At 40.0% G+C, this 143,675-nt stretch overlaps 4 protein-coding genes and 2 long non-coding RNA genes across 16 annotated transcripts; 3 read left to right on the forward strand and 3 right to left on the reverse strand.

Moving 5' to 3' along the window:
- Positions 1–1,503: 1,503 nt before the first annotated feature.
- On the forward strand, positions 1,504–24,483 carry HABP4 (hyaluronan binding protein 4). 2 transcript variants are annotated; one of them, XM_051777383.1, is made up of 7 exons: positions 1,504–2,083; positions 11,620–11,767; positions 12,633–12,827; positions 14,810–14,893; positions 20,775–20,943; positions 22,648–22,824; positions 23,959–24,483. In XM_051777383.1, the coding sequence occupies exons 1-7, from the start codon at positions 1,780–1,782 to the stop codon at positions 24,013–24,015; spliced, it is 1,134 nt and encodes a 377-aa protein (XP_051633343.1). In that variant the 5' UTR covers positions 1,504–1,779; the 3' UTR covers positions 24,016–24,483. The 2 variants fall into 2 exon arrangements, with proteins under 2 accessions (XP_051633343.1, XP_051633344.1); XM_051777384.1 differs by having other exon boundaries at positions 12,666–12,827.
- Positions 24,484–30,634: 6,151 nt separating this feature from the next.
- CDC14B (cell division cycle 14B) lies at positions 30,635–74,610 on the reverse strand. Of its 7 annotated transcripts, XR_007902764.1 has the most exons (15): positions 74,410–74,606; positions 66,858–66,951; positions 65,854–65,929; positions 63,972–64,064; positions 52,748–52,824; positions 50,042–50,108; positions 48,723–48,785; positions 47,710–47,797; positions 47,129–47,359; positions 45,296–45,434; positions 45,020–45,173; positions 44,180–44,280; positions 41,573–41,718; positions 39,723–39,845; positions 36,800–36,861 (listed from the first exon to the last, which is right to left on the reverse strand). XR_007902764.1 is itself a non-coding variant. In XM_051777369.1 (14 exons), exons 1-14 carry the CDS (start codon positions 74,564–74,566, stop codon positions 33,804–33,806), a joined length of 1,494 nt encoding a protein of 497 aa, XP_051633329.1. In that variant the 5' UTR covers positions 74,567–74,610; the 3' UTR covers positions 30,635–33,803. The 7 variants fall into 7 exon arrangements, 6 of the variants coding, with proteins under 6 accessions (XP_051633329.1, XP_051633328.1, XP_051633331.1 ...); XM_051777369.1 differs by lacking the exons at positions 39,723–39,845; positions 41,573–41,718 and adding an exon at positions 30,635–33,840 and having other exon boundaries at positions 36,745–36,861; positions 74,410–74,610; XM_051777368.1 differs by lacking the exons at positions 39,723–39,845; positions 41,573–41,718 and adding an exon at positions 30,635–33,843 and having other exon boundaries at positions 36,745–36,861; positions 74,410–74,607.
- Positions 74,611–76,659: 2,049 nt separating this feature from the next.
- On the reverse strand, positions 76,660–81,694 carry PRXL2C (peroxiredoxin like 2C). Of its 2 annotated transcripts, none has more exons than XM_051777397.1 (6): positions 81,338–81,694; positions 80,826–80,894; positions 79,241–79,294; positions 78,567–78,672; positions 78,207–78,365; positions 76,660–77,338 (listed from the first exon to the last, which is right to left on the reverse strand). In XM_051777397.1, the coding sequence occupies exons 1-6, from the start codon at positions 81,518–81,520 to the stop codon at positions 77,211–77,213; spliced, it is 699 nt and encodes a 232-aa protein (XP_051633357.1). In that variant the 5' UTR covers positions 81,521–81,694; the 3' UTR covers positions 76,660–77,210. The 2 variants fall into 2 exon arrangements, with proteins under 2 accessions (XP_051633357.1, XP_051633358.1); XM_051777398.1 differs by having other exon boundaries at positions 78,207–78,338; positions 81,338–81,594.
- Positions 81,229–91,990, forward strand: LOC127466529 (uncharacterized). Of its 3 annotated transcripts, XR_007902768.1 has the most exons (5): positions 81,972–82,185; positions 84,171–84,234; positions 84,743–84,881; positions 85,497–85,555; positions 88,357–91,990. It is a non-coding gene; the product is annotated as an uncharacterized LOC127466529 (long non-coding RNA). The 3 variants fall into 3 exon arrangements; XR_007902766.1 differs by lacking the exons at positions 81,972–82,185; positions 84,171–84,234 and adding an exon at positions 81,229–81,283; XR_007902767.1 differs by lacking the exon at positions 84,171–84,234 and having other exon boundaries at positions 81,731–82,148.
- Positions 91,991–95,940: 3,950 nt separating this feature from the next.
- On the forward strand, positions 95,941–114,354 carry LOC127466530 (uncharacterized). Its single transcript, XR_007902769.1, has 3 exons — positions 95,941–96,490; positions 111,006–111,674; positions 112,139–114,354. It is a non-coding gene; the product is annotated as an uncharacterized LOC127466530 (long non-coding RNA).
- Positions 114,355–127,764: 13,410 nt separating this feature from the next.
- LOC127466527 (protein FAM240B-like) lies at positions 127,765–136,415 on the reverse strand. Its single transcript, XM_051777405.1, has 3 exons — positions 136,330–136,415; positions 130,891–131,039; positions 127,765–128,387 (listed from the first exon to the last, which is right to left on the reverse strand). The coding sequence occupies exons 2-3, from the start codon at positions 131,034–131,036 to the stop codon at positions 128,255–128,257; spliced, it is 279 nt and encodes a 92-aa protein (XP_051633365.1). The 5' UTR covers positions 131,037–131,039; positions 136,330–136,415; the 3' UTR covers positions 127,765–128,254.
- Positions 136,416–143,675: the final 7,260 nt, after the last annotated feature.

Consider the following 143,675-nt stretch of genomic DNA (forward strand, 5'->3'; position numbering starts at 1 on the left):
TTAATATTTTAGTGTAGAAGAAAGAGAAAGTTCTCTCTGAGAGGTGAAGGACTGAGATAATTAAACATGATACAACCTGCAGTCAGATCAAATCCTACTTACTACAACAAAGTTTACCTTTTATCACAGTGACATAATACAGAAATTGTAAAAGGACAGAGAGCAAGGGTTCAAGAGAAAGCAGGGAAAAAGTTCCTGTGTTCTATCCAGCTAGTTAGACTCAAGAAGGACCTGATGACTATGGAGTTTTGGATAATAAACTCTGAAATAAAAAGAACAACTAACTCTCTGAAACAGAACACAAACACATGACAGATGAAAACGAAAAGAGGTACTTTGCCTCTCTAAAGCATGCTTCAACCATTTCTAGTGATATTTCAAAATTCAGAAAACTTTGAGAAGGTGATGGCCTTTAGATAGATAATAGCAAATACTTAACTACACTGCATGTGACTTAATTGTATGTTATGGACTTATGTAGTAACTTATCGTTAGTCGTAGTATCTTTTATCTGAGTCTTTTTTATTACATCTTCCAAGTTTTTCTTTCTGTCAAATCAGTATATCAACACCTGGGGTCTTCTCGTTGCTGGTTGGGTCCTGCAGGGTCTCTGGGTGACTGGCCACCTTTCCTGGGGCTCCAGCCAGGGCACAATGCCCAGCTCACATGCAGAGCTGCTGGCACCAGGTGTGCTCCTCAACAAGTGCTTGCTATCAGCATGTCCATGTCTGCTGAGGTAGCTTGTTACTGTTCGGATTAAGGCTTCATGTAGTTAATTTTGTTCAGTAGAATTGCATTGCTGGAAAATGTTTGTGATGGTGTGCTGGTTTAAAGGTAAACCGGCAGGGGAAATGAACCCAACTCAAAAGAGAGATTATAAGTCAGAATAACAATTTAATAAAATGATACGATAAACACAATTATACAGACAAACAATTGGTTTTAACCCACAAAACCCAAATGTATAACCCAGCACCCTGGGGCATGAACAGAGTGGTGTTCTTTGGGCCCCCTGAGTCCAAAGTAAAGGGAGAGGGGAAAACCTGTTGGTGAGAGTGCTGGTGCAGTCTGGTCAAGAGTGGTGGTCACAGTCCTTCTCTGGATCCCACGAGTGGTTCAAAAAGTCCCAAGACTCCAAGATTGTATATCCTCAGGTTCAGGCAGGAGTGCCCAGTGCCTCCCTCACACGGGACATTCCCGCTCTCCGTGTCCCGGCGCCGCGCGCGCCTTCCCGCGGGGCGGGGGGCGACTGACACCTCGTGAATAACCGAGCGCGGCACCGCATTGGTCAGGAGCCGTGATTGACGGCGCCGGTGCCGCGCGTTGATTGGCCTCAGCGCGGCGTTGGGGGCGGGGCCCAGCGCGGCGTTGGCCGCTCTGTTTTCCCGTTGGCCGCGCGCCGGCGGTGGGCGGGGCCGGCCGTGGTTATGGGCGGGGGCGGCGGGGCCGCGCTCCCCCATTGGTCGGCGGGCGGGGTGGGCGGGGCCCTCTGGGCCGGGCTGAGCAGGGCTCGGCCGGGCCGGGCCGCGGCGGCCGCTCCGCTTCTGCCTCCTGCTCTGCCTCCTCCTCTGCCTCCTCCTCTGCCTCCTCCTCTGCCTCCTGCTCTGCCTCCTGCTCTGCCTCCTGCTCTGCCTCCTCCTCTGCCTCCTCCTCTGCCTCCTCCTCTGCCTCCTCCTCTGCCTCCTCCTCTGCATCTTCCGCGAGTCGCGCCCGCGGCTCCGCCCCGCGGCAGCCTCGGCGGTGGCAGCTGCCGGGGCGGGAGAGGCGCCTCCGCGCACGATGAAGCGGGCGGTGGGCAGCGCGGTGGCCGCCGTCACGCAGGAGAGCTTCGGCTGCGCCGTCGCCAATCGCTTCTACCAGCTCCTGGACGACGACTCGGACCCCTTCGACATCCTGCGCGAGGCCGAGCGCCGCCAGCAGCAGCAGCAGCGCAAGAAGCGCGAGGAGGCGGCGGCGGGCAGAGCCGTGCCCGGTGGCAGAGCCGTGCCCGGCGGCAGAGCCGTGCCCGGCGGCAGGAGGGAGAGCCAGAAGGAGCGCGGGCAGCCGGGGGGCTCCGCGGCCGCCGCCGAGCCGCCACTGACAGGTGCGGCGGGGCGGGAGGCACGGGCTGCCCGGGGGAGGGGGGAGCGGTGCCGGGAGCGGTGCCGGGAGCGGTGCCGGGAGCGGTGCCGGGAGCGGTGCCGGGAGCAGCGGGGTCACGGCAGGGCTGAGAAAACCCTTGTTTGCCGCGGTGAAGGCACACCTGGAAGCCCCCGTGGACAGGGCAGTAGTAGCGTTAAGCCGGGTGGCCGTACTCCCAGCCTTTGGAGGTGCAAATGAAAACTTCAGCAATAGCCCCTAAGAGACAAGAGCAAGAGCATTAACTCCTACCCTACAGCGTCTGTAGCTTTCATGCTAGTTTAGCAGCCCTGTTGATGTCTTTCATCGCCCTGGACGTTATCCTTAAGTGTTTGTTGCTTTCGGGCTTATTTTCTCAGTCCCTGTAGGTTTTTTGGCATTTCAACGTCTTCAGGGTTCTAACGTCTCCGGGGATCTGTGCTTATTTTACCTGAATCTTGCATTGATGTGCCAGCCTTATTTCCCGGGCGAATTCTTCATCACGCTGTTCAGTGATGGCCGAGGTTGTATGTCAGCTGCTAGGTTCTGATGCATGATATTGGTTGGTGAAATAGGGAGTTGGTCAGCTTTTGTACCAAGAAGTCTGGCACAGTCCTCTTTGCAGCTGAAGGCTTTGCTGCGCTGTACCTCCATGTATTTGGAGGTGTCTTTGTGAGTCTGATTGTTACTACTACTACTGGTACTGAGCTGCAGGTTGTTGGATTCAGTATCTAAAGTATCCAAGGGCTGGCTGATTGTTTCCAAATATAGAGAATCTCTGCTCTGAAGATTCTGGTTTCACCCTCTAAAGTTCCTGTTCTCCTGTAGCAAGCAATGAAGCTTAACACATAATCTATTATTAAGATATTTTCTTCCTGTAGTAAAGGCTTCCTTTAAATTCACCATAATTGAACTGTGTGTTTTAATGTCCTAGAAAAAGACCTTTGATTCCGTGTGGTTTCTCCATCAAGTTGTGATTGGTGCTGTCAATTCACTTGCTTAGGCTCAGTTGTTAAACTGTTCCCCACAGCAGTTAGTTGAGCAGAGACTCTTTCCATGTTCTGGTTAATGAACATCTTAGGATGATATCAAAAAATTGTCACTGTCCCTTTGGACAGTTATGTGAAACTCACCTTTTTGAGGTTCCTCTGTAGTTATGTGACTTTGTCAGAGATTGCTGCCTGTAAGACCAATACTTACAGTAGTAACAGCTTATTTTATTTAAAAGATACTTTGTTGTGATTATCAACAGAAGGTGCAGGAACCTGTTCAGTGAACAGCAGAGTCTCAAGTTTTGATGAAAATGTTCTTGGACAAGGACTGGTAGTTATCAGTGACCTACTAGGAGCATGGTAGTATGTGAAGACCATCCTTTACCTCCTGCTTGTCTGTAGACAGTGTCTTAATTCTGTGGTAATACACAGTGGCACTGTGGAGTATCTGACTATTCTTAACCTTCGTGTTAAGGAACACATTTTCTCATACAGAGACATCAGACATGTGCACCTCATTTCCTGCTAATTTAAAATGGAGAAAAGACTGCTGGCTATAGTATCCTTAGGTAAAGGGAATGAACATTTGTTTTAACAAGAGTTATTTCTGAAAAATGCACTTTCTTTTTTAAATAAAATGGCTATCCTGGATTTTATGTGTGCTTTATGTTTGCCTTGGGTGTGTTAAGAAATAAGGACTGCTCAGGATGCTAAACCAGGGTAGATAGTCAAGACTTGGTCTTAACTGTGTGTTCTTTTTTTGGATGTGCTGTCTTAGCAAGTCTACTCTGTAGGGCAGAGATCACTTTGTGAATTAGGGCAACTACATAGTCATGGTGTAGCTGACAAATATAAAGTGAATGGTGTGTTGGGGGAAAAATCTTCAGTAAGGTGGGGGGTCAGCTTTTTATTTGGGCCATAAAAAGTTGATTTTTTACACAGGGTTCAACTGGAAAGCTTCTGGATTCTATAAAAGGGTCAGAGGAGTATCAGCTTAATGGTTGAGAATGAGTAACTTCTTGGGAAGGTCCTCGAACTAGTTGAGTTTGGCATAAAACTTCTAATGATGGACACATTGCTAGAAGAGTGCACTTCTGCTTGGGCAAATAAATAATATTGATTAAAATTACTAAATGGTGAAACTAATTGCTATTATTTAAAAAAAAACCAGCAACAAACAAAGACAAAAAACCCCACACCAAACTGTATTTTAAGACTTTGTTTCCAGACTTTCTTACTGATTTTTTTTTTCCTCCTTATTTTGGGCATAACTAACTTAATTTCACTGATTAGGAATTAAACACCATAAAATAGCATCTAGACCCACCTTAACAGCTGAATCAGATTCTGGTACTGCTTTGGTTGAAGTAAAAAAAATCTCTCCTCATGCAGTTTATCCCCACTCTTGCCCCTTATCTCCATGTGGCTCCTTGTGAAGGGAGAGCCTTAATCCTCCTTGTAGCCTTTCCAGTGCTGGGATGCTGTGATGTGGCTTCTACCAAGCCTTCTCCAGGGAGAAGAGACACAGCCCTTCCAGTCTTTTCTCAAGTGTTTGCTTGCTTGGGTTACAAAAAGTATTGTTAAAAGTTTCATGATTTTTGTTTTATTACTGTATTATTTCTTGAAAATCAGAACAAAAGTTAGAAAGACTCAAAGCAAACCTACTCATCTGTCTTGTAATATAGAAAGTTTTACAGTAGTTGGAGGGACTTTTTTGTGGTGTTATATTTTGAAGTTAAAGTGGAAGGTTTACTCACAAAGTTCTGTAAGTTGACATTTTGTTTATGTAGTTCTTCACTGCCTTTTTCAGAGGAGTTTTTACTGAATTTCTGGAGATAATTTCAATTTGAAGCAACCTCTTCAGAGGACTTTTCCAGGTAATGCAATAGTTTGACTTTTAGAATCCAGCAATTTACTGTATGAATTGACACAACTGTAAGGAGACAACTTTTTAATCTTTCTTTTTTAAGGAGAAACTGGAATCCTATTTCATGGCCTACCAAAACCTACACTTTTGACCTTAATGATGTAATTTTTTGTCTTTTACTGACTGTTTTGTGATTTTTTTTTTTCAGACTATATTAGGATTTGGGTAAAGACTGGTTGTAAGTATTACAACTCTTCTAATTGCACCTCTTAATGTTAACTCAGTTCATTCTTACCACAGTGACCAAACTGCATTTGCCAGCTCTTTATTCAAAAGGCCCAGTTGCTGAGCTTGCATTCTTTACCAGTCCAGGCAAATTGAATTTGTTGATCATGCAGTAATAAGCTCTGTTCTTTTGAAATCTCTAAACCTTTGTTGCTAATACCTCTGACAGGTTTTCTTCTTTCGTGTATGTTTGATGGCTTTGGTACCATTTATATATAGTCCCTCTGAATACTATGTGTTTGAATTTTTAGCTAATATGGCATGGGAAGTTTCTGAGGAGTTTTGTCTTAGGCTGGCTGCAGTTTTTTTATTTTTAAATAGTTTATCCTGATAGTGTTCTTTCAGCTACAGTGTCATAAGGATTTTCTAGAGGAAAGCTGTAGTAGGCAATTCTGTAATTCAGTGAGTACTGGCACACATGAAAACAGAAGACCACAGAATAAAGTCTAGCTCCATGTGACTTTCTTGGGTGTGTTGCATGCAGTAGCTGAAGCCTTTTTTTGTTATTTTGGAACATTCTGTTATTATTTTGTGGGTCATGTAATTAGGTATGCTTTAGTTCACAAAATTAATTGAAGTTTGGTAATAAAATCATGTGGACACACACATTCAAAGGGGAAAAAGTAAGATTGTGGAGTCTTAAATCTGCCACACTCTGAAGTACAGCAGAGTAAATCCCTGAGATTGTGAACTGCCTTTTACTACTTCCAGTTATGCAGCTTTGTTGTAAAGGAAGATTAGGTTGTTAAATAAATTTCTTTACCTTGGGTTTCCCACAGCTGAGTCTGACATCCAATTTCTAGGGGAAAATATTAGTAATTGAATGGTACTGCACTTGGTACAGGTCCAGCTAGGTGCTTCCCAAGAGGGAACCAGAACAAAGAAATCCCTGGGATTTTATACTATTACAACCCACGCACCTGTGCTTCACACACTTCACACACCTCACATGCATCTCTGACTCCAATGGGGATTTTTTTGTTCTGGAGTCTTCTTGTTCCTTATCACATTCTTTCTCTGTAGCTGTTTTTGTCTGGATGGGTTGCAGCTTTTGCTGATAGTCAGGGCTTCTTAATCTTTTGGTTTGCACTGGTCTCAGAGCCTCCCTTTATTGTAGCTAAACAATAGCACAAGACTAGTTCACCATTTCAAGGTGAAAGTTTGCAGCTTGCTGCCTAAAGCTGCAGCAGCTTTAGCTGCTTTTAGTAAGCAAAACTACTTGGCAAGAGAATCCAGTTAAAAGAGTTCAGCTAACTAAACTTAATTTACAGCAGTTCTCCCTTTGTTTTTAAGCTTTCTTGCTGTTATGTCAAAAAGAACTCATGAAGTCTTTCAAGGCATTTGACTACAATCCAGTGTTATTACAAGCAACAGGCATAATATCCTAAAGCTTTAACAGCAAAACAAGTACCTAGTAGGACAGTTTATGACCCTTCCCATTCACTCTTCCTATTGATGACAACCCTAGATGCTGGCAAGGGGTATTTCCCAACATTGCATAATATCCCCAAGTGCTATTCTTAAACTTGAGGCCATTATAAATCTGTCTGACTACAGATCTGAGTAATTATTTTTGTTTTGATTTGGGTTTTTTTGTTGCATTCAGTTGAAGCCTTTTTTATGAGCTGGACAGTGTGCTACAGGAATTTCCCTTGAAAGCCTAATGGCTACCAAGAGCATTTGGATTTCAGATCCATTAGAAATATTATTTTCTGCTGAAGTAAGGGACTCTCATTCTTTCCATAGCATACCCATTGCATGACACACTCCAAAAGCATATTTAGAATCAGTATAAATAGTCACTTGCTGATCACGTTCCCACCAGGCTGTTCTTGCTAATTGAATTAATTTGGCCTCTTGGGCAGTCACCAAGGGTTGTAGAGGTTCTGTTTCAAGCACCTCACAGTGTCTCACCACTGCATAACCTGTGTGTTGTTCTCTTTTTACGTGGTATGAAGATGTATTGGTGAAGAGGATTAGATCTGAGATCTCTAGAGGCTGATTTTGCAGATCTTCCCATAGCTGGCTGGAGAGAAACACCTCCTCACAACAACCATGACGTGGCTCACTGTTGGAAGGAACAAACAGTGAAGTCGCTGCATTCAAAACATCACATCTTTTCAGAGTAATAGTAGGTGAATTAATGATTTTGAATTCAGAACAATGGTTTTTTTGATTGTGTAGAATGTAATTTAAGAATCAACTCCACTTCATATGGTGCACACACAGTTGTCAGGTGACCCAGAACGAACGTTCCTTTTATAGCTTGGAAAATCTTTTCGTTCTCTGGACTCCACTTCCTCTGCCTTGGTAACTTCTTTCAGTGGTTTATTTAAGTCCCCTAGACCTGGTATTTGGGGTTTTCAGTATCCTACTGTACCTAAAATATTCCTTACAATTGTTTTCTTGGTTGCTGGTCAAGGTATTTCTACCATAGCCCGCACCTGTTTTGGGTCTATTAATCTTTGTCCTTTTGTTAATATTAATACTAGATATTTTACTTCCTGATGACACAGCTGAGGCTTGGACGTTGCTTAATTGCCTGAAAATGTCATGCAGAGTGGTATTTTGGTACATCTGTTCTTCATGAGCAATAGACAAGTATTATATGGTGATGCACCTACTCTCAAAACTCCTTGTGCCTTGTGTGGTTTTGAATGCTCTTTTCATCTCACTGGGAAGAAGAATACTGTTTTAGAGCTGGAGAGGGGTTTTTTTCCCTTTGTGGGTTTGGTTTTTTTTTTATTTGGGGGTTAAGCCAAAACTAGGAGGTTTGCATCAGTGCTGATTTTACTCCACAGCTTGTAAAACCGGGCTTTTTTCTTTAGCAGTGTCTAGTTCTAGTACCTGTAATTTTAGTATTTATAGGTGTTTTCCCCTGTAACAATAGCTCAAGCTGCTTCTCCTGGAATTAAAAAAAAAAAAAAAAGCTGTATCTGTTGAAACAGTTTAAGCATCAGATTTCTTTGATTCCTCCTCTAGAAAGTAAAACAACAGGCAACTTATCCAAGAGAACAGGCTGCTGCAGTAACCTTCCAGGAAAGCTGTAGTGAAGTGGAGAAGGGTGGGATGCATCTTCAGGTGAATACAGATTACAGATGTAACTGTAAGAGACAGAAAAAGCACTTTAAAGAGAGGCTAGACTGGGTAACTAGGAAAGAGTGAGCTTCAGTTTCTGGCGTCATGTTTGTAAGACCTCAAGCAGATGACCCACAAAACTCCAAAGCTTTTCTTTTGTGTGTGATTTTGAAGAAAACTTGCATACCAGTCTATATATGCAAACAAGCAGACAAAATTGGGGTGTACTTGCAGAGGTAGCTAATAAGCATTTGAACTGTAGCCCAGTTCTTTTTAAGTGAAAGCTACTGTGGCGGTGCTATACAAGATTGCTTGTACTTTGTCTTGGGGTTTTTTGCCTTTTTTTTTTTTTTTTCCTTTTTGGCCCTAAAGGGTAGGTGGCCCTTCAGCTCCATAAATTTAAATAAGTCTACACTGGGACATACATATGGCAGAGGACTATAATTGTACAGCTTATGCTATCACTACTGCCAGGTTTGGTTTGCACTTATGTGCAGAGCTGAAAGTTGTGTTTGAACTGATTTACAAGCAGGTCACACAAACTTCTGCCCTGGGGGTGACTTATCTTATTAGAGAGGTATAGGTGCTGCATACTGTTTTAATTCATGTCTGTCAACCAGCTACAGGTGGTTTTTTTATGCAGGTAATAAATGCCGCAGATGATCTTTCTAGTGTTTAAAATCCATCTGCAGTAATTGTAGCCACCTGTTAGAATCAAAGTGGAACAGCCTTACAGTGAAATTGGAGTAGAACTGACTGCTTTGTGCAGAATGCTCAGTGCTAGTGACATGTCATATCTGACATATCTGGGAAGAGGGCTTGTTTTGAAGTACTTCTAAATGGTACTGGATAACAGAACCAGAGTCTTGACTTGTTAAAATTACTTTTGCACTTTTTTTTTTTTTTTGGCATTGCTTTACTGGTTCTAAGGAGCTCTTTGAATCTGAAGGTGAAGCTGAGGTTAATATTAAGTACATAGGGGAGGTGGTCTCTGACTACTGCATTCTTGCCAAATAAATCTTTGTAGAATAACTGAGGCTTCTGACAGCCAATGAGAGGATAAAAAATAAATAAAAATACAGTCTTCTGTTGCAGTCATGCACTCAGACCCAAACAAAATAACTAAAAATGAGTTCAGTAATGAGTGGTCATTTTTTCCACAGCAAGATTCCTATTTGGAAATAACACTTGTATAGTTGGTAGTGCAGCTGAGATGTGCGCAGAGCAGACAGATGTACAATTCTGTATTTTTTTTATAGTTTTGCTTTGTGTTAGTTTGAAAAGCTTACTTAAACACCAATTTCAAAAGTTGTCCTTCAGCCAGAGATAACACTGTAATTTGGGGAATGCAAACATGCTCGCTGCTCTAAGGATTGAGTAGTCCTAGACCTTGAGAAGGGAGAATGACTATCTTGTGTGTACAAATATGACTGTCGTTACTGTATAACAAAAAGCTTTACTTACCTCTCTCCTTCCTTATTCACTGAGTGGATAGTTCTTTGAAATTTTCTTTTGAAGGATGATGTTAGGCTTTGTGCTTGCCACCTAAGCTTTGATCAGAGATCTTATGTGTTCATTTCTGTTGAGCTGTGAATTAATTTGCATCTTTATATTGTGGCACAGAATAGGCTTTACTCTCTCTGTGTGCCAGCAGCAAAGGCACAGTAGCCAGGACTGTCACTTGTTCAGTGACTAGAGTTCAGTAATTTGCTCAGCTTTGCTTCTCCTGGACAGAGTAGCTCAGTTTTGTTGGTTTGAGAGCCATCTTTTTGTAGTTCCTTGATTGACTGAGGCCTAGCAGGCAAAAGGCTTGCTTACTTCTGGAGAACTCTGTCGCAGATGGAGCATAGAATTTGGGAAAATTGGGAAGGAAGCACATAACAAACCCTAATCTGCTAGGTGTATACAGGTTGAGTAGAAAACCTCACTTTATTCTCTCTTACAGTGTACAGTTTCTCTCCATTCGCCATTCCCAACCTGATCCTCCTTAACCCCATCAATGGCTGAACAAAACCCTAAAAGTCTGAAAATATATTTTATGTTGAAATACGTTGACATTCTAGAATTAGTAGTGTTGAGGCCTTTCTGCTCACTGCTTTGGTTTCTGCCACTTAAACTCAGCACCCTGTAGTGTTGGTGAGTGGTCCTTTTATCCACAGAACAGTAATAAGAGGAGGTGACCCTGCTCTGGTTGTTAGATACCACAGCCAGGAGCTTAGAGTGGAAGGCTCAGACTGCAAAACTGAGCTTGTCTGTCAGGTGTGTGGTTTCATGATCAACCTTGTCTCTGAGGGTCCTCCTCTTGCCCTTGTTCACTGCTCCTGCAGCCATCGTGCAGTTACTCTTTTCCACTGAAGCTTCTCTGCCTCATCCCATAGTATGCATGAAACAGTTTTTGTTCTCCTTATCTATGACTTAATGTGAGCAAAATTAGATTTTTCTCTAGACCGTCTTTTCTGGAAACATCTGACTTGTGTCAAAACCTGGAGTATTTTTGCAGGTTCCTCAATACAGAAGAGATAGGAAGTGTCTTTCAAACAGTTGCTGGCAACATTAACTATGAGGACTTTTAATGTTTTGGTGGACTTGAGGTTGGAGAAGGTAAATCCAAGGAGTGCAAAGTGTAATCATCTCCTTTCAGTCAGTGGTTTGGTAAGTGCAATGCAGTTACTGAGGTGGTTTGAAGCTGGCTCCCTGCCAAGTCTCCAAACCTCGCTGCAAGAGCTCCCCCCCCAAAACCAAGGGAAAAGAAAAAAAACCCAAGAGAACCGAAATGAGAGAGAGGTAGCTAAAGCGATATATATAAATATATTTACACTTATATTACATTTATATACAATTGAAATATATGTACAATTTCAAAAGGGAAAGGGAAGGGGGAAGGACAAAAAAACAAACAAAAACCAAAATAGATATACACACGATCAGAAACTCAGGATCTAGCAAGCTAAAGAATTAGCAAAAGAATATCTTACTACTCTCCTTGGGACAACAGAAGGTCATGCTGGAATGACCGCTGGCAACCTCCGCCTCCCAAGGTTGGCAAGGCCTCACCAGGCCTCACTCTCCAACAAAACAGACTCAACAGCAGGGAATCCGCACCCTCAGAGCCACCAGAAGGAAAAAAGAGACCGAAGGCCTCTCCTCCTTTCTTCTTATACTCTTGACTTATGTAAAAATCATAGAGAATACTGGGTAATATGGACACTTCCTTGGTTACAAACTAGTCACCAAGGAAGGCCTAGACTAAACTACTGCAGTTACTGATGAGCTGTTGGTGATCTGTGTGTGTCTGTGCAGGCCAGAAGCGACCACCTTGGTGGGGAGAACAGCAACGCTTCAGCAAGAGAGGAGCCGAGGTGAAACAGGACAAGGCTGCGTGGAGACCATCTGTCTGGGAATACTGTCCCCATGGAGCACAAAGACAGGTGGAATTCCAAGTGGAAAAGTATGTGTCATGAGGAGGATCTGCACAGGAGTGGGAAGGAAAAGTGATCACCTTCTTAAAAAACTACTTCTTCTAGTAGCCAGGCATGATTTGAAGGCATGATCTACACATTATTAGTGTGTAGATTTGTTGCAAGATTTGGCTCATGCCTGTCACAGCTGCAGTTCCAGCCTTCTTGCCTGTTGATTTGGAGCGGTTTTGTTAAATGTCAGAAATCTAAGACGAAACTGAAAAGTATGAAGGCCTGAAAATGTAACACTTAGTCTGCAACATATTAATAATGTTTATTTCTGAGCTCACATGCCAAGCTTCACAGAGCATGTGGTGAGGTTCCAAGCTGAATGACTTTTACTGTTCAAACTGAATACAGACCTTTGTCATATTACTTACTGCTTGGACAGTGAATGCATATCAGTTTTGCTTTCTTCATAAGTAGTAGGAAATTCCAACTAAACCTTTAATGCTTCAGAGTGTGACTGTTCTTCCTTTACATCACAATAGTTGGTACTTAAAAAATTGGCTGAAATTTTTAGGAATTGCAGCTAAATCTGGGTTTAGACAGTGGAGCTATTGCCTAATAAAGTTACTGAAGATTTGACAGTTTTATAATGTTTTCTTTAACTTCTGTGATGTTTTCAGTGTTACCAAGAAACAGCTGATCTTTCTGTTCCCGTTTGTTGTAATAATTCCTCCTGTATTCAGTCAATGTCCATTTTTAATGACAAAACTGAAACAACTACACTGTGTGCTGTAAAAAGATGCCCTCTAAAAACCGTGTAGTAGCTGTTATATACTGACGTGTCCCACAGCTGCACAAATATAAGCATATGATTTTTTTTTTTCCTCCTTGTTCACTGTTCTGCAGGGAAAAAAATCTTACTAGTTGTCATCTTTGTAGGCCAGTGGAAAGATTACACTGTGAAAGGCCAACAAGAGGTCGTGGTGGAGGACGAGGTGGAATGCGAGGTAGAGGAAGAGGTGGTAGAATAAACAGAAGTTTTGGTGGCTTTGACCAAAGAGGAAAATGTGAATTTGAAAGACAGAGGGGGAATGACAAAAGGTAAGTGTTCTGTGTGCTGTTTCCTGCTGGGTGTACACTACAGTAGTGTGTCTCCTAAGTGTTCTGTTCCCTCCTTCTCTATCCAAGCTGGAGGCAAAAAGTCACTACTGGTTTTAGTTTGAGGTCCTAGTGGGAAAAAGCTCCTGAAGTCACAGAATTCTGTTTTCCTCTCCAGAGGAATGAAAGCAGATAACAAAAAGGGTGGAGGTGGAGCTTGCAACTGCAGAGCAGTTGTAGTTGTTATGAGGTACATCATGTCCTGGTGTTCACCATACGTCAGAATTTTCCATGGCCAACCTTAGATCATTTTCTGTTCATCATTTTCGTGTCCATTTTGGGCTTTATAAGTGTTGCTTTCCATTATTGTTGTGGTGTTCCACAGTTTTTTAAATTGTCTCCTTCCTGATGGTAAGATTAAATTGTAGCAAAGGCGTGATGGTGTTTGTTCACTTAAGACTGCTAAAATCTTTTGACTGGAGCCAATTTGTCCTTTAAAGGAAATAAGTTGTGACTTTTCTCAATAGTCAGGTAGTATTTAATGGCATTGCTCCAAAATGCTGATTAAAATTTCAAACTCTGTTCAGGGGCTTAAAGTCCAGTCTCTTTTTCTTGAGTTTTATGGATCATTCCTAAATTGCAAAACTGTGATACAATTCAGTATGGCTCTGGAGCTAATACTGGAGCTGACTGTACCACTGAAATGCATTTTAAAGTGCACAGGAAAATCAGTAGCTAATGGTCAGTTAGATTAAAAAAAATTGGGAATTTTCTGTTCAGGTCTGTATTTCTTGTAGTGGCACTGGTTTCTGTTCAGATTTGTAAGATCTCACTGAAAATGCTGGCTTTTGTCCATTCTCTGCACCTAGCAATAAGCTACTCTTTCCAGTAGCTTTTGTTCTCATGTACATGTAGAACACTAATTGAAGGCTGATAAAGGGCAGAGAAAAGGCAGTGCTTTGAACTTACAGCAAATGTCTTTTGCCATGTACACATTCACAAAATTGTTCTAAAAATCAAATTTTATCTTAAAATCTAAGCTTTAGAACTTAGATTGTGGACTCAGGCAATCGTGCTAAAGGTTTGAAAAATGCAGCCTTGGTTTGTAATAATTTTTGGGACTTGATATTCCAAGTTCTGAAAGGTTGTACTAACTTCTCTCTCTTCTATAGTATTTCATACTAAAAGTATGTCGGTTAGGTGCTCTGGCTTATCAAAGTATCAACTAGGTTAACATAGTTTTGTGCTTTTGGTCAGCTAGTTTTATGCTATCAGTTGAGAACTATATTCTGTAGGATGTCAGGGAAGGCTGTGTGAACTTCCTGAAGTTAGAAGAAGTGTAAGGTCCCTTGTATTTTTTTCTCCCTAGTAAAGTTTTGTTGTTTGGGTTTGTTTTTTTTCTAGTTCAATAGCATCAGAACTTATGATATATGAAGGATTTCTTGTGATGTGGTAGAAGTGACATTAAATTCAAGCTATCTGAACAATTCTAAAAGCATGTCTGGGCCTTAATTGCACTAATCATGCATCAAAGCTAAAAGGTGTTAATTTTAATTATGTATACTTACCAGTGGAAGGCAAGTAAGTTACTGCTCTCATTTGACAGTGAACTGATGTCCGTGCTACAGAAACTGCAAACTTTAATTGTTGAAAAGAAGCAAAAAGGCAAACTCAAACACCAGTGTTACACTGTAACCAAGTACTTGTATTAGTATTCATGATTGAATTATTTTGTCTTCATACATGCTTTTCACTTTTTTGTTTAAAAAGAAGTTGTATTTTCCTAATCCTCCTCATTTTGTTAGTTGCTCAACCAGTCACTTAGTAGGTCTTTCTGCTCATGATCAAAGAGCTTTTCTACTTTTTTTTTCTTCTTCCCAAGGAATTCTAGAAAAAAAAGTGATGTATTGATCTGCAAGGTATTTTTTTTTTCCAATGTGACTCATGAATACTTTGTGGTGGTTTTATTTTGTTTCCTATTTTAGTGGGATGGAACAGGCTGCACCTATGGAAGAGACTGTAGAAACTGCTGAACAGCCAGGGACATCTGAAGGAGACCCTCTGAGCAAGTACTGTCTGACTTAAGTATTTTCTTTCTAAATGCAAAGAAAACAATTGATTTTTACTGTTATATTGGGAGACACACTTGAAACGTGAACTGTGAAGTTTTGCTAGTGCACATATTTAAAAATGGAAAAGCTTTGTCTATATTTGTGAGTATAGAAAATGCATCCCTAATTCTGACTAAAGCTTGATTTCAGGTGGCTGGAGGTTGCATTTAATTGCACCACAATGCTTATCTTCCTAAGATTTGATGATAATCATTTCAGGAGGAGCTACATATTATCTTTTACCTTTTTAACTTGGCTAATTAGTGAAAACTAGTGTGCTTTTTGAAGTTCTCTGAGAAAAGGTATTCAAGGTGCTTGTACATTTAAAATGCACTAAGATACTCTAAGTCTGTAGTAATCAGTCACTAATATGCTGCAGTTGTCATCTATTCATGAAGGGCTATGCAGAACTTGTAAAAACTTTCTGGAAATGCAGTGAGCCTTAGAAGTAGGGAAATTGAGAAATCTGCCCCTTGTCTTCTGGCTTTCATTCTGTCCAGTGTCTGGAAAGAATTTGCTTCACAGCAGATAAACACTGGCTTAAGAAAAAGTAACTGGACAATCTTGGCCAAATAAGAGACTTAACAAATAATTAAATTGCATTCTTGACAGGTGAAAGATGGCCTTTTTTACCTAATGGTGCAGCTCCAGTTATTAGTGACGTGGGTTTATTTCTTAATTATAAAGCTGACTGGAATACAAAACCTGTGTTATATGTTCAGGTTGTTTAACCCCCCCAAGAAGTTCAGTTGATATAGCCTTGATTCTTTTAATTTTAAAGTAGCTTTTAATATATAGCTAGAGATGTGTACACATGGGGAAATCTACCTCTGAAACTGAGTGACTTATGACTGAATTTCTAAAAAACTGTTTCTAAATGAACTTAAATCAGATGGGTAGTGCAGATACATTGTCAAAAATACACTGTATTAGTTAAATATGAGAAATTATTCAGCTTTTTTTATTTTTATTTTGTCAGCTGCTGGTACCTTTAGTTGTTTCACACTTGTGTTTGTTTCTAACTCGACTCAAGCTCTTTGGAGACATGTCCCAGTAGCAGTTCCTTGTAGAGCTGAAGGCATGAGAAGTGTATGCACTGGAAAAGGCCCCTCTCAGAATCTGCCAGTTGTCTACATTTCTTTTATCTCTCTTAGAAATCACTAAGTATTCAGTCAGGCTGTGAGCCTTTCTGGAGATTTTACTCCTGCTTGTTTTTTTTTTAAAAAGCTGCATTTAGGAATAGTCCACCGAAATCCATAAGATCCAAAAAAACCCGAGTAAACTACAAGTGGAAAATTCTGCAGTTGTACTCTTTTCAGTGCAGTAAGTCTTGTCCTGAAGGCTTACAAATATATATACAAAACATGAGTTACATTTATCTCATTGCACTTACCTTTTGGGGGGGTGTCAGCTCAGTGACTTTATGTATTTTAAAATAGGAGGCAATGTGGGAACAGTGCCTAGGTCATTAGGGATGGTTGTAGGCATATGTCTTAACATATGAGATTTTATTTTTTGTTGTTGTTCTTTTAATATTTAAAAGCAAAAGCTGGTTTTGTGCTTCAGGATGTATTTAAAAGTCTCATATGCTTAGGTTGCCCCTGCTCTCCAGAGCTGCTGCCTTCTGCTTTTGCTGCAGCCTCAACATTATACAGGATTGTGTGTTTGCTTAGGCTGCTGCTGGGATCTTTCTCATTTTGACTCTATAATGCAGTGACTGCAAGGAAACCCTTTCTCTTCTGCTGTTTTGTTGCAGTGGCGTGCTTTTATTGAGAAAGAGATGGAAGGCTTGTGTTTGCTTCTTCTCTCATTCTCTTTCCTGTTGTAACTGTTTCCATTTAAAATTAAACTGTAAAAAAATGTAATCCTGAAATTGGGAATAACCTTCCTGCGAAGATACTGTGAGTCTCTCTGGTGTGGTACTGGCTAACCTCAATGCAACTCTGGAAAGAGTCTAAGCTTCTCTAATTTAGGGGGTCTTGCCCTGAGGACTGTGTCGGTGTTGCCATTCCTGAGTTTCTATTTACAAAGTATTGCAGGGCAAGAGTTGCTTTAATACATCTGTAATATGAAGCAAGTTGGTTTTTTCCCATATCCTCAAATTTTATTGAGTATATCAACAGTATCTGTCTCTATTTGTATCATCCCAAATTGCATGCTAATAGCTGGGGTTTGGTTTGCTGCAAAAGCAAAACCTAACCTTAACAGTGTAAGAAAATACAAGGATAAGCTTCCCTCACATCTGCTTTCTGTTGAACTTGTCTTCACAGTCAGAGCAATGTGACACGCTTGTGTTGACTAATTCAAATTAATAGACTTTTCTTTTTATTCAGTACAACATACAGGCTAATCAATTCCTGTTCCTAAAGGGTATTTGCAGAGTTAGTAAATTTATCTTCAAGCTTTTTGAGCTATTTATCTCTTTTTTGTTTTTCTTTGTTTGGTTTGGTTTGGTTGTTGTTGTTTGGTTGTTTTTTTGTTCAGTGGTGACATAAAGCTATTCACACATCAGGACAGGGATTCATAAATATGTGGTTCAGTGTTTTTCTTCTGTGGTAAACTTGTACAGTTGTTGTTTGATCTTACCTTGTTTAACTTTGAATTTTGCTATAGCTGGTGGTAATGCTCCTGTAAGTGCTGTTTGGTGGGAAAGATTCATGTCATTGACTTCTTAATAAAAACTGGCTAAGGATTTGCTTTGTGCAGCTGAATAATACAAAAGCTGATCTGACAAAGACTTGCTATGATTATAAAGACTTGCTATGATCATTTTTAATGATATGAAAATAATAGCTGAGCTGAATGCCATTGCTTTCTATTTGCATTTCCTCTGTTAAAAAGAAAACGTGTTTTGTTTGTTGTATGCCCAGTAATCAAGGCACAGCTAGAGGGTTATGGGCATCTACTGAAAACATTGAAGCAGTAGGAACTGTTACTGAAGGCTCTTGTTTAGTGATTTGGTGGGACTTTCATTGTGAATTGGGTTTGCTCATGTCGAGAGGTTGCATTTGGTTGTCTGGCAGTATTTTGTGAGCATGATTGCTCATGTGCCAAGGAGCTTATTAATTTGATTAATCAAAATGCACACTGAGCAGTTACTAGAAATGTGTAAGGTTAGAAGGTAGAAAGTAATGCACAGAGTGCACTCCCATGCAGGCTTGGTGCCCAAAATAAGCTGCTGCAATTGGGTCTCTGTCCAAAATGTGATATGCAGGTTTCTGTTGCTGTGCCTCACTCATGAGAGGTGTTTCCCCTTGGGAGTCTTGACATCCTAAACCAAATTTTAACTGCTAATAATCTAGCAGTTAAAACCATGCTATGCAGTTGAAAAAACAAATATTGCACTGTAGATCCACAAGTATTTCCTTTAGAACTGGCAATGGTTGCTTTTGATAGAGGTGTACTTTTCAAAGCAATGCCTTTGTTTGCTCTTTGAGAGGTCAAGTTGCTGTATAGTGAAATGTCCTCCTGTTATCTTGTGGTCATAGCAATTTAAACCTGAAAGGGGGCTTTCTGACCCAAGGCATGACTAGCTGTAGCTGTCACTTCTCATGCCTGTCTGGTTGATTTTAATGTCCCAGAGATTTCAATGTCCCTTGATGGTCTTTCTAATACTTAAAAAAGAGAAGCTGCTGTGTTAGGGTTTGTTGTGGTTTTTTTTCACCTGAGTGTCTTGCCTTGCTATCATGGATATGCAAAACCTCCCTTTTTTTTAGTGTTATATGTTTCCTCACCACACCTTTAAAGGCTTCTCATGCCTTAAGACATCGTCTCTCTAATGTGTTGAAAACTTAATGGGAGAGGACTTCTTAAAGTTCAGATGTGCAATTTACTGATTCCATTCTGAGGTAGTGACTTTAGAAGAAATTAAACCAGTTTAATAGAGACCCCTTTTATTGGTTTGCTTTCTCTTTTTTAATTCCTCTGGGTGTTTACCACTAATATTGTTTTTCTAGCACTTGCTCCCAAAACTGAAACTTCAGGTAACTGAGCCAAAATTATTTGGCCTCTTACTCTTGAAGACAACAAATTGAAATGTTTGGGGTGCAATTTGTTCTTAATGCTGTTACATGTGGAACAGTATCCGTTTGTGTTTTTCCAGAAGTAGCTGCTTCTTTCACCAGTATCTTTTTATTTAACTCAATTGGTCTAGTATAGTTTCAGATCTTAATCAGCGTGGAACTACAGACTGCTTACCAGTCTTTTAACCTTTAATTTTTGGTTGATACAGCTGGAATTTTCAAAATAACAGGGCGTGAGGGTGTGTCAGAGGGGGAGGCACATAGTGCAGGACTTGTATGTTTGTTGTTCTTCTGTCAAGTGAATTTAAAACTGTGTTCATCCTAAAATCAAAATGAAGGGCTGCCTTACTGTTCAGTTCTGCTTCCAACTGTCACATGCTGGGCATCTCAGAAAAATACTGTCTGATTTTGACTGGCAAGAAATAGAATGGTTTGCTTCAAGATCAAGTAGGAAGAGGGACCAGCCCTGTTCCTGTATAAGGTAGTTCTATAATGTATAGAACGCTCCAAACAAACTTGTGCAGTCTGATGGGCTGCTCTTATAACTTCAAAAGCCAAAATGCACAGTTTACTGACTGTCATTTGACTCTACTTCTCTCCATGATAAAAATTTCTAACTTATGTCTAATAAACTGTATATTTACATTGGGAAAATCACCAGCATTTGGCAGAAGACTTGGAACTGCGACTGACTGAGGAAAACCAAATCCATATGGGACCTAAGGAAAGGGTTTTCCAGAAAAATCAGCGTAAGGGAAATACTCAATTTCAACTGCTTCAACTGCTGTAGCAATAGCGGTTTTGTGGGAGAGGGGAGAAATGGTTTCTTGAGTGTCTGGGAATAATCAGTGTGGGTTTTCCTGTAGCTCATGATATTTGACTTGTTTAGGCGGCAGAGAGTTACAGGGATGAAGTGATTTGTGCTCCCTGTGTGTGGTGCTGCTTGGCAGGGGACAGCTTTCTCTAGGTATTATTAAAAAATATACCTGTAGTGCTCCAAGAGCTGCTGGTCCAGGGCAAGCCAGTTGTGGTCAGCTTCAGAGTAGTAAAGCAGTGACGAGTGGAGAAGAATCTTTAATTTTGTCTTGTGTATCCTGTCTTATTTATGTATCTTACAGACAAAACATACTGTCTTTATAGTTCAAAAATATGCAATATGTTTTCCTTGAATATATCATCATCATTGCACTTTGTGACAAATTAAAACTTGACTAGGATTAATCTGTTTTTTCTGGGTGATAAATAGTGGCTCCTTGTGTGCTACTATGTCTGACAAAAAAAAAATTAAAGAAGCATCTTGTGAAGTTAACAAAGAAAATGTTAATAATTACCTAGAAGATCCCAGGGTGTGATAATCATATCTTTTTGATGACTGAAAACTACACTGAAATGTGAATCCACCTCATTCCAGGACAATGAAACTGTGCAATTGGGGTGTTTTAAAACTGCTCTAGGTGGCTGTATTTGCTAGGGATAGATCCACTATTAAACTGTAGGGTTAAGAGTTTGAGAGATCAAAAGGCAGAGTGTTTTTTTGTCTAGAATCTTAAGTGCTTGAACTTACTGGATGAGCAGCAATAGAGGTGGCTGCAGATGGCATTTGTTCATATGACTGACTTTGAACAATACTCCAACTTACATTAATGTAAAACTCTCCCACAAAGTTACTGTGGCGAGCAAGTGAATTTAAAGACAACAGTTTGGTGAGAAATATTCCAAATATTTTGTTTGGTATCCTTACTTTAGAGCTTAGTGTTCTTGTTCATCCTGGCATGTTGCAAGCTAATGGTTTTTACTTTACAACTATAAACCTTTAGAGCTGCTGAAGCAGAGCCAGTGGAAGAAGTAGTTCAAGAAATGACATTAGATGAGTGGAAAAGTCTTCAGCAACAGAATCGACCAAAGCCTGAATTCAACGTCCGGAAGCCAGAATCCACTGTTCCTTCCAAAGCAGTGGTGATTCACAAGTCAAAATATAGCCATGATGTAAGCATTGCCTCAGGAATTCTGTAAACTGTCCTTTATGCCCAGGATTAGGAAACTGTCTCTATTCTTTTTTATTAGTTTTAGTATAATCTGAACAGTCAAGAGAACAGTATCTAAGCTTTATTACTTTAATGACATGTGGCCCGAAACTTGCTTTAAACTTACTGTCTGTTCATTTTGTTTTCCCCCTCTCAGATTATCACACCTATTTTGTATGCAAATACATAATGTATCAAGTTGTTCTACCTTATGGCTCAGTCTTATCCATATAAAATGTGTCCTTGCTGCTGCCACCTGTGTAGATGTCTGGTAATGCTGATAGGGAAACTTGGTTTACTAAAAACTTCTCTTCCTAACTCTGAATCCTGCCAGTATACGTTTGCATGTATATATATTAAACTCAGGTTTTGGCATCTGTCAGTCTGGATGCTAAGTGGTCTATTTTTCATCTGTGCTGGATCCCAGCTCTCACTGTGCCCTTGGAATATATGAATTTTAACTTTTTTATTTTTTTTTTTTTTTTTTTTTTTCAGTTTTAGGGTCCTGCTTCTAACAACTAACTCTGGAGAGATTGTTCTGCTGTGATGTGCTTTCCCACTCTGCCCCTTCCCCTGTATTTTATTTCATGATGTCCCTGAGATTGAAATTTCAGGGATAAAGTCTAAGTCTGGAGAGAGAGGGCAGGCTTCTTTCAGACCCTTGCTTACTTACATTTCAGGTTTTGGCGGGAAGTCACAAAAGTGAATTTTGATCCTTGCATGCATTTATGGATACATATTATCTTGTGTCTAGTTACAATATTAACATCAGACCTTGCAATTTTTTAAGGCTTAATCCCTTCAGATGATTGAGCACTTCTGGGGCAGACACTGGTCCTGAAGTGGCCTTGTGCTCTCTTTAGTGGGACTTTGCTGGTCAGAGTTGCCATTATCCCCTGTTCCTTCTCTGAGGGAGGTGGTGGTGGTAGGAGTGGGGAGAATAACTCTCCCAAACTCTGAAGAGAGAATGCAGGTGTGTGAGGAGTGCATACAGGTTTCTGTTCTTCTTGCCCATAACGTTTCTGGCAGTTCTGGCAGTACCAAGAGACCTTGTCAAAATAAGCATGGAATAGGAGATACAGGAACTGTGTAACGTGGGCAAGTCAAATCCCTTAATCAGACATTGAATAAGTGATTCATTATTGTATGGGATGAGTTAACATATACATTATCATTACTACGGGCACACTGAACCTGTGATGGGCAATAGTCTGATAGTCTGACATCCACTGGCTGTTAGGAACACCCAGAGTTAGAACAACAGCAGTCTCGTAGCTGAAGACATGCAGACAAATACACAAATTAAGATGGCTTTATGATGTGGTCTTTGTCCATTACTACAGGTAACTGTAGGAGTAAGTAGCTTAGGTCTGATTCTCTAGTGCCTTTGAAAACCTCCTAGATGATATTTCTGAAAAACCTCTTCAGTATTACAGAGCTGGTACAGAAGATTTTGTTGCCAGGAATCTCTGAGCCAACAAAGAATTCTCCCAGGCATCTGGGAAGCTGCAATTGCCTCATCTCTGTTAAAATCCTATTCCTTCTATTCCAGGTGTCCCCTTGATCCATTTGCTGCTTAGTCTGTAACACAAGTGCGTGTGTTTGTGCTGGGGAGGGGAGAAGCTTGTCCATGGAAACTGTGACTTTAACCTGATGTTCTTTTTAGTTGCAGAAAGAAGCCTTTGAATATGATTCTCCTGTCTTTCGAAAGCTGGTGAATGACATCACATCTCAGCTGGATATTAATTTTGGGAACCTTCCTCGCCCTGGCTGTGGATCAAGAGGGGCACGAGGTGGTCGTGGCGGAAGAGTTGGAGAGATCAGACCTCAATCAAAAGCAGTGGTAATGGTTTTTATGAGTTTATATGCGGTTTTTTGGTTGTTTTGCTTGTGGGTTTTTTTTGTTTGTTTGGGTTTTTTTGTTTGTTTGTTTTTTGTTTGCTTTGGGGGTTTTTGTGTTTGTTTTTGTTTGTTTGTTTGTTTTCGGGTTGTTGGTGTTTGTGTGTTTGTTCCACCGCCTTTTGTGTGGAATTATTGATTTCCACAGTGACAGACTTGTTTCCTATTCCTGCCTCACAGTATGTTGGCCTACTTATTTTGAGTTTCTGGCCCATATCATGTTACTTCAAATACTGGTTCATGCTCACAGCTCTTAATGCATGTATTTCAAAAGGTCTGATTACTAGGTGCTGTAATGGTGACTAGAGGAAAGAATGCAGTGAAGATTTGTTTCTGCAATGAGTTTTGACATAAATTGGAAAGTAATTAAAATTACTAAAGGCTTGTATCTCTTGGGAAAAATTTCAGTATAGTACAGTAATGATACTTAGATTTTCTGATCTCTCAGTAATCAGTGATCCTACAGAATGATGAGTTCAATATAGCCATTAAAAAAACCTGCTACTTAACTTTTTCTTTAAAAAAAAAGGCATTTGCACACTGGAAAATGACATCTCTATTTTTCACACTAACAGAAGGTCTCAGTTTACTGTGACTAAAATGCTTTAAGGCTGGGAAGTTTGTTGATGCATTTGTTTCATCTGAATAGAAAAGGCTCTTTATAGTAAACAGAGCATAGTGTTTAAAGCTACAACCCAATCTGTGCAGTAGTTTTAGAATGTAAAAATATAGCAATGCTGCTTATAAAACCACACAGTATTTCTCTTGAGAGGGCTTTACTTTCTTTGTTCATTCAGTGCTGCAAACCTTATGATCTTCTGGCCCTCTCCAGGCAGTGGATCAGCATTATAAATCCATTTACACTGCAGAAATTACAGTAGTCATAAGTTCTGAGATAAATGTTCAGGATTTCTGTGATAGTGATGGATACAACTTGACTGGAAGTGGGATTCAGTAGCAGCAGCATTGAACTTGAATGGAAGAATGAACCCTTTTAAGGGTAAAATACATCTCCATGGCTGTCAGGTGCTTTTTGAAACACGTTCATTTTTATAAAGCTTCTTTTCTTACTTTACAGGTGCAGCCTGTGGCTCCAAATCCTGATGATCCCGAGGATTTTCCAGCTTTGGCTTGAAGAACCACCAGGAATGGTGGCCTCCCAAAGTAGCTTTGGAGTAGCTGTGAAGAGACCAGTTTTATGCTGGGTGGGGATAAAGGAAGCCTATTTCCTTGTGGGAAAGTTGTTTAGGTGTTCAGTGTGAAATGATTGCAGCTGTCTGCTAATAGAGGTGGGTCCTAGAAATATGGGTGATCTGGGATCCTGTTGCAGGTCCCAGTGTCTCCTTTGTGAGAGCTGTGGGAAGGCTCCCAGGACTTCACTACCAGGCTTCAAATGAAGTTAAAGGGAACAGTGTTTTTACAAAATGTGTATATATAGAGATTCTATCAAGTTCTCCATACCACCATGGTGAAATGTGAACTGTACAATTGAGACTCTTTCACTGTACATTTGAAAGCTGATTTTTTTGAGTGAAGTGTATATTTCAGACAGTCACAAGCTGCAGTTCTTCTTAGCTTGGCAAATAAAGGAAAGTGCTCATTGGTTTGGGGTTGAGGTATTATTTTAAGAAGTCAGAGTGATAGAATGAAGCTTTTGCTATTTGGATGTTGTCTGGAACAAAATAAGAAACAAACAAAAAAACCCCAAAAAACCCCATCAACTACCATCCCCCCCAACAAAAAACCCCCAACCAACCAACCAAAAACCCAATCAAAAAAAACCCCACCAAACCCAAACCTCAAACAGCAGTCTTTAGATCTCTCTAAAGGAAAGTGAGCTGTAAAATTAAGGCACACAGATGCTTTTTGTTGACTATAAGTCCCACTTCAGTAACAAGATATAATCTGCAACTACTTTGAAGATGTTTAAATTAAGAACAGTAAGAATTTTGAGCTAAAGACAGAACTAAATTGTTAAGGAAGCTTTTGATTCCAGCAGGAGCAACTACAAACTAAAATGTTTCCTGCCTTACCAAGAAGTTTGTGACATTGGGGACGAATGGGATGTTCCTTCATTGCAGCTTTAACACACTTCCTCACCTGAGCCTCACTTGTTTCCTGTCCAAGGGGATGCTCAGAACCATTCTGGGAGATCTGAGAGAAACAAGGAAATAGTGCCAGAAGTAATGACAGAAAAAAAAGGAGTGGATGACCACACTGGACATTTTGGAAGTAGCTCACAGGAGTCTTCAAATGCCTTGAACTCATTCTTTCAATTTACTGGGAAAGCAGATTAATACAAACCTTTCATTTTTTCCAGTTCTCTACCTCACATCTAAGCAGTCTACTTAGAAAGCAAATAGTGGATGAGACTTAGAAGGAAAAAAATGTTTTGCTCTGGAGTAAGCTGTAGGAGTACTCAGCAACTTAAAAGACTTATCTCACTGATAAAGCTTTGCACAAGCAGGAGAAAATCATCCTAGAAAGACTACAGACTCTTTTCTTTATGCTCCAAAGAGAGGGTCTGCAGAGTAGTTCAGCCCAAAGGATTTTTTTTCTTGCATTTGTGAAATTACTTACATGACAATTTGCTATAACATGAGATTTCATGTTCCACAAGGAGTTCATTTTAGTAGCAGAGAGATACTCTGACAACTTGTAGTAGAAAGAGTGTGCAAAAGCAAACCAGATGCTGGTGTAAGAGGAATCCATGCTGCTGCTATTTGAGTAATTGAACTGGATGAAATAATTCACATGACTCCTTCACCTTGTAGGAAAAGTTGCTACATGAAATCAGTGCAGTTTAAATTTTAACTGCTGCTGCCCTTTTCCCAGGCAGTGTGTGTTTCTGCCAAAAATGGCAATTTAATGATTGTGGAATAGAAGTGATTTTGTCTGTGGGGGTCATAGAATATTTTAGCTTGTTCTTCCCTCCCTGTTCCACTTTTCCCATTGGACAGGAAAATGTCTCTGAATTTTTATTTACACTTTTACTTGCAGGAATGAGTGTATGTATAGACATGGAGAGCTTCTTTGCAAGGCTTGCTTCTATTTTCCATCCTGTGTTGGAGGTGTAGCCTCATCTTCTCCCAGTACCTCTTTTTGCTAAGGAAAGCAGTGAAATATTTAACAGTAACCCTCTCTTTTTCTACCAAAAATTTGAAACTTTGCTATGCTACTGGGCTGAATCTGGTGTAATCTGTGCAGTTCTGACTGTTCTCTGTGAAGGCTGAAAGAGTTGTTTTATATTTCATGCTGTTTCCTGCTGCTGCAAAGTTACTGTTTGTTCCTCCAACTTTGATCTGCTTTTCCAAACAGAATGACAAATAGGTTCTTTGGGGAATGCTTTAAAGGACTTGTCAAAGTGTATCTGTGTAATCAACTTTTGGTTCAGCAGAGTGTTAAAAAACCACCTGGTTACAAAAAAACCCACAACTTGTTACAAGTCTGTTTAATTAAAAAACAGAACAAACCAACCAAAACTAAACCCCCAAACTTCGTGAGAATGAGTGTTAGTGTGGTTGATCACTGCTTAAACACGAAGTTTCTTAGAGAAGTGACATGTGACAATTTTATTTTTCAGTCTGTCTGACTTGACTGTGGCCTCAGAGCTTCTGTAGTTGATGGTATATCCAAGTATAGAGAAGGAATTATTAATTGTAAGTGGTGACAGTGATGCAATTCTTTTGTGACAAGAGAGCAGTAAATCTCAGCCATCTGTCACATTTAAGGTACCAAAATAGCTGTCTCTGCTAAGCACATATCTGCTGCTACCAGCCACTCCTGGTTTAGCTTTACTCCTTCCTGTAAAGCAATTGGGAGCAGGTGTAAATAATAATAATAAATACTAAATAAATAATAAATACTAATGCACAAGCACTAGTAAATATATACACAAGCACCTTGAGACTGTGTTGCAGATCTGAGTCACGTTACTCTTCAATGCACTACTACGAGGTACTCTTTGGATTAATACAGTGAGTGGCTCAGGAGAAACTAAAGCATTTCAGCTTCCAGTTTGAGATTAATCAAGTTTGCAAAGAGAGGAATTCCCCTCTCTCCAGGGCTGTTGTTTATATGTGATAGTGTTGATGTGAATCAAATGTGGTACCGTGGTTTAGGATTGGCAAGAATATATTAATATGAAAGTGCCTTTAGAGGAAAGAGGAATGTCTGTACTTAAGAGTATCAAAGAATGAAGAAAAATACTCAGAAGTATAAAGACTTGAGTTTATAAATAGGCATATTGGGCAATTTGAGCTCATGGGAAATAAGCTTTCAGCTCTGGTTACACCTGTTTTTATGAAAACAGGCCTTAGGGTATGAGCATCCTTTGGGCCCAAACCCAAAATCCAGAGCCCTAGTACATTTATGTAATTAAAATTACTCTTGCACAATTTTTAAGTAATTTTTTCTTTCTTTCAGAGCTGTCACTGGCACATACACATTCACATAAGAAAATAACTATGTATATACACACACATATATATCTACGTGTAGTCTTGAAAGTAATGCAACATTGACTCATTGTCATTGAATCAACAACAATGTGAAACGTGGTTACTTTGCACAGAAAGTACATTTCAATCACTGAATAACAGGCATGAAATTAGAGCTTTTTCTTTTTCAGTAACACACTGAACAAGAACAGTTTGTGCTTGAAGGGGGAGCCTTTAGTCTTTGGAAGAAGTAACACTTTGTGTTAATCAAAGTGACTTACACTTTGATTGCTATTTAGAATTTAATTTGAAATACATTATTATATCTTCAGCAGAATTTTATTGGTCTGCAAACAAATGCCTTCTGAAGATGTGATCCAATGACTGTTGCAGAGAGATGGCTGTGCCTCCAGAGCAGCTTTAGATGCTGTATCATGTTTAAGGACAGTGTTTGTTATGTTTGAGACAAACTAGCCCTTAATAAATTGAAAAAAAGTTTTTGCTCTTTCTGTTTAGGCTCAGTAGTGTGAATATTCACAATCTGTGTTCTGTTTGTTGTCTCTGCAATGCTTTACAGCTAGTTAATAGGACTTGTCTGCTTTTAGCAGAAGTAGTTCCTCTGTCTGTATTTGTACAGTAGTTACCATCTGAATGAAAGATACTGAATTTTGCATATTGTAACTGAATTAGCAGGATAGCTTTGCCAAAAGGTTAAAATACTAGCAAGGTACAGGTTTGGTTTTTTTGTTTTTAATTCTTGCCAGAAGAGAATAATAAGTTGACATATGAGAATCCAGGAATTCTGTACTCATTAGTGTTTTGGTTGTATTTTTGTTACTTGTGGATTGTATGCTGGTTTCCAGAGCTTTGTGGACTGGGACAGAGTTTAACAGGGAGGATGTGGACCAGGCATGTTTAAAGGACAGACTTCCAAGGTGCTTTCCTCCAACTGCTTCGTCACAGTCCAGCACTTGACAAGGTTCTTGGAGATTTCTCCCATGGATGGAGGGTGTCATGTTTAATAACAAATGTCCTTAACTGAAGATAGTTCATGTCACATGGCATTTCTGGTTTACAGTAACATAAACTATACTGAAGACACACCCAGATATAAGTTACACTTAACACAGCAGTTGCAGTGCAGAGTTTAACCCCAGTGCCAATGTGATTCCCATTACTGGTTCCTGTGATATGTATCCTCACTGTCACCATACCATGTGTCCCCAGGTGTTGAGAAGGAAGGGGAGGGTTGATGTCAGTTCAAACCCATTGAAATTCTTTTGGCAGTTGTCTGGGTCTTATATTCCATGTATTCATTCTCCCCATGCTGGTCTGGTCTTCCCTCTCTCTAAAGAACTCCTGGAGCTGTACGCCTGGTTGATCCACTCAACTGTTGACAGCCCTTTATCTACAACAAAGGACACCCTCTGGTCCCCTCTGTACTGAGATAAAATCATCTTTGCAACTGCTGTGGTCCATCACATCCTGCATCACTCCCTGAGCTTCACAAGCACATTACCCTTGTCTGTCTCCTCTTGACTTTATTCCATTTTAGGGGATTATTGTTCAGTCACATCCATGTGAAACAAAACCCCAAAACAGAAGTATGAGAAAGAAAAAAACAAACATCTCTTCCTCAACAAACTCTTAGTGAGCTAAAGCATGCAGTTCCCAACACCACACTTGAATGTGTCTAAACAGTGCATCCTTTGTGCCAGAGCATGTTTTTGCCTACTCTTGATAGGCGTTGTAGAAACTGTAATGCAAAGGAGGCTAAATAATAATAAATAATAAAGCCAAAGAGAAGGTGTCCAGAACTACTCCAACAAATCATTCTTGCAGTGCATTAACTGACCTGACACTGTGTTGCCTAAGAAAACGCAGGGAGAAAAAACTCCGAGGCAATTAGTTTTGGAGGTGAGATAAGGGTTTTAATTTGTGCCTCTGAGGCATAGAGATTACAGGACACACACTCCCCCTCTGTACAGATGGTACAGTTTATAATATTGCTTGTCCAATCCCAGGTTTCGTCCACCCACTGGCTTTTGCCCTGGACCACCCTCAGTCACACCCCTTGGGAATTGAGGTGAGGGTCTCTAAGACCACTCCTTCATCAATCTTCATCTTCTTTGGGGTACAGGGGGCATATATTTGCCCAGTTCTTGACTGTACCTTTGCGGTTCAGGCCAAGGTACAAGTGTTCTCTAAACAAAAGTCTCTCTCTTAAAGAGAGACTAAACATTTTCTACTGGAATTCAGGGGATAAGGATATGGGAGCATGGAATGGGGTGATGGAGTAGGGGGATGTGTGTAGTTTCTATGCTAAGGGTAAGTGAATAAGGGCTGCTGCTTCTAAAATCTACTGTATAACTACTTATAAAGTTCATAAAAATTAGAAAAATCAAAAAACCCCCCAAAAGATCTTAAGGCATCACTGGATTTGACCTGGGCCATCGTCCAGTTTTTGTCTGTGGGATTCTTTTAGTCCTCTGCCCTCCCCTGCCCAGTGCATCTTAAGGACACCTTAAATTGCTGAGGATATGGGAGGGCTTAGCTGTGTTTTCCTGTGGGCATCACAGGCATGAGCTGGTGTTTTCCCATCACTCACTCTTCATCAGGCAACTGGTTTGTCAGGAACTCATCCAAGTTTAGAATGGATCACCTTAAAACAGAAGAACACACTTTCCAACCATAAAAACGTGTCTTTGGGCAAGTGAAAGCTTCCTTGCTTGGCACAAATTCTGCATTTTCTAATGCCTGTAAGAGTGATCAGAAGTATTGCAGTTAGTTGGTCAATATTTTTTTTGCTGTTGTATTTGGTGTTTGTTTGGTTTTTTTTTGAAGACTGAACTATACCCCCACCAACACTTAACACAAAAATAAGGAGTGTTCCTGAAAATTTAGTTTTTACTTTTGAGAAACCATCACTTTCCTGGTAGGTATCAAAGCAAACAGTATTTAAGATAAAGCTTGTTTCCAGTAATTAGTACTATATGATCATAGGAGAAGGAAAAAAATAACAGGAATCCCATTGTTCCATCTTACCATGCTTTTTTTACTATGTAACAGTATCCCAACAATTCAAAATACAACTCCTGTTTTCCAAAGTGAGTGCCCTGAAATGCAGAGCCAGAGATTGTCTACTTTTTAAATTTAAAAAGTATGTGTTTTAAGAATCTGTGCTTTAATTAAAGGTTTTCAGGTAACTGAGAGTGTTGTATTATTTTTCAGTGCACATATGAGTCAGTCCAGTACAGACACAATGGTTTTGTGATGATTTTTTTTAGAATGCTGAAAATAAAACAGAAACCAAACTTGTGATAATTTTTATTTTGACAGAATTTGTGTTTACAGTTCTCACTATTCAGTATTTTGTATAAAATCAAATGCAGTATTTTCAAATGAGACACAAATGCATATTGAACTAATTAATATTACAAGATAATACGAACCTTTATCTTAAAAATACCTTCAGCAAAATAAACTTCCATTCTGTCACTCCAAGTTAAAAAAATATGACTAGAAATATACAATTTAAAAATAATCAGGATGCACAGTACTGATTAGTCACAAAATTTTAGACCTTGATAGCCTACATGAGTTTACACAAAACAGACTGCCACTGATTAATATAAAAACTGCAGTGCAACAAACTGGTGAACATCATGTCTATCATGTTTTCCCCTATTTTGAGTCTCTACAAATCTTTTTTTGTTGCTGTATTAGATCAGCAGCACTTTCTCTGCTGTCATACTGGGGCAAAAAGACAAGGTCTGGGTTAACATCTGAGTTAAGGTATTGATGCTGTAATGGAAAGGAGCAATATAACCCAATATAACTCCTACTCCATGAGTAGGAGATCAATGTGGAATTCATTTGAAAAGGGAAAGAATTTCAGAGGAGAAAAACTCGTAATTGATGACAGCAGAAATAACTTCCCTCAGCTGCTCTCTGGTACAGTGGTAATGCATCTGCCACCACCTTCCATTTTGGCACATAATACTTCAAAAAAAGATTTAGAAACCATGCCCTGTACCTAAGACAACTTTGGTATGGTATAATAAAATCTTGAGGAAAAGTACTAAAAATTCCTAACAACAAACCAAGCAGTACAATTAGATGGGATACAATGAGGTAATGAGTTTGTTTTCCATATAAGGCTGTTTGGAAAGTTCAAACATAAAATCCCTTTGACATTTATGTGTCTCTGACATTTATCTTCTCTGAGATCCTGGTTGCTGGAAGGGGTGTCCTCAAACACACTGATGTCAAAAATGCAGTTTTGGTCTAGCTGGAGTGGCTGTTGTGTATGTTTGCTCACTTGTGTTACACACATTTACTTCTGATGAAGGCAGAAGTGCTAAAGACTCTGCCTTTAAAACAGGCAAATTCTGTTTTGGAATTTGGAAGGGGTGAGAAGTAGACCAATTATTTTTAGGTTAAAAACAACGATGCTAGAAGCAGCTCAGCTGAGAGAAAGGCAAAGCCAAACACAGTAAATACCACTAAATCTCTCGTTTTGACTCTCACTTCAGCAGTTTCATCCCTTCTGCCTCTGAGATAAGAATGTTCTCAAAAAATAAACTAAGATTCATATTTGCACAATATACCTGCTATTGTGGCCACCTGTACTTCAGCTTTTGGGCAGGTGGCTTACTAAAAAACCCTAACCAACCAACAAAAAACCCAAAACACAGCCCTCCAAACCCCACGAAATTTTAATTCCCTTACCAGGATGAGATCAGTCCCTCTCTTTGAGGTGCTTTTCACCAAGAAGAAAATGGTGGCGACTGTGAAGTTTAAGAGAAAACAAAAGAAATATCTGCAGTCTGAACCTCAATGGTCCTTTACTTTGCACTATACTTTTTTAGTTTTCTTTGTATCCATATTTGCATATTTTGACTATCCAAACTCACAGATGCTACCTGAAAGCTTACTTACACTTCACATCCTGTTTCCTCTCCAGCTCATGATGCTCTTGCTACAAAATGTTTTCAAACCACTGTGTGACTATTTCATATTGGCATTTAAAAATCACCACCCTAACAGATTACTTTTTATTTAAAAGGATGTAGATTGAAACTAGTCATTGAACATTTACATTCATAAAAATAAAATTCTCCCTCTTGCAGAGGTAATCTTTATCTTTAAAAAAATCAGTTATTCCATTACTGACATTTCAGATCTCTCCATTTCTTCTACTTTCTACTGTAAGAGTCACTAAATCAACAGATAACTGAATCATATTTAAGGCTATGTGGTAACAGTCCTCATCTGAGGGATATGCAGCTATAAACATCAGTTGGCAGACAAGGGTACATCAGCTTTGAGATTTCATAATGTGAAAAGAAGTAGGGGAAAAAAAACACTGCCAGTGTTTGAAGACAATCTTGTAGTGGATGACAATGTCAGTCTCAAATAGAATCCCCTAAAAATTACACTGCTTTTTAACAGAGGTAAGATGTAGTTCTTAAAGTGTTAATTAGATGTCAAATATTCTGCCTGCCCCTGAGTTGCAGCAGCAATCTCAGTTGGATGGCAAGCTTACTTTCCCTTTTTTTTGTGTGCTGCACTCACTAAGTGCCTCTAAGATAAAAAACAACGGCATCCACATGTTATCAAGCATACCAATAAAATCTGGGGGAAGTTCTTACCTTTTGTATATGGTAACCTAAAGTTTCACCTAATAGACTTGATGGTAGGAAAGGGAACAGTAATGATATTTCAATACCACAGCACTGCTTTAAATGGTAAACTGTTTTTCCTCCCCTTTAAAATCATAACAGATTTAAAGCAATTGTAAGTGGTTAAAAGAGCCATTGGTTGTGAACAACTAAAAATGTCACTATTAAAAACAATCACTTATAATTAGCTTCTCCTAAACAAACAAACCACACAACCTCTGAAAATAAAGCACTCTTTGGTGGACAATAGTTACTTAGTGTACTCAATACTGCAGCTTCATAAAAAACTTCATACAAAATAAGAAAACAGCCAATGAAGACAGGAGAGTACCAATACTAGAATAAGAAATAAAGCTTTTGTTGTTGATTCTCAGTCTCAAGTGAAGACTTCAGCCCACTCTGAATGGACAACACGATTTTATATATTTAAAAGCTCCCACCATCTTTTTGTTTCTGCTGGTCAGCAGCTGAGTGATTGCCATCACAATTTATACACATGCTTCATACGTATTAGCAAGCCCTCTTTATAATAGAGAGCTTAAGTATTTACACCTGAGTCTGAATCTACACAGATTTTGTTGGGTTTGCTTGAGGAAGTGTTAGCACGGTAGGAAAACGTCTACCAAGCACGTTCACAGTTCATTTTATTCTACAGGTACGGAAGAGATTCTTCTATTTCTTTTTTTTTTTTGCTGAAGAATGAAGCCAAAGTCATCTTCCTTGAATTGCAACAAGTTCCCTCTAGTCATATCCCCTTCACTCCTGAATATCCTCTTCAACACTCGTGGCTTATTTGAAATTCAACGCCAGACTGGTCTAGTCCTTGTGACGGGCTGGCTGCTGAAATACATGTTTGAGGGAAAAAAGTTAAATATTACTCAGCACGTATTTCATGCAAACATTTCTGGCAGGGTAAAATGAGCAAATGATACTTGGAAGAAAGAAACAGAAGGTAAAAGTCACTGCATTTAAAAATACAGCAATACTGGTTGTCAAGAAAGCACAGACTGGTTTGATCACAGACACTGTGCAGACAGTTCTGTTCCACACAGAAATGGAACAGAGGGTTCACAGCATCATAATTTCAGTTTTCTTTCTCTCCCTCTGAAGTATCAACTGTAGGAAAAGTAGACAGCATAGTAAAGAAACATTAACATTTTTTTAAAGCTAGATTTAGATTACATATAGGAAAGCTCTGAAATGCTGCAGGTAGTTTTCAGTATTTGAACAAGGGTGCAGAAAAGCTGCTTTGTGATAACCCAGCAAAGCAAAAGCATATGAGATTTTTAAAGTGTATGCCTCTTTGTTAGCTTTTGTGATATTCCTGTCTGGTTAAAATAAGTAAAGAAACCTATACAATCCAGTTTTCACACATTTCTCTCCCTACTCCCTCTTATTTTTTTTTGTAATGACTTGACCTGCATTCCCTTAAGCACCTGTACCCACCAAAACGCCTTTACCACTCAAGAGTTCATTTCTAATCAACTATTTACTATAAATATAAAAATACTACTATAAATTTACTATAAATATAACATAATTCTGTTCTAATTCTAAATATAACCTAATTCTGTGGTAAGATGGAAAAGATGGTTTGATTTGTGTCTTCCTGTGATTCAGTTGGTTCAGAGGTGAAGGATGCACCTTGTTAGAACACAAACATGGAATATATCAGAGAATCCACTGGAATACATCAGAGAAGAAAATGAAAGAATGATGATACACAGCAATGTCAGAAGTTCAGTGAAGCAAACAAGGTCTTGACAAAGACAGATGTTGGTTAGGGCATGATGTCAATTTTGTGTAATAATAATAATTATTCTCTACCCTGCAATCCACTTAATCAAGAACAGGCCAGTGAATCTGAGCACTGTGAGTTAATGCAAACAGCACACACTTCAAGAAATGAAAATAAATTTAGATGAAAAAAGAGGCATGCTTAAAAAATGAGTGAGATTTTTCCAAATGCTACAGGAAAAATAAAGGGACATCTCTGAAATTAATAACAAGGCACTGCATTCAAAGTCTATTAAATTGTACAGTCATACCCTTTGGGGGGACCAGACCAAATCAGCCCTCTCAGATTACAAGATAATTAAGAACTCTAGAACTGTGACATAACTAGGACAAATTTGATTACTGGATGGAAGTATAAAGTGACTGGAATTCTCTGAGCTCAAGAGTTAGAAGAAAAGAAACAGTGTATGGAATGAAATATTTTGGATGGAAGTTCTAGAAAATCCATTAACATATGAAGGAAGTAGTTTATGAACTTTGAGATCAACCTCATCCTTGCTTCCAGAGTCATAAATCTGCCAATACACATACAGGAGTTGTTTCAAATTAAATGAAATCTTCTGTGAACTCTATTTTAGGCATGCTGTTTCCTCCTAGGATGGGAATTCTCATCTCACACAACATGCAGGTCAACTTGGAAAAGTGTTTTCCAGGAAAATCTCTGTCCAAATTACACACCTGCATGTATACAGCTTCAAAGCCTTGCAAGCAGATTAAAACTGGGAGAGGCATCAAGAATAAAAACAGCAGGCAGAACCCCATCTATTCTGTTTGCACCAAATCTGACATGGTGAAAATGAGGCAAAACTGAGAAAAAACACAAGCAGCCAAAAGGAAAACCCTGAAAAATACTCCTGATTTTAAATAAAACATATATCTCATGAAAAAGAGATTATTTTTTAACATATTGTTAAATAAATTAAAAGAAAGTCACAGCTAAAAATTCTCTGAATATAATTTTACTGCAGTCTACTATTAATGACTATTTCCATTGTCTGATAGAGTGAATTTTTCCTAACTTCTGTTACCTTCAAGGTAACAGGATGAAGAAGGAGAAAGAAGAGCTCATGGGGAAAAAACTCCCCAAGAACTTGGAATTTTCAGCAATATTTATAAATCAATGCACATAACATAAAATGTTTCCCAACAAAAGTAAGTCTCTTCAGCATCTGACAAACCCACTCAAAAGTTTTTCACTATGAGCCACAAGACAAATTCCAGTCAATACAAATTCCAGTCAACTGTAACCACTGGAAGTTGTTTGGATATTGTTTTAAGCTGCACTCTCAGGTTCATCTCTGATAATCATCTGGAGAGTTGGCACAGAGGGGCAGGATCACATGCAAACACAAGGAAACCCAGCAGTAGTGTGCCCACCTGCTTCTGTGCCCAAGGGCACTTTCAGTCTTGCATAAGTCCCTTGGAGTTTAAAATTTCATTAAGCTTCACTAAACAGGTTCAGTTCAGATTATCAGCCATGCTCTCCATAAAAAAAAAATCTCATGCCAGTATAGACAAGCATTTTGTACATTTGGCTTTGCCACTCCTGCTGCATTTCAGTTGTCCATCAAATTTCTCGTAGTTTTGACTTCATGCACTGACTAATAATGGACTTAATGCTGTGAACTACTTTTCCATCTCTTACTCCAGGCAGAGGGGTTTTCATGTTACCAAAATCCCTCATCCTCAGTAATTCTGACTCACATTAGGAATTACAACATAAAATTCTCAAAGTTGAAAGACTGAGCAACATAAACAAATGTCTTAAGAAATATATTTCCAGATATTCTCGGTACATGACATAAACCATACAATTGTTTCTCACTTCCCACTGCCAGGAGAAAGGCTGGACTGTGGCAAAGCTCCTGCCAGCAACGGGTACAGCAGCTCAAAAGTATTTGCCTAGAGAACAGTTACTGGATCTGTAAAGAGGTTAACTCTCACCTTTTCAAATTGTTTTTTCTCGCAGCAGACCTGGTAGTTCTTTTAGTAATGTCTGTACTGTCAGAAATGCTAGGTTCAGAGGTTTTATTTTTCTGAACACTGGACTGCAGAATTACTCTGTAAAGAGTAGGAAAAAAGAAAGATTATATAACCAGGAAGTTTCTAGAAGACACTGAAAAGAGGGTGTAACAGTTGCATAGAGTTAACAAGTAGCAGCTGGCTTTTCACAAATCATTCTGAAAAGCAAACTCTTCTGCCTGAAACACATCCTTCTCTTTTATAGCATCCTTGTTACAATTGTGGTAATGCAACTTGTTTTTATTAGGAGCATAGCAGCTTCCTTTGTTCGTTGGTTTTGTTGAGGTTTTTTTGCTTTCAAGACATGGATTAAATTATTGGTTTTGAATTTCCTGTTAGGTTTTGGAAAGACGAAAAAAAAAAAGAAATTGCATTTTAGATTACTGCAACGAATAAAAAAAAATATAAAATCTGAAATAGGCAAAAAAACCAAACATTGCTTTTCAGACTTACACAGAATTCAGAAAAAAACCCAAGTAATTCAATTTATGAAGATCAAAGTCTAAATCTCCTGCAATTTACCATGAAATAGTCCCTTCAAATAGGAAAATCATTGCATATGTTGGCATTTTGCTCTTAGAGGGAATTACTGCACCCTACTCAAAACTCAGCTTTACATGCTGATTGTGCTCAAATGCTTCTCTAGAAGATTTTGAGCAATATATTGACTATTTCTTAAACAGGCAGATAAATTCTAGTGTTGCTTACATTAATGAGAAAAGAATTCCAGGCTGTGGAATGCAAACAACTGTTTTTATCCACCAGACAACTGGTTCACAAGGAAACCATATCTCCTGTATTCCCAGATACTATGAGAACAAAAAGTGACAACTGGTTAATGGAGTCCTACTTAGTGCACCATTTCATACATCTATTCTCTAGTCATTCTACTTGTGCAAGGTTCCAAATATAAAAGTATGCATCTTTTTAGAGATTCAGAGCTAAGAGTAACTTAGTTATTAGTATTTATTCCCCTGCTGTTCTTAGACTCTAATTTTTAGTGGCTTCACTGAGTCCAGTTGTGTCAGCAGATTATATTAGACTGGAAATCAAAAACTTCATTTAAGTTGGATAAATTACAGTTTGGTTGGTTAATACCCTGAAGAAACTATTTTCAAGGAATCCTAAATGTGAATAGAGAATGTTAACTTCTGGAGCAAAAGTGGAAGAAATGGGAGAAAATATACTTTTATATACTCATGTAACATACTCACCAAAAACAGAAATGGAAAAAAAACCCCTATGTTTTCATTGTTTATATGGGTTTCATTCCAGAATCAGAATGTGCATTGGAGATAATACAATTTCATCTAAAATATACTCTTTATGCAGCAAAACTGATCGGCAACCTAACTTCTACCACACACTTCTTGATTGTTTAGCAAACAAATTACTACATAACCACAAAGTTCAAGTATTTTAAAATTCTGCTTGAATAAGTCTGTCTTATTATTTCAGCCTAGGAAAAGATTGTAACTTGATTTGCAGAAGTTCAAACAAAACCGTGAGTTCCTCTGAGACAAGACTGTAATGAGAAGTACTACTAAAATACAAAGCAAATTCTGCTGTAAACACAGCACATTCAAAGTTGAAGGACTTACACAAGAGGCAGAAAAAACTGCAACCCAGATACCTTCAACATCATATCGTGCTTCTGTAGACAACACAAATTCTTCTAAGGAAAATATGTTTTCCTTGCATGCCCAAGGTGAAAACATTCAAATCCCGAAAGTTCACTTTGTAGTTTCTGTTGTGAGTGCAGAACGGTTCCTACAAGTTCCAATATTAAAATTCTGTTTTCAGTGCCACAGTTGTCCTACAGCATGAACAAATTTGGTCTACCACACTTTCAACCAAGCCCTGGAAATGACACCAGTGGTGAAAGAAGACCCGCATTGTACCTTTCATCTGTGCTGCTCACAGCTTCTAGGACTGAAGAGAAAAGTACAGAGAGAGCTTACCCTCATAATATTTAGTCACTGAAATATATGCATGACCAAATCATGGCACATACTGGTTTACTAGTGCTCATGCAAACAGAAATAGGGAAAAATTATGTTTCCTCCTTAAATATATCCATTTGGCGTCTCTCTGTATAAAATGCACGTAACGTACACATACAAGAAAACAAAAATTACTGGAACATAACCTAATGTGTATAATCTTGCTCTCATAGATGCCCATTTTTTCTAGATATCAGAAATTCAGAAAACAAGTCAATGCACAATGGCTTAAACCCGTGTACTTATCTAACATGAACTGAAATATGAGGCAGCAGTGTGCCCTTGTGGCCAAGAAGGCCAATGGTATCCTGGGGTGCCTGTGTTCTAAACACAGGCTACAGGATGCTGTAATATCCACTAATATCTACTGAACACACACCTCCAGTTAATCTGTAATGGAAACATCACTTGGTAGTTCCAATCCTAAATACATGCCCCAAATAGCAGACTGCTTTATGTGCTGCTTTATTAATCAAGCTAGTACATTGATTTTTAAACAAAGCAAAACCTGTTTCAATGGAACAGTGTTTGGATCAGTGGCAGCATCTTTGAAATAATTCACAGCTTTTTTTCACCACTTAACTCAGAGCAAGGGTGGTACACAGGTACATCACCAGGACACAAAAGCCCAAACCACATAACCCAAGACAAAGTCAGCAAGGTAATAAATACATATTGGAGAGAAATCAATCCACACAACATATTTTAAAAGTGATTACAGTATCCTAAGAAGGGATGAGGGAAAGACAGGTTACACAGCTGTATGTCTTCTCTGTCTTGCAATGGGCATTTTAGTCTTGACAAGTCTGTCAAGTCCAATACTGCTTTCTTCTTCATCACCTCATGAGTTTTAAGAAAATAGACCTGAGACATTGACCACTTTTCCAAGTCACTTACAGGCAACAAGTGACTGATACTCTTCAGCCTACAGGGCTCCAGCCAACAGGACTGCCAGGTTAGTCCAGAGAGATTCATGATCCTGATTGATAATCTGATCCCTCAAAACACAGGGAACACTAGCTGGATAATAGAAAGAGAGTTAGATTTTAAGAAAACCTCAAGTGTTTTCTCTTCCTCGATTTAAACGAACATTGTATGACTCTTAATCCTGAATATGAAGTAGTAGCACCAGTAACCCAGTTGCTTGCATCACATTTACCAACCTCCATCTTCCATCTTTCCCTCTGAGCATGGCATTGTTTAGTTGAACACAGAAACAGCAAAAGAAAGAAAGGAGAGTTGAGTGAAGTTGATCCTACAGTACAGAAAAACAAAGCACAGATTGTTTCATCTCTTTAATCTGTGTTGTGACTTCAGTTTTTCAGTATGAGTTCAGAAATCTAAAGTCTGACTTTTGGAGATCACTGAGACAAGAAATAATCCACATTTGGTGCAAAACTTTGAAAACAAGCCTCTCATCTAAGTTACTTGACAGAGTTAGGGGGAAAAATAAACAAAGCTTAAGTGACCTTTACTTCTTGATCTTTTTTTTTCTCCGAAAAGAACAGGTTAAGATGACCTCAGCCAAGGCTAACAGAATAACTAAGCTGTCCACAAGTCCCCCAGTTCTCATTCTTCAGTTATTAGGTCACTTCAGCAGAAAGAGTACCATGCATTTTAAAAGTGCAGACAAAAAGTTGCAAGGTCAAAGGTAAGGATGACAGAAACTCTTAATCTTCATGTTCTGCCAGGAGAGAATGCCTGTCCGTTCTTACTCATGTAAAACACCTTCTGACCATTTTTATTCTTTGAGAGCACCAAGATTTCAAGCAGTCACCCTAAATAACCATCCCACTCTGAGGGTGGTGGTGACAGAAGAGCTCCAGGGAGACTCAGAAGCCAGCAAAGAGTTCATTTGGATTTCCTGGCAGTTCTGCACGCTGAGGAAGTTTCTGTTTAGCCAAAAGATGTCAGTTGTCATTTGATGAAAACATTGCATCTTTAAAGTGGAAGCAAGGCACAGCAATCACTGCAGCCACTCTGACAGAAGCAGAGTGGATAAAGAGTGAAAACTGTACACAAGGAACTGCTATGTTATTAATGCTTTTCTTAGCTCCTGAATCCAAGTAACAGAATAAAGGGATTTAAGTAGTCTCATAAAGTTCTATAAAAAATAATTGAGAACAAAAGAGGATGAAACCAGACTGGCTGGGTAAACCAGTGAGCCTTGACCTAACACTGCAACCTACCCCATTTTCTGTTATGTTAAAAAGGAAAAAAGAAGTCGTGTTTTATGCCATGGCATATAATGTTTAATCTCTTTATAAAAATAAAGACCTACTGACATTTCTAACAAATTCTAATTCCTGGCATTTCGTGGGAATAAAACCATCCTTTGGGAAACTAACCTCCTTTGCAAGTTCATGAATTTCAAAGTAAAACTGAAGCTAATACCTTCATCTGCAATATTCAAAGGATTGGATATATTTTAAAGCAGTATTTTTTCCTTTCTACAGCTAGTTTTGCTTATGTAGTTTTGCATATTTGCAGGAGCATGCAGAGAAGAAAGCCTTAAAAATTATAGATTATTCTAATTATAAGAGCTCTGCACCTTTTTTATTGCAAGGCAGCCATAAAAGTCGCTCAGTTATTCCAAGTAATATATACAAAAATATAACAAAGCCAGAGCAGTGAAATTTTCCCTTGCAACAAAGCCAGTAAGAAACATGAACATGGAAACATGCATTTATGAGACACAGTAGACAGAAAGTGTGAGCTATTGTAGAGAAATGGAATGGGACACTTACACAGTGGCTCTCTCTCAGGGGGTCCTGATGGTTACTACGTTCTTAAACCATCTAGACAGAATAGCAGGCTGGGCAGGAGGGAGCCACAAATAATCCACCAGATGACAATGCTACACAGTGTAGACACCAGCATAGCTAGGAACCATCTATAAAAGGGGTTGGAGGGGGGAGGAAAAGATGAACAAAAATTCAAAAGCAAAAGCTGTTGGTGCATTTTAGCTTGTTTCAGGTTCTTCAAATGCATACTGCTCCACAACCTCTGCCAAGCATTTTCTTACTTACTAACAATTCCTGCAGCTGTAATTTGCCAAATGTAATATCCGATATTTTGCTGGAATCAAAGTAAATTTTCTGAAATCCTCACTGTAGTCATTTATTCCAAAGGGAGTCTGTGTCACCCTTGAACATAAGTGCATGCAGGAGCAATACGTCTCTGATCGCTTGCTGCCATCTGATATCCTGTATTCATATATTCATATATCCTACTTCACAATCATACATTTTAATACTAAAACATAAGATCAGAGCCAGATAAGTTTGCAGAAACAAACAATTTATGTAAACATCCAGATGATGTCATGTATCACCTTCTTGTGTCCAAAGAAGCAAAAGCCAACTCATAATCCTTTGCCAAAAGGTGCAGAATATTGCCAATCACAACATACACAGAGTATCCATTCATCAAAGCAGAAAGAGTTTATACAACCAACTTCAATAAACATTCTACATAAATCCCCTGTGACTTAAGTGTAAGTAATGCCTCTAATTTTCAAAGACTGTAACTGTCCCAGCTTCTGGTACTCCTATTTTGCCCTCGTCTGTTTTTGTTTTGTTTTTTTTTTCTTCTCTGAAATAAAACTACATAGGAGATCTAGAAGCTTATGTTTGTTTGTTTACATAAAAGTAATCAAACTCACTGCAAGGTTAGTTATTTTTAACAGTCTGAACTATAAAAGGAAGAGACTGACACCTCTTCTAGTAGGAAAAACCCATGTAAGGCAGACAAATATTCCTAGAGATAAAACAATAGCATCACAAAGAAGGTATGAAGTTACACATGCATTTTTCACCAAATTATTTGAGTACAAGTTGCAAACCATACAAATAACTTAGGGGGAAGAGGATGAGGTAAATTCAAACTCCCCTAAGCCCCGATGCACACTATAAAAACCAGCTGTAAGCTCTAGGGCAATTATTGTCATTCTACAAAAGTACAAGCTAACTAGTTTTAATTTAATTAGAGCAGCCATGTTGCAGAACGTGTCATGAATGGAATAATATTTTAATAGTTGATGGGTTTTCTGCATCTTAAGACAATGGCTCTGAACAGGTTATCACACAGCCTACATTCACTCTATGGAACATATGATAAATAAGATCTTTCACAACCTTAATGATATAACTTAAAGTACCTTTTATGAAAAAAATATTATGAAGTGGCAACTAAGGCACTTATGTGCCTTAGAGACCAATGTGTAAGGTAGCTGGTTTTTCCTGTGTTATTTGAGGTAACTGAGGTGATGAGTTTTGTGTTTTTTTAAAGTGTCAGCTGGGTACAGGCTTTGTTCCAAATGTGTTATTTCTTATGTGATCACCTGTGTAAATGATGAGCATGAACAAAAGAGAGTATTTTAAAACAAAAGCAAGAATCACACATAGCAACGTGTGAAAGTTTCCAAGGAAATATTCCTTTGGCTTCAGCACATTTTACTACGTACCTCTCACTTTTTCTAAAAGACTGATGACACTGGTGATCTTCAAAAAGAACAAGAAAGAAGGAAAAAAAATGCCAGCAGGTAGCACCATCATCCCCTACAGAAGGGCAGCACAACACAAACCAAGCTGACTGTGGTCTGTGACTCTGGTGCTGTGTCAGTTTTAAAAATCTGAGAGATAGAGGTCACTGTTCCTTTCCTAGCAATCAAACGAGATCCAGCTATGTTTTGCAAGCCTTGCATTCTCTTGCAGTTTATTTAAAAGTTTTTCTACCTACAGTTGCTACAAGCTACAACAGATGCAAACTTTCTTTTACAGGTGGTGTTTCAGGTCTTGTCTACAATAAAGAGACTACCATACCAGGTTCCCTGACAGAAATGCACTTCTTTTGAATTTGTTTACTGGAACAGTGCTACTCTGCCTTCCAGAGGCCCATAGGATTTAGGGAAAGTTCCTCTCCAAGGAAGAGAAAACCTAAGGGAAGTTAAAAATCCTTCTTTCAACCCCTTTTTGGGTGGCTGACTTTACTTCAAACACCAGCAGGTACCTTATTTGATCCAATCAACCACACACAGTCATAGTCTTCTGTTTTTATACTACTACAGCAAAGACAAGAGAATGTTTGTGACTAAACTCAAAGTAAAGCATTCAGAAATACTGTGGGAGCTTGTAAAGTGCAGACAACCAGAATCCAAAAGTACGCAGAGAACCAGGAATTCAGTCATGCAGTTCTTTAATCAAGCTCTCCTCAGCACCAAGCCTTGGGAGAAACGGTGAACACCAGGTTTGTTCTAAGGGAGTAAAAGCAGCCCTGGCAACAAACATATGCATAAAGAAGAGGATCAAAGTGTTTCTGGCATTTTAAATATTTAAAGATTTAAACTGACTTACGATAATGGAGATGCAGCTGGAGCTTTTGCTTGCCTTCTGCTTTTCAGAGCACGAAGTTTATCCCCTTGTGTTAAACAGTTTGTTTCATCGTCATCACTGTACTGGATAATGGATGGGGGGGAAGGGATAAACCAAGATTAAAACACAGGTACCTTGATATTTAAGAATTAACCTTATCTTAACTCTTAGAATTAGAATTATCCCAACAGGAAAAAAAGGTAAAGGAAATTCACTTGCATAAATACAGTTCTGTTCCTTCCAGTTTCCTGTTTGCTGCTTTTGAAGCTATAAACCATTAAGTGGTGTCATGAATTACATGCATCAGAATATTGTCTACTTTTAAACAGTGGAAATAATATACTGTCAAATCTTTGCTTAGGTACAGAACAATACAGCATTTCCCTCCTTCACATGCCTTTTTAAAAGAGCAGTACAGTCTTTCTCAAAAGGTATTATAAAAGGTATTATAGAAGTTTCAATTACTTGGAAACCAAAAAGAGTAAAAAAACCTTTCATCCCTTTCCTTCAAACACACAGAATGAAGAATCAGACAATCCAAAATGAAATCACAAATTGCAGATTGTGAGTACTTTTTTGGTCTGTTATTTATCTAATTACTAAAGCATGATAATGATGCTCGTAATTCACCTGTGTTCTGAACTTCATTTTTCATAGTTGCTGTCCACACTTTTCCCCCCCCATATCCCTTTACACAAAAAGGGCAAACACAAATAGAATCTCATTAACATTGTTTCATTTTGTACCCACAGGTTTGTTCAGAACCTGAGAGATTCTCAACAAGTTCCAGCTTTTACAAGAGCACAATATTTGGATGGTTACCAGTTCAATGTCCTTTTGGATGCTTCTCCTGTTTCTCGTGTTATTAATTGAAATATCATCTACTCCTGACAGAATTCTTGTTACAGCAATTTTATGGTTTCCTTTCAACTTTGCACGGAAAATATCCCCTTCTGTCCAAAGCTCTGCCTGTTTGCTATCATAACATGGAAAAAAAGGCCCAAAACAAAACAAATTAACACTGAAGATTATTAAGTGCACAGCAGAAGAAGACATCTAGATTTATTTTTGGAAATAATTTCCAGTTAATTGACTTACTCCATCAGGAAATGTTGTTGTGGTCCAATCACAGAACCAGGTCTGTTTATTCTAATCCAGGCAATGGTTTCAGCAGCTGTCATCCGATAATGCTTCATGATATAACAGGCAATAAGTGTGCCAGTTCGGCCAAGACCGGCTGTGTAAAATAAAAGAAAGGCTTCTCTTATACACCCTCTTCATCTGGAACCTGTGTAACTGCAGATGTTGTTACTTGTTCCTTGCCCAGTTTATTAAACAAACCCTTACTGATCAAACTTGGTCAAGTGCAACTCACCTTTTGATACTTTTTTCATATACAAGGCTAGCAACACACTGTTCACGTTTTTTAAGGGAGGTAACATTCCAAAGCCAGCAACCTTACAAATATCCATAAGTCTATCTTTATTTACCTATCTATGAATATGTATGTGTGTAGGTATGAAATGTTTTTATGCATAGAATAAAACAGCTGGCTTGTTTTTTTGGTTTTTTTGGGTTTTTTTTTCAGAATTCTCACAGCACCTTCTTGCAAACAGATTATGCACTGAAACCACCTGCTCTTCCAGTCCCTCCTCTAATAAATCTTCTTAGCTCCCAAGAAAAAGAAAAATTTTGCAATAAGAAGGAAAGGAGGACAGCTCCAGCTAAGTGGTGCCTCTCCTCAATCACTTGCTCTAAATGTCAAATCACCCACCACCTTCTCTCATTTAACACCTCACTGACTGACCAACAGCACTGGAAAATTTTTTGTATAACCCAACAGCCAAGACAACCACACAGCACTTTCCATGACTTGTGCAGCTTCAAGAACAGGCTACAGCATTCTACTCTTTCTCAAGAGCAGGATAAGGACCATAAAGCTAGCCCAGACACCATCAGTAAGACATATATCAAAGAATATCTTAATTTGAACGAAAACAAAGCACTTGTACCACTGATACTCAATATTCTGGCATAACCAACTAAGTGATATACCGGAATTTATCACCTCAGTGAGGAATAAGAGTGTGCACTTTTATGCCAATAGTCAAAATGCTGGTTTTAACAAGTCTTTCACTTCCCAGTATAACTCTGTTAAATGCAGCAAATGGATGGCAGATCCAGGAGCAAAAATGTAGTCTTTGCAAGTCCAAAGCAGACAGGTTAAGAAAAGGCCCTTCTCCTTCAATAACAGCATTATCAGGTATGCTACTGAGGCAGAGTTGTGGAGAAGAAATGTTTGGTAAGACTATTAAAGATGGTGTGGGAAGGGAAACATACTGCCTTTATAATCACAGAAAACTGCATCATTACACTACCTACACTGGGCATGCTCTGGAAAAACTGGCAGTCTAGCTCTGGAGGAACAGATATTCAGAGCGTCTCCAATAGTACGCAGAGTTTATGAGGGATGACAATTTTTCCTCATACTTTTTGAGGAATCTCCTCCAAAAGCTGCACTGATATTTCCAAAAGTTTATGATTTGTCTACTTAATCATGTATTTTTAGAAAGACCTAACAACCTTGCCAGGAGTTCAAATTCCTGCTCAAAAGCATCCTTGGAAAGTGCTAACACCTTCTAGCAGAAAGATCTGTTAATGTTGGAAAGCTTGCTTTCTCCATCCTCATTTTTGGGAATGGCCGGGAAGATTTTTCTGGAACTCCAAAAAAAATTAGAAGATGAAGTATCGAACAGAACCATATAGAAACAATTCAAATGGAAAATAATTTCTATGGAAATAATTGGTATGGAATAGTTGCAGTTTGGTATCTAGTCTTTAACTAGATAAAATAGAATTACAGTGCAAAATACCTCAGGAACAGTAACTAATAGGCATCACTTGTAATACAAATTGGTTTTCACACTGTACCTTTGCAGTGAACAGCTATAACACCTTCAGCATTTTCACAAATGTTTAGAAATGTTTTAACTATAGTATCACTAGGGGTGCTTCCATCAGCAAAGAAGAGGTCAAAATGCTCAAATCCAGCATCTGTGAATCGTTTGGTATCATAGAGTTTTTTGTTGAGGCGTATTATAGTGGTGACCTTGTGTTGCCTGAAGTATGGGAAATAAGCCTCTGGAGCATGGTGGGGATAGCCTGTTTGAGAAAAGAAGGGGGGGAAAAAAAAAAGAAAAGGAAGCGAGTGAGGCTCAAACTGCAGAAATAAACAAAGACTAAAAAAACAAGAGATGAAAACACCCTCAAAAGAGAACTCATGTTAAACACAAAGAAACGGACTAACCGAAAATGGAATTCTAACAGAATCGCCTAGGTCAGATACAATTAAACCAAGCATTACAATGTTACTGCCAGAGTTCTTATAAAAGGAAAAGAGCCAAGGAAAAAACACACTGTTTCAGGAACAATTTTCAAAGCTTGTTCATACTGATAACAATCAACTAAGAAAGCAGTGGGCTCGTGTCCCCCACCTCCTTTTTTAAGCATACCATTTTCAATTTTACTCCTTGAATGAGGTCCACTGAAGGCAATGAATTTGTTTGGTATTATCCAGTTAAAATCTCCATTTTCTGCTCTCTGTCAAGAGAAAATGCTTGGTTTATCATTATCCCTGTATTTTCAGGTTTTTCCTTATTGTTTCAAAATACATGCTAGATAGAATTGATGCACAATTTTTGTCAAAGGAAGTTATGTTAGTTGCCTGCTTTCTTTTTCATCCTGAGGATGGCAGATGTTCTCAACCTTACTTTTCCTGCCTGTGTTCTCATCTTTCTGAATGAGGGTTTTAGAACAGTACAACTCATGCCCTTCAGATGAAGGGTAACTTCCAATTTTTAATTTTGCATAGGTTTCTAAATTATTGGTCTCACCTCACCTCTGTTCACAATTTAAATAATGATTTTTTAGGTCATAAGAACACTCAAATTTCCTCTTTACAGGTAACTGGCAGCTTTGCATTTCTGAAACTGTATGTAGTGAAGAGTTGCAGTCCTTCATTGTCACAATCATTTCTTAGGCCCCAAAGTGAACTTTATGCACTTGGGGTTTTCCAGCCCTGTTTCCTTCTTTACCTCAAAGAATGTTACTATACTTTTGCCCTGTGTTCACAGATAGATACTTTGATTGTTCTCCAGCATTCAGTTAGACTCAGGCTTGTGTGCCCTCCAGTTTTTCATCAAGACTGCTCAAGAATATGTGTGACCTCTAAAAGGTGTCCAAATTCATACTCCTGATCAACTTCTAGGGTTTAATAACAGAAAAAGGTATTTACTTCCATTTTGGTTTCTGCTTTCCTCCATGATTGAGCCCAATTATGCTTAAATCTGAATTTTAATATTCTCTCTGACCATGCACTTTTATTTAACTAGCGGAATTGACATTATAGTTTAAAGAGATAAAACAGAACCGGAACTTAATACTACAAAAAGTAGCACAAATTATAAACAATCACTTTAGCATTAGTAACAGCAAACAAATCAAAAGACTCATACTGAACACTTACTTCATAATGCTCATATTCATTTACATCAAACGTACTAAAATCCAGGAAACCATACTGCAAAGCCTAAAATTCAGAACACAGCTTTTAACAAAGATGCCTCTTCAAAGAGGACAGTTTATCACATTTTTTGGTTACTGAAAGTCCCTTAATACCCATACTATTCTTTCAAAGAGCTTTCTTCATGTGACTGAAGAAATACAGGTCAACTCAGTCTTGGCTCAAAACAGATTTGCAAATTTCAATACAAGTGAAGACGAATAAATCGATTTTTTTCTTTTTTCAATGAATCACTACAAAATCCCAGATTACTGAAGCATTCAGCCTTTTTATTACTGCTAGGTGCACAAAAGTAAAAAAAACAAAGGAAATAACTGGCAAAAGTATCTGTTGAAGTCAGGAGTACATTCTAAAGTAAAAAAAAATGTAATCATTTGGGTAATTGATAGTTTATCCACTTGTTAAATCAGGAGGCACAAATACAGATAATGCCAAAGCTCCAGGTATTTGAAATCATACAGTCTAGTTTTCTCTTCCATTGTGTGATCTTCTGTAGTTTTCCTTGCTGTTCCAGCAAGAACAGCAATGCACCACTCTTGACATACAAGCAGCCTTAAAAACATCTAAAAAAGCTGAAAATCACAAATCTGCAAGAAGCTGACTTAACCAGTGAAAACACTAGAATTTGGCAGCGATATCCATAACACAAAAGACAGTAGTAGGGTGGAGAGCTGCAGAATTCCCCATTTCACTACTCATACAGACTAAAAAGAAGTCGTTTAAATTCTCCTGTCCTTCAATATGTTACTGCACCACTGTATTGCTATAAAACACTAGATTATGATAATTTGTAGATAAAATAAGCACCTACCTCCTGACATTTGTTCTATTTGTATTACTAAAGCAAAACTTGAAATCGTTAGCATGTGCTGCAAATGCCTGAAGTGTCTGACTAACCAATTCAAAACCACTTCAAAAGGCTATATTCAGCCTAAAACTTAACACCAGGGGAGCATGGGCATATAATAAACCTAACAGGCAACTCTGAGGGATTAGAGGTGTGAATTACTGTCCTTTATTTTATTACAAAAATAAATCTCAAAATTCCCACTTTGAAATCTTCACTAGTTGATTATATAAGGTATCTGTTGACTTCTATGGATGCTGTATCCAGTATTTTTACAGTGCCTAATAAGCTAGGTAACAATCAGGAAACCTGCTACTTCACAGCTCTAATTGGATCCTAAATTCCTAAACATTCTTTTTCTAATGGGCAATACTTAGCTAACTTTTTGCAATATGAAAAATATTAGTTCACTGACCTTGTTTATTGCATGAAAACAGTCCAGCAATGTCAGATGAAAACTGCAAGTACCAAAGGAAGCATCCCTATAAGATATGATGACCAAACCAGTAATTATTCCATTTTAATCCAAGTGAAACCAGTTGAAGATACTTCTCTAAAACACCTTTAAAAAATTGCTTCAAGGTAATTACTATTACAGTGAAGTAATTATGTCAAATGATTACTTCATTACCCACCTTGCATCTTACAACAATAACAAAATATAAAATAAGTTATTTTAACAGATACAAGAGTAAGATTACTCCAGTTACAGTTTTGGTAAAGCTGACATTCTATTTCTGACATGAATAGGAAAAGTGGCATATTTTGGTATTCATCAACAAACAACAGACAGCACAAACTCCTTATGGCAAAAGCTAATTCCTAAATAAGTATCATATTCTAACACACATTCTTTGAATATTTTCCTCTGAAGTATACTTTCAAAAAAGTAGGATTTTAATAATCTGTTCCATTTAAAAGAAGAAAGAGATTGTGCACATGCACTCTTCATATACGTGAACAGCATCTTCTTACTGAAACTGTCAAGATAAACATTGGTGTAGATACAATAAAATACTTCCCTTAAGATGCATAAATAGTTTATGTTTAAACAAGAGGAGAAACCAGTTTCATTACAATCCCTTCTTTCAACTACGTTTTAAATTCTGTTGATCCAGGAATGGCATATTCTTATTAAGTGACCTTTGTTAGATTCCATAAGCACTACAGAGTAAGCATTCTACAGGAACACTTTAGTCAAGTAAATAAATAAATTAAACTGAATCTACATCAGAGAATATTATGTCTTGGCAGAACATCATCTTCTGAGACCATACAGCCCTTATCAACAGAGAATTGCTAATGTTTCTAATAAGTAAAAAATGTATTATGTTCAATTTTAACTGACAGGAGGAAGAACTTTCGAAGTACCCGGATGGTTGCCTCTAAAATTTTTTTCTACCCTTTCCTTCCTTCTGAGTCAGTGTGAAAGGTGAGTGGGGCAGAAATCAGCAGGAAAAGGAAACAGCAGAATCCCATTCAGGCAGAAGAAAAGACACACAAAGGTGACATTGTAGTGGGTGTCTGTCAGCCCACCTGACGAGGAAGAACAAATGGACAAAGCCCTGTACAGACAGACAGACAGACAGGAGCAGCCTCACATCCACAGGTGCTGGTCCTTATGGGGAATTTCAACCACTCTGGTATCTGTTGAAGGGATAGCACAGCATGGCACAGGCAATTCAAGAGGTTCCTTGAATGTACTGATTACAACTCCCCACTTGTGGGAAGCTCAGCAATCTCCAGAGACTGCTTGGTGCAGAAAGGATGCTATTTAGTCTGTGAGGGTGGGGAGGCCCTGTCACAGGTTGCCCAGAGCTGCCCCTGGATCCTGCAGTGTTTAAAATCCTGCTTTGCAGACGCTGCTGAGCTCTTTGGGCTGGAAGTCAGCTTAAAGAAGACAGAAGTTCTCTATCAACTTGCATCTCAGGAAGTCCCCCATCATCTCCACACCACCATTGGCAATCAGAGCTCAAATCAGTCCAGCAGTTTAATTCCCTAGGCAGCCTCATCTCCTCAGATGGTGAGATTGATGGGGAGACAGACAACAGGTTAGCAAAGGCATACAGTGCCTTCAGAGAGCTTCATAAAAGAGTTTGGTGAAATAAACACCTGAAGAAAAGCACCAAGGTCAGTGTTTACAGAGCCATAGTGCTGTCTACTCTCTCATATGGATCTGAATCCTGGGTCATCTACAGCCACCACCTGCGACTCCTGGAACGCTTCCATCAACGCTGCCTCTGAACAATCCTAAACATCCACTGGTCAGATGATGTGACCAATCCATCTGTTCTAGAACAGGCAGCAGTCCCAAGCATTGAGGCCATGTTGCTGAGAACACAGCTGTGCTGGGCAGGGCACGTCTCCAGGATGAAGGACCAACCACCCCCTCCCTAAGATCCTGCTTTATGGTGAACTTGCCACCGGCTGCTGCAAGAGAGGAGCCCCAAAGAGGAGATACAAGGACTGCCTGAAACAACATCTCAGCCTTGGCCATATTGATCACCAGAACTGGTCTGCTCTGGCCTCCAATCAGGAGGTCTGGAGACACCCCATCTCTAACGCTGCTGATGCCTTTGAGAACGCAGCAGGATCACCCTGGAGGAGAAAAGACAACGCAGAAAGAATCGTGTCTTGCAGAATTTCCCACCTAAGGAGTCTTTCTGCTGTGCCTTTTGCAACCGGACGTGTCTGTCTCGTATTGGCCTTTTCAGCCACCAGCGTGTTTGTGACAAACGTGGGCAGAGCCCTCCCCAAATCTTCGTTCCCGAAGCCTGGCCATGATGATGCTATTTAGTGTTACAAGCCATTTGTGGGGAATGACAGATATTTTGATCAACTGTCAACTACTGGTACAAAATCAGACTGCTAAATGAGAAGCAACGCAGATCAAAAAGCTCAAGGAGAGCGCACACAAAGCAGTGTGCTCCATCTCATGCCAGCACACTTCAGCACCAGCTCCTGACACCCCTACTCTCTGAGTACTTAAAGTCCAGAAAGGCAACGTGTCCCATGAAAAAACTTCAGCAGAAAGAAACCCCAACACAAAGTAGTACTGAAAAATGTTACTTTCTTCTTCAAAATATCAAGGTACAGAGGGCTCTACCAGCTTGTTATTTACCTGAAAGGTAGATATGAAACACTTCCTGCCAATATAAGCCTGTACACATCTTCTGGGGATTCTCTCAGGTATATTATCTAATTTTGGAAAAAGACAGAAAAGGAAAAAGATTATTTTAAGACTAGTATCAATAACTTCAAGTCACTCATCTATTACAGAAGGCATAATTAATTATCACAGACTTCAAAAGTACTGGAAAAGAGTGGCATCAAAAACAAATGTTCACAAGTCTGCAACAATAAAACTAACATAAACAACATAAAATCCTGTCAATCTAGAAGAATATATATATTTAATTAAGCTTATAGATTTGTGCAGAAGTTGTTCATCTATAGGCTGCAGTGAAAAAGCTTCTGTCCCTCTGTATTCTTAAATATTTCTATGAAACTCTGTTGGACCGGTTTGTAGATTTTTTTTTTTAATTAAGCTTTTAAGATGCAAATCAAAACACAAAACCCCACAGAGGTATCAGCAAAGCTATGAATCATCTGCTACACAAACAGTCTGTACACTCAGCAGAGAAGACTAAAACAGTAATTCATGTATATTTTGATCTTCCTACAGCAGAACATTTAGATTAGTCCAAATTCTGTACTTCCTCCTTTGCACTGGTGAGGCAGCATCCAGTAATTAAATCCAAATGCCACAAAAAAAATAAAAATTAAGTAAATAAAAAAGAAATACGTAGCTTCAGAAGCAAAATACTAAGAACTGAATGAAGTAACATACTTGAGGCAAGATGTATCAAACTTTCTATTGTCAAAAACACTCAGAAAAGAATTCACAAAAGACCAACTTACGAGAAATATCCACATGGTCTTCCATCACAACATGTCTGATCCCTCTTGGATAGCCTTTAACACTAAGGTCTCCTTAAAGAATACCTAAAACTCCTCTTTATTGCATATCTCTTCTTCAAATACCATCAAACACCATCCCAGCATGGCCAGGAAGTAACAACTGTTAATAACAAGCTGTCATTAACAGGTCAATATTCAGTAATTTCAAGTTAATACTTTTTCTTTAAAATTGCATTAACTAAGCTTTAGCACACTACAGAAAGTTGGGATTTTTTCAATAACCTTCAGTAAAATTATTTACTTCTTTTATATTAATGACCTTTTTCCTTAGAGGTTATTTGAAAGTAAAAATCCTCATGAGCATTAATTAAACATCTCTCAAAAATCTAAGTGTGGTATATTTGCTTTCTATTTCTTTGGACATTTTTCCCCCTTAAAAGTTGCTGTAGCCTTTCAAATTTCTTTGATGCTGCTGCAAAGCCAGTTTGAACAAATGGCTTAACAGACCTTAAACATCTCCCTCCACACACACACAAATACACACAGAGAGAACAAGACTTGGAACAGATGTTGCTAAAACACCCAACAAACAAACCCATCTTGAAACATATCCTAAACAGAGAGCTAAAACAGACACGGCAACAGATGATCCCTTTGATTTTCCTCTGATTCAATTACTGTGTTAAGTATTTTTGGAGCATTCTTCCGGTTACATTAGGAAAACAAACAAACAAAAAATCTTCCTTGATAAGTAGTTAAGTAATGAACACTGCATGTTTTGTGTGTGTGTGTGCTTTCACTGGGGAGAGGAGACTCTTGCATTTATATATTTGCAAGCATACACCCAAAATAGAAATATACTTAGAAAGCCCCCCCCAATATAATTAAATAGCTTATCCTCAGACACCAGAGTCCATTTTCTATTCTGCAGGCATATTCATTGCCTGATTTAGATAAAAGGTTATCTTCCCAGAAATTTCAAATTGTGTGCTTTGATACAGTCCTAATTTGCCCCCTGCAGCACAGTGAACACATACTGCTAGCAACCATATAAATCTGGCACTTCTTGTTTACCAGGGAGAGAGCCCTGCCCCTGAAAAACGTACAAACCACAGACATGAAATGGCATTAGCAAACAGATGGCAATTAAACAGCAGAAAGAGAGTTTGTGGTCAGAAATGAGTCACCTGGAAAAAACTCGGGATTACAGAATCACAGAATCAATTAGGCTGGAAAAGACCTCTGAGATTGAGTCCAAGCCTTGACCAAACACAACCCTGTCAACCAGACCATGGCACTGAGTGCCACACCCAGTCTTTCCTGAAGCACCTCCAGGGAGGGTGACTCCACCACCTTCCTGGGCAGCCCATTCCAATGTTTAATCACCCCTTCTGTGAAGAAATTCCTCCTAAGGTCCGACTGGACTTCAGTGCTGTCAGGCTGGGTAATATGCAGACTTGTACCACAGGCAGATAGAAATGGAACCAATAGTAGCTAATTCTGTAAGTGCTTGTAGGTCAGAAAGGCCAAGGATTTCTCCCATATCTCAGCTGAGTTTTTATCACCTTCTTAAAGAAAACAAGATTCAATGCAGAAGCATTTGTTTACAAGTGTAAAAGCTGAGAGACAAGTTTATTTTCCGTTACATTAGGTGTTGTATTAAAATAAGTCTAAATAATGTGGCAAGATACTGAAATATGTTAGTTCTTAAGCACTTCTGAAATTATATTACCAGTGAAGCTGCTAGAAACACCATTTTAACATACATGAACATGTGTATGGACTTTCCTTAACACAGCTAGATATGAACACTTGCTGCATACAAGGCCACTTAAAAAACCCAATGTAGTTTTGCAAAACCAAAAATATATAGTACTTCCGGTACAAATGAAGGAAAATATAGTATATTTACTGAAGAAGGAAACTCTTAAATTTCTCAGAATTTTCTGAAGCAGAGATCCTGCTGTCCTTCAGCTGTGACACTACTACACACAACAGATGAAACAGCAGTTGACGAAATGGTCAGATGGTGTACTTGGTGAAAAGTGGCTTACAAAAAAAATGAGGTTAGTGTGAAGATAGCTAGACAGGTGCAATGTGTGGAGTGCTTCAAAGAGGAAGAATGACATTCAGCCACTGCACATAGACCATAAACAGATAATTACTTCACAAGGAAAGTATCCAGGCAGTAACACAACACAAGAAGCTCTGAGAGTCAAAGTGGACACAGGATCAGCTTCTGTCACAGCTTAAGGGAGCACCCAGCTAGAAATCCTGGATGTAAGCAGGGCTGGATGCAGGCTGAACATAGGTGGGGCCTAGGTTCAGGTTGCAGGTGAACCAAATTCCAGATGTGGAAACAGGTAAGACTGGAGGAGGGAGGGAAGGGGCAGCAAAGCCCAGAGCAGCAGCAGATGCCAAGGTAGCAGAGGCCACATCTGCATTAGGAAATGTTGTGCACCAGAATAAATGCATCTGTAGACTGAGAGCCAGCACTGAAGATCTGACATTTGCACTGTAAACTTCCAGCAGCTTGTAAGCTTTACAGCTAGTTTTAGTCTGGTCCGGTGGACTGAATGCCCATTACTCGTTGGGATTGCTCCTAGGCTGCTCCATGAAGTGAACCAAAGTGCAGTTGGCATGGTTTAAGGAAAGATTCACTTCAAAAAATATTTCTGACACATCTATCTATCTATCTATCTATCTTCAACTACATATAGTACTGTTTCTGAACAGGAGAAACCCACTGAAGCCTTAAAGATGAATGATTTCATTGGAATGATGTGGGTGAACAAAGACTAAAGAAAGACAGTAAATGGGAGAGAGAAAGTAGCAGTGATCAAAGACCTGCAGCAGACAGAAGTGTTGAAAGAGAGAAGGACTTCCTAAGGCAGCAAGCAGAACTGAAGTTTCAGAAAAGAAGAGAATGGAAATGTTGATCTGATGAATAGCAAGACAAAGATATATTTGTAAATTCATGAGGTATGTATTGGGGGAAAAAGGGGAAATGGGAAAAGACAAACTCCAGAAATCAAAATATACAACAGCTGAATCTAGTTTGTCGGGATGCTGATTACAATTTATGTTTCTGCTGTGCTAAGATGACAAAAACTTTCACAAATAAAGCTGTTTTCTTAAGTTAATGCCAATAAAGCAACCAACAAGAACTACTATTAAAAAGATTAAACATAGTGAAATAAGTTGCAAGCAATGATATTAACTGTTATTCAGCAGAAGTAGGCATTCTCTGGGATAGCTTTTGTCCATTTTTGTACATGCAAATGAAGAAAAATCTATCAGAATTTTACAGATTTCCCAAGAGCCTCATTTCCTGCAGATCAAGAAAATAAAATAAAATAAAAAAACCCCAAAAAAACCAAAAACACCCCAAAAACTTAAGACAATGCCACAGGCCCGAAATTCACAATCCACAAGTTCAGTTGCTTTCAGAATTTTTCTACAATCATATGCAGGGTAGATGGCTGTACATACATATCTACATACACACAAATACACAGAGAAAAACTCTTAAAATAATCTACAAATGTTCTATTTAAACACCTTTCAGGAAAATAGTTACTATAAGGAATTGATGCCTTTTAAATCTAACAACTGTTTTATCACAATGTGTAATCACTTCTCCACACTCAACTTAGAAATTTGCTTGCTTTATGCATACAAAGAAATATCCCACTGAACTTCAAAATACAGCCAGAAATTTGATATTAGCAGCTGAACCACTAGCATTGCTCTAATCACCCTTTTCATTTAGGACATCTGTTTCTAATTAAGGGAGTACAGGCAGCTCTGTGAATGGTCAAGAACCATCCAAGCATTGAGTACTGGAAAAGGTGCACTCAAGCACTGCTCCTGCCAACACTGCTGTGCTGTCAAACAGCCACTTTAAAGTTCACTGAATGAAACAGAAGGGTTTGAAGGATGAGGCAACCCATTCTTTATTCCTGAGCATTTCAAATCAACCATAGAATGAGAGCTTTTAGAATGCCATGTTTTTATCTGATTCATAACAGTGTTTTCAAACCAGGCTGATTTTTTTAAGCAACTGTTTACTGCAACAGAGTTAGAATCATCAGAACAGTATTCACAATAGCATAAAAACTATTCCTGCTGGAAAAGGAAAGGAGCCTCTGGCTGAAAAAGGCATCTTAACTTTCAATACCTGTGATTGCCAAGCGAAATAGTAATGCTGCATGCAGGATAAAACATATTTGATAATAATAATCTATGACGTAACTTGTTGCTTTTTCAGGAATGTTAAATAGGCTATTGAAATATGCTTTACTGTTAGAAACTATCTCAACTCATGTCTGTAGATAGCACTTTAAATTCATGTCTCTGATGTCCTCACTATAATCAAGTTTATCCACCTGCTTACCTTCAATTGCAAAATCTACTTAAGGCTGCTACCTCCATTGTACAGTTTACCAACCATGCTGACTTAAAAGCCAGAAAATAATGAGATAATTCATTTTAAACTGCTTACAAGCAAATTTTACTTGACACAACTATGTTCCAAAACTGTCACTCACCCAAGACAGCCTGAACTGCCGCAAACAGCAAATAATTGCAACCCACCCACTCTGAACAAATGCAAGGAACTGCTGTGTGTGACGAGACTCAAACACCAGCTTACGGGGGTGTTAGAACTTAAACCTACTAAATACTTTTTTTACATTAAAACTTCCACTGGATATACTAGTCAGTTAATACATTATATTCCTAGCAGTATTCCTTAGGAAAAAAAGTTAGATGATGCAAAATTAAAACAGAAACATATTATAGTGAAAAGCCCCCGTATGGATTTGTGGTGTACATGTACACATGATGAATGTGTCCAACGGTGCCTTCACTAGGAGACACAGTCATTAAGTGGGTAAAAGTGGCAGAGAAGGAATAACTGTCTGTCTCTGGCACCTCTGTTCCTCACAAAGAAAAGCAAGAAACCTCCAATTACGTTTTAAAACAGCAGAGAGGAGGTACAGAAAGCCCTGTTAGCTCTGAACCAACTGGGCTGGGCACATCAGTACTTCACAACAGCTAAGAAAGCAAGCCAGTACCACAGTGAGGGATCCCAGAAGAACAACCTTTCTTCTCCTCTGGGGACAAGTAGTTGATAGGAACATCCTGAAGAAGACCCTAGTACAAACTGCAGGAAAATCTGCCCCCGTGACGACTAACCATGATTTCCCAATTTCGATTCAGAGAAGGCAGCTTTTGAGAGGACACAAACACAGAGGCAGTCAAGACTTCAGGCAACTTCTGCTTAAATGAAAAGGTCAGTGCTTTGTCCATCTTGTCGCTGCCACTCACCCGTCAAGCACCTCTCACCAAAATGCAGCTGAAGGTAAACCTGGTTTACCCACTCGTAACTACCCACTGACCACCACCCAAACTGGACCACTGAACAGGTTTTTTTCAGGCTTAGCCAAAGATAATTCTGCAATTGCCACAGTAAGAACAGAGCAGTTCAACATCACACCCATGGGTGCCAACTGTTGCTCCAGCCTCCAGCTCCTACCCATCATGAGGCCCACAGCTAGGAGGGACACTAACAAATTGAAAAGTCAAAAACCCAACACTACGGATTAGAAGGGATGAAGGAAACGCTGCTTACCCTGAAGAAAGAAGATGAGAAAATAGACAAAGTACAGAGATGAGTCCTGGAGAAGGTGACCTGAATTACAGCAGTTCATGGGGCGGTACCCTGGGAGGGTCACCCTCCAAGTACATAATTAGTGCCAGGCCTGAGAAAAAAAACACTGTTACTAAGTCAATGTAGCCAAGGGGAGAGGGGGGAGCTTGGGAATTGGGTGGACAGGACACAGAGGGTACATTTTCTTTCTTAATATAGAAGGAGCAATGATGGAAGAAGCAGACTTTCCTCACCCACAGCCAAGTCCTGGCGAAAATCAAGAGAAGCCACTGCAGATACCAACTCAGAAGATCACTGCTGCTTTGGTAGTGTGGTAAGGCCTGAACAGTGCAGATAGCTTTCAAGGAAAAGATTTTTCTTTAAAAGGTGAAGAACAAAAGCTTCCCCCCCAACCCCCACCCTTCTTTCCCTTTTCCCCCTCCACCCAAATAAAGTGTAAACATTCAACCCCAACACACTGAATTCTGGCTACCCTTTGTGTGGCTGAATGTGTGGCTGCCAAATTTTTGCTAATCTACACAGAAGAGTATTATTCCCATTATGCAGTATATCATCTGTAAAAATGAAACAAAATACAGAATTAAAATAGATGAAAGATGAACAATAAAGAGATTAAGGTCTAATTTGTTAAGATTTACTCTAAAAATAATATTTCATTCTAAAACTACATATATAACAATGTATTTATAAATTTTGTTCTTCATTTTCAAGGCCACGTTATACTGAAGAGCTTGAGTTAGGCTGTGCTGTCACATCAAAATACACCTGGAAGGAAGTAGCAGATGCAGGAGGGGGGAGAAAGAAGTATGAAGTCTGGAGAGTTCATAAACTATCTCCACTGAAGAGGGAAGAAAGACAAGTTAGATGAAGGGGAAGGGGAAACATTAAAACACACCAACTGTGAAGAAAAGACTCAGAACAGACTTTGCTTGAAAATGAGAACACTAACAGCTGCCCTTACCACACCACAGTTAATAGAGACTTTCATAAGTGCCTTAGTAGTCCAAACGAGCATATCCCCACATGATATATATAAACACATATACACATTTACACAAAAGATGTTGAATTATAAACCATGCTAATATATCCCAACTCCTTGAAGCAGAAGTTAAATAATATTCTGTTTAATAATACAAATTTAAGGTCAACAAGTCCTTAAAATTACATGTTCAGAAGTTGAATGGAGGACATAGAAGTCTCAGAGGAGAACTAGTTATATACAGTTTATCACAGTTTTATAGCTTAAATGTGACTGTGCTTGAAACAGAAACCCACAAAATCCCAAACCAGAAATCACACACACTTTGCTGTTCCTGAAAACCTGGCAGCCTGTTATTTGGAACAAGTAACTTGCAGCACCAGCATCTGCAGGGCACTTTGCATCCAAAACTGTGCTTAAGTTCTCAAATGCCTTACAACACGTGTACACAAGCACTATTTTCGTGACTAACTCTGCAAAGGCCGTGCTCCCTTTCTACCTCCTTGCTCTTCCTTGAGCATCAAAACCTCATGCACTACCACACAGTTCCTCAATCTAAGGTAAACTGTTGAAATGGGAACCTACCATAAAGCCAAAAAACCAGAATCCAACAAGAAAACACATTAAATCCACAGAAAACAAAACACAGTGTCAACCTACCACTTACACCGTAAGATCAGAAATTAAATGATGACAACCAGCTCAAGCAATGAAGCATCAACAACATGACAGAGTCTGACAATACAATTAAGGAAAAGCTTCTGAAAGATTTGACCAATAGCTGGATGGACCCTTCTTCATCAACAAGCAAAGCATTCTGAACTGAAGAAGGTAGATACTTAAGCCTACATATGTTTCAAATAAACAAGGCCTCGATATTTCCTTTCAGTAAGGAAATATACTTACAGACATGTTTATGAGGCATTCTGAACAGATCCTACATCATTGCTTACTCCAGAAAGAACAATCCAATTCTCTCTGCAGAAAGCAAAAATATGGCACAAGTACGTTTGAACACTTGAGCAATGGGAGCTGTAATTAAGCCTGTCTCTTCTCGAAAGATCATCAAAGGGTGCCTTGGAAAAAAGGAAGCCTTGGGGGCACAGGTTTTCTTCAGTGGAATCCCTCCCACATGAAACTGGGAAGCAACTTGATCTTGCTGGGAAGAAAAAGCAGTACCAAAGCCAAAGTCTATCGCACTGGAGAGAAAATCCATCTAGCTGGAGCTAACTCACCATCTAAGACCTGTGGATATGCAGGACAGACACGCGCGCATTCAGAGAGGTGCCTGGTACTCCCACTGCACTTCACATTGCCCTGGGCCCTGAAGAGAAACTGCTGGAACAGTCCATGTATTCAAGGCAGTAACTTAAGCTGGTGGTTTTGACTGACCTCTTCCTGCCATAGGCCATCTGTCTGCAAGCAGCACTCCCACATGCATGGGCTACTCAGTCGTGATCTCCTGTTCTACTTCAGCGGGATCTGTATGAGCATTCTTCCTTCACTCTGCAACCCCCACTTCCTGCTACTAATCTCCATCACCTACTCCTCTGTACAACAGCCTCCATGTTTAATTACTGTGCTTTGGGCTGTCATAATCCATACATACTAATGTTAGAGCTTTATTCAAGTCTGTTCAAGCACTGCCCTTCAACTGCATGTTGTTATTGCAACATAGCAGAGTGTAAGGGACTGATTAAAAGATGGAGTCTGCTGAGCCACTGCCTCGAGCATGGAGCTAAAAGGTCTTGATGCAACAGCCAGGCTGCTCCAGGAGCTGAGCTGCTTGCAAAAGCTCCAGGAGGTAACCAGCAAGCCATGGCAGGCAGGTAGACAAGCTATTCTTAGCAAAAAAAAAAAAAAAAAAAAAAAAGATAAGAAGTTGTTACAATCAAGAACACAGCAAGGACCCTCCCCAATAAGGCATGGCAGGCAGATCTGGCGTGAATACTCAGGGATCAGCCAGTGGACACTCAGGGCCCATCTCGGTACCAGGCAACCTTTACTTGGATACTGGTGAACTGGCCAGTGGGCATCCAGGGGCTACCACAGCAAGGGAGTTAAGGGCCATGCCCAGGGACTGCTGCCACCCTGGTACTCTGCCTGCCTCAGAGGATACAAGGCAACCAGGGAAGAAGCAGAGATCTATCAGCTTGCAAGCCAGCAGCACTTCATTGGGGTGGTAACTCCTGTCCTGTGCTTTTAACAGCTACCCTGAGCCTTTCCTGCTTTTCTACCCTCCTTCTTTCTCTCTGCTCTTTACAAAGATAAAGCTGAATTATCATTTTGGGATCCAGCATCTGGCCTTGTTTGTGCCTTAATCTCGGAATGTTTTAGAACCTGGTTCCCCTCTCCAAGTGGATCAGAACACAGGGCTACCAGATGAACAAAAATAAGATTCGTATTAGTTTCTCTGTATACTTTTGCATAGTTAACCACAGTATTTCTTTAGATTGCCTTGCCATTAACTAGTTTTCTGTACCAAAATTCTGCTCTAAATGTCAGCTGCTGTGCTGCACAATACAAGGCTTATATTCAGAAGTGTAAGGAAAAAACAAAACCCATTTCTTTTCAAATAATGATTGATAACTGAAGCCAGTCCTCTCTCGCTTTCAGGGCCTCCCTTTTGATCAAGTAATTAGGAAGAAGTAGTTTTCCTAAAAGCTGCAGCTGTTTTGTCAGCACAATCCCTCTAAATACGAACAAGCTTAGTAACTCATGTTACCAGTTTCCATGTGGTTTAAAATAGCAAAGGTCTACAGCAACATGTCTAAGTGCCTGAGTTCAAATACCAAGAGTGACACATTTTGAAATCTAGTTCTCAATTTGTAATAAATGCTGTAAAATACAGACAACAGAGAAACCCCGGGGGAGCAGAAAATGGACATCCTGCATGATGCAGAGAGGCAGCAAGGAGACTGTCTGCATCACAGAAAGTACTGGGTAGCCTTGCAGCCAATAAATAGGAATGACCTAAGGCTCCATGAACTCTGACCCCTCAAACCTCCAACATCAAAAAGCACAGAGCTTTTCATTTCATTTTATTACTCAGCAAACAAGAGAAACGGTTACAATCAAGGTGTGTTACAAGTCCAAACAGAACATAAATATGGTACATCACATCTTGCATTCTGAGGCTTTCAGCATTTTATTCCTTGACTACACTTTTGTGTACAAATACATGCAGCTGTGATGTAAAGCCAGCCCTTTTCTCCTCTGCAGTCATACCCCTGGCTTAGCACCTTTCCAGCCACCTTTCATACTCCCAGGCTTTATACAGGCCCTAAGCCTATCACACATTCTCACTAATTCTCCTGGGTTAACTGAAGAGATCATCTTATAGTAAAAAAGACACAGCTGGGGAAGGAAAAGGTTATTTAAACATGCATGTACTGGTAAATGATACACTGTACTCGGCGCAAGACACTATTTCTGTATTTGAAAAAAGAAAAAGGGTTTGTGTGGTTGGGGGAAAGGTAAAACTTCAAGAAGCAGTCATTTTTATGAAATGGAAATACTAATTTTTCTTTTCAGTGATGCTCTTACTTCCTAGGGATACAGATTGCAGTAAGGAGGAAAAAACCTGAAATCATACAACTTCACTCACATAGCTGCTAGACTTTAGAAACTCTTATTATGTTGTACATTAGTATAATGATGGGAGGATGATTTTCAAGAGTAAAGAATTGTCTTTATCTCGCTGTTTTAAAAACTGAGTATGAAAAAATGAACACAGTTAGCAGCTGATGTAAAACTTTAAATACTTACTGCGTAGGAGCCTATGAGGAATGCAGCATTTGCTTGTTTTTTCTGATCTAAGCCAGTATAATGAATTATTTTCTTCCTTGTCAATGAAAATGACTGTATCAAGAAATGAACAAGATTATGATTTTGCATTTTAGACCTTTTATCCCTTCTTTTATAAAATTAGAGGAAAGCAAGAGTTTGTTTATCTACTTTCAGCCACCTGTATTTAGAGAACCAGCCATACTGTAGACTAGTCCCTCAGAAGCTTTGGAAAACTTTGCAGCCCCACCTAGATTGTTCTGGTATTTTTCCCAGTATCCAGCCTAAATAATTTTCAGTACAAATTACAGGAATCTTTTATTTTTCTTCTTACACGTATTTAATATTTCCAACTTCAACCCTTATGTAACTGACAGCCATTAATCAGAAGTAAATAGAAAATGGCCTTTTCAAAAACAGCACAGGCATAATAAAGTTGCAACAGTTTTAAAAACAGAATTTAGACTTTTTCATTCTTGAAGAAACCTGACTCTCTATAAATCCACTAGTATTTGCTTCTAAGCATCAGAAACATACTTGGATTAAAATACTTAGAAAGTATTTCTAAACTTTATCATAAATAGCTTTTTAAAATATCATCTTGGTTTGGCATATAGTTTCTCTAATTATCTTAGAAACTGGGTGGAATGGCATTTTCCATAGAAATCTGTGGATGTCAGAAAACTGACATCTGTGGTGTCAGTTATCCCCTAACTGGCCCTTGAAACAAATTCTGATGTGCTTAAAACTGCATGCTTTGATCAACTGCTAAGCTATCACAAAATGTCATTTTATGTATTTACATAGCAGTGTTACTTGCTCAGATACCATTCAATGCACTCAACACAAATAAACCCCAGATCACTGGCAGAAATATGTTCTCAATCCTAACGTGTCTGTCCAATATCAAACCTAAGATATTAAAAAGTTTTATAATACAGACTTGTGTTGCTTCAGAGCGTCCTGTAAACAAAAATCAGAGAACCTTGTCTCTGGCAAACCTGTTCGTAGTACCACAGGGATAAAGCAAACTATTATCAGTGACAGACATCAAGGAATGAAAAAAAAATACACTCTTAATCTATAATGTTCTGTATACTTTCCAATTTTCACAGTTCAGTGGCAGCTTAAAGATGCAAGTAGTTTTGAAGAGGCAAACTATGATTCACATTAATGCAAATAAGCTTTTTTATCTGCCTAACAGGTTTTGTGCTCCAACATCTATTAGAGGTCAACTAACTTTTAGTCGTTCGTATTAATTATTATAGGAAGTAGGCAATCCCTGTTTTAAAGACACTGTGCTCTATCAAGAGCCCAATCCCAAAAATTGCTGAGCATCCCTAAGAGAAAATAATCTGCAGAAGGAGCACAGCAGCCTCCTTCAGGCCAATGCCATCAACGCCACTGAAGATCAAATGTTACTTCTTACTAAAGAGATGTCAGCAGCAGAAAAGACCAAATCAAACCATAAACATCTCAAATAAAACCATGTTGCACTGCACCCTCCAGCTCACTCAATATGGGCAAGATTGCCAAGAAGACTGAGTTCCAGGAGGGGAGCTTTTCATTCAAAAGAGTCTGTAGTCATTTAGCAACTGATCTTTCAGAAGCTTAACATTAGTTACTGCCACAGTGATACATCTTCTGGTTCTTGAAAGTAACTGGGTCTTCCCTTCTGATCCTCCTCCTCCCTAAATTTACCTTGATAACCTCTGGCGTTCATACTCAAAACTCAGCGAGGTTAGGATTCTAGGAAGGCACCTCAGCAACAACAACAACAACAAAAACCCAAACCAAAACCTTTTGCCCATTTGTTTTTGTTCTTTAAGAAGTCAGTAATATTGAAAAAAACCCCAAGCATTACCTTCAGTTTCTTATTTAGCTTGCAGCAGTACCTGTAGACCATTGCCAGATTGAGTGGTCCAAAGTCTGCATAGAAGCTGGTAGAAGAAAGGGGAAAATTTGTATATGACCCCTGTGAACACCTTTTCTTGTTAATAAGATGCACAAAACAAGGAGTAATAAGATACAAGTGACATATGTACACCATTCTAAAAACAAGCATGCCTTCTTAGATACATACATACACACCATTTTGTTGGAGGAAACAGGTTTGTCGTCTTTAAACATGGACTAAAACTTTGTTTTTCACACAGCAGCATTCAAAACCAAACTCAAGGTTTGAAGAACTTACTTCTCACTACTGTGTTACTCTGTGACAGAAGTTTTTAAACTCTATTTTAAGAGTAACTCATAAGCTTTACTTTAAAAGAAGGCAATTGATAGTGCTAGAGAAAAGTAAACACAGAGAATAAAGACTGATTAGTACTCTAAAAACCAGCAAGCACGCCCTTGGTCAAAAACATTTAAAGAATTAGCAGCATTCCACATAAACGTAAAAGGCAAACACTGTTCACTACAGGGGAAATAATATATCCATTGTCAGCTCATAAAAGCTTGAATTGATTTTGCCAGTTTTTACTCTTACTGTAGGAAGTTCAGACATTCCACTTCATACATGAACAACCACAGACACCCACTTCAGCCTGGCAGTTCAACGTGCACTTCTGGCTCTATATGGCTGCATCATGTTCCTATGTCTTCTAACAGCAGTGGGTACAATGAAAGCTTATGCTTCGAAAATGTTTTTAAGAAATCCTGATTGGAAGGCAAGAAACCATTCTAAGGCATATAATCATGGCAGATAAGTCTAAGACCAAACTCATGTAATTAATTCTATAATGGAAATGGTATATTTCCCTCAGCTCAATTTAAAAACAGAATGCCAATCAGGCTGTTTCCTCACTGCTGGTGTTCTGACTAATTTATTTCAGAAAAAAAAACCAGAAAAAATAAGACCATACTTACTTCTCATACACAAGTTCATCATCTATGCAGAAATAATGGGTATTTGCAGCTCCACTCTTTGGTTTTTGGCAGAGAATTGCAAAATAAAGGCGATCTGAAACGCAAGAAAATTTGAAGCTTTTATAAGCACCACATTTTTCTGCTGAAAGCCTGAAGTATTACCTGTCAAGGGTACAACTTTAAATGGTTTAAAATGAAGAAAATCTTCTTTTAAGTATTACCCAACCAGGTATTATTACTGCTCCAGTATTGAACAAACAAGGCACACAAAGATTGAGGCTTTTTGCTCAGCAGTGTTCCCATAATCCGCAGCTCTTTTGTGTTCTTTTCCAAAGTGTTCCCCATTGGACGACTTTGCAAAAGAGCAGGAGCCCGACTTGCACCCACAGCCACAGCAGAGTCCTCCTTTGGCAGGTGGCTGCACTCCGAATACCAACACCCCCTCGCAAAATTACCACATATCCCTCTGCACCTCTGAGCACCTACGTTAAACTAAAGGTGCCTCCTGCAGGCAGGAGACATCTTGCCCTGGCTTCCTTTGTTAAGTTTTTTTGCAGGGAAAAAAATACCAGCGGTATTCACACAGATATAAATTACTTTTATGGCCAGGGAAGCTGAGGGCCCAGTGAACTTTAAACACCGACTGTGCTGCTGCTAATAAATTGCTGTGCTTGAGGTAATTGGTCAATAAAAACTGAGGCTTGCAGCACCACAGCAATACTTGTCTTCCTCCTGCCGAAAAAATATCATATCTGGATTAAAATTCAGATAACCTTTTGTTTGTTTCCAACTAGGTGCCTAGAACAGAGGTATTACTTAAATATCAAAACAGATCACCTGCATGTAAACGTATTATTTCAAAACAGAATTTGTGATGGAGAAGAACTGTATCTCCTTTTTGAGACAGCAGGAAAAAAAAAAATCACTTTAATCTTCAAAACATCCTCCATGACCAGTAGTTAGACACCATTACTTGTATCTTCAAAATAAGTATGCCATGGGAAGGAGTTTGCATGTCTGTATTTCAACAGTCAGTACTCAGTGCTTACCTATGTACAGCAATATCTCAAGGGGTGAAGGCAGAAAAGACCACCAAAAAGTGTACATTTGCGAAATGCTCATTTCAGTTGCCTGTTGTGAATTGTTTGGCTTAAACATTTACAGGTCAGGTGCAACCAGTGGGATGTACAGTAAGGCATGTCAGGCACCTCATTCCTTACTCTCTCAGCAGAAGCAAGGCACCCAGACTTGACTGTTTAACTCCTAATAGTCCCATCTTGTAAGCAAAGCAGCTGCAGGACAGGATGGAAAGTGTATTACCTGCAATGTACCTCCCAGCATTTATTTACCAAAGCATTCTCTAAAACCAAACCAAAGGACCAAAAAATTTAAAGTAATGCCATGCATTTTTAAGATGTGAGTAAACTGGCCCACAGAGTGAAATACATGTGGAGAAGCAAGTGCACTGATATCCCAACTGGATGCAAAATATGCTGTGGCAAAACCTGCTTCACATAAAGGTAATGCTGGGGGTGGGCTTTGGGGATGGAGGGAGCCCCAGCTCTCCACAGCTTCCCAGCATCTATCCCCACCCCTGTGTTAATGGCTGAGCAGCATCAAGGTGGATTTGCATGAATTAGAAACTGCAGCAGGTAGCCAAGTGCAATATTTAAAAAAAAAAAAAAAAAAAAAGAAAAGAGAAGAGAAATAGAATAAGGGGGGGGGGGAAAGAACAAAGCAAAGAAAAAAAGAAAAGAGAAAAAAAGAAAAAAATTTAAAAAGCTGCTTTGCTGATTTATTTGCCTCTGGTCTGAGAATGTGAGCTAATGTGGGCAGGAGGAGAACTGAGGGCAAAGGAGGAAGCAGAAAGGAGAACTGAGAGGATGTGATATCTAGGGATTGTGTTTAAACTGGCATTGCCAGATTAAACACATGTCACTACAGCCCCAGGCTATAATTTCACACCACTTCTAAACTGATTTAATGGCTAGCTGCCACCAGGTTCCTTACAAGGAAAAATCTTCTGAGTTAGCTCACTGAACGAGCCTGCTGGGTGTTAACAGTAGGAATACCCAGCCAAAACTTCTCCCTCGATGGCATCTGTCCTTTAGTGCCAGTCTAATTATCGACTAGACTGGGCTCTCCCCCTTTATTGTACACAAACAATAACTGCATCAAAGTCTGGGCAGAATGGCTGTAGTACTCCAACTGACATGCTACCTTCTTGCACTTCAGCTTCTTCCCAGAAGCTTTACATCACTTGAAAATACAAAAGCGCTACACAAAGAGTAATCCAAAATCCTCAAACACAAAGGGAGGATCAAAATGAAAATAAATATAATTTGCACAGGTCAAAGACTTAAAATAAGTTAGCATTTTGCTCCTAAACAGGATTTGGAATAACAGAGTCACAACCTCAGGGCTTCTACTTTCACTGAAATTCTTCCGCAGCTTCTGCAAAAATGTCCAACAAAAATAAGAATTCCTGTCTTGAGCAAGCAGTGTGTATTTTGAATTGTTGGCATACAATTTCTGCAATGGTAACTCTGGACCACGTTAATTGCGGCTACTCTAAAAACACATGAAAGAAACCTGAATTTAATGAATTTACAGAAGTACTTCACAACCAGAGCAGTGCGTGCCAAATGCCCATATCCTGACAAGCTGTCCATTCCCGTGCACTGCTAACAATTGCTCCCTATCATGGAAACACCAGGCTCCATCTTTTTAACATGTTTCCTATGGAGAGATTTTAGAAATGAGCTACACAGAGGAGTAATTTCCTGTAAGTGTATTTTATTTACCTCTCTGCTGACTTACCAGTCCAAATCCTGTATTACTCACCATGGCTGTTTTTACCTGCTTTTTTCCCAACATATTCCCAGTTCTGTTTAGTCAAGGATTAGTGTGTTGATTTTTTCAACAGAAATTAAGAGAAAGGAGAATTCCTTCATTAACCCTTTGATTGCAGGATTGAGGGTGTATACATAAAATACACTCAAACACTAATGAACTGATTTCACTAGGACCCCAAAAAGGTTTGAACTGCCAGAAGCAAGGCTTCCCTTTTATTATCTTTATGTTTCCTTTGCTAATTTTAGCTTTTTGGTATTTCATTTACATAAACTGCGCTTGAGCACTTCCTAATTCCTGCAAATTTCTGATAAAAAATCATCCTAAAACTATCAAACTGGAGCAGACCTTTCTAATCATCTCTCAGAAGAACGAGAGTGGGGCTCACTGCCTTACAGGCACTGCAATTAGGAGATATGACTGCAGCATGTTAGATATACTTCAAATACACTTAATTTTGTTAGCCTTATATAACAAAACAGTTAAAATACATAAATTAATTTGAGTAAGCATCCAATGTACAACAAAATGAGCCTACACACCCCTAACAGAGGACTAGGCTACCACAGCTGTGTGACTGCTGGTACCTCAACTAGTGAGACTAAAGGTAGCACAGGCATGTCTACACAAGCTGATTGCAGTGTAGAGAACTGAGAGCTACTTCAAAATCAGGTTAATGTGAATTTAGAGACGAAAAAATAATATCCTTCCTTTTACTCTCAATAAGCCTGATGTTTCTCAGGTTCTGCTGCACAGGCCTTCAAGGAAGAAATGTCAGTAATTCAAGAGTCACCATTGGACTTGAGGACCTTAAGGGTCTCTTCCAACCTAAACAATTCTGTGATGAGACAACTAAATACTGAACAGACACTAGTGGTAGGACAAGTCTGCATATGATCAGCAAAGGTTATTTCAGTAAAAAAAAGAAGTTCCACAGCTCTGTTGTTAAACAGATGTCTTAGATGAGAAATTCAGAGACTGACAGTACAACAAACCCCAATGTTAGTCTGTTTTGAATTACCAGGAATGTAACCAAAGAGTTATTTACAACAGGAAGAGAAGTGTATTTCTAGATCTAGAGTTGGTATATGGAATTTTGTTGTGTTTCACTTAAAAGTCAATACATAAAAGATATATCAGAAAATATGAAAGACAAATTTTGTAGCCATGTCAAGACAAAAAGCAAAACTGTTTAAGATTCTCTTTTTAGTCTTTTCTACGATTAATTCAGTCATCACTATGATATTTCAAATTTAGGTGATGACAGAGTTGGCAATTAGAACAACAGCCTGAACTCTGAAAAAGAAAATGAAAGCACACTGAAAAGCTAAAGGAACTTTTTATTTAACAGAAAACCATGAAAGAATTACTTTAAGGGCTATGTCATGAGTGATCAACAACACTGCTACCTTACTAAAATAGAGTCCTGGCACTCTGCTGCTCTTGATTGGTACACAATACTATGTATCTTCATGCACTTTCAGTTCTGAATTAGACACTAAAAGCCTCAAACAGGTATTCAAAATCTCAGTTTTGAGAAGGACTAACAGGAAAGTGAGGTCATACTGATGAAAGAGTACAGCTTTTGTACTAAGATAGTTGCATAATAAAAGCTAATTGAAAGTGTTGATAGTCAAAATGTTGTAAGCTTAATGATACTTTTTAGAAGAGCCCTTAGCATTCAAAAAAATAGTTTTATACATAAGACACTAAGTTTATCATGACAAGTCAGCAATAGAGAAAAAAGACAACTCAATGGTTTGAAAAAAAAACAAACAAACAAAAACCAACACAAAACCAAAAAATCAATGAATATATTAAATTGAGTATTTCACTCTCAGATCCAAGTGACAGTGTAAGCAAAATGATTCACAGTGGAGAAAAGACAAATAGGCATGTACAGTGCAGCTTAGAGGATCCATTAAGTTGTTTGTTCCTCACTGTACACAAACTGGATGTATATATTCAGAAGGAAGACAAACAAATGTCAGGAAATGCCCTATAATGCTGTATTACTTAAAATTTTATGCCATGTATAGTTATTGTTGTTACTTCATTTTAGAATTAACCACGGGAAATAGAAACACACAGCTTTTGCCTGAGGTTTATACATTATAATTCCACCTCTTCTTTACAGTGTTACTTATAAAATCAGAGCAATGACAAAGAAAAGCAGACAAGGAAAGGAAAATAATAGCTTTCAAGCATCTCGCACAGGACTGTTACATTTTCTTTAGATTATATAAATTACTTCTCTCAGAGATCAGAAGGACATGGGAAGACACTTCTAATAAACAGAAGAAATGCACTCACTTCCAGCAATTGTAATTAATACCAGCAAGTCTCACACATTAGTTGGCAAAGAGAGAATGATAAAGCTTACCATGCAGCTTAACAGACCAAACAAAAACAATTTTTAAAAGAACAGCTTTCTTGAAGAAGTCTAATTAGTAAACAAAAATATTTAGGTGATTCTGATTAATAATTATTCTGACGAATAAGGGCTGATTAATACAAATCACTAAAAAATAAAGAAATGCAATAATTACTGTAAGTAATTTGAGTATAAAATTCATGCAAATAATGGATTAGAAACTTTGCTGTTTATGAAAGTAACATCACACAAGGAAAGTTTACAGCAATTTGGGTTTATGTTCTGCTTCTATCTTTTGCAAAGATGAATATGAGGGTAGCTTGCAGTGTTCTTAATAAGTTTGGCACTATTTCTGTAAGTAGATAAGCTAACACAGATCTCTCCATCTTTACAGTAGTTCAAATATTTACCAGCATGTTCACTTTTAAGAATAAGACCTTATCTGTCTCCAGCCCAAAACTAGTTACAAATTTCTCAGAACTGCATTGTAAAAAGGCAGAACTGATAGTTCAAAATTTGACATAACTTTAAAACAGATGAATAAAAAGATAAGCCTGTTAGCTTATTCTTTTAAGATTTCTGTTTAAAAAAAAACACGACATGGCAGTGAACTAAAAATGAGACAATATTTCCATTGATAGAAGCTTGTAAAGAGTAGCCACTGTGCACAGCAAGATCAAGACAAAATGAAGTATTATTAGATATAATAGTCTAGTGCACTTTAATCAAATTTGTTATACTGGGTACTGCTGAACATGGTGAAATCCCACTAAAAAAACACAAGTCAAAACCTAGTTGCTCTACTGTATTTAAAAGGGTGAGCATTTCTTTGAAGGAGAAAATACAGTAATTTAATGGGCCTGTTGATGTCAGACACACATTATCAGATGCAAGCAATTGCTGCATGACAATGGTTAGAGACCTGTTTGCTGGAGATGTGAGCTGGCCAGGCCTGCACGGTAATCCAGGTACTGAAATTACCTGATATCAAAAAATCGTCATCTGTCAAATGAGGGGTTTCTACACTCAACCTTAGAACTGTACCATCACCATTTCCTATATAAATGGTTGCTGTTATAGCAAAAAATACACATCTGGAGTTATTGTAGCCTTAGCGTTCTGCAGATAAGTACACCATTATGTTTCTCTGGGAAGATTAGGCCTAAAATGCTGTATTTTAGGCTGAAGTATTTAGGATTTTACTCCCCAACAGTATCAAAGCTTTTTAAAAAGAAGATTCTGGGAAGCTTTGGGAGTTTACATTCTTCCCACATCGCTATACCCAATTTTCAAAACAAGATCTTACGGTTTTCTAAAAGTGCTGTTACCTAGAAGACACATTAGGTAATTTAAGGAGCCTTGTTTCCTGGCACAGAAAGAAAAGGTACACTGGTGCCTTTTCTGCATGTTTACTCTTTACATTTCTCCTTGCTCTGTCCACAGATATTTCCCCTGTCCCTCCAAAAGATGTGCTGAGAGGTTTATCTCTTGCTTTTTATGAGAAGTTGTAAATACACTACCGCTCTCACATTCTGACTCGACTTAGAAAGTGATTGTTGTTGTTGTTTTGGGGGTTTTTTTTATTGTTGTTATTGTTGCTTTCAGGCAAACTAAACTCAAGGTCGTCTTTTAGCCGGGGAGACTCAAATCTGAATACAGAACTGTTCCGGCCGCGCTCCAGCAGGCTCCTTAAAACAGGCAGGTCCCTGTGCCAAAACAAAGCACGGCTCGGCGCCTTGGGTTACAAAAAGGAGGGACTGAGCAAACCTGACTGATTTAAACCCAGCTATTTTGACTCTCCAGATAAACCTGCTGGCAACTCCCGTGTCAAGAAGAGGTGGGACGTTTTGCCCATTATTTTACCCATTGGCCAGAAAGCACGACATCAGGAAAAGATTTCTACATGTATGTATATATACACACATATATATATACACACCCCAATACAGGGAGAAACGTGTCACTTTTTTCCCACCCCACAACGTGTCGAACGGACAGAAACGTGTTTATCGTTGTTTTCCGTTCGCTCTGCCAAGCCGAGAACGGCAGCGCCGGGCAGGCAATGGGCGCTCGGCACTGCCCGATCGTTCATCCCGCGGGCGAGCCGCGCAAATTCGAGAGCAGCGCCCGCGGTGTGACACGGCACAGACCCGGCTGGGACACCGCCGGGGCTGAGGCTGCCGGGGGTCCCCGGGAACCGCTGCGGCGGGACGGGACAGCGGGACAGCGGGACACCCCCGGGGACAGCGGGACACCCCCGGGGACAGCGGGACGGGACGGGACACCCCCCTCCGCAGCCCCGCGCGCCCGGCACGCCGCCCTCACCCGCGATCCTCAGGCAGATCTCCGGCCCGGCCGGGAGCAGCTGCCGCCGCTGCCCCTCAGCCGCCGCCGCCCGCGGCGCCGCGCCCCGGGTCCTCTTGAGCGCGGGCGGCGCCGGGGCTGCGCGGCGCCGCGCCTCGGCCCAGCTCTTCCGCTTCATGGCGGCGGCGGCCGCGCCGCGCCGGGGCCCCTCATGCCGCGGGGAGCGAGGCAGCGCAGGGACCCCGAGCGGCTGACGCGGCCCGCGGGCACCGCCCGCTCCCGCCCGGCTCGGCCCCGCCCGGCCCGCTCCGGGCCCGCCCGGCTCGGCTCGGCCCCGCCCGCCTCAGCCCCGCCGGCCGCCCCCCGTTGTGTCCGCGCGGCGCTGGCGGCGGGGCCGCGGTAACAGGTGGGCCGGGGGGCCCGGGCCGACCCCCGAGCGCCGCCTCGGCCCCTCCGGGCGCTGCCGTGCGGGGTCTCGGCGGGACCGGCACCGCGGGGACCCCCCTGCGCTGCGGGTCCGCTCCCGCCGGTGCGGCCATAGCGCGGCCCGCTGCCCGTCCCGGGGCTTCGCAGCCTTCCAGGTGCCCCGAGCACCGAAAGAGTCCCCAAGGACATGATGCTGTAAAGCCAGTCCGGGACATGCAGCCTTCTGGGCTGAAGTGGAAGGTTAAAATAGCTGGGTTTAAATCTGCTTCTTAAGACACAGCGATACTTGAAAACACACAGTTATTTGAAATAGGTGTTGCAATAGATCAAGCTAGTAGTTAAAAGAACTTCTGAAAACTGCTCCCTTCCCTCCTCCCTCTAATTGGCCTTGGTGGAAGAAAGCCCTTGCTGAAGTGTTCTGCTGAGTGTGTGATCAGTGTTTATCACCTATTGGCTTCCACCTTCCAGTGCCTTACGTTTCTTAAAATATTCTTGCTAAATAACACCAGAGACCTAAAATTCTACTGACACTTCGAAAACCAATTCATGTCACCATCATTGTTCCAATTCATTATGCACATGGGAGTCATTGTCTTGCAGTGAACTTAGTGAAGCTGTGGCCAGACATGCAAAATGCAGGGGCTATATATATCGTGATTGTTTTCTATCGAATCCTCCTCTCTGTCTTCTTGCCTCTTCTCATTTGTCTGCACTTTGTGAGTCTTTCTGAAGAAGTGATTTTGCTGGGATAATACAGAGGCTGTGATGTGGTTCCTGTCACAGTTGAAATGGTGAGGGTGGATGACTTCAACTTACAGAGCTGTCAAACTACAACTTCGTTCCATGCCCTTTTAATAGTTCACCGTTCCTTTAGCTATAGCTAGTATTGTTAAATGTATTTATTAGCAGCAATAGAACTATCACCATCATATGTTAATTTTACTAAAAACAAGCAGGAAAACAGCTAGCCAAAAACTTCCTTTAAAATCAAAACCACCCAAGAGAGTGAAATGATTGCAAAACCAAAGTGGAACTAGAGTCAGTGTCCCTGGCTGTGATTATCAAGTGAATGAAGCAGAGTGGAAGCACTACAAAGAAACTGAGTATTCATCTATCCTTCTCTTCAGAAACACATTGTATCAAAATGTGGATGTAATTAATAACTTGCTAAGGTATAGTACCTTTAATAGAATTACATTGCTCAGTATGTTTCTTAAGCAAGCTTTTTCTTATTCATCAAGGAACTCTGCATTTAATTTCACGTGCTTTCTTTCCAGAGCCTGCTCTGGGCCTGCCGGTGACCTTAATGGATGTAGGAACAAACCTCTTCACAAAATACCATTTTAAAATTGCATTAAAGCTTAAAAGGGGAGAGAATTTTCAGTTAAGTTTATATAGCAGCATTTTACAGAAGGCCAAAGATCAGAAACTGCAGAGGAGGATATGCTCCTCCATAAATCTTGGACGGTTTTTTGTCTTCAAATTGCTAATAAGAAGTGGCTGGTGGATGAAAGAGGGCACATCTACTTTAATGAAAGCAATAGACTTTGAACATAAACATTTCTAGAAAAATGGATAATATGAAATCTGACAGAACTGCAACCCAAACTGCTGTTGTCCTTAGTTCAGTTGTCTAAGACACAAATAAATAAGGAGAATTTATTCCGAGACCTCTTGCTCTGAGAGAAAGTACATACATCCAGAGAAAGAACATTCTGCTGTAAATCTGCCTAGGAAAACACGTAGTTGACTCCAAAACCTGATCAGATGTATGTTTAAGACACACTTCTTCCTGGTCTTACAGACCTACATTTTTGTATGACAAAAAGAATTGCAGACAATGGATGATGTATTTAAAATATTTATTTAAAATTATGAAATGTATTTCATAATGTCTGCCAGTGTCAGATGCAAAAGTAGGTATAAGCTTAAGTCCCAGTGTTCAGCACTGTGACTTTTCAGGGTATATTTTAATGCAAGATTGTCATACGGTGCTTGAAGCTTTAAAACAGTGCTGAGAAGTATTGGATTGAAAGACAGTGTTGATCTGCTGAAGGCATGTTCTTCCTGACCAAAATCAGATTTTTGAGTTTACCGCATCTGGAACAATGATTTTTTAAAATACATTAGCAAGATTGTTTCATGAGACAATAATAATCTCCAGGATTTTTTGCAATCAGCCTCAGTTGTGTTTTAGTTTTTATTATCTTGTACTCAATGGGAATAGCACTTTTGTGTCTGTCTTCAGTGCCAGGTAGTTTATTCTGTGCTCTGATTTTCTAGATAAGGTTTCAGATGTCCTACAAAGACACAACATTACCAATGCTTGTTGGAATTCACTGGAGAATTGTTCCTGTAGAGCATAAGTTTAAAAAAAAATATATATTATGTCAGTGTCATATGTCAATGATCTGGGGTTTGTTTGAGAAATTCACTGTTTTAACTCCTGCCAGCTGCAAAATTGTATTAATGGGAACGTGATCCAGCCTGTTTTTATCGAGGTGCAAAAAATGAACTTCATTGCCTGGAAAGGAATGAGAATAACATGTAAATTACTAAATAAAATATTTATTTATTCAAATATGTAAGCAAATCAAAGCAGCATTCTGACTTCCTACTAGTTCTTGTACAAATGTGTACTAGATCTGTAGATTGCACAATATACTGTATTTTAAACAATGACAACTTTTTTTTAAATTATGTTAAAGAAGCAAGGAACATTGAGGCACCTAACTAGTTTAAATCTGCTGTAGCATGATGTTTCCTAATCACAGAATCATAGAATCATAGAATCATAGAATCAGAGAATCAGAGAATCAAAGAATCATAGAATCAGCTGGGTTGGAAGGGACCTCTGAGATCATCAAGTCCAACCCTTGATCCAACCCCACTGTGGTTCCCAGCCCATGGCACTGATGCCACATCCAGTCTTGTCTTAAACACCTCCAGGGATGGAGAATCCACCACTTCCCTGGGCAGCCCATTCCAATGGCTGAGCACCCTCTCTGGAAAGGAATTATTCCCAATGTGATGACTGTCATGTTGCAGCTCCCCTTCATGCACTACTCCTCTACTAAACAACATCAGATGCCTCGAATAAAACGTGAAAACAGACTGTAGGTAAATGCCATGATGCCAAAAAAACCCTCCAAATTTCGAGGCAGTTGTTCCATCAGCACTCCAATCAATTTTTGCAGGACTGTAATGAGCTTTGTGCCACCTCTGTGGGAGCTGGGACTAGGCAATAACACTTTGCAGATTCCTTCATGCCACAAAAATCACACAGTTGCACACAAGGCTGTCTCCTCTGAATCCACAGGGACAGCAGGTGAGCTGGCAGCAGACAGCTGAAGGAGAGAGCTGCAACTCTGACACAAAACACAGCAGCTCACCTGGGCCTATGATCAAAGCTCCTCCCTGCTGAGCAGGGTCTCCTTGGAAATCAAAAGCCGGGCCAGTCATTGCTCTCCATATACTCCTGATGCTTCCCAGAAGTGTGTTTGATTTCACATGAGGGCTCCGCACTAAACAAAACCACCAAATATTGTTATCTATAAACACAAAAGTATGTAAGGAACAAGAGCACTGAACAGCTGCTACGAATAGTTTAGAGATTCCTGATTACCAGTATTTTCACAAGAGACAATCTAGTGGGCAACTCACTTTCTATTTACATTGTAATCATACTATTTTATCAGAGCATTCATGTTTTGTTTGTGTAAGTCCAAATAAGGTGAGAAAATTATTCTTACCTGATATGTTATTACCTTCACCTCTTTTCATGCCAAGCGTTTTATAAATTTCCCTTTGTGGATCTACATACATTTCATGTGTATACCCAGTTAAACTGCAAAAGGGCTGCAAAATATATGCATACACACACACACACATGCACACACACACACACAAACACACACAAAAAAAATTTTTAAGGTTAAGGTAGTAACTGGTTAGGGTCTGCTGACAACAGAAAAAGTACTGATACCCTGCCAACTCCACCCTCCCCCCTCTTGTTTGGAAGTTGTGTATTTGTCATGTTAAATTAAAGGCCAAAATTTTTCAGCCTTTATTAAAACAGTTTTTATTTAAAAAAAAACAAGAAAAGATGAAATCTTTTCAAGAAAATCAAGAAAAGATGTTTCTTAGAAAGAAAAAGATGAAATCAAGAAAAGATGTTTCTTAGAAAGAAAAAGATGAAATCAAGAAAAGATGTTTCTTAGAAAGAAAAAGATGTTTCTTAAAAACCTGGTGGTTTTTAAATTAAAAGTTTTAGTTATTTGCTTTACTCATGTAAATTAGAATTGCCTCATGAATACCATCCTTTTTTTCTGTAGTTGCAAAAGACCATCTTTTCACTCAGAGCAAATCCCTCAATACAGACCATTAAGACACAAGAGAGGATACCTTCAATGACTATTTTATTTACCTTGATGTGGTGATAAGATGACTGCCCAATAACTATAAGCCTCACATTTGCTTCCTAGAACAGAACAAGGGTACTGAAGTTGTAAAGAGGAACTCAAGTGTTTCTGCATGACTTCGAAGCATTAGCAGAATCTGGCGTCCTGAGTTAATAATCACAGTGCACTGAGTTAAAATTATTGGAAATTAAAATCACTTACGTGTTTGGAGACTTCACCCTGGCTATCACCCACAGTCAGAAGCAACATTAATTTATTAAGTAATAAATTATTTTCAAAGAGAACCTGTAAATTATAGATGTGTAAACTTTGAGTTTCCTGTAGCATTGGTAGCATTGTCTTTCTGATTGATTGCAATTGATTGCAACATGCTATAATTTTGGAAATTCAGAATTTCCACGCAGTTGCACCTACTTCTAAAGAAGCAGCACAGAAGTATTGGTGCCCAAATATCTGTGATTTACATATAGAGATACACATTAATAGATATAACTTGCATTCACACATACTGCTGTCTCTTGCAGGTGCAACATTAGGCCTGAGCCTAAAATAGAGGCCAAAACTTGAGTTCATTTAGATGCCAGTAAAAACAGTTAATAAAATGTAAGGTAGTTTCATTAGTGTGTAATACTTGCCTTTCCCATATAGAATCATTTTGGTTGTTATGAAAAGAAGCCCTCCTAAAAACAAAACACTCACACTAAGAAAAGCATGGACAGATTTTGATTCTCTATCTACATTTATTTGAGGAGTCAAATTAAGAAAATGTCACTTCAAGTAACACTGGTCGAACAGTTCAGAAATATCTGTCCTGAGAAGAGAAGCTGCCAAAGACATTTCCCCTTTTTATCCTCAAGTTCCTAGTCCATCTCAGATGGATTTAGATGAACTTGCTGTCAGCAATTACCTGAGTCTCTGTCACTGACTGTGCTGCTGTTGGGAGTAAAATATGACAGAATTTCAGTCATCAGTCTGGAAGAGACAGATTGACCTTCCGCATTTAGCAGGAGATCATTGTCTTCTCCGGTGTCTCCCACTACCCAGCAAATACCTGTCCACAGCAACCCCTGCCCACTCCTCCTTTCTGTCATTGTGTCATTCCTGTTTGTGCAGCTGCCCAGAGAACAGGTCACACCACTGATGTAGCTTACAAATAACCATAGGGAAAGATACTGGTTTTAATCCAGATCAATTTTCTGATCTTGTTCCACGCACAACCATCAGTCAGCCCTGCTGGCATAATGGAAAGGGCAGTAGTTAGTAGTCAGGAGAAGACAGCTGTCCAGGGCACTACTAATACCAGAAGGAATGCCTGTCAAATGTTGTCTAGCTGTTCTAACACAGCAGTAAAAAGAGCACCAAGCTAATAGGGCAGGGAGAAATAATGCTGCTGCAACAGAGCATGTAGTGCCATAAATCCTTTCCTGTGTCTCCTAGGCAGATTCCTTATTGCTGTTGTAGCAAACAGTGAAAGTGCTTCTTCTGACCCACTTTTTTATTCCTGGAAGCCTCATGCAAGCCTGTAGCTGGACATAACAAATCAGCTTGGTTGCAGCAACCCCACGTACATATTAAGGGTAGAATACTTACTTGTAAAAATGCCTTGGGAACTTTTGCCAGATCTTCTACATATTCCTTACAGGTGTAACACAAAAAATTCTGCAACACAGCCAATTGGATGTATCAGAAACAGATGTAATTGCATAGCAACGAAGCAGCAGATTACTGATTTGGGGCACACGACACTTTGGAGGTGAACAGGAACCAGGAATGAGAAAGATTCCAGTTCTTTGAAGTCACCACATTTGGATTAGGATACTGGTTTAATCCAAGCACGAACAAGGACGCTGGGCCCGCGGCCTTGCTAATATTTTTATCTCTAGATATCGCAGCAATGCGATAGCTGGCTCAACAGCTGGGAAATCAGGGGAACGCGATACTTGTTTCCTTAAAAGCGCGGCTGAAGAAGTGTTTCCTTTCTGGTAAACAGTGTTATCACTTTACCACCAAGGCGCGGATGGACCGCGGGAGCAGCGCTGACCCGCTCGGTGCGTTCCCCCCGCTCCCCTCCAGCCCTCCCCTCCAGCCCGGCCCCCGCTCACCCGCACGAACACCACGATCGCCTTCCGATCCCCGTACAGGGCCTGGAAGGGGACGCTCCGGCCGTCCCGGTCCAGCACCGGGCAGCGGGCAGCCTCGTCCCGCAGCTCCGCCGGCTGCCCCCGCCCGCAGCCCCGCGCCCGCCCGACCTGCTGCGTGACCGGCAGAGCCCGCGGCCCCGCCATGGCACGGGAGGGAGGGAGGGAGGGGAGGGGAGGGCAGGGAGGGGAGGGGAGGGCAGGGAGGGGAGGGGAGGGGAGGGAAGGGAAGGGAAGGGAAGGGAAGGGAAGGGAAGGGAAGGGAAGGGAAGGGAAGGGAAGGGAAGGGAAGGGAAGGGAAGGCGGAGCTGGCGCGGAAAGCCGCGGGAGGGAGGGGTGCGAGACGGAGAGGAAGCGACGGGGCCGGGAGGGAGCGTGGAGGCTCGTCCCTGTCCCTGTCCCCGTCCCTGGGAGCGGCTCCAGGCGAGGAGAAAAGAGGGAGTTGGGACGGAAAGAGCGAGAAACCTGCGGCCGAAACCGCTGCGCGCCTCTCTGCCGCTGCCAGCATGCGGCTTGTGCCCGGAAGACACGGGAAACTCACACGGGCCTCGCCCGGAATGGTGCGCGGGCAGCGGGGACGGGGCCGTGCCGCCCCGAATCAGGGCTCACACTGCAGAGGGCTGTAGGCGAGAGAGAAAACTTTTCGAGGAGCTCTCGAGCTGCTGTATCGCACAAAACACACACCAGACCCGGTTTCCTTATTCAAGCAAAAGTAGAACTTCCCGGTGCTTTGGCAGTTGAGCAGCAGAGGACGCTGAGCGGTGCAAATGCCCGTGTGAGTGCATCCTGTTCTCCCTAAAATAAGAAGAACAGTAGGTCGTTTAAGGGTATCGTGGTCTCTTGGATTATTGTGTTAGCTGAAAGTTTATAAGGACAAGAACGCTTTTCTTAGGGGGCAGAGAAAAAGACGCGTCAGAGAGAACAGGACTGAGGGGACCTCCAGAAGTTATTCTGCTTTGGGAAACTCTCCGACTATATTAGCTCCAAAGTTTCTTGGCAAACTGTCCCAGTGTCTGTATGTTAATGTTATTCAAACTTATATCCCCTATGCTGTGGGTTAAGCCCACTGCTTTTATATTACCAGGAGAGAGCAGGTTGAGTCTTGCAGTTCAGTATGTCCTCACAAAGACTTTGATTTAAAAGATGTTGAATTCAAATTAGTAAAAATTAGTAAAGAAGTTCTGAAAATTGTAAAACTCAACATTCTGCTAGATACAGTTGGACCCAATGATTTTAAAGGTCTTTTCCAACCTATATGATTCTCCGATTCTGAAAAAATTTGGGCAGTATTACTTCCTCATTATTGTTTTCATCAGGCTTCTTTGTTCACTTAACAGTTATGTATTATACTGCCCAACACATTTCTTCTACAAGCAGTCCATAAAGAAAACTGTGGGTTGTGCAGCAGCATTCTGCAGGCCCCTCAGCAGTACTGATGGGCATGTGCTGCCTACCCTTGACTACTGCAGGACATAGCAAAGCAGAGAGAGCTGCCGAATTTTGACAGGCTTTGCTCTTCATCTTCCAGCTGAAGTGGCCAGGCCATGACCTCACTGTGTTACAGCTGCAGTAAAACCTTTGGGTAGCTTTAGGCAGGGTTCAGGGGCACAGCTCAGCACTTGACCATCAGCAGAGCTTGAACCAGGGGCCTTGCCATTGCAGCTGGAAATCAGAGCCTGCAGGGGAGGCAGGCACACCACTGGAGGGGATCTGCTGCCACAGCTTCCAAGAGGGAGCACAGATGGGAACAAGACTGCTGATGGAAAGGACTGAGCAGTGTGGGGTCACAAACTCAGCCAATACTGCCCTGGGTCAGTCTGCACGTAGCTGACCTTGTGCCTAGTATGTAAAAAGCTTGTTCTTTCTTCATTTGATCTGAAATCTCTTGAGGAGCCCTGCCTCTCTGGGAGAGCTGGTAGTCCTTCCTTCTAAGCCAGTCGAGACTGCCTGCAGACCTTGCTTTATTTATTCTGTTCAGCCTCCCTAAACTGGCTGAAGCAGCATATCCTTAGCACCTGGTTTCAGCAGTATATGACTGAGGAACAGCAACTTTCTGCTTGGGATATCTGCCAAAGCATTCTCTAAAACCTTCAAACAGCATGTTTCTGGCTTTTGATGGCGATTCTTAAGTATTGCTGGAATACAAGTGCTGCTGCCACCCCCGGTTTTACAGAGAAAGAATAGAGGCAAAGGCAGTTGTACACTGACATGTTCTCTGAAAGAGGAGACACTCAAAATTAGCAGTCACCCTTTGAAAGCTGAAGCTTAAAGCCTTTCATTAATATATACTTAACAAAAATATAGATATAAATTCCACTAACTTATTGGGAAGAAAGAATCTATATCTGTTGATATACTAAGAGTGAAGGCTACTAAACCCACATAATTCTTCAGTGTGTGCTGTGAATAGGCAAGCTTCCTCATCTTTCCCCTTTTTTCTTTGTTGCTCACAAATATAAAAATGTGGTTAACTTAAAAAACACACTTGTCAGCGTGATGCATTTTTCATTATCTTAAGGAGAATCAATTAGTGCATTTGCATTATTAATCGTGATTCAAGATGGAAGGCACTCTCTTCACGGCAGTGCAATTTACAGTGGAAGAGAGAAACTTAGTTAATATTTAATTAATCAAGAGTTGGGTTACTTTGTGCTGTGAGTAAGAAATTCAAATTCCTACCATTTCGAGAGGGAAAGCAATAATTACGTGAGGATGTCTGTTAATTTATTTGTTCTGTATTGACTAGTGAAACAAAATACCAGCTGTAATTATGCAACCTTAATTCATTTATTTACAGCAGGTGAACAAAGTATCTGACAACAGAGGTGTGACCTGTGTCAAAACCATAAACGCTGTCTAAAGTATGTGGTGTTTATTTGTAAAGCAACACGTTATTATCAATTTACTGCACAATATACTGTTTATTTAGCACAAGGGTATTTGTTGTTCTTGTTTATCTAAGTATTGTTTTGCTAGAGATAACGTGGTTATTACTTATCAGCTGAAAATAAATTAGTGTTTGCAATTCCAGGGTAAAAACATCCTGCTAAGTGCTAGCTAATAATGAGTAGTTTTCAAACTTAAAAAACCCTCAAACCTTAACTAATAAGGAGTAAAAATGTGTACTGTCCTGTAGATAAGATGGATTGTTCTCTGTGAGGGCAGTGAGAGAAGTTGTGGACTCCCTGTCCCTGACAGTGTCCAAGGCCAGGTTGGATGGGCTCTGAGCAACCTGGGCTAGTGAAAGGTCTCTCTGCCCATGGCAGGAGGTTTGGGACAAGATGATCTTTAAGGTCCCTTCAACACAAACCATTCCATGATTCCATAAGAGCTTTTTTCCTTTATGTCTCCCTTTCATTTTTTCCTTAGAGTCACAATATCCTGGATTTCTTATGCTGTGTTTCATCATAGCAACATGAGAGTGATTCTTCTGACCAGCAAGGGAAATAATTTGCAGCCTTGAAAGTGATTTTGCAAATGCTGGGTTCATCTCCATTTTTGCTACCTGGTGTGTGTTCTCTGTCTCCTGATGATGTTTCTCTTCACTTTTGCTTTTTTTTTTTTTTTTTTTTTTTTTTTGGTATGTGTATGTTTTTTAGTTTGGTTTGAGACTTTGTTTTTGTTTCATTGTTATTTTGTGGGTTTTGTTTGGTTGGTTTGCTTTATTGGTGGTTTTGTGGGTTTTGTTTGTTCATTTGTTTTTCCCTGAGGGAGGAGATATTACCATTTCAAAACTTGCCTAAGTTTTGCTTTTTCACTCCCTTTAAAAATTATTCGAGATTATTTACCAGACTGAGATCTTCATAAGTCTGGCTGCCGTATCTGAGTATCAGTATGTGTTGCATATTGTTTAACTTTTGTTTCACAGCACAGATAATGGAAATATAATTAAAAATCTACCCTAATAGTTTAGTGATTATAATGACATATGGAGAAAAAATATTTCTCCCATTCTGTTTGACATATTTTAGTTTTGTAATTCCAACCCTACACAGAGAGCAGTAGTTACAAACTTACTCCACAACAAAATAACAATGTTAATTGAAATGCCCACATTTTAGTGGGCATAAAGAGAACTAATTTAGTAAGAACTCTCTGTATTTAATCTATTTCTGTTTTGCAGGTACCTACTCTGTGTGCTTCAAATGGAAAACAGAGGTGACCATCTCCATGTCCACGATAGTAAGTTATATGTGAAGATGCTGCTTATTTGCTCTGAGTGCCACTAGTTTGAATCTTTCTTAAAAAGAACGAGGAGGAAGCAAATTACTACTTAAATAGATGAGACACGGTCAGAAAGCAAATCAAAGATATGCTGCAATCCAGACAGTCCAAACAGAATTGTCTTGTATCTTGTTAGCGATAAGGCTCTTAGAAAGTAAAGCTAATTATCATTAGTGTAAACCAGATCAGAGGATTAAGAAATGAAGAATGTGAAGAAAAGCAGAGGTGATCTCATGAGTGGTTCATGCCAAATTAAACCTTGTTATTTAAGATTCTTGCCCTGGTGTCTTGCAAGGTAAACAAAAAACTTTCTTGAAATCTTTAGATAGTATTCCTTTTTTTACTTCCTTCCTCTTCTCTCCCTTCAGTATTCTGCTGGGTTTTACCTGTGCAGGAAAAACATATTGTGAGAAAGTGTAGTAAAATAGAGTAGTCAGTAAGTAGAGTAGAGTAAAGTAGAGTAGTTCCCAGCTACTATTTCTATTTTCTGTGTTCGTAGAGAGCTGGATGTGTACTTTGCAATGGATTCAGTTCAAATGGCTCTTTTATGTATGGCAGCACTGACATTTAACTACAATTAAGGATTCCCTTCTTGAGACCTGTAGATGGTATAATATTTTTGCTGGAGACTAATAGCTTTGAGTTGATTTTAGCACACATTTGAAACAGATTTCTTTTATTTCCTGGTGTATAATTAAGAGTAGCATCAGTAACATCAGGCATCTCTTGAGCCTCTTTGCTAGAGGCATCCATTAGGAACCCAGGCCTTTCCTCAAAAAGAGGTAGATTTGATTTTTTCACCAGCTTGCCTGACCACTTGTGTCCTGAGGACTACAAATCCATGGTCCATGTCCACCCTTCTGTCTTTCAAAATGGCTGAGAAGTTGAGGTGGTGAATATTCTTCCTGCCACAATAAGTGTTGCCCAATTATCTCCTGATATTGTATGGCTGACCGAGATGGTGCATGTGCCAAACTCTGATGAAGCAAGCCACGGTTTTCACTTAGTGAAGACTTCCTTAAGAAATTATTTAAATAAGAAAAAGGAGTCTAAAGATAAAGTGTCTGGTGGCCACCATGTGAACTCTCTGCCAGGAACTTCAGAGATTACAGCTTTCCAACTGGCTCTCCTATGAGGGCCTTTAAAATCCTCTCCAGCGGAAATAATGTGTTTGGTTTGTTAACAATGAAAACTTCTACTACAGCCAGTGGAATTCATGCCAGAGCTGAGGTGGAAGGCCCAGCCCTGAAAGCCTTTTGGATCTGGAGTTCATGTAGATGTTGGCACAAATCCTGCACTTGGTGCTCTGAGAGATGATCATTGGCTTAAGGCTCAAAAATATGGCCCCTTTTGTATCTTAAACAAGAAAGCTGTTTTTCCTTCTGCTGTTTGCATCATAGTTATGTTATTTGCTTCAACAAAGATCTCAATCTGCTTCAGAATATTTTTTCTTCTTAATGAAACTATTTATTCTTTCCTTATATTTCAATTGTTATTTTCAGTAATCTTTATACATACGATTCTATTTCAGTCGTTTCTTTATGCACAAAACTATCAGCAAAAGTGAAGAACAGAATAAAAGGGGGAATATAAATACATTAAATATACTTTAGTTATAGTCAACCATAAATTAAAATATATTAATGTATCATCTAAAACACAAGTTCTTTAACTGACACGTCTATAAATGTAAGAGGAGTGTTATCTTTATTTGCAAATTTATGCACTATTGTTTCTTTACACCATCATCTTTCACGTTGTAAGTGAGGATGTGCAATGTCCTTCTGTCCACAGCAGCAGATTTCACACATAAAAGCTGAAGGATAAAATATACACAAAATAAATTTTAAAAAAAATAAAATAATGGAAAAGGAATGAGAAGTGACTGATTACATTCCCTTAAATTCCATTTCTTTATTTTTTTCATTTTCCTCATTGCTCCTCTATAAAATGTTTGTAACAATTTTAACTTAGTTTCCTTGCTGTTGATTTTTATGCATCAAGAGTTTGCCAAACACAGCTTCTGCTCCATTTCTGCACAGTCCATGAGTCAGATTTTTTTTTTCAAACTGAATTGACTTGTTCTCTTGCTCTCTTCAGGGAGTGATCAACAGCCACTGTTTAAAAATTCTCATTAGGCACTTCAGCGTTCAAGCTGTGGCCCTGTTATGGTTTCCAAGGTCCTAACATAGAACCCCAGTGATTTCCATACCAGTCTGATCACACAAATGAGTTAGCTAAGTGCAGTAACAATCAATTTGTAAAACATATGTGTTTCTATGCTGCTGCTATCATTAATTCTGCAAAGGAAAATAATTTCAAGAAGCAATAGTTGTTGTTCGAAAATATCAGAAGAGAGAAGAAATCTGGCTGACAGTCCAAAAGGGATCAATACAGCAGCTTCTGGAACTGCCATGCCAGCAGGAATCACTTCTTGCTAATGTAATTTGTGTGTCTCCTTCTGAGTAGTTATAGCTGTTGTTGCTCTTCTTGCATTAAAAGGACGTTAAGACAAAAAAAAGTAATCAGAATGGAAGCATTTTTATTCCTTCCTACTGCTTAGAAGACTGCTAAATGCTAAGACAGGGGTTATGTTTGTGTGTATCTACTTATTTGAACAAATTCACATAATCATATTTTATTGTCTTAATCTATAGACATATTGATTCTACTCTAAAAATGACTTCTTCATGAAGTATGGTCCACTTGGGGTTGTGTGTGTAATTATTCTTTTTCTTTATAATACATTTTTCACACAGGTAGGGGGGTGTGGAGCTGCTTTGAAATGCTTCTTCTGTGGCCTGTCCCCTATGTCATTATGGCAGTGACTTTTACCCAAAAGCTTTAATAAGGTACTTTTGAAAATAATACATTTTAGTTATTTTTCCTTGTATATCTGTGCAGCTGTATTCTAAACAGATCATTGTAATTCAGCCTCTGTTTCTAACAATGTAATAAGGAGCTTGTTCACACTTGAAAGGTAATTCTGATTAAAGCAGATGTAAATTTAATTTCTGTAGCTATTATTAAATAACTCCACTCGTGGTTGTGCTTATTTGTGCTCTGCTTATCTCAAATAACTTTCAAATAATGAGACTTAATCAGAATAAGAGATGATTCTGCAGGAAAAGACATGTACAAACATGAGGGTGTTCAAGATATCTATACCTCATATTGTGGACAAGCTGAGAGAAGTTTCAGTGGGACACTATTTTAGTTTTCTAGGGGAATTTCATGTAACAAAAATATCTGAAGTCTGTTTTTATCTCTGATGTTGCTTAGATAAGCGACTTTCTATTTCATTTGAAGTTTAACTAAGGGTTCTGTTTTCTTTGATGAAAGTTGATGGCAATCTTGCAAAGTAAGTTATTTACTGGATTCCAGTTCCAGAAAAAAAGCATTAAGAAGGGGGAGTCAACAGCTGGGTTGCTGTGCCAAGTGATGGATAGACCAGTCTTTGCACAGAGAGGGTGACATAGTCTGTCTGCAGTTTTTTCCACACAAATTTAAGTATTGTAATCCAAAGAAGAGGTCATACCTTCTTCAGGCTCTAAAGACTTAGAGCCCTAGAAAGAGTTGTCCCACATAAAGTGGAAGAGCTATCTGCTGTCGGTATAAAAATTCCATTTTCTGGGATGTTCTATCCTTTTCTTTGGGCATTCTTCTGCATTTTTGAAGCATTTGTGGGATCTGAATGGTGCTCTCCTAAGCAAGCATGTCACAAGTGTACTGAGAGGCTTGTAAAAGATGGAGGGACTGGGAAAATATTATGAGTGCAGAAGCCTCTGTTATTAGTTCTCTTGACTATTTCAGTGATGTGTCAACCTGAAATCATAAGCTTTCACTACAAAGTTACTAGTTCTGCTTCTGTAACAGACAGAAACTGGAAAATAATGATCATGTTTGTAAAAAATTCCAATTCAGCTTAAAAAGAGCTCTACATGTGACAACTTCTGAAAGATCCTGTGTCTAAAACTACCTTTACTTAAAACTGGCAACACTGAAGTTACCACTGGCCACATCTTTTTAATATTTTCTGTAAATGCTGCTGTGTCTAGCCTGTCCCAGTTCAAAGTAGCAGTGCTTGACTTGTACTTCTAGGGGGGAATGTGGTTGGAGCACTTTTCCCAAGCCTGAGTGAAATAAAAGCTCATTTCCCATTGAGGCTGTGGCGTGACCTTGCTGAGCACCTCTTGACAAGTGGGCTTCTAAAAGTGTCTGCAGGTGCTACACAGCAGTTCCAATGAGAGGCAGGGGAGTGTAGAGTATTTTGAACAAAAATGCATTGGAAAATTTAGGTTGGCAAAATGTGGTAGTTTGTTGGGTTTTTTTGCAGCTGCGAAAATGTGATTTAGTCAGAACTCCAGGGGTAACCTTGTTCACGGTGCAGTGAAGATCTCTGAGGACCATAAATACTTCAAATATAGGTTTAATATGGTCTCTTAAAGACAATGCAGCCAGTAATTCAACCTGACACCATGCTGGCATATTATTTAGTACCATCTTAGGGGTACGAATACTACTTATGGAGTAGTAACTAGTGTTAATGCCTGCTATCTAACTAGAAACAAGTGCTATTCAACAGTTACTTGTTACCTTAAAGAGAAGAAATCATACAGCATGTGTTTTGTATGACTCACACTTCATAAACTTACAGATTCAATAGTCTTTCAGGAGAAAAAACATTATATATGTATTATATATATATGTATACATATATATACATATATATGAATACATATATATTATATATACATAACACACAGACGAGAAGGACAACTCCAAACCTGGGCAGATGGAACTCATCAGCCCTGTAAGGCCATCCATCTCAGAGAAGGTCACTCTAATCAAACCTACATCCTGAGGATCTCGCTGCCACTGTCCAAGCTCGCTCGGCCCCGGCAGATGAACCTCAGGATTAAAGGGTGGGTTCAGTTCAGCACACACTGGGTCTCACCTAAAAAATCCACTGCACAGGCTTGAAGGCCTTACCTGCGTTTGCAAAGCTCTGTATCTCCAGCCCGCTTGTCATGATTCTGGGTAAAGACCTTTCCCAGATCTTTGTTCGCGAAGACTGGCCATGGTGATGATGATATATATATGTACACATATATATTATGTATATATTTTATTTATATATAATATATATCAGGAGACTGATGTATACAACAGCACTTAGAGGAAACAAATATTTGTGAAACTCTTAATTCCAGGACTGAAATGAAACCATCATCTTTGAGAGTGCAGAAAGAGCTGGTGTGGGGTTCACCTTTCATGTACCTCTCACGTGCTCTCTTGTAAGAGCATCCTGAGCTGGTGGGACTGCACTCAGGGACCAGCTGTGAGCAAAGCAGCCACAATTTGAGGGACTGGGTACACCTAGTGTGGTTTTTTCTTCTGCCAGTCTTTTCTTTCTGTTTTCCTCTCCTCCAGTTCTGTTTATGTACAGGTAACAGTCCCTCTGGGGAAGTTCTTGCCCTGGTACATATTCTCTCTCAGTCCCTTTGGAAATGTCCCTGTGCTGATGATGATCATCTGTGGCCTGTGGCTCTCCAGGGGTGTCCCTATCCTAGTGTGTGCCACTGGTGAGTCACAGTCCCTTCAGGACATCCTGGCTGTGGGCTGCACTCCCTCTGGCACGGAGCATCCATGAGCAGCACATGTTCCTCTGTGCCCCCAGCAGTGTCCCCGTCCACGTGTCTCTGTCCTCCTCTCTCAGCAGCTGCCACTCTTTTTCAGACATGTCTGAGCAGAGGCACCATGTGGTTGCTGGAGGTTTTGGTGTGTGACATTGTCCTAGTTAGAACAGCTGGGACCAGTTCACCACTGGATGGGTGTAACCCAAAACTGTGTATTCTAGAGCCTTCCATGCCATTGCCCAGAAACTGTTATCAATGAACCATTTACACCCTCTACCCATAGAGCCTGACTCCTCAGGCTATAAACTGGTGTAAGGGGGCCTGGGAGACAGGAGGGTGCTCCTGTCCTCACACCCGTTGTGGAACTGTGAGATAAGAGGGTGTTCCTGTCCTCATACCCATTGTGGAACTCCCCGCCCTGAGGGAGGCACTGGGCATTCCTGCCTGAATCAGAGGATATATAATCTTGGAGTCTTGGGATTTTTTTAACCACTCATGGGATCCAGAGAAGGACTGTGACCACCACTCTCAACCAGACTGCAACCACCACTCTTGACCAGACTGCACCAGCACTCTCACCAACAGATTTTCCCCTCTCCCTTTACTTTGGACTCAGTAAACCCAAAGAACACCACTCTGTTCATGCCCCAGGGTGCTGGGTTATACATTTGGGTTTTGTGGGTTAAAACCAATTGTTTGTCTGTATAATTGTACTTATTGTATTATTTTATTAAATTGTTATTCTGACTTATAATCTCTCTTTTGAGTTGGGTTCATTTCCCCTGCTGGTTTACCTTTAAACCAGCACACACATGGGATGCACACTGGTTGCAGAGCCAGCTGGGGTGGCTGTGGCTGCTCATGGATTCCTCCCCTCAGGGCACCCCTGCAGCCCCTGGCTACCCAAAACCCCACATTTGTGCCCCAAACCAGCTGTGTGCAGTCTCTTGGCAGAGCATGCTGTGCCCCTGCAAGACAAGCTTCTATTGAGTGGGCTCCCAAGACATCCCAGGGTAGTTCAGGGTCTGCCTAAATAGCAAAATCTGTTTGGCTGCCTTTTGGTTTGCTTATTCTGTGGTTGTGCCTTTTTACTTGATAACTATTAAATACTTAACACTGAAATGGAAATCAATTGCACTACTTGTTTGTTAGTAGAAATGTCTCTTTGAAAATGGCTCCTCCTCAAGGGTGTTAGAATGTCCACTGGACATAACACTTGAAAACAGAGAAGAAAAAAATTAAGATAAATGGAATTGGAAGTGAGACTATTCAGAAATTATATGTGATAATGATTTGTTCATGACACTGACTTTTTTTGAAGAAAAGAAGTGCCTTCAATTATCAAAGATGAGTCTTGCAAAGCTCTGAGTTAATATGAAGACCGAGGAAATGTTTTTTTCATGTCTGTCTTACTAGACAAGAACTGTTTTTCTTTATCACAAGAAACTACTGACAATAAACCTTCCCTATGATCACCTGAGCAAAGCTGCTGTAATGATTCATATCTGAAGCTGGTGGTAGGCACCAGCTTTATCTGGTGTAAATGCTGCAGTTTATTTTCTTTTTATAAACAGATACACTACCAGAAGGTTGCTATAGTTTCCATGATCCTCCACAGTTTCTTATTTGACTTCTAGTATCCATTCAAGAGTCCTTAATCCTTTTTTTTTTTTTTTTCCATTTAGAGCTTGATGAGAAAGCTATGCTCTGAAGAGCCACATGGTTAAACAGCTCTGGACAGATGAGGAAGGTTCTTGAAGGAGGTTTATACTGCAATTTGCAGTGCTTGCCTGCTAGGAATTATTTTTTTGTGTGTGTGTGTGTTACTGCTGACAGAATTATATTAATAGAAAGTCCAGGAATGAAAGAAACCAGCAAGAAAATGAGAATTTGCACATACTTGGCTTAAGTGTCCACCAAAGACATAAAGAGATCAGGGTCCACTGTGAAGTGTTCATTGAATGACTTAAAGATTTGAAAATGTGTAGGAACTGTGGTGATGCCTTCCTTACGTGAAGCAGAAATAAACATAATTGTGCTCATATTAATTATTAATTAGACATTAAAAATTAAAAGGAAAGTGGAAATTATTTTTCCTGAATGCTGATCATGCAGATTTTTTTTAAAATCTGAAATCATCTGGGTCTTGGAAATCCTTAAATTTGAGAAAAAATTGATCCCAGCAAAATGATGATCACTCTGGCATTTGCTTTGCTGTTCTTCTTGGCTGTTATGTTTTGTTTTCTGGCTTGTTTCTGTAGGGGAGAGGGACAAGTCTGTTCCATGTCAGGCTTAGTTTTAGCTTGTGTTGGGGCTCTTTTATTTTCTGTTTGTGAATTCCTTTTCAAAATACGTTGTGCTTAAAATATACTGGTGTTCTGTTCCACAGAATGTGCCTGTGGTTACTCTTAGATGGGATATTTTAAAACACTTAATCTGACTTCTGAATTGAACACTGTTTTGGGTATCGATGAAAGAAATTCTGCTTGAAAGGTAAAGGACTGGAGCAAAATAAAAATGAAGTTGAGATGACATTAGGTGGCATTCTTATGAAAGACCACCTTAGGGCCTTTAACCCAGGCAGAGGTGGGCATATATTGTTTTGCTAAAATGCAATTCTGATGTAAAATAAAGGCCTGTTGGAATGTATTTAGCAGGAGTTGTGTGCAAGCAACATGAGTTTTTCTTGACTTTCTGTGCTCAGAATTTGTTCCCAGAATTGCAGCTTGAAAGAATGAATCTTTAAAATAAGCTTTCTGGTTTTAAAATTGTTTATACAGGGCGATAAAGTAGTAGGTTATGCATTTGATAAAAAAATTAACAAACTCCCTGTTGTTTTAATCAGGGAAAAGGATGCTATAAACTGAGTAAACATCAAGGACAGCTAGGTAGCAACCTGCTTTTTTTTAAAGGGTTTAAAAGAATTGGCTCTTCCTCCCTCCCCCCCTCCCTTACTGCATATACATTCAGCAAGATTCAGCCCCTCTCAAGCCCTTCCACTTTCTGAGCCTCTTGCAAAGCCATAGCAGCAACAAGTTTGCATTTTTCTTGGAAAGTATTGCAGCTTCTTGGAAGTCCTTGCTGCTTCTTCAGGCAGAGCAGAAGTTACTTTGAAACCAAGTAGGTTCTTCTGGATACTCAGTTGTTGTCAGGTGCTCATGTTTTTGTACCAGTGTATGTGTCAGAGAATTCACAGTTCATTTCAGTTTTGTGCAAGTTCCCTCTGCAACAACAACAAAAAAAATTTAGATTATGACTGCCTCTTCAAGGCAGCATTCCTCAGGAGATATATTTATCCAATAATGAGTTAATTTTAGACTGGGATTTACTGAAGTGGTGATTTGGGGAATACCCCCTCTGAGAGAAGAGAGGCACCAAACCAGAATGAAGTAGATCCTATTAACTGTGGTTTGCCACAGCCTGAGACAAGTATTATCTGAATGCTGGTTCTTTCAAGCCACAAGAAACCCTTCCAGAGAAAAAAAAAAAAACAAACCTCCAAAAAACCTCACAAAAAAAACCAATTAAAAAAGACACTAGCCCATTTTTAAGTTAATAAGTGGAAGCTGTAGTGAACTGCAGAAAATGAAGTCCTCAGACTCTACTGCTGATTGATGTATTAGCTGTGGTATTTTTCAGAATATAGAAGGAAAAAGTGAGATATGCTAATGTGTATTGTATGTCTTTGTGTATACAATCTTCCTAGTTACATAAATAACTGGCTGTCACATCACTTGCTTGCTGTTGCCTGGCTAAGGCTTCCTAATACTTTGGTGCTGTAGTTCTTTGAAATCTGATGCAAATATATTTAGAATGCAGGTATGAGGTTACAAAGCATTGTGGCTTACAGGGAATTTCCATATAACACACTTTTAATGAAACTTCCTATCCATTTTCTTGACGATTCAGTCCATCTCCCCAGCCTTTGACATAGTTCTAGTATATGGCAGCTTTTCCTTTTTCCTGAATCAAAATTAGACTGTGGGTATATTAACTATTTTGATGTGAAAACCTCATTTTCTGTCCTCCAAGGCTGTCACAAACAGCCAATTTTTTTACAAAAAAAATCTGCTTGAAATAAAGAGGAAAGAAAAGGAATATATATAAAGGTACATCACAATTTGCACTTATAATACACTACATCCCTGTCACTGCCCTAGCTCTTTACACATCCACTCTGAATTAGTTTAAAAAGTCATTAGCATTCCACATAGTGCAGTGTATAATAGGGATTCAGTGCTGATTCTGGGCGAGTGAACTTCAGGAGGTTGTTTAATATTCACTGTACACACTTTGTAAAAAAGGCAGAGCATGTTTTTTCAAACTTCACTGCACATCTGGGCATCGTTGCATGTGTATTGTGAGCCCTGGTGGCCACTGAGCAAGCTGGGCTGAATCTGCCCTCGGTTACACTGTTCAAAACCTGGGTAAATTGCATTCTTTTAAAAACAGAGGTAATCTCTTTACACCACTGTTGTGGAAGGCAGATGAGGGGCCTGCTGTTTTTGGCCTCTGTGGTCGGTTGATGGTCTGTGCTTGATGATATTACAGGCCCACAGTCTCAATTCAATTTGCTGTTTTTAAACAGACACACCTGAGACTGTCTTTGGGGGGAAATAAAAGAATAAAGGAAGTGAATGCCAGCCTGCTCTGCTTTCAAACAGGATCTTTCTGCAGAGCCTCCTGGTCCCTATCTTCTATGTGCACCTATTCCCTTCAAGAGCTTCTCTCGCTCTCTGTGTCCAAGCCTTAGATCCTCTTGGATTCTCTTGGCTGTGGTGATGAGTGTCTGGGTAAAGATTTTGCATGGTTTTGTATTGATGTACTTCATCTTAGAAACTGCAAAATCACGTCTCACTGTGCATGTTCTGCTGTGCTTCTTGGTGAGTGCTAAAACCAAACCCAGCTCTCAGGTGGCAGAACACACCACTGCAGACAGGTATGTGACAGGCAGCCTGATACACTGATTTTGGCTTTTATTTATCCCAATTTGCGTGGTTCTGGTTGCTCTTTTCTAATTTGCTTAGTTTATGTCACACAGCATCGATATATTGTTTGTCCCTGCAGATGTGGAAGTCTTGGGGTTAACTTTATGTTGCACTGTATTCAAAGGGAACTGAGATGCACAAGAATGTTACTGGGACAAATGATTTTTGTTTGTTCCCATATATTGGACACACAGGAACATTTCTGAACTGACTGTATATATGGAGAAAACTTCTCTACCAGCTGTCACCAGTAACTAGTTCACTGTGTAAGTATAATGTATGGTGTTTGCAAGAGGTGCTTTGGGAATATGACAAAGATTTTTTATTTTTAGATACAACTTTTGGAATTAGGGGAATATATTGAATCAGCTCTATACAGTGATCGGGAAAAAACCCCAAGATATTTTTCTAACCTCTGCCACCACAGTTTATAAGAACTGACATTTATAACACTTCATTCTGAATCACTGACATTATGTGACAGTGTATTTATTCTCTCAGTGATGCTGGTAACAAAATCGCTCAGTTCATGGTACAGGTTGTTGATTGTTTGTTTGTTTTCCCCTCTCTGCTAACTCAACCTGTGACTGGAATTCTGAACATTTTTTTCCTAATTTCACTGGGCCCATCCTTCTTGGTAGCAATGATTATCTTTAAGAAGGTACACGAGGAAAAAAAATTATATGACTCCCTCCTTGGGGCAAATGTTAAGGAAAAAACACTGCAATAAAAAGTTGAATGAAAGTCATTAAATTGATAAAAGTATGAGATGCAAGATGTAGTTGCTCTGTATGGAATTGCAATCAGTAGGTGTAGTTTTGTCTAGAAGTTTGATGAAATTTAAATATATTTGATGTATCAAGTACATGTAACTTACTAGCATGTACTTCTGACATCTCTGTTTATGATTCTGATTCTTCTTAAGTAGTAACATTGCTGGAAAGGGTACTGGACTTTGGTGCTTCATAGCAAAACTCTTTAGCCTTTAACACTAGTTGACTCAGGAGAAAAAAAAATAGTGAGTTTGCAGCTTGGATGTTGTTTAATACCCATATCAGGTGGACAAAAATTCCTTCATCTGTGAATCAGCTCTACAGAAAGAAATCAATTAAAGAAACTGAAGTTGAAGTGCACTGGCTGGAAATTTCTCTGAATGATGAGAATAAACAGGGACCAAGCAAAGAAAAGGCCACAAAAGGAGTGAAAACCAGAAGGGCCAGATTTTTTATTTCCTCAGTATTATGGTGATATGACTCATCCTTCTGTGGCTTGCTTTATTTGGTATTCATTAATCACTCCACAAAGAACTCTGTGACTCATCTGAGCTTGTTGATAAATATCTCAGTTTCTGAAAGGAATTTCACGTTTGGAAGCTCGCTAAGCTGACAAAACTGCACAGTGTCTGTGTGTAAAAAATTGCCAATTCTTAAGCAGGAGAGCTTCAGACTTTTCCCCACTGGCCCACTTTTCTTCAAATCTACCCTAAAAAATACACAATAAATGTTCAGTCACCTTGCCTGTCCAGTGTGGTTTTAAGTGTGAAATAGAGCACTTTAGCAGTTATGTACTTCTCGTAAAATGGAACAGACAAGTGTATTTATTTGCTTTACTTCTGATTTGAAGCAGCGCTTTAAGGGTGAAAGGTTTTTTTGTCTTTGCTACTAAGATATCCCAACGGAGATTCGGCAGCCCTGGACTGTAAAATTATATCTGGCAGCAGCACAGCCTGTGTGTGAGGCTCTCTGTTGCTTGTGTGACTTAGAAAAGTTTTTTTATATTAAACATCAATAGCAGCTCCAAGCAGAGGGGTTCCAGAGTAAAGCAAGCCTTCAGGTCTCTGCAGCATGCGCTGTCGGGGAGGCTCCACAGGATGGCAATGTGTACCCAGGTTCTGTGTCTGTCTGCTTTGGAGACGGAGACCTCCCAAATGCATCAGCAGATTTTGCTGGTGGAATAAAGTATTCAAATGTTCTGTATGACAAAACCTCCATTTAATTAAATACTCTTGATTATTTTGCTTAAATTAAAAACCACCGTGCGTTGTTTTAGTATTGCTAGATTAATCTGCAAAAATAGGATTTTTTTTATTTTTGGTAAAATGTATATTTTCTTTCCCTGACCCATTCCATACCATAAAATTTATCTTTGCTTACACAGTATTATTTTATTGAGAAAGATGATTCTATATAGCAAATGCAAGTAATTATGTCCATTCATAATTCAAATAGTGCCCTTTTTTAGAGATAGAATGATTGCAAGTTAATTGTGCCTGTCTTTGTATCATTTTCTCTGCTTGGCTGTCACTTAGTTGGAGATTCCTTTAAAAGCATCCTGACTCCCACACATAAATTGTAAACCACCAATCAGTCCCCTACAGATTAGGAATGTCTGTGGGGCAGAGGGGTGGGCACAAAGGGAAGTTCTCCTGCCCCAAAAAATAGGCAGAGAACACTTTCCTGCTGATGAAAGGCAGGACTAACTCCCTTTTCAGCCTGCACAGAAGGTAATCCTTGCTCCTTTATTACTGTTGGGCCCTGGTGCCTTCCTTCTTTAGGTGAAGCAGTGGATAAGTGGAGGCTGTTGGTCCCAGGGGCTGGTGCAGTGACAAGGGAGAGCAGGAGGGCTCAGAGGGCTCAGAGGCTGCAGCAAAGTGGAACCAGCCCTGGTGCTGAGAGAGAGGCTGTTTTAGCAGATTTTTAACAGTTCATCACAGACACACAAAAATGAAGCTCATTTGTGAAACAGTGAAGGAAGAGGGAGAGAAAAACAGTTCCTCCAGGAACTACAATGTTATTAAGACCTGATTCCCAGTGGATGACTGTGCCTTATGGGGTCTAATAGGTATGAGCTCCAATCTAATCTTGGCTGGCAATTGGAATATTCAAAGACTGCTGAGAAACGCCAAGTTTCTTTTTCTGGGAGTATCTTAGGTGATTAATAATGTCAGAAAGCATGCTTTACCCTCTCCATCTTTGGGCCACTAATACTGTCTCTCTCCTTCTGTTGCCTGCCTATTTCCAAGAAACTTGCTTTGAGACCCCTTTGTCTTATTTGGCTGAAATGGTACATAAAGTTCAAATATTGTCAAAGGGAAAGAGAGTGGTAGAAACAGACTGAGATATGGGCACACCGCAAAAATATGTAAAAGCAGTTTTCAACCTTCATGGTAGAGTAAAAAAATTCAGTTTCTCTTCCTCACCCTAAACTTTTGAGGACACACAAACTCAGTACTGTGGAAATGAGGCCAAACTATCTTCTACCACACATGAAATTATGTGTATTTTAGCAATGATGTAAACACTTGGGGAAATGGATGTTTATCTGTTGTATGCTGGTGGGCTGGTTGTCTCTTTTTACCCTCCTGCTCTCCTGAATTGACAAGATCCTGCTAATTTTCACCACTGGAGCATCTGAACAGTTCTTACCAGGCATGGTGACCTGTTTTCCTATAGTAAGGGCAACTCTGTAAAAATGCACATTACTGAGGAGATTCAAAATATTTGCTTCTGTGAGCTGTAAACATGCATCTTTAAAGATTTCATTCTAGCATGTTGTTGGATTTTTTTTTAATTAATTTGCTGAGGTAAGAATCTCCTCACACAACATTTTTGTAGTCTGTCTTTAGAAAATACCTAGGAATTTCACAATGTATTGGAACACCTCAATTTTCAGTTTGCTTAAAACACTCAACACTTTCACAGCAGTGTTTCAAAAACATATCTTTTGGTAACATAAATGTATAAGGTAACATGTAGGCTTGTTGAGTTGTCTGAGCCACCAGTGGAAAATGCTTCTGTTTTGCATATTGATATGAGACTGGCAATATGATTCTCATTTTCTTACATGATTTAGCTCATGCAAGCCTGAAGTGACCCTTCTTGATTCTTGCTATAAAAACAGAAGTGAAATTTTGACTTCAGTGAAGTTACAACAATATTCTTACCTACCTCAATAGTGGCCAGGATTTCAGACACACTATGTGAGAAACTTGTTCTGAAGGGCCTAAACCTAATTGTGCAAAAGAAGGCATGAGAGAAAGCCTGGGCTGTTTCTGTTTGTTTGTTTGTTTGCAGCTTTTTTGGTTTCTTTCATTTGTTTGGGATATTTTGTTTGTATTTTTAAATCTGAGGGTGGGTGACTGAGATACAAGGAAGCTAAGCGGGACTTTTGAAAAGCACACAGCTGACATGGAGTGCTACCTGGGAGCTGTCAGAAATGCCTGTGTATAACACCTGTTTAACAGCTTTGCCAGTCACATGGACAGTGGGTGGAGTGTAGCCTCAGCAGGTTTGCTGACAACACCAAGCTGTGTGGTACAGTCTCCTCTTGCTGGAGGGAAGGGATGCCATCCAGAGGGACCTTGACAGGCTTTGGGAGTGGGTCTGTGCAAACTTTATGAAGTTCAGCAAGGCCAAGTGTTGTGAAAGCCCTGCTGAGAAGGACTTGGGAGTGCTGGTGGATGAGGGGTAGGACACAACCAGCAATGTGCTCTTGCAGCCCAGAAAGCCCCTTGGATCCTGGGCTGAATGTGCATGGCCAGCAGGTCCGGGGAGGTGATTCCACCCCTCTGATCCTCTCTGGTGAGACCCCACTGGGAGTGCTGTGTTCAGTTCTGGGTTCCCCAGCACAGGAAGGACATCAGCCTGCTGGAGTGGATTCAGAGGAGGGTCACAAAGATGACTTGAGCACTGAAGCACCTCTGCTGTGTAGACAGGCTGAGAGTGCTGGAGTTGTTCAGCCTGCAGAAGGGAAGGCTCCACGGAGACCTTCCAGCCATCCTTCCTGTACCTACATGAGGGCTGCAAGAAAGCTGGAGAGGGACTTCCTACAAGGCTATGTAGTGACAGGACAAGGGAGGATGACTCCCTGAGAGTCAGATGTACATACCTGCACAGGGAGCTGGTGTGCACTGCAGTGCAGGTCACAGGTTGAGCTCTGGGGGTGGATGCTGAGGTAAAGGGTGTGAAATATTCTTCAGGAAGGATATTGAGGTGCTGGAGCAGGTCCAGAGGAGAGCAACGAGGCTGGGGAAGGGACTGGAGCACAAGTGCTGTGAGGAGAGGCTGAGGGAGCTGGGGGGGCTCAGCCTGGAGAAGAGGAGGCTCAGGGGAGACCTCCTCACTCTCTGCAACTCCCTGACAGGAGGGGGGAGCCAGGGGGGGTTGGTCTCTTTTCCCAGGCAACTCTCAGCAAGACAAGAGGGCTGGGTCTTGAGCTGTGCCAGGGGAGGTTTAGGTTGGATATTAGAAAGAATTTCTTTGCAGAGAGGGTGCTCAGCCATTGGAATGGGCTGCCCAGGGAAGTGGTGGATTCTCCATCCCTGGAGGTTTTTAAGGTGAGACTGGATGTGGCATCAGTGCCATGGTCTGGGAACCACAGTGGGGTTGGATCAAGGGTTGGACCTGATGATCTCAGAGGTCCCTTCCAACCCAGCTGATTCCATGAAATGCAACCCCTTTGTATAACAAAGGGCAGGGGGACCCGTGGCCCAGCCAGGTGACTCAACACTCAGGGACGCAGCTGGAGCCCTGAACTCAAGAGAAAGAGCTGAGACTTTTGCACACTCAGACTGTGAGGTTATAACAGCCCAGGGCTTCTTTCTTCAGGGTCCCTCCTGGGAGGCACCAGCTCGGGCTGTTTCTGTGCTGCTGTGCCCTGAACAAATGACTTTATGGAACGAGACACCTGAGACCCTGCTGTGGGAAGCCTGGAGTCAGACTGGCCAGGAAATCTGGTCTGACTGTGCGAGGGTGGGGTGTGCAGGGAGTCCAGCTGGGCACCCCTTGGGTCACGGGAGCCCCCTGTGGCAAAGGGGCTTTGGTCCCACAAGTTAAAGTCTCTAGTGGTGGGAGTGTGACTTTGGATTGCCTCCTGAATGGTCAGATGTTTCCTTAACAGCTTTAAACTAAAAAGGGCAGGTTTGAATTAGATATTAGGATGAAATTTTTACTGTGCAGGTGGTGAGGTGCTGGAAGAGGTTGCCCAGAGGAGTCGTGGCTGCTCCGTTCCCGAAGTGTGCAAGGTCAGGTTGAAACATGGCTTTGAACAATCTGGTCTAGTGGAAGGTGTCCCTGCCTGTGGCAGGGGGCTTGGAACTAGATAATCTCTAAGGTCCCTTCCAATCCAAACCATTCTGTGATTTTATAATGCCAAACTAAACAGAATTCTTGGCGGTCCCCCTGTGCTTTGTATACATCTCTGATGTGATGTGATTTGATGACACACTGGTGGATGCAGGCATTGAACCACTTTCTGCAGTCATGTCTGCAAAGTAACGGAGCTTTGCTTTCACTTAGGATAGGTCAGGATTGTGCAATGAAATGTGTTATCAGGATAGATACTTCATTTAAAATAAAGGCCTTGCGACCTTGGTTGTTGTGTGCTTGAAAAGTTCTGAGCTACATCTGAGTTCTGAAGGGAGGTGAAAATTGTGCAGGTGAAAATTGTGCCCTGAAACTGCTTTCAGAAGAACAAAACCCAATATGACCTATGAAAACAGAAAAAACCCCTCCAAACTGCCCCCTGATATCCTGTGACTAGTTCTGCAATTCAGCCACTGATGCGAACTAAACACCTTGAGTACACCAAACATTCCTGCCTTTGCAAAACTGCAAATGAGGTCTTTGTATAAGTATCAACCCCAAACTGAATTTATTTAAAGCTGGAGATGAGGTAGGTGACAGCATCAGCAACATATGTTGCACAGTGTATGAATAAATCGAGCTGCATCGATGGCTAATGAAAGGCTTTTCGATATGCTGAGCTCTAAATTACTTTTGATTAAAAAGCTTACTGAAGAGACAAATGTAAACTGCAGCTAGGTGTTCTCACGTTAGACAGTTATGTGCTGAATCTAATTTGAAATGGGTAAGTGCTAACACGTTTAATTTCCTGCACACTTGGTGAGACAATGCTAGCTTTTTTTTTTTTTGAACAGTAATTTCGAGAGAGTCTTTTAAAGTGCCTGAGTCAGCACCACAGCAAGAGTGTTTGGAAAGATGATCATGCAAATGGAGCTTCAAGTGATTTAATATACTCACCATTGCAGGTAGATAGCTTGATGGATGGCACACTCAGAATGATGGAGCAAGCTGTGTACATCGGTGGTGTATTTCAAGCTGTTAGTATTTGCAGCAAATAATGTTTAATGTGGGTTTACCTTTAGTCTGGAAAACTTAGCAGGAAGTGTGATGAATAGCCAAATTATGGAAGCAACAAAATAAATGAGAGTGGATGTATTAGCAGAGAGGAGAGAGAAAATAAGCTGCCTGGGCTGCACCATAACTATTTTTGAGCTCCTTATGCTACATCGTGTCAGAACTGTGACTTCTTATGAGTATTTCTCAGACTGGAAACTTGCAATCTAATAAAAACAGCATGTGTGGAACTAGACATCACAGGAAGGAAAGTATATAACTATGTGGGAAAGGGTGCAACACTGAGTTCAGGGTCAGTCAAAGAGGAGAAGCAAGTACCTCACTAATAGTTGAATAATGAAAGTACTGGAAGTTGGCAACTTTGCAATAGAAAAGGGTGTTTCTTACTGGAAAAAGCCTTGAGGTGAAGGAAAGATGTGCACTGATAAAAGCTATTTAAAAAGGCAGAGACTGTAATAATTTCAAAAAACGTAGCCAATTCTGCTTGTGATTGTTTTTGCCCAAAGGTAATTATATTGCATTCTAAACAAGTTAACAGGGCATGCAGTCCTATCCTAGCATCCTTTTAGTACTCCTAGGAAGAAATGGGGATTCTCATTCTTCACGCAGCAGCACCACTGGAATAGTTTTTGCCCTCTGTAGCAATCAGTATAAACAGAGTTTTTCACAGAAGAAACACATGCCTTTTTGGGAAAGGTTGTAGTCTTTATAGCTCTGAAAGTCTGAGTAGGTAGATACTATTTTTCACACTTTTGGTAGCACTTAAAGTGGTTAAAAAACATACTGAATATCACTAAGTTTTTCAATGCAAAGTTATAGCTTGAACATAACTGATACTCCTATTTTTCCTCTGACCAGACTTTGGCCTGGCAACAGTCCACTCTCTGGTTTGGTGTCTGGCCCACAGCAAAAAAAAGAGCCTTAAAAACTCTGGTCTATAATGAGCCAGGGTAGCAGCTGACTAGACACAGATCTGTGGATCTGTGAACTAAGCAGGAGTAATACACCTGAACAGATCCAAACCCACTGATTCACTGTGCTTTTTGTCCCTGAAATTTTCTGCTTCAAAGCAATAACTATTATTGATGATAGTTTCTTTTTTGGTCTAACCTGGTTGCGATCAAATTAAAAATACAAATAAATAAATAAACAAATAAATAAATGAATAAATAAATGTGTTGAGTTCCATAGTATAGAAATCACAGTTAACGTTGAAAGGAACCTGTAGATATCACCTTGTCCAACTTTCTGTTGGGAACAGGGCCTTGGATTAGGTTTTCCAGGGCTGTGTCCAACTGAGTCTCCCCAGCAAGAGACATTTAACCCCTTTCATCATTTAGTTGACACAGAATCAAAAAATGGTTAAGGTGAGATGGGATCTCTGGAGGTCATCCAATCCACCCCCCTCGCTCAAACAGGTTGCCCAGGACTGTGTCTTCACTGTGAAGTTTTTTTTTCCCTATATCCAGATGGAATTTCCCCAGAAGCAACTTGTGTATCTTGTGTCTTCTGGCACCTCTGCATCTGTGTGCAGGGAGTGCCTTCACCTCCTCTCCACCTGCCCTCTAGCTATTGGAATGCTGTCCTGGGATCTTCGATGGCTCTCCCTTCTCTAGGCTGAGCAAATCCCCTTCTTCAGCACCTTTTTTTGTGTGTCACGTTCACCAGCCCTCTGATCAACGTGGTGGATCTCTGTTGGACTTTCTCCAACCCTTCAGTGTTGTCCCTGAGCTGCAAATGAATTATTTCAGGATGAATTATTTCAGGTGTGGCCTGACAAGTGCCTAGAAGAATAACAGCATCCTCAATAGCTGTTGAGTTACCTCTGACTGATGCAGTCCACTGCTCTCTTGGGCTCGTTGCTGTCAGGGCACTCTGCTCACTCAGGCTGAGCTTGATGTCCCACAGGAACCTTCCTAGCAAGGCACTAAGTGTCCCCAGGCAGGTTAGGTGTGTCACCAGACTCATCCACCTGCTTGATCTGATGACTCTTCTTTACTCAAGATATCACCCAAGCTCCCCTCCACCACTCTTTACTGCCTGTGCGTGGACCTCATGTGACAAAGATGTAAAATGTGAGTTAAATGATTGAATTTTTCTAGTCCGAGGGAGATAAAAATGCAGTCCTCCTGCTAAAGGTTTAGAAAAAGGGATAGGCATGTCATGTCATGATGTAGTATGGTTTCTGTCAGAGAAAAGATACCGCAAGCACAAATTGTACTTGAGCCTGGCCGTTAGTGAGGAGTCAGCCTGAACACTTAACCATCCCATCTTTGAGGCAGGGCTGACAAGCTGTGCTTTTACTGTTCAGCAAATTATTTAATTAAAGACAGATATGTGCTTTTTATCTACCATTTGCCTAACTGCTGGGATTTTTTTTATTTTTTTTTTTAATTTTAAAGTACAAAAGAAGAGAGTCGAATACAAAAGAGATACAGCAGAGGGTACAAAAGAGACACAACCAGCTCTCCAACCCAAGTGTCAACCCTTGCCCCGACTCCTTTTCACTTTATCTGGCTGAAAAAATCCCAGTCCTTCACGCCAAAATTGCTTACATCATAACTCTTCTGTTTCTGATGTTCATGTACTGTCTCTAGCCTACTGAGATAAATGTCTGTTTTTCACGTTTCATCACCGTTGCTGTACATGTGGAAAAATTTGTGCTCTTGTTGTGCTGAACCCAACTTGGGGTCAAAAATGCTATTTTTAAAATTCCGTAAGTCAATACTGGACATATTGTTATTAATCTTCTTTTGGTAAATCTTGGATTTGCACACGTGCTTTAAACTGCCCTCTAAATTTTCTGCAACCCAGAGGAGAGCACCTTGTTAACTATAGTAGAAGTAGAGGAAACTATAATCTGTACTCCATTTCCCAAAAAAACTTTACAAGTCTGAACGCCATGCCTAGTACAAATACAAGACGAAAGTTAACATTTGAAAAGGAAAAAGTAAGTGTAATGCATATTACATGAACATATTGCAGTTGTATAAATTATTGGAAATCAAAGGCTTTGGAATAAAACATGACTTGGATTTATAACAAAGGCTGAGGTTTAGCAGATCAACCTCCGTTCTGTAGCTGCCTATAAATGCTCAGATGGTTGGGTGGTGTTCAAGAGAGAAGTCCAGATCCAGTGTATTATTGGGCACCTGAAGAAATAAGAGGTGGGAGTCAGATAAAAATGTTTCAGATGCAGATTAACAGCCTTGTTACTATAGTGACGAAGGGGAGTGCGTATTGGAAGTGACAGTGTCCTTTTCAGCAGACATAATAGGTACCTTTTCTAAGATAACAATATAATTTGCAATAGAAAAAATAATAAAAAAAAGGCAAATGTGTAAATTGTGTCTGCTGCTTTCTGCATATTTATTTCACAGAGCAACAACAGTAAAAAACACCAAGCCTGGTAGCAGAAAAAACCCCTATGTAAATAGGTGTACATGAGCTGTTACATCAATGAACTAACAACCTGTTAACACTAATGCTTTCATGTAAACTCTTTGTTTTGTAAAATCTGATCAGTAGAGAATAGTCCAGTTCTGAAAATCACCTCCCAGTTTCTATTTTATTTGTAAACACCTCCTGGTAGCCTCCTTTATGATGCAGCTCCCACAGAATGCATTATCAGTTAATTTGCCTGGGTTCCTTTCCCAGCTGTACATCGGTGTCATGCTATGCATTGAAATGTCTGTCTTCATAAATCTTCCAGTAGGAAATAAGATCAAAATGATATTTTTTGAAGCCTGAGAGCCAATAATATAGACATGTAGCATTTTCAGCACTGTAAAGAGAAAACTCACACCTCATACTGATAAAAATCCTTTCTGTTAAAAATTATGAACAAGCTGCCTGGTAATTTTTTCCCAAGAGGTTTTAAAATTTCTGTTTCTCAGTCCTGCAGTGTTCTCTACTGCAATGCACGCGTTAGTATTATTATTTAATTATTTTTACTTTTGGATACATCTCAAAGAAAGCTAACTGTTTGTCATCATGCAGTATTTTCCTCACATAAATTGTTTTCTTTCACAAAATGATGGTGTGTTTTAACCTCCCCTCACCACGACGTTTTTTAATTCTGCAACTCTTCTTTTTCAAGGGGTTTCTCACAGATCTGAATCCTCACTTTGAACAGAGGAGTAGTCATTCCTAGAGGAACTGCTGTCCTCTGTGGAACATTACTGCAGGCACTAGAAGTTGTTCTGTCTAATGCAAAGAAAGATGAGTCTGCAATCTTTTTTGGGTAAAAGCAGCTAGAAGGTTTTATTGTTCAAGGGAAGAGGATTGAAGGACAGAGGCAAAAAGGAACTGAACTGAACTCAAAATGGCTCTCACCTTATATAAGATAGGGTAGGGAAGGTGCTGGAACATTAGGTGAAGTTAAGGCAGAACATGCAAATTCTAATTATAATTTATAATATAATAGATATAATTATATTATATATTATATAATAAAAATATAATATTTATATTATATGAATATTCATATTATATTTTATATAATATATATTATATATAATATATAACATAATATATAGTATATAATATATATTATATATTGTGTATATTATATATATTATATATAGGGGTTACACACGTGAGAAATAATGCATAATACTTGAAGAAATGAATAAAACATGGAATTCAGAATTTCCCAACAATTCTCGACTTCCCAACCCCGACAGTCTGATGGGTTAAACCCATGTGAAGGAAGGGCTGGGAGGGTGTGTTGTAGTGCTGACCCAAAGGAGATGGAGGCTGGGTTTTTACTGTTATGTTCAAGAGTTTACTGTATTTTACCATCAGTTGTATTCTAAAACAGTTTTTATGAGATTTCCCTTGGTTGTATGTACCTCTTAATTCCTTTCCGTGATTGGCTCCTGCTTGCTGCATTGCAGCAATTCCTTTTATGGCCGTGGTTTTCCCTATATGGGCAGTGCCAACCCCTATATCACCTTTCATGGTTGTTAATTGCCTGCTTCTCCCTGGTTCCTCCTCTCCTTCCAGCTGCTTCTACCCCCAACCCTATATAAAGCCAAAACTCCCTTCATGAAGGGCCGTTTTCTGCAACCATTCCAAGAGTGGTGAAACCCTTTTTTGTTTTGATCAGTGATACCCTGAAATGACTGAAGAGGCCTTTAGGTCTCATATTAATTTTTTTACTTGTTTTTTGTTTATTTGATTTTTTGTTGGTTTTTTGTTTGTTGTGGTGTCCTAGTTAGGACAGCTGAGATCAGTTCATCATGGTGGGTGTAACCCAAAACTGTATTCTATAGCCTTCCATGTCATTTCCCAGAAACTAGACTATTGTTGTCAATAGACTATTCGCACCCTCTGCCCATAGAGCCTGACTCCTCAGGCTATAAACTAGGTGTTAAGAGGCCTGTGAGATAGGAGGATGTTTCTGTCCTTACACCCTTTGTGGAACTCCCCGCCCTGAGGGGAGCACTGAACATTCCTGCCTGAACTGGAGGATATATAATCTTGGAGTTTTGGAACATTTTTCAACCCACTCGTGGGATCCAGAGGACGACTGCATCTCATCGCTCTCAACCAGACTTAGACCACCACTGGACTGCGATCACCAGTTCTGGCCAGACTGCAGCAGCTCTCCCACCAGCAGGTTCTTCCCCTCTTCCTTTACTTTGGACTCAAACAGGGCCCAAGGAACACCACTTTGTTCATGCCCCAGGGCACTGGGTTATACATTTGGGTTTTTGTGGGTTGAGACCAATTGTTTGTTTGTATTATTGTACTTACTGTATTATTTTAATAAATTGTTATTCTGACTTATAATCTCTCCTTTGAGTTGAGTTCATTCCCCCTGCTGGTTAACTTTTAAACCAGCACATGTGGTTTTGGGTTTTTTTGTGTGTGTGCTTGGGTTTTTTTTGTGGTTTTTTTTTTTTTTTTAGGTAAGTGAGAGTAAAGATGCTTACAAACTTATTTATTATTTTCATCCAGCTATGTTAATTGCTTATGAAAAACATGTCTATTTGTTTCATTTCTATCTGCACAGAAACTGCCATGTCACCTGCCCATAGTTCTTGTGGACAGATAACTTGGCCAATAGAACTCCTAAATCTACCTTTGGTGTTTTTAGCTGGAAGGCACAGCTGAACTGTTTCTGTACTGCTCCAAAACATGTTCAGAAAATCTTCTGAGAAAATTGTAGGAGGTGATTGGAATACACTATTTACAATTGAAGATTATGTTGAATTTATAATTTCTTCAGACTATGGATAAAATTTAAAATATTTAATTTTCTTTTCCTATTTGAATGAGTCCTGGTATCTAAACAACACAGATATTAGCTTGGCCTAACTTACATTTCACACTCTCCAGCATAAAGAGAAAGAGAATCAGCAGACTGCTTTTCCCTTCCCCTACCAAAGTTTTTAGAATTTTACTAAAATTGGGCTTTAAGTATATAAAGATTTAGAATAGTATGACCTCGTGGCTAGGTCTTGATCACCAGTCTGAAAGACACCAAATAGGAGAGCCAGCCCAGGGTCATTTTCCACTACCACTAGATTTGCCAAAAAAAAAAAAAAAAAAAAAAAAGAAAATCAGTAGGAAGGCAACAGAAGACTAGGATGAGCCTAGGACCTGCACTCACAAAAATCTGGTCACAAATAAGTCCTGCAAGACTTTTGTTAACACTGGAGAATTACTGTTGTGCTCACCCCTACTAGTTCTCACTTAAAATGATTATGGCATAGTCCTTTTTCTTTGAAAACATCACAACACCTGAAGCAGGCCTGATGACTTCACTGAGGATTTTGTTGTGTTTTTATTCTCCTCACATTTCCTGCTTAGCAAGCAATGTAAGTGCAGGTACCACAGCAGCACAGGAGACGTGTCATTATTGTCAGATGTGGGTCTGCAGCTGTTGCACAAACCAAATGTTCCTTCTGATGCCCCTAAACTCTTGTTGTAAAGGTGTCCCCAGAAGAATAAAACGTGCTTGTTAAGGGAGGGAAGCTGCACGTGTGGGCAAGCCTCAAGAGGAAACAAAGGATGATTGAAGTTTCAAGAGAAAGCTATAGGAGAAAGAGTCTTTTATAAACCACAGAGAAGCCTGGAGCACACTCTGTGGGATCTGGAGGAAGAGATAAAACCAAGGAATAAAAAACTGTGTGTTGATAGATTGATCTAAGCTACCAGGGGAAAGAAGAAATGGTTGTAAGGAATGAAAATATGTATCAGACACCTGCTGGAAATGAAGGTGAGGCAGACGAGGAACTGATTTAGGAAGTCATCCTGTCACTATCTAAATTGGTTCAAAGCAGCATGAATGGAAAAGGTGTTTTTAGCCTTTACTGCAAATAAAGAGCAGGTATTTTACTAATTCACTTCCATATGTCATTTTTGTATATACATTATAAAATACTCCTTACTCAAAGATTTGAGTTAGACATTTTTGACCACCAAGAATGACTGAGCAGACTGGAATGTCTGGCTGCCGGAATAATTCCAAGAACTGAATGTATGAAACATCCCACTCCCCAGTATATTTTGCTTTACTTTGTTTCTGTGTCATGTCACTCTTCTATTTCTTTTTCTACTCTGTGCTAACAGGGATAATTAACTGCAGTTCTGTTTTGTTTTTTTCCTAGAGCAGTCTACATAAGCTCCCACTCTGTGTTTGGTGTAGCTCTCTTAAACATAACCGTGAAAAGAGCTGTCAAAGAAGCTGCCATGAGCTGGGCAGGGGTCAGTGCTAATTAACAGAAGGACTTGTAAGAGGAATAGCGTGATTCTGAGACCGAGCCTGGGATGTTTGGACAGAAAAGAGCCAGGCACCACTTTTCTTCTGTTAGTGTGAGAGCTCATAAAGCCACAGAGGAAGAAGCTGCAACAGTAAGGATGAGGAGATGAAGCAGATGTGTCAGGATTTCAGTAATGATGCTCTTCAGGCAGTGGCACTCCCAGCCTGATGCTTCCTGGGTGGTAAGGAAGGAGGGGGGGCAGACAGCTCAAGGATTGAGTTCAAAATTCAAAACTGGGTCACATTTTTCAGTTGCTTAAAATTTTAGCAGCCTTGTTCAATGTCAAGTGTAAATCAGCATACTTCCACTTCATAGAAAACCTGAAGGTGTAGCTGGGAAGGCAGTGAGGAAAACCCCATAAACTTACCTGTTCATGGGAGACAGAGGAGTCACTTGTACCATTGCCTGAGTGTCTTCTGAACAGAAGTGACAGCTGAAGATCATTTTATGAAAACTGGTTGTTTTGTCCCCGGACTGATTTCAGAGTTTTCCATGGGAGGTCAGGGCTGTTTTATCCCAAGGTGAGTGTTTTCCTAAGGGAAAATTACTGATTTACATTCGGAGTAAAGAATGTAAATCAGTAATGCTGAACTGTGTGAACCTAAAGATTGCACTACTGAGTGCAAACCAGGATCTAATATGAAATTATTTACACCTACTATGGATATAAAACTTAGTAAAGTTATTCAGGTTTTAAGCAGGTGGTTATTTTAGTGGGTCTACTCTGACTTTTGCTATTTTATACTCCAGGGCTATAAATCTCTGCCACTTCCCGGTGTTTGGTTTCTAGAGAGGCTCATTTTTTTTTTGAAGTTACATGGTGATCTAAATTTAATCATAATTATGAATGGAACATGAATTATATGCATTTTAAAACCTTTTAACTTGATATAGTTAAACCAACTCTTGGGTAATCAATAATTTTTTTTGCAGGTTAACCAAGGTCTTTTCCATTTGTACCACTTGTGCCCTCTATTTCCAATAGGTGGCACTCCAATAACTTCCGTGAATGTTACCCTGTTTGAGTCTGAATTCCTGAAAAAGCCGAAGAAGAGTCTGTGCAAATAATGAAAAATTGATTTATAATTATTTTATTTTAGGCATTGTACCAAAATCTTCCGTGTTTATAAATTATACGTTCAAGGGTGTAAACTGGCGAAATAGCAAAGGAGGAAGGGAAGGAAATTCGTGGCATTGTTTGTTTATAGAATTCTGTGGAATTTACCATGGTAATTTTATTTTGTGTTCTCTCCAGTATCTACCAAAATTGCTTCAGTCCTTGCCCAGGACTTCTGGAGTGCCTGGCATGGAGGCAGCTCTCCTGCCTAGGGTAGTCTGGTGTTTTATCCCACAAGGCAGTGGTTTTATCCCACAAGGCAGCTCAGAAGAGCTCCTGGCAGTGGGAGAAAAAAGGGTAAGTATAGAGTTGAAAGAGGTCAGCTTCCAGGAGCACACAGGAAGTAGCTATGATGCTGGACTTGCCTAAATTCACAATAATGGTAAGGTATTCTGAGCACACCGACGTGCTCACCCCTAAGGTTGAGCTCACTCCAACTCCCTGGAATTCTTTGGCTGATGAATAAACCCGGGGGGGGGTGGGGGGGGGGAAATCCTGGCAGTGACTGTGACAGAGCCTCATGAAGTCAACAGGAGCTGAGGTTTCACCTTCTAGCATTTATCCTCCTTCCACCCACAGCCATCCCTTGTGATACACAGAACAGCAAAGCTTTGGGAAAAACCACAACTTGTCCTTAATGCTCTCTAAATCTGGTTTGGCCAAGAAAATAAGTGCATGTCCTTTGGTTTACATGAAGGAAATTTGGTGAATTGGTGTGGTCATTCTGTGTGCCAAGCAAAGAAAAGGATCACAGTTCAAAAGACTGGGGTATCTCCTTCTGGGAAAGCTTGATCTGCCAAGCAGTGGTGTTGTTATGACTGAAAGTGTGTTGTGCTGCTGGTATTATATGTGTTTCCCATGGACCTTTAATTTTATTCAGGATAGTCAGTCTTGCACGGTGGTATTTTAGACATTCAGCCTGTCATTCTGGGCAACACTTCATCCTTTCTTTTCCTCAAAAGATGTAAATTCGAAGTTAAAATGTGTTTTTCAGTTAACTTACAGTACAGTAACAAACATCTAGCTCCATCTCTTAAGGGAGCTTGGCATGGTTAATGAAGGTTGCAACCAAAATTCCTGAAGGGTGAAAGTGTTTTTTTTAGCTAAACTTGCTGAAATCTGGCAAGACAAAACAAGAGGTAATACTAATTAAAAAGTTTTGTCATTGAGTAGGTTTAGTTTCATGTTTGCAGTAAATGGCACGGGATTTGCCTTTACTGAAAGCTTACCTGGAACACAGAGAGCTTTACCCTGTATTAACAGAATATTTTTTGTTTTAATGGGATGTGTGACCATCAGTATGCAAAAACAATGCATAAACATGCATTGGAATTTTCTGAACATTAATTGCAGTGTAGAAAGGATTCCCTCTTTGCCAGCTGCTCCTTTTGTCAGATTGCTCCCTTGCCATGCCCTTCAAATCGTGTTTGCTCAGAGAACATCACTGTCTTTTTGTGTTGTCTATATTTGTGTTGATCAGTCTGTCACACCAAGTGACAACTACACTACAGCTGGACTATGCAATACACTTTATTTTTAGGTTTCTGGAAAAGGTATATGTCCTATGTAAGAGCTGTGGAGGAAGGGCATCATTAGGGAGGAATCCTAATTGTAAATTGAACCACATAATTTCCTCCACTCAAAATTAGCAGTATAAGGTAAGAGAGGTTGAATTTCAAGAGCTGTGGCACTCTTCCCTCTGTTCCAGTTTACTTGTCCTCGATTCATCTGGAAAGAAAACGAGCACACTAAAAGGCGATATAAAACAGATAACTTCCATGTACATACAAGCATCTTTCAGCACCACAAAGGTTTGAAAACTCCAACTATTTGTCATGTTATGTGTTTGCTCATTGTCTGGTCTCACAAACCAAAGCAATGTGATCACACTTGCAAGGCAGAGGAGTGAATTTCTTGTCCTGTCTTCCTGGAGAATGGTTCAAAGTTTTAGCTCATCCTTTGCCTCGTTCTTTTCATCCTTCCTGCCATCCTAAAAGGACTAAGGTTTGACTCCTTTAAATCATAGAATCATAGAATCAGCTGGGTTGGAAGGGACCTCCAGGATCAAGTCCAACCCTTGATCCAACCCCACTGTGGTTCCCAGCCCACTGATGCCACATCCAGTCTCATCTTAAACACCTCCAGGGATGGAGAATCCACCACTTCCCTGGGCAGCCCATTCCAATGCCTGATTACTCTCTCTGGAAAGAAATTCTTCCTGATATCCAACCTAAACCTCCCCTGGCACAGCTGAAGACCCAGCCCTCTTGTCTTGCTGATGGTTGTCTGGGAAAAGAGACCAACCCCCCCTGGCTCCCCCCTCCTGTCAGGGAGTTGCAGAGAGTGAGGAGGTCTCCCCTGAGCCTCCTCTTCTCCAGGCTGAGCCCCCCCAGCTCCCTCAGCCTCTCCTCACAGCACTTGTGCTCCAGTCCCTTCCCCAGCCTTGTTGCTCTCCTCTGGCCCTGCTCCAGCCCCTCCATGTCCTTCCTGAGCTGAGGGCCCAGAACTGGACACAGCACTCCAGGGGTGGCCTCACCAGTGCTGAGTCCAGGGCAAGAATCACTTCCCTGGCCCTGTTGGCCACCCTGTTCCTGATCCAGGCCAGGATCCATTGGCCCTCTTGTCCCCCTGGGCACACTCTGGCTCCTGTTCAGCTCCCTGTCCATCCCCACTCCCAGCTCCCTTCCTGCCTGGCTGCTCTCCAGCCACTCTGTCCCAGCCCGTGGGGCTGCCGGGGGTTGTTGTGGCCAAAGGGCAGGACCCGGCCCTTGGCCTGCTTGAACCTCATCCCCTTGGAATCAGCCCATGGATCCAGCCTGTCCAGGTCCCTCTGCAGAGCCCTCCTGCCTTCCAGCTGATCCACACTCCCCCCCAGCTTGGTTTCATCTGCAAATTTGCTGCTGATGGACTCAATCCCCTCATCTAAATCATCCATAAAGACATTAAACAGAACTGGGCCCAACACTGATCCCTGGGGACACCACTGGTGACCAGATCCCAACTGGATGCAGCTCCATCCCCACCACTCTCTGGGCCCGGCCCTCCAGCCAGTTCCTGACCCAGCACAGAGTGTTCCTGTCCAAGCCTGGCTGCAGCTTTTCCAGGAGAATGCTGTGGGAGACGGTGCCAAAGGCTTTGCTGAAGTCCAGACAGACACATCCACAGCCTTCCCCTCATCCACCAGGCTGGTCACCTGGTCATAAAAGGAGATCAGGAGATAATCTGCTTGTCTCAATAAATCAGAAAAGTGGTTGATGGGACTGCAGAGACTAACCTCGACTTTTCCTTGGTGCTGCCCAAAGTGGTTTGCACAGGCTGGCTGGCTGTGACAGCCTCAGCTGTGGCTGTAGGACTCCAACAGATCAGCTCTGTCAGGTTTAGCTGCAGGACTTTTGGATGTTACCACTCCCACTGCCCATTTCTGCCTCACCAGCTGCAGTTACTGCATTTCTCAGCCAGGATGACAGAAGGGGAATTACCTTTGTGCTGTGCTTGTCCCAGGTCAAGGGCTCACATTTCAGCGCAGCACCTTCATTCTTGACTCAAACTGGTTCACCAAATTGTATCTGTTTGCTTAGATGGCCTGGGAGCCAGAAAACTGGTACTCACAACTAGGGTTTGCAGTGTTAAATCTGCCAAAACATCTCTGTTTCTTTTCTAAGAAACCCTAGAAAACATTAAAAATTGGAACTTCTAACTTGTGTTGTACTAATAGAGCAGTTTTCAAGCTACAGAGCATTTATTTTGAATTTCGTCAAAAAAAAAAAAAAAAAAATCAGATCTGCCCAGGAATTGTGACTTTTGTCTCTTTCCTTTTGCTTTGAACTCGTCAAAACTCACCTAAATTTAGGTTTTAATTTGGCTATGAATAAATATGTGAAATCTTAAGAGGGCAAAATCTATATGCATAATTGCTGAAATACTTTTGCCTATCATATGCTGTATTTAATTATTGATATTTGGTACATTATTGTAAATGAATATACAGATAATATTTTGGTTAATTATTGCCAAACATTTTATGTTGTTGAGATGTATTTATATTTTTTATGACAGCCTATGTCTAAACAAAGTTAACTTTTAACAGAAAATATATCTTGCATTTGGTTGTGTTGAAGATCTAAGCTATATAAATGTGGATGCTACAGAAAGAAGGGTCATGTGTTTTTTAAGATACACAGTTTTCACAAATAAAATTTGGCATGAAATGTGAGGATCTTTTTTGGCTTTACTCAAAAAAGCAGTGCAGTGTATACTCTTGGAGTTCTGTATTATGATGTAACAAGATCTTTCTTTAGGGAGTAGGTAAAATAATGTCAATATATTCTCTGGCAGTTGGGGAAAGATGCCATTTAAACCCTGAATTTGGTTACCTGTGCTTATCCCTAACTAACAAGGCAACAAGCTCCTGAGTTTTGGGCTCTGAACTATATTGTTTTAAACTGTTTTCTCCTGTGAGAATTGCAGAGCTGCATCTTTTAATGATGCTTCCTCTCTTTGGAGACAAATAAATGTTAAATGTTGCCAGTACCCTCCTTCACAGTTTCTCTTTTAGCTCTTTCTGAATAGCTTTCTGCTTTTACTTATTCCCTTGATGCAAATTTTATTGAAATCTCAATTCCTTGTAAATTGGATCTCCAACTATCTTTTGAATTTTATCTAGAGGAAACATAAAGCTACTGAGAATGACTGTTCCTCCCTGTATTTCTCTTCATGTACTCTTAGTAACTCCAAAGACAAAGAATTATTATTTTACTCACTTGTGTGGCAGCTTTGCTCCTCCAGCTGCCAGAGATATTTATGTCCTGTAGTGTGACTTGAAGGCCATTAATGCTGGACTCTCAGAATCTGCCAGTGAAGAGAGAATTTTTAAAAGTTAGGACTCCTGGCAAGTCCTGCTAATTGGATGAAAGGCTTTATCAGTGGAGATTGATTATGGCTTTACTGGATTTTCCTTTGCTGCTAGAAGTAGTCAGAACAAGTCTCAGGGTTTTGAATCCCTGGAAAGCAAAGCTTTCCCAGTTAACCTTCAAAGCCTCACCAGGACTAAGGCAGAAGAGGTTGGCCAAAAGGTGGCTGCTCATCCTCAGGCCACAAGACTCATGGAATGAAAAAAGCATGGGTGCAACATGCTGTGGTTGCATGTTCACCCTCAGCATCACAAAGGTGATGGGAGCTGTACATTTTGGATTTATGACAGGTGGGATGGGTGTGGGGACAGTGTGTGCCACTGCTGGGGTATGGTATTGGCCAATCTGGATGTGAAGGTCAGCACACACCTCTTCTCCACTGCAGTTCCAGTTTGACTCGTGTGATGTCTCCTTGTGCTCTCCCAAGGGGCCTTGTCCTGGGCAAGCCAGGTCTCCCTAACCCAAAATCATGACCCACCCCAGAAAAAAGGGGAGGGGGGTAACCCAGGTTATTATCAATAATTCCCTTGGGGTGGATTAGAGTGAAACAACACTGAATAATCAGTGTCTGAAAACATATATAGGTTGGGTTCATTTTAACAATTTTGTTTTAACAGGTATGTTAGCGTTTTGGCTGTTGTCATCTATATCATCTATCATAGGGATAACCCCTGGGGGGAAAATGCATAAGGGAGAGAAAGGAGATAGGATAAGGGTAAGGGAGAGTAAGGGAAAGCAAAGCTGAGAGTGGAAAGTTGTCTATAGTCACTGTCCACGGGGTCCAGCGATGGGACTTGGGAGTTGCCTCTTCCATGTCTGTCAGTTGAAGTGGTGGCCTCGATCCGTTGGGGTGAAGGAGGGAAGCCCCCACACTCCAAGAAGTTATGAGTTACTGTATCCATGGTTAGTGTCACAGGCCATGCCACTAGCCTCCAACATCTCCTGGGTCTGTGCTGATTTCCCTGAGGGGCCTGGCCAAAGGGTTTTTCCCACCTTTCAAGATTGGCAGAGAAGGGCATGGGCCATCAGAGGTATAATGCAAAAGTCCTGCAGAAGCCTGCAGAAGTCCCTTGGCAATCCTAGAATGCATAAATCATTAACCAACCGTTTCAGTCTCTGACACCCAGCAGAAGTCTCACTCAGGAAACTCTGTCTGGGTTTCTGTGGGGCTGAGGGATCGTGTCAGCATCACTGTGGTTCATTGGCAATCAGTAATTTGGCTGTTCTACTTATAACCATCACTGAAAGGTCTTGCCTTGACTTCAGTTTCCATCTTCTGTTCCTCTCTTGCTTGTATATTCCTTCGGATGCCTTAAAGATTCTTCTAATTTTTTTTTCTAATTTTTATAAGCTTTATAAGTAGTTATATAAGTAGAAGTAGATTTTAGAAGCAGCAGCCTTCAGCCTTTGGCACAGTAGTTTACACATTCCTCAACCCCTACATACCCCGTTCCATGCTCCCATATCAATATCCCCTGAATTTCAGTAGAAAATGTTTAGTCTCCCTTTTGTTTAAGGACATTTGTGACTTGGCCTGAACTGCAAAAGTGCAGTTAAGAACTGGGTGACCGTGTACCCTTTGTGCTCTGAAGAAGATGAAGATGATGAAGAATTGGTCTTGAAAAGCCCCCAGCCCCAATTCTAAGGGGGTGGGACGGGGGTGGACCGGGGCAAAAGCTACAGGGTGGAAACACTTGGGTTTGGACAAGCAATATTATAAATTGTAACACCTGTACGTGGCCAGGGCATCTTGTAATCTCATGCCTAGGCACAAATTAAACCCTTTTCTTATCTCATCCTCCATTAAATTGCTTTGGAGTTTTTTTTTCCTCAGCTCCTGAAGGCAACACTTCTCTTGTCACATTGCTGCTTGGGAACACCGAAGGGAAAAATTGCATTGTAGGCACTGACCAGGGTTTATCCTGTGTCCTGTGTAGGTGGTTAAATTGGGGACTGATATGAGAACAGCCAGCAGTTCTCAACGAAATTCTGTCCCATGCCTTTTCAGAGTGACAGAGAAGAGAAAATCAGGGTACACCCAGACTTCTGTCCCCAGAGTCAGTCACAGACTGAGAGGGCTGTTGCTGCTCCTCCCAGTGACTGCAGGGCAGCTGCAATAGCTGGGGAAGGCTGTGGGAAGGGGGGCCATGGGGCAGCTTTGGCTCTTAGCCCTCCTAGCAGAGTGGCAGTTGTGGGGGCAGCTGCCCTGGATGGCCTTCTTGCACGGATCTTTGTGTCTCTCTGGTGATGGAATGTGAAGAAGGTGAAGAAGGTGATGGAACACACTGTGCTCCGCTCCCCAGTCACTCTCAGAGACACAGAACACAAAACAGCTCCTGTAGGAAAATGCAGAACTTGGTTCCTGGTTGAGAGAGCAGAAGATCAGCTTGCCAGTGCTGTCATGAGGGCTTAAATGTCCCTTCTTTGATCTTGCTCCTCTGACAGACCTCCATGCCCTGCAAAAAACCCCACCCCATAAACAACTGAAAAACAAAAAAAAAAGAACTGAAATTTTCTTCTCCGGGAGCAGTTTTATCTTGTGTTTGGAGCTGTGTGCCTGAGGCTGCTGGGGATGTGCTTTGCATTCTGCTGGGGATCAGTGTTTTACATTCCCTAGCAGGGTTTTCCTTTCTGATGTATTCCTCCTATGGCTGGCAAGCACCCAGGTGAAATTGTGCAGAACACCAAGCATTAAGAAAACAGGAGATAGACACTCTGATTGCGTTGCCTTCAGACTGGAGATGGGTCATTACAAACTGACATTTTCCTAAAATTGAGATTGGAATTGCTGAAGCATTAAGGATAGTACTGCATGTACTTCTCTTTGGAACCAAACCCCTTATCTTTAACTGTAATTCCAGTCCCCCTCGTGGAAGGCTTTCATTGTTTTAGTTATATCAGATTAAATGTTGCTGCTGAAAAAAATGTGTTTCTTGCAGGCAAAATTCACATTTATGTGTTTAACTTGGTTTACATTTTAATTGGCATGTAAATCTGGAGCATCAAAAGGCATAACTTTTATTCCTATTTGTTTCTAGCGATTAAAAATTAATTTCCTAAGACAAGTCTTCAAAGTACAAGTTTCTTGTTAGGAAACACATATGTGTGCAAATCAGGAATTGCTCTGCAGTTTAGGAGACACAGTTTGGAGATTAGGAACAGACAGCAATTACATGCCAGATCAGAACAAAGCTCCTGAAGCCTGTCACATTCATTCTAGAATTTGTGCTAAAAGGCTATATTTTTTTCCCAGTTCAAATTTTGCTCTCGTTTCTTGCCAACATAGAAAAAAAATCTCTTCAAAAATCCTGCAACCTAGCAGTGAATTCTTGTTGCCCACTTGCCAGCAGAAACACCAGACTTTCTTAAGGCCAGTTGAGGACTGCCAGCCAGGGGAATTTGCACTTGGATGGGAGCCTCTACAACTGAGTGCCAGAGATTCCAAAGGAGAGAATACCTGAAAGAGAAGATGTCACAGATGGACCTAGGCAGTGTACCTGCTCAAATATTCTGTTGTTTTGTGAAAATGATGGCTTCAATCTAACGGTATCTGGGCTAGTCAGTATTATGTTTTTCAAAACTGGCTTGCTGGGAGAAATGGTAGTCTATTGTCAGGACTGGCTGTTTTCCTTGGTGATTCCAGGGCATGTAAAAACAGTGTTCAAGTTAAACTATAAATATAGCAGCTAAAGTAGTTGCAGATATACTTATTTCTGCATCTTTGCAGCGATACATTAACTGAGTGCTGTCAAAATCGCTGCAGTAAAGCTGTAAGACGCATCTCTAGCTACTTTGGGATGGTTTTCAAAGATGCTCTGAAATAAAATAAAAAAAAAACCACAACAAACACAAACTGAAAAAAGCCCACCTCTGTTTTGGTTTTGAGATAAAGGGGATATTTTGAAGTGCATCCACGAATTAAAGACATAAAACATCCCATGAGACAATAGTATTTTGTCTGAACATAGTGAAATGTTGCATATTAATTACTTCCATGTATTGCTCCTAATTGTCTGTAGTGGCCAGTAGTGGCCAAAGGTAAACCAGCTGAAATAAAAAAAAAAAAAACATGTGCAGGAATCGTTTTGAACAAGCACACACTACAGAATTTTGATACAGCTCCAAAGGGTCTTATTATAGGATGGAAGTACAGAAACTGGCCTGTAATTCAGCCCTAAAACTTTCCAAACATGTGTGCACTCTGTTAGTTTGTTGATAGACTCATTCCATGCAATTGTCAGCCCTCTACTACCTATAATGGGGTCATTAGTTCTGGGAAAATGGAGTATTTTTCATCACTGCTGCAAGTGTGTACATGTCATAAATGGAGCCTGAAGAGATTTAGTTCCAGGTTATTAAGTGTTCATTTGAGATGGTGGATAATAACTGCTGTTTCTGATATTTTAGATTAGGTGGCCCTTATTGCTTACAGGGCTTATTTTTGGTGACTGTTAACCTTATCATTACAAATACTTATTTAATGACTGAGGCAGTGTCAACAAAATCAGTAAACTCATGTGCTGTCCAAAAGCTGCAAAGTATTGATTCATTAGTTAGCACTTTATCATTAACTAGGCTCTAATAAGAACTCTGTTACAATGATATCCAGTAATTAATGAGACAGCATCATTATTTGAAACTTCTTACATGTAAAAATGAACAATTTTGTGGGTTTGTTCACTTATTAGAATAAATACAAAAGCACCAATACAAGTGTTACAGAATAAATTTCTCTAAAAGTAGCTGCAGAGGAATCACCATCACCCTGGAGGAAAAAAAGTATTTAGACATCAGGGCAAACACAGGTAATTTTTCAAAAGGCTTTTCTGGAATAACACTGTTGACCACTGCAGTAATGTTGTATTTTCCTTGCCTAATTAGATTCATAGCCCGTACTGCAACCTCAAACTCTGGCAATAGCAATGCAGTTGTTAAATGGAATAGCACATTAGAGGGAGAAAAATAGCACTAACTATAGCAAAATATATTTGAAAATGTAATTTTCTACTGCTTATTTGCAAAGAGACGATACGGGCTGAGCTTTTTGTGTCAGTACTTTGCAGATATGTTTCCTTTGATTTAGGTACTAAATCTAAGAGAATCAAGAACTTTTCGCTATTAATTCAACTTTTTGAACTGTTCCCTGTGGCTGAACCATCAACATAGGCTGTGAAATTACAGTTCCGACCAAACAGCACCAATGTTCTGTTGGATGCGCAGTACAAGCATAGTGGAAATCTAACACAGAGGGGCTATTCTTTAAAGAATTTTAAAAATATTATCTTTCAGATTTGCTACTGCACCTTTTATTCCCCTTTGATTCTTGTCAGATGATTATTTAATTAGAGTAATTGTTTGAAATAATAGCTCTCCTTGATGCTGCTTCTGTTTGCTATGGAAAAAATAGTGGCCCCTAATTGTGAACCACTGAATTCATACCATTGTAAGTAAATCCATTGAGTCTGAACACTGGCACTGAGCACCAGGTAAAGACTAGGCCAGTAGTCTCTCACATACCAACAGACACTAGTAGGAAATTATTATTTCACTTAAGGAGTGGCACTTGAGACATGTGCAGCTAATTATGGAGATAGCACAGGATGACCTATTGTTAAGTTTGGCTTGATGTAAACTCTTTTTCAGCCTGTTTGTCAGTCTCGTTTTTGGTCTGGAATTTTCCCCACAAGCTTTATGTCCACCTTAGCTTGAAATATGTTTAAAATGCTGGCCACTAAATAACACACAGGTAAATACGCACAGCTGAAAGAGTTGGTAAAAGGAAGTAGATTTTTGTATTGTCTGTCCTGAGTACTGTATTTTTGTATCCAGTTTTGTGCTAAATGCACAACACCATGCAGGGATCCTGTTGTTCTCTGTCAGAAATAAATAGTGTAGTAATGCTTTTTTCATGAACAGAAGCATTCTCAAGAAGTATGAGATTTTCCAGAGCCACTTTTTATTTCGTCCTCATTTATCCACAGATGCCCTTTTCAATCCACAAGTATTTTTATGTGATTTAGTGTTCCCTATTCACACTGTGGCACAGTTAAATGCTGTTTATTAGGCAAGGTAGAAAACAGATCACTCATGACACAGGCAGTTTGTAATTAGGAGGAACATTTGGTCTAGAAGATTGGTCATTATCCTCATATTCCTACCATTTAACTGTAGAAATGAACCACATACAGCTGTTTTATGGTTCCAGAAGCCAGATTTATACTAAGTTTTGTGTGGGAAGACTCTGTTCCAACACATGCAGCTCCAGTAGGTCCGTTGACCAAACTGTGCTTAGTTGTGCATTCTAATTAAATTATCACTCCTGGGCTCAGTTGTTGTATCTGCTGAGGTCCACCTTTAGACTGTATTAATGGGCTTTGATCCCACCTATTTTGCTTTGGTTGGTTTATACTCATCTACATAACGAGTCAGCACATCACCAGCAGCTCAGTAGGTGGAAGTGGCTGCTGTCCTCCCTTCCTTAGGCTAAGCATGGCTCAGGGATCACATCAGACTTAATCCAATTTGGCTAGTGGGAACAAATATGCCCATCATGCATGATTTGAGACATAATAATATACATTATTATATCTCAAAACCATTTAGAGAGCTAGTGCTTGTCTCAGATCCTTAGAGGTTTGGGTTCTCTCATGTGTGCCTGGAATACACCTTTTGGTCTGAATTAGGTTCCTCTGAAAGAAATCTGGTTTGCAATGCATTAGATTGGCCCCAAACCAGTGTGTGACATGTGCAGACAATCAAGGGCTTAGCTTAAAAAGTGGTTCTCCTGCTCTGACTTTAAGTGCACATTCAAGTGCAGCAGCTGACAGATGTTGAGTTGCTGCATCCTACCTATGGCTTATTGTGGGCTGCTTTTCCATCGTGTCCCAATGAAGCCAGGCTGAAGATTAGTGTTGTTTATAATCACCCTTTTGACTGCCTTGATTTGAATAAGCCACACTTCAACAACTGGCCACACTCAGAGATAGTTTAAGAAAGCAAACCTTGCTGTTCCTCACTGGTTCTTGGGTCAGACACAGCACTGCAGAGTAACCCTGGGAGTGGCTGTAGATTGTGCTCACACACAGAGAGGGTGCTCTACAGCCGACATCAGTGTGCCAGCTTAAGTGCATGATCCATGTGAGAAATACCTCTAATTAGAATTTAGAAGAGGGCCAAATATAGTGAAACAAAGAACTTTATTAACAGCACACTGAGTGCACGAATTGACTTGGTCTGAGCACCCGGTGTGCTGTTAATAAAGTTCTTTGTTTCATTATATTTGGCCCTCTTCTAATTTCTAATTAGAGATATTTCTCACAATCCACGCCTATTGCATCACATAGCACACGGTTAAAATCCCACGACCAAAATGTTAGTCACTGACCTATTCTGTACAGTTTTAGTTGTTTGCTGACTTAGGAAAGTGCTGGGCTGGCTTATATGCTGATATAAGACATGGTAATGTCTTGCTAATGCATAGTCAGGGTGGTGCTGATTATGCAGACTAATGTTCAATTCCAGTTCATTTTCTATTAGACAAATTAGTAAACTTCAAGGAAAAAAAAATCTGGGTAAATTGGTTTCTCTACTTAAATAACTAGTCTGGCTTTCTTAATTTAGTTATGGTAATTTAAATTTTCACTTGAGGCTTTTTTTTTTTTAATTCCTCCTCTCCCTGCTTTCCCCCCTCCCCTCCAACATTTTTTCCATTAGAAAAGGAGAGGAACTAGGGACAAGGGGGTAAAAAAGTGCTGTGTTCAGCTGAAGGGGCCTACTCCTCCAACAGCTTGTGCTCACTGGATATCTGGTTTTATCAATGGGGGCTGTATATATGAATGAGACAGCTTTTTCAAATATAACAATTAAACTGATTTCTGTTTACTTGGGGTTTTTTATTGAGAACCAGGTTTCACATTTTCAGGCATGTCTGAAATGCCTCAGTTCAGGCTTGAGTTTCATCAACTCATTGAATAGAGCAAAAGAATGAAACGTTATCTGTCACCTTCCCGCCTGCCTTCAGCTTTGCAATTTGCAAGCACCACATCTGGCTACATCTGGCTGCTAGACTTAATTATTTCTAGCACTTGATACCTTTCTTGGTCTGGTGGCACGTACAAGTAGCCGTGAAAAATGGATGAACACCCACATTTGGGAACAGGAACAACTGATGTTCAGGTTGCTGCTGTCGTGTAAATTATGTGATAGAACAGGTAAGCATGACTAATGCACAAAAAACTCACAAAGAAACTCACAAAGAACTGTTTTTTGCCAAGTGTGGGAGCATTGTAGTCTTTCACACTTGTGACACACACTCTGTGCTGTCAGAAATCCATTCGCAGCTGAAATAGGTTCTGTGTGCTTGTGAATGCAAACAACGCTCCTCAGGTGTGTAGTCGGTTTGGTGCCGACTGCTTGTAGTGGAAATGATTTCACATATCCCTGGATGTGCTCAGAGCTCCTTACAGAAAAAGTATTCCTCAGAGACCTACGGTTGTTTTTGGGTAATCACTGGGGAGTGCTGAAAGTCACTCTGTGGGAATTGCATCTACTTGTGTGGTCTTCCTCCCGTACCTTATGTAACCTCATCAGCAGTGAGATACACTGTCATAAAAGTGTAATAATTAAAAATAATTTAAAAAATAACATATTTTATATTTTAATAAAAATATTAAAATAATTAAAAACATTGAGATTAAATGCAAAAGAACCATACATGCTTATTGAGACAGCTTTTCTTGGTTCTTCTCTTGCCACACTGACGCAGAGTAGGGGTAAGCTGCACTGATGTGAGATGCATTACAACCCCATAAAACAGTGGGCAAGTTAGCAAATCCAGTAGATCTGGTTTTTAGAAGTGGAGAATCTGACATCTCTCCATTTCAATGGCCCTGTCTATGTCCTTTAGCTACTGCTACAGTAAGTTAAACTGCTAAATTTTTTTATGTAAGGGGCAGCTGGTTCAGGTCATGTTTGATCTACCTCGCCAGAGGAAATGTTTCACTCGGGTGTCATGGTTTAGGAATAGTATTCCTCAATTTAGTACCTCCACTAAAAAGAAAACCAGGAGCTGCTCCCCTTCCCCCATCAGTGAGAGAGACAAAAGGCAGAGATTCGGGGTTGAGATAAGCACAATTTGCTGGAAACAGCAGCGAGATAAGAAAACCAAACAGTAGACAGAGCAACAATATGAAAAAGAAAAGTATTCAAAAAGAGGGTGATTTACATCACAAAAAAGCTCAGGACCAACACCACTGGTGTGACACAATGAACGTGATGAGTTCCCCACCCCAGCCACTCCATAGCCACACTTGCTCCCGACTGCGAACCACAGCCCACCACCTTCTCCGAAGCCAGAGTTCCTTATTTCTGCCCTCTGGCAAAATCTATCCCCCCCTCCCTCACTCCCGGTGATTTGAGGTGGCACAGAATAACCAAGATACTCCGCGTGGCTCCAGGCTCTGCCCCTCGTGGCTGCTACGAAAAATGAACTCTGTCCTGGCCAAATCCAGGGTATTAGGTTACAAGAAAGAACTCTTTAGAGAATAGTGGGAAATAAATGAATAAAGAAGAAAAAGACCAGTCTGCAAAGGCAAAAGCAACTACAACTTTATTATTTTTCAGTGTTGTTTTTCTAATAGAAAATAGCCACTGAAAGAAACAATTGCTTTTTTTCTTTTGGTCAGTTTTTACGAAAATAAGCTGATTTTACAACCCCTTCAGTTTTAAATAACAGAATAACATTTCATAAGTTTTTAATTTTTCATGGAATAACAACATTTTTGCAAAACCTTGTGTTTTCTGTGGGAGAAAGTAATTTTTTAAAAGTGGCAACATTTTATAAAACTGTGTGTTTTAATTAAATATTGTTTTAAAATAATAAAAAAAAGCATTTTTGTGAAGTAAAAAAAAGTTTAGCTTTTGTTTTGTTTTCTTTTGTTTTGTTTTTTTCCTTTTCAAACTCTCTTTCATACTGACTTGCTCCTACATTTGTCAGACTGGTTCATAGTAACCTCAGTAATCTTTTTCTTACTTACTCCCAAAAAGTCAAACTAATTTCCTCTGTTCATTTAATGCTTAAGATCTGTAAATGTTCTTATATGTTGATCAGAAAAGTTCTTTTCTTTTCTTTTCTTTTCTTTTCTTTTCTTTTCTTTTCTTTTCTTTTCTTTTCTTTTCTTTTCTTTTCTTTTCTTTTCTTTTCTCTTTTCCCCTTCCCTTCCCTTCCCTTCCCTTCCCTTCCCTTCCCTTCCCTTCCCTTCCCTTCCCTTCCCTTCCCTTCCCTTCCCTTCCCTTCCCTTCCCTTCCCTTCCCTTCCCTTCCCTTCCCTTCCCTTCCCTTCCCTTCCCTTCCCTTCCCTTCCCTTCCCTTCCCTTCCCTTCCCTTCCCTTCCCTTCCCTTCCCTTCCCTTCCCTTCCCTTCCCTTCCCTTCCCTTCCCTTCCCTTCCCTTCCCTTCCCTTCCCTTCCCTTCCCTTCCCTTCCCTTCCCTTCCCTTCCCTTCCCTTCCCTTCCCTTCCCTTCCCTTCCCTTCCCTTCCCTTCCCTTCCCTTCCCTTCCCATTCCATTAAAAAAAATTTCTCCTCCTGTCCAGTTTATCAACCTAATCCTTAACTCTCTTCCCAGTAGCTCATCAAGACAAGCAGAACATCTTATATCTGCATTAAACTAGGCTCTGTGAGCTTGCACATGGAAATGTGCAATTTTGCATGCAGCTGTCTGAATGTATTATCCCTATTAAAAAGGCTTTGTATTATTTTTATTGCCCTCTTTCCTGGCAATATGTTGTTGTCACTTGGAAACGCAGTTACATAAGAGAGTCCTGAGTTCCTGATGCATCACAGTAATAACACATTGTGGAGAATTGGAGTTGTCTGCTTCTCATCTATGCCTTTTCCTTTTTTTTTTTTTTTTTTTAGATTTTGTACTGTGGCACTGAATTTCAGCAGGACTTAAACAGTAGCTGTAAGAAACAGTCTGGAAAAGGGCCAGATTCTGATCTTTTGCTTGCTGGGCAGCGTGACTGCTGGGTTATAGGTGTGTGCAGAAGGCCAGAGTCGGGCCCAATTCTTGCTTAATTTAAGCGACAGTTTTGTCTGGTGAGGGCAGAGCCTCGATGGACAGAGGCGTCCCTTGTTCCCCCCGTGTTTTCGTGTGTGCCTGGACCTGCCGCGCTCTCCTCTCCAGCCGCAGAGCCCATTCCTGGCGGAGCCTGCAAAGAGAGCACAAAGTGCACAAGTGCTCAGCAATTACTCAGCCAAAGCCTTCAAATGGAGCCCGGGCTTTTCAGCAGGTTCGAGGCTTTCTTCTCTTTCATCACCAGAGCACTTGTCCTGTATTTATTTACCAATTACACATCTCTCCAGCTTTGCTAGATTGGGAATGCAGGGGAGAAAGGGATAGTGCTGATGCTATCAGTGGTTGGCATTGCTGGATTCCGAATGAGTCAAACAACTGCTGAAATACTGTCACCGTGAAGAACTGCTTTTTCTCTCTGGGGTATTCTCAAAGCCACACAGAAGTATTGCCTATGCAGTAAGGTCATTCAACGTGTCAATTAAAAAATACCATTTCTTCCCCCCAGCCTCCCCCAGTTTACTGCAAAATGCTGTGGAAAAGAGCAAGCAGAATTTAAAATATGTCCTTTGGGTTAGGAAAAAAACCCAACCTCTTCAGAACCTGTATGTGTTTAATGAAAGGCGTTGATGTCACATGCAAGAGGAGCTACATAGCTTCAAGACACTATTATAGCACAAACAGAAGAGAAAATCTCTAAGGACCACTGCAAGATATTTTTGTCTGGCTTGTTTTCTGAAGGAAATGTTGTTTTGAAATACGTGACCCGGCAATGTTATAAGATTAGATATCATATGGTAATGCCAAATGCATCATTGAATATATATGGGTTTTTATATTACCTTTGGTGTGATGAAAAGAACAGCAGCCAATTTAATCTGAGAATAATTCAGCAGTATCTGGTTCACATGGATGCTTCTGTTATCTTAGCTTCTGAGCTTGATTTTAGATTGTGTTTTAAACTACTACCTAGTCTTCACTATTCTTTTGTGCATATAATTAAGCCCCAAAAAGAGGTGCAGTTAGTTAGGAAAAATTTGCCATTGAAAATTGCAATGTTTGTTGTCAGCCAGTGTCCTAAATGTCACAAAGGGAGCACTTGCCTTTCCTTTAAACCTTGTAGTTTTCCTAGGTCCTACTTCCGTGAGGTAGTGGACCTCTAGGTTTTGCAATGAAATGAAAGGATCTTTTTCCCAAAATAGATTATTCACAAAAATACTTTGTGAACAATCTGAGCTTTGACTGAGTAGGTGACCTTGAAGGAACTTGCTTGGGTCTCTTTCAGTTGTGACCAGTCAGTTAAGACATATTGAATATGTATGTTAAGACACATTCAAAGTTCCCTTGCTGCACTTTTTTTTCTCTTCAGAGAAGATTTTTTATAAAAGCTTTTAACATATTTTAGCTCTGTGAAGTTAGAGATATCATCTACACCACTAATTGCAATTTGTTTGCACAGTCTTCTTGTGGTAGTTTTTTTGTGATCTAGAGTTGACAAAGCTTCCAGTGAAGCTGAACGTCTCCCTGGGTTTTATCACACATGTTTTCTCTCCAGCAACTTTGGGATTTTATTTAGGGAATATTACTCGCTAGATGGAGCAGGATACTGGAAGCAGGATTGTCTGCCTCTGACTTTGTTGGGACACAAGGTCTGCCCAGATTTTGATTTCCAAGTTTTTAAGTGATGACAGTAGCTTTCTGCTTGGACACTAGGGTCAAAGTACCAGGAATATTTTTAAAAGAAACAGCCCTTAAGGCAGCATATTCCAATTTGTTAAGTGCAATTAGTTTATGTGAATGCCACGGTTTTGAGGAAAGTGTATGCAGTAATATTTTTGTTAACTTCAGGAGGAAAGCACAACAGAAAACCACTAGAGAGATGGAATTTCTCGTCCTCTGTCTCTGGTCATTATTAGTCAGGGAATTCACTTCCTGTGTAGGAGACCCTGGTTCAAACTCCTGAGTTGCAACAAGTTGAACAAATATTGGAAACAATCTACCCTGCTTGTGCAAAGTACCTGTACCACAGCCACAGCTCTTTTTAGGGAGTCCCATTGTTTCATGCTGTTTTGTAAAAAACCAAACCAAATCAAACCAAACCAAACTAAACCAAACCAAATCAACCTAAAAAAAAAAACCCCACAAAACAAAAAAGGAAAAAAAACCCGACACAACAAAACCCTCCATCATTTTCCCCACTGAATTGGAAAATCTTGTTGTGTCATTTCTGTCTTTGGGCTGTTAAACATGACAAAGATGCCTTTTTTTTTTTTTGCTACAGATTAAAAAGCGGTTGTCCCTTTAATGTAATATTATTTTATTTATTTGCGTGGCTGTATCAGTTCCAGGTAAAATTACTGATATCTTCTGGCTGTCACAAGCCATGATGCCAAAGTGCTTTATTTTTTTCATGGCTGTGCTCCAAGGCCTTTGAAGAATGCCCATGAGGTTTAAGGGTGAGGGTTTGTCTAAGTTTCCATGCAGAAGAGCCACAGTAACACGAGACAAGCAGCTGCGAGAGGAGAAGTGCCAAAGATCTAGAACACAATCTGTGCTATGAATAAAGCAGCACAGTAACAGGTTACCTCATTTTAAAGCACATGGTGACAAGTCTTGTGTGAAAGAAAAAAATTACTTACTTGTTCAGGGCACTTTTGCTTAACCTGGACTCTTCGGCTTCTTGTTGCTTGGTTTGCTCTTGGATGACCTTTTCCCAGAAGTTCTTCAGCCCTTCTGCATCCTGACCACCCATCTTGTGGTGCCTGAAGTTGGTGTGCTTGCTCATTTTCTGAAAAGCAATTTGGAGGTCAGGGCAGTCAGAAGCCTGACCTGAGGCAGGTGCTGCCTTGCTCGGCCCTCTCAAAATTTCCTTCTTGCCAAGTGCTATTAAAATAAAGTATGTCACCTAAAAGAATAGGTGACTGATGCTTACTTCACCTTGAACCAAAATATAAGGCATTGAAACAGGCCTTGGGTGACAGTTAAATGGTAAAATTATATTTTTGTTACTGAGTAATGACTACACATGGCAGAAATCACTGAAATATTGCGAGTGCCTCAGTGTATGTGAGATTTTAAGTGATTTTGGGATAAATGCTTTCAAATATAGTGCCATTGTCACTGAAGTTCAGATTAGACGTGAAGGGTTTTCCTTTTTTCTATCTCCTATAGTTTTAAAACAGATGGTTTTATCCAAGGGAAATGCATTGGTCTTAAATGATTCTTTTCACTGCTCCAAATGATGCCTTGCTCAAAACATGCAGAGGAATTATGAACCTAAAGTTGAAGCACACAGAGTGCAAAGCTCTGGGGAACCTCTTATAGCCTTGCTCTTTATTTTATCAGAATTCAGTCTTAAATACCACTAAAAGTAGACCTTCCTAAAATACAAGCATGAGTTCCAATAAATGAGAAAAAGGACAGAAACTAAGTGAATTTGTCCTTGCTAAATGCCTGTTATTCAAACATGGAGGGTTTTAAAATTCTCATCCTCATACTCCAGAGCTCCCTATGACTAGATCAGCACTTAGTTCGAGAGTTGCCCTGAAATCCCTTTTTTCCTTGTGTTCATCTGTATTCTGCCATCATTTGATGCTTTTTCCAGCACTCCACTCTGTTCTGCTGATGAATTAATGCCTCACAGACCCTGGTATGTACTTGTGAATCTTCACAGACAGTGTCATACTTTATGAGCTATCCTTGATAAGCACTAGAAAGACTATGCTAATGTAGGCCAATCTGAGGAAACCTTTGCTTTGTACAATGCTTTGAGTGGAAGATCAGAGGAAAAGGAAAGGATGGTTGGTGTAATGCAATTAAGGCAGACTCCTGTAAGTTCTTATTATCAAACACTCTATTATAAACTCCTGAAACCTTAAAAGGGCACATGAGTAAGTTCTTGCCGTCTTCCTAGATTGAATATTTTAGATTTTTTGTAGTTTTCACAAATCTGATTTTTAGAAAGATCAGTGATAACAAATAATTTTCCCAAACTTGGTGCTAAGGCTGACTGGTGTGAAAAAAGTGCCTAACAAGAAAAAAACCTCTTCCATATGCGGCATTTTTCCACTGAGAAGTCCAGTTACTTAAAGACTAGCACAGTCCAGCTGGAGTAGTAAGTGTGAACTGGTTAGCCCATGTAATATAATCTCCTATGTGAATGAATATCTTAAGAGGTTCGGATTCTGGTCCTGCAATGTCACTGAAACAACCAGGTGTTGTTCTCTGAGGCAAACAGGATTTTTTCTGGTGTTTTCCCTTGCTGTGGACTGGGGATGCTGTTGATGTAGCACAGTGGGATACAGGACAAATTGTTACATTGGTGTGGGTGCAGCAGTTCCACTAAAAACCTTTTGCTATGCTTGCTGTGTTTATTGATGAATATGGTCTAAATGGCAGCATGGGTAATCTTAATGGTCTTTCATCTCACTCTGAGGCCCCAAAATAATAGTGTTATTTAAGGCTTCATCTTGCAAAAAGATGTGCATGTCACAGGTGCACTGGGACATGTCCTACCTGTGTCTGAGTTCTACAGGCTTGAAGCAGTGCTAAAATAAGTGGTCTGATAATAGCTTGTTACAGCAAGTGATGGAACCTGATTATTTCATCATTCTTAGATCAGCAGGTCACCTGGGTCTTTGCACCATTTAAAAGCTCTTCTATCAGCAGCAGCTGCCCACTTGACACTCTGCAGATAATTATCCCATTGCCTCAGAAGCCAAGTGCAAGTTGCTGACAAACTGTCTGAGTCAGTTTGCCCTCCAAACCCTATTATACTTTGCCTCATGTAAGAATCTACCATAACACATTAACCTTCCATTAGATATTAAATTTTTACAATTATTAAACTTCTAGTAGATGTTCTTCAAGTGGTACAAAGAAGGTCTTTATCTGAGGTCTAAATTTGTTAGATTTTTGAGAGGGTGCATGAAGGTCTTGGCTGCTCCACCCAGAAGAACAAGGTGTGATCAGACAGGTGCCCAAAAGATGGAGGTACTTCAGCAAACATTGGCCTGGTATGTCTGTGGGGACTTTTTACAAGCCAAGAATCTTTGACTTGGTAATAGTTCTTAGGAATATCAGTGAGAGTGAATATTTCACATGGTGTTGTCATGGTCCTTGCTGAGACAGATTCCTGGTGTGAAACTTTTGAATACAGCTCTGTCTGGCACGACTGACCAGCATCTCTCCTGCTATCATGTGTGAAAGCATCCTTTCTTTAAGCCTGGCCTTGCAACATCCATGTGTGGAGATTAGTGCACTGTGTAACACCTTCTGATTTTATTTCTGATTGGAAGATTCTACTTAGGAGCATGGTCTGGATTTCCCAGTAATTCTCTAGGTTTGGTGGTTTTTTTGTATCAAAAAATCCCTTATTATTGCTCTACAAAACATGTTTTGTTGATGTGTGATTTTCTTCTTTCTTTTCAGATGTCCCAGTAATATAAATTGGGCTTACACTGACAGTTGGACTTAATTCTATCAAACCTGTTCTGGATTCCTTCAACCAGATTCCTCAGGGTTCAGAAACTGGCGGGACAGTTAGATTTTCTCTGTAAGTAAAAAACACACTTTCTTACAACCACTTGGCCAGTTTTGTCTGGGTGGAAAGTGAGCAAGGTAAAGAGGTTCTTTATCATCCTTATTTTCATTTTGGATTGCCAGGTATCATTCCAGACACATTCAAGGAAAGTTGGGGAAGTGTCTTTCTGAATTCTAGTGGCAGGTGGTTTTAACATTCTTATCCACTGATATGAATGTAAAATAAGCAACAGCAACACTTCCATGCATTCAACATTATTCATTGAGAAGGTATGGACTGAAAATTTATGTTATAATACATTCTGCAGTATGTTTCCTATGAAGGGCTACTAAGATGTGCATAACAGCGGTGCAAGATAGAGTCCCTTATTAAATCTTCAGCTAAGGTAGTTAAGGAAGGAACTATTTTTGTATGGGTTTTGCAGTCCTACCTGCCCATTTGAAGTGTAGTTGGTGGCTTTTTTAGGGAGTCAACAACATTTAAGGAAAGGTAAAATTAGATCTTGGTTAAGGTGGCTTATGTATTCGGTAGTTCTGCAACTCAACTGTCAAAAATACGTGTATGCATTTACAAAAGAATTTTTTACAGCATTAATCATTTTGGGGACCTAATTTATATGCTAACAAGTTATTAATTTATGGAGAATGTCCACGAGAAGAAGTAATTAAAGAAAAAAATTAATGGCACCATGAAAGAAAAATCTCCTATATTTAGAAGCAAACCATAAATCGTGTGGCAGTGCAGCAATCTGTAAAACAGCCAATCAGTCGTGAATCAAATATAACATCTACAGACAGTACATTAGTTTAAACTCTTTGAGCTCCTGTCCCAGAGCACGTGGGAATGAGGATCAAAATACAAAGGGTGAGCAGATCTCTCCAGTGCAAGGGAGAGGAAATTCTAAAATTTTGCTTCAAGCTGTAAATTATCACATGCACAACTTTTATCAATTGGCAAAATGCTAGTATATAAACAGCCAGGGGTACAATCATCTCTCGTTGAATCTGATCTGTAATATGAATGTGCTTTGTTAAATTAGTAAATTTCCAAATATTCTGGTCTCAGCCCCTACCTGGTCTGCGTATTTTGAATTATTGTAATCTCAGACAACCTCCACTGAGGTACAAAAAGGACTTTTAAAAAATATCCAATGCAAGTAATTTTTCTTCTGCACACTTTGTAATTCCTATTTTGGACTCTTTCTGGAGGAATTTCGAGAATCAGAAATGGCTCTTGATGTTTGGAATAGAATTGCTGTTTTTAGCTACCTTTATATATGAATTAAGCAAGCAAAAGAAGAAAATCTTTTCCAAAGCCTCAGAAGGCATTTTTTTACCCTTTTTCAGTCTTTCTATTTAATATTTGTCTTAAGATAGCCATTGTCTTAAAAACTCACGATGAGATTCTCTGAAAAGCTTTTTCCTTTTAGTGAAATTCAGTACATTTACTTTTTAATGTGTCCAGTAAACCTGTTAACCGAACAGAGTTTGGAGAAAATGTCAAAATATTTTTTAATCTAAATCATGCATAACTTAAAAGACTATTTTTTTTTGGCCAATAAAAACAAAACGACCTTATGCTTTTTGTCTTACTGGAAAATGTTTTAACCAGCAACGTGAAGTAATGTTTGAACATTTCCAAGGTTTATTTTCAAAATATTTTGAAAGAGAAAGATTTTTATTTTCAAATTCTTTTGAAAGGCAAATAGTTTAACAAGAATGATTTTTTTTTTTAACATCTTAAAAAATATTTCTTTTCTAAAAGGTTGAGTGAAATAGGTCTACTTTTACCTCTTGCAATGGATTTGAGTATTCAGCCAATTTTACTGTGTAATGCAATCATGTTGCTGAAAGAATTTCCTCTGTCACTTCAGAGGTTTTTGAAGATCATTGTAAACAATGGAAAGATTATCTTTGACTTCAACTAGACTCAGTCCCTTGGGTCATATCATGACCATGAGCTATCTTATCTTTGTCAGAACACTAATTAATGTCCTATTCCTTTTACCCTTCACCAGGGCTTATTTGCCTAAGCATAGAATGTTTTCCAGCATTACACAAATATTACAGTATACTGCATGAGTTCAAAGCATTTAAAAAAAAAGTAAGAAGCTCAATGTTCTAAAAAGTTTTAAGCTGCACTCGTAGAATGCATGGTTTGGATGAGTATCCCCTTACATATTCCTTTTATGGTGGTTTTCTTTCCCCTGAATTATGTGTAATACAGAAGTTCTAGTAATACCAAAAAATATAGTAACAAATATCAGGTTAATAACTGAAGTTATGGTTAGAGTAAAAGAGGCAGGATACCTCTTACATTTTATAAATCACACAGGATCACATTATTTTCCACAAAATCATATTGTAATATACAGAATTCAAGGTCATGGAGGGAACAAGCAGAAAACCTTGTTCAAATTCATGACTAAACAAAATGTAAAATAAATGTATATCCGTGTATTTCTAGGCATGTTTGATAGTTAAGACAGGAAGAGAAAATCTTATTTTGGCCAAAATACAAGAATATAAATGCTTACTTTGATTGTATAGTAGTTTCCTCTTCTGTCAAAGTATGGTTTTCTTGAGTGATTACTGAATCATGGCAGTTTTACCTCTGGGCTCCCCTTTTCAAGAGAACTCCAACTGCCAGGAATAACTGATGAAATCTGCTCATCCGTCACTCATTTTTATTTGTGAGTGATGACATCTGCTATTATGGGTTAGTTTAATGGCAGGGGAAAAAAAACCCCAAACCCACAGTCCCGTTTTGCGAAGTCCGGGATGCACCGAGCGGAATGACCAGACAGTTACAGGGCACAAACTCTGGATGCCACATTTAATCTGTGCTATAAATTTTGGCAGGTGCCACTGATGTCATAACTTGGCTCTGGAGGAACAACCTGCTCTTGGACAAGCCCAGATCACTGGGGCATAACATCCATAGGACTCGCAGGAATTCAGCACCGTCTGCTCCAAGAGAAAGGATGGATCTGAGAAGAACATGTTGGATAACACGGCTCGTCTCAGGATTGTGCCACTGTGTGACTGGCAGATAAATAGATTTCCTTTTCACCCCTTTTGAAGTGCTGGTCTGTAAGAGCACCTGGTGGGCAACAGGATTCCAGCTAAGCTGTTAATACACTGAATAGTGCAGGAGTCTGAACGTAGCGAGCTGTGAGCTGAAACACAGCATATATATAATTTGTTATAGAATTTGGCACTCCCACTTCTTGGACAGATTCTTCCTCCCTGCACTGGTAGCCCTGGGTGAACAGGAAAACACAGGCAAGTAACATGCTGCTTACTCAGAGGGAGAGCAGACAGTGACAGACCTCCTGCTCTCAGCTGTTGTTGGCAACCTGACTGCATAACCCTTCCATCAGTTTGGGGAGTTCCATCTTGAAATTAATTACGTTTCTTACTCCAGATATTTCAAGTGAAAGGTTGCTCCAGAATTTTCTGTGCCAAGTACTGTAAATTTGCTTTTAATTTACGACCTGGATGTGTTCAAGAGACAAGTTACTCTTCCTTTGGTTCCAGGATAGGCAAGGCAGAAATCACCTCCTCTCCTTCCTTGTTTTGTTGTTAGATCATTGGAGGACTTTGGACTTTTCTCATACTCATTCTCTTGATAGCTCTCATGGCCCTCTCTGTGGTCTCACTGAACATGGACAATGGGACCTGTACATCACATTCCAACTGAGTATTAGTCCCTTATATGCATCCTTTTTTTGTTTGGATATAATAACCTGAATCTAGAGAAATATTTATCTCTTCCAGAGAAGTACAATGTTCGTAACAACTTTATAATTGACTCATGCACCCACCTAGTTCTCCTCTTTTTTTTTTCCCAACTTATTAGTTCCAACTTATGCTGGAATTTTTAACTAGATCCTAAGTTCACAACCTTTTAGTTGTGAAGTGGCCTTTTGTGCCACTTTCTCTATATCAGTCCTTCAGATCACTTGCTTCTTGTGTCTTTGAAATTCAGCCCCCTCTGCTTATGACAACTTTTGTGTCCTCCAGAAAATGTCTCTAACTCACCACTTCATTTTGTGCCACATGCTACTGCTTGAAACAGTAGTAAGACTGTTTCTGAGAGAGGTCTGGATGAATTCCCTTTTTTAAATTTCTTGCAGTTAAGGAGCTTTCACTTAAATATATTAGCTGAATTTAATCACTTCTGAGTTTAAATGGATAACCCTTGGTGAGACCATCAGAGAGAAAATCTGGTTCCTCTGTAGGGAAGAAGGGAAGACAGTAAAGAAGAGGTAGTGAAGTCCACCTTATCTCTTACCATATAGAGTAACAGGTTATTTATTGCCTGCTGGATGTTGTTGGTACGCGCCAAAAAGGAAGAGAGAGGGAATTGTAATGCGTCATCAAGTGTCCCTACAGAGTCCATGGTTAGTTTAGATGAACAGCAAAATCAGTTTTTCGACTAATCATTCAATAAGACACTCAGCACCTCTACTGGCAGTGGAAGGTAGCCATGAAATATAACGTGTGGTTGGTAATTCACTGTTCCAGGACAGCCTGCTCTGCCTGAGAGTTCATCCTGCACGCCAGATAGATGCCCAAGTTGTTGCTGATGGTCTCAGACTCTCACAGCTTCTCTTCTTGGAGCTGCTCTGCTTCATATAAATAATGCAAAACCCTGGGCTTGAGAGGCAGCGCTGACAGTGTGCTTGTTTGATCTTCTGCATGTCTCAGAGATGGATTTTCCACTTTCCCAGGTTATGTGTTGCCTCACATTTTGGTTACTAGGTATTCTAAGGCGTGTTTTTCCACGACAAGTGAGTTACTTGGAATTTCCCTTGTAAAATCTGAATTTCACCACAGCCCAGAGGCAAAACAGACCTTGAAATGCTGCCCATGTTCTTGTGTTGGAACTGCCCAAATTCAGTGTTTCTGAGGACTCACACACAGTTCCACTGCAAAATGTCAGCAGTGCCCAGTGGCAAGAAGGCATAAGGAGCATTGGACAGAGGACAGAGAAATAATCAGAGCTCTTTGGTCTCTGTAAATAAAGTGACTGAGACTTGGGAAGCAAGACTGATCACTGTAGTATCAGTCTAATACTGCATAGAGATAACAGTATAGTCTACCACTGGTAGTACAGAGTCAATTGCAACAATTTATGTGACTTTAGAAGTAGCACAGATTTTCTCTATAGACTTGCTAGACAAATCAATATTTTGAGTAAATTATTTCAACTTTACAAAGCACATAGATACCACTGTACATTTGGAGTTTTACAGCCCAGCTTGACAGTTTCATCTAAGATTGGACAAGTCTATGCTGTATCTCTCTCAGTAAGGCTCTGACAGTTGCTTTTGCTCCTTTGTTATGATTTGAATCTGTTAATAGCTCTCAGGTAGTGTTGTCTTGTGCTGCCATAAGCTTTGGTATAACTGACTGTGTTTTGGATGTTGTATTGCAGTAATTAATTTTTGTTACCCTTTCATCATCACCTTGTATTTTTTTGCTAGTTGGTGCAGATACCACCACTTACACAGAGATTTTTTTTGCTTTATGTGATGCAGGATGTGGCTGTGAACCTCGGTGCTTATAAGAGTGTATTTTGGAGTGTTTCCTCGCTGCATTTACTGCCAGGACCTTCAGAGACCAGTCTCAGCTGGGACCCACACCTTTGCCCAAGTACCCTGTTTCAGCCCAGGTATCTGTTCCTGAGCTCTGGCCAACAAATTCACATGCCCAGCCCTGCCTCTCACCTTGTTCCTGGACAGATCACAGCCCTACATGACAGAGAAGGTATCTGGTGGAACAGCACAATAGATAATTTGTCTCCAGGTCTGTCTCCTGGATGTGTTCTGGACCTGTTCTGTGCCCTTGGCATTCCTGGAGTTGTTGATGGGTGCTGTTACCAGCATCTGGCGTAGGGCCCTGATGGACCTGAGATCCCACAGCAGGATGGCTACTTCTTGGCTAAGGCACTGCCTGTGCTGTGTTCACACTTGGCTCCCGGACCATTCCTCTGTCATGGGGCAGCCTGGCTTTTGTTTCTACCTAACAATTACCATGGCTTCAACTCCATGGATGACAGCAATATAGGCATGTCAAAGACAATGGAATACCATCACTAAAGCCAGGAATGAGCATGGCACAGAAGACTACCTTACCTACAGCTGGGCTCTCACTGATTTCTGCGGAATTTTGGGGAAAAAATGCTCAAAAATAAGAGTTTTGGCAGTACTACATGCTACCTTGTTGATGCAGAGTCTGTGCTACTAATAGCCACAGCCAGACATTGAAGTGTCTGCTACACTGAGAAACCATGAACCCACCTGCCATGGTTGTGTGGGTGTCTGGGGTGCACTGACATGAGTGGTTCAGAACAGTTTTGCTTTAACTGAATGACTGAAGGAATTCCTTATTACTGTCATGTCCATCAAGGTGGAGGACAGTTGGACACAAAACAGTGCCCTAGCAGTATGTATGTTCAGATATTGCAATTGTTGAAGTACCTTTATCTAAACCAGGTGTCTAAAAACAGATTCCCTAAAGCCAAGTAAATTTCCTTGTACTGTCTGAGCTCACAACAAGAACACATGGATTGTGTTGCCATGTGAAAAGGTTGTCAGAGAGGGGAGAACTTGAAGTCAGCATCTGGAGATTAGCTCCATGGCTGATTTGATGCAGATGAGCAACACATGATGCCACAGAGCATGGAGATGCCAGTTACCCTTCCTATTGTAACCTGACAACAGCGACTCTTGGGAAAGTGTTGCCAGTCAAACTGTGACTGGAAAACAATAATTGATGGGGTGATCCAGGGACTACATGAATAATCATAAGTGTCTCTGCCTTAAATTATTTCTAAGTTATTTCTAATTGCACAAAGGTTTTATAGTGAATTTTACACAGCTGGACTTCTGTAGCTATGTTGATGCTGTTAGTGGGATGCTTGTTTGCATTAGGTAAACAAAATTTATCCTTCACTGAAAGGAACTAATTTTTAAAGTCCATTGAAGATTTCAGTGGACACTTAACTGCAGTGAACTCTGTGTAGTCTAAAAGGTTGGTTCCTGGTCTTCACTGGCACTGAGCTGCTGCCAGGTTGCAAGGCCTGCAGTACCTGCTGTAGGCTCCCTCATGAAAGGGCTGTGTTCTTACTGCAGGGTGTATGAAACAGGACAATGTGGGAGGTGATGATGCAGTGTAGATGGTATTGCAGTCTTTGTAGGGTCTGGGAAAGTGTTCTTACTGTCTCAACATTCTAGCTTTGCCACTCAGCAAATACAGCCACCAACTACTTACTCAGGACGTTTCCTCTCTGCAGTGTTCACTTGCTGAATCTCGTCTTGTTTCTTTTCTCCCATGCTTTCACCTTGCTGTGTGGATGTGTCTTTAGTTGTCTGGCTTTGGCCAGAAGGGTCGAGGTTCCCTAGGTTTGAAAATCAGGCTGATGAATGTTTTCCCTGCAACTAGAGAGATAAACAGCCCACATGATTTAAGGGTTAAAGAAAGACTTGAATGTCTGAGACATGTTCAGCAAAAGTTTAGAAACAGAAGCAGTCCAGAATGGAAGACAACACAGGGATCTCATGCAAGGGAAGTTAGAGGGTCCAGAGAGGAGTGGAAAGGATGTAGTACCATAAAATAAATATTTGTGAAAAGAGTAATCGAAATTTGGCAGGAGCAGACATTGGGGGACCGACATAAAATCTACCAGTGCAGAATTAACCTGTCAAAACCTTTTGAACTAATCTGATTTTTCAATCTGATTTCAATCCCATAGCCAGTGTACTTCAGCTGACAATGAGAAAGGAATTGTATAAGAACTGCAAGTTGATGTTTTACTCATATTAATATGTTCAAATCTACTAATTACCTTGTGACTTGCTAAGGAAGTTGTGCAGCATTTTCTTTGTGTTTCGAATTAATTAGTTCATCAACCAAAAAAACCCATTTCTGTTAGTTCACTATGCAACTTTTTAATGTTCTGATAACAATTTAAGAAATCAATTTATGGATATAAACATTTAAATTTTAAGTACTTTCTAATGAATGAGTTGGGAATACCCAACTCCATGTTACTTATTATGCTGAGCCATTCCTTTGAATTGATCCTTTAATAATCACATCCTACCTACATCATCAGGGCACCAAGGTGTTCAGGACGCAAACCAACTTTTACATCAGAGAATTCAGCAAAATCAGTCCTTAGTCCTAATAGGCTGCTTGGTCCTTGATAGTGGAACGTAATCCAAATAAGCAATACTTCTGTTCAAAACCTTTGTTTCCTTTTAATAGTACTTAAATATTAACCTGCTTCTGAATCTTTGACTGTTGTTCAGGAATATCTAGGGTTTGAATACAAAGACAAATTACCCATGATTTCTGGTAACTTTTTCTACTTTGGACCTAGGACCAAAACCCCTTTGTCTCAGACATTTTAAGTTAGACTGGGCAAACCACCTGCAAGTGCTCTGAGAAATCAGAGTAAAATGGCACAGAAATGTATTAAATTACCTCATTAGTCTTTCCCATTTATTATGTTTAGGGTTCAATATATTTGCTTGCTTTTACATGTTGTTTTTTTTTTTTTTAAATTTTTTGTTTTAATTTAATGACAGATAGGCTAAAATGAGGGAGAAAAAAAAAAATTCTTTCCATGAGGCATAAAACTCAATAATGAAGGATCAGCAGCTCAGTTTTTTTACTGTGTTCAGTATTTCACAATCAGGCAGGTGTAATATGCATTTTTTAAAAAACATCTTTGTTCTTTAGTCTTGGTATAAGATTTGATGAGGGAAATCTCTGACCTGAGACAATGAGTCTGGCAACGGTAAGACCAAATATTTAAAAACAGACACAGGCAATGTTGAAATTTCTGATGGAAATAAAGCTCATTTTCTGGCCATTTATAAGGGACAGGAACCCCTTCTTTCTCTATGGCAGGACCAGAGGGAGGCATGTCACAGTGGGGATTCTTACTTTCTAAATAATCAGCAGATATCTTGAGTTAAAAAGCATTTAGTCCCAACCATAATTTACTTTAGAGCAGCACTTAACTCCAGGAATCTGGAGGAAATTGTAATAAGTAACAAGTATTTTTTTTTAAATGAGAAAAACATCACCTGAAGGTGGCAGAAATAAAACTGCTCACAAACATTTACAAAGAGCAAAGATCCACCATGGTGACAGATGTTTCTAGGTGGACGAAAGGATATGGGTTACTTTGCTACACTGGGTTTTGTGCAAAGTGAGCACTAAAGACAGTGAACACCCAGTTGCTGAAGTGTCTTTAATTTAAATTAAGTGATAACCAAAAGGTTGATAATAAAGATGAAATCAGTTACGTTGCAGTTGCGCATGTTTTCCAAAAGGTACAGTTGATGTCTATCAACATATATAAGTGTTACCACCCACTGCTTCTCTTTCAAGGTACAAATTGCTAGTGAGAAATTATGTCTTCATGAGCACAGGACAGATGATTTGGAAAAGCAAGGGGTTTTTTTGAGAAATAAAATATTTTGCTAAGTATAGCAAAGACTGAACTGAGAGCAGCCCTAGGTGTTCTAACACAGGAGGAATGAAAATCTCTGAAGTCCCCTGAAGGCTCAGGCTCAAGGGATATTGGAATTTTCACAAAGTAAGAACAGAAAATCCTGACTGCAATATTTAAATCTGCTGCCTAAAAAAAAATAAAAGGCACTAACTAATATCACAGAAACTGAAATGAAGGAACTGTGACCTGAAAGGTGACAAAAGGACTTTTCTCTTTTTCTTCTTGGACTCTTGTTGAAGAAAAACCAGAAATTTAATCTAATTTAAACATATTATTTCATTGTAGAAGTGATAGCTGAGTTGTGTATGTATATGTATGTAAATAAACCTTGTATTTTCCCCTTCCCCC

This window comes from Manacus candei, unplaced genomic scaffold, assembly GCF_025592945.1.
Source record: "Manacus candei isolate 608988 ecotype Guabito, Panama unplaced genomic scaffold, ASM2559294v1 h1tg000010l, whole genome shotgun sequence".
Lineage (NCBI taxonomy): Eukaryota > Metazoa > Chordata > Aves > Passeriformes > Pipridae > Manacus > Manacus candei.

Coding starts and splice junctions, on each gene's coding strand:
- HABP4 (XM_051777383.1), top strand. CDS start 1,780: ATGAAGCGGGCGGTGGGCAGCGCGGTGGCCGCCGTCACGCAGGAGAGC. Junction 20,944..22,647: donor AGTCAAAATATAGCCATGAT/GTAAGCATTGCC, acceptor TGTTCTTTTTAG/TTGCAGAAAGAAGCCTTTGA. Junction 22,825..23,958: donor GACCTCAATCAAAAGCAGTG/GTAATGGTTTTT, acceptor CTTACTTTACAG/GTGCAGCCTGTGGCTCCAAA.
- CDC14B (XM_051777368.1), bottom strand. CDS start 74,566: ATGAAGCGGAAGAGCTGGGCCGAGGCGCGGCGCCGCGCAGCCCCGGCG. Junction 47,798..48,722: donor ATGAATATGAGCATTATGAA/GTAAGTGTTCAG, acceptor TTCTCTTGACAG/AGAGCAGAAAATGGAGATTT. Junction 45,174..45,295: donor CAACAACATTTCCTGATGGA/GTAAGTCAATTA, acceptor ATGTTATGATAG/CAAACAGGCAGAGCTTTGGA.
- PRXL2C (XM_051777397.1), bottom strand. CDS start 81,520: ATGGCGGGGCCGCGGGCTCTGCCGGTCACGCAGCAGGTCGGGCGGGCG. Junction 80,895..81,337: donor CGATCGTGGTGTTCGTGCGG/GTGAGCGGGGGC, acceptor GCTGTGTTGCAG/AATTTTTTGTGTTACACCTG. Junction 78,366..78,566: donor TGAAGGTAATAACATATCAG/GTAAGAATAATT, acceptor TTGTGTTTATAG/ATAACAATATTTGGTGGTTT.
- LOC127466527 (XM_051777405.1), bottom strand. CDS start 131,036: ATGAGCAAGCACACCAACTTCAGGCACCACAAGATGGGTGGTCAGGAT. Junction 128,388..130,890: donor AGCAAAAGTGCCCTGAACAA/GTAAGTAATTTT, acceptor CTCTCTTTGCAG/GCTCCGCCAGGAATGGGCTC.